The sequence below is a fragment of the Schistocerca serialis genome, chromosome 1 (genome assembly GCF_023864345.2).
Source record: "Schistocerca serialis cubense isolate TAMUIC-IGC-003099 chromosome 1, iqSchSeri2.2, whole genome shotgun sequence".
Taxonomy (NCBI): domain Eukaryota; kingdom Metazoa; phylum Arthropoda; class Insecta; order Orthoptera; family Acrididae; genus Schistocerca; species Schistocerca serialis.
In genome coordinates this window covers 825,973,566-826,117,744 of record NC_064638.1, presented here as the reverse complement: position 1 = coordinate 826,117,744, position 144,179 = coordinate 825,973,566, and the positions used below count along the sequence as shown (strand labels likewise).

The window sequence follows — 144,179 nt, the reverse complement described above, 5'->3', positions numbered from 1 at the left end:
CTAACGGCTGAGGGACTTACCGGTGGATTTGGACGTTATTAGTAAAAATATTGTTGCGAGTCTCGTAACAATATTTTTATTGAGAAGTAACTATGAATTAATGTTATTAATACTTCAAAATCAACTGATCATTCTCACTCTTGAGTAATCTTCAAACTTGCACTTGCTACAACTAGGACTTTTTACTTATTCATCCTTCAGTCTTAATATTTCTGCTTCTGAATGTAAACTACCTTCCTATTCGACGAATGTCTGTATTTTTAACGTTACGTATCGAAGGTTCTCTATACAAGAAAACAGTAGAACATTCACGACATATCGAGATCACTAGAACGGCCGCGACTTTTCTCGTAGGGATGTGTTAGCTATGTGCCAGACAGAAACGTATAAAATACGATGACGCGGACGCGAGTGCTAATAAGAAAATACAATTACCCGATAACTCGATTAAGTTGAGTCGACTGACGAATGAAACGAACGAATAGCGTGCTGGCTGACTGGCGAGGGCGGCGCGGGTAGCAATTCGGCCGGCCCCGCAAGGGAGGGGGGGGGGGGGGGGAGGGCGGGCGTGGAGGGGGAGGAGGCGCGCGCCGCCCATAAGTATCGACAACTGCACTGGTTTCGACCAGGAAGTGTGTGTCGATGATGAGGTAGTTGTTGATTATGTGATGATTGGTGCTGATGTAGGCACCCTGTAGAATGTCCACGAGATGATGCGCCTAATTCATTCCGTGGCGCAAGTTTGGGTCCCGCGATCGAGGCTAGTGGCACTTCAGAGCCGCGTGATACCATCACAGAGAATACACGGAGTGCGGCTGCGAACTGGGAGCGATATCTGTCGTTGCGCTTGTGTACCCGGTTCAGGCCACGTTGGAGGTTAGGCGAGCAGGAGTGGTGGGGACAGCAGACCTGCTACCGCTGCCATCACGTAGCGCCTCGACTGAGGTTGTCGACTGGTGCGACTTCCAGTGGCCTCGCGCTAAATTGCATCCTGAATCGTTTACAGGATTGCCAACCATCGACAGTGTCCATGAACTCGGCACACAGATGAGCTGATCATGTCTTATGATTTTGCAGGCGTCGTCTGCCAGCCGTAAACGTGTTTCTAGTGGATCGATGGCAAGGGATAAGAGTTGTAGTCGGAGGGTTGATGGTATTTTATCTATCCACAGCGACCATGGTGCCTTGTCTGAAATGAATGAAGCGTCTATTAATAATCTGATCTTTCGCCAAAGTTGAGATGGTGTGAGCTTGCCAAGTGATACTTCATGTACTATGTTGGTTGTCGACAATCGTTCGAGAATTGTAGATTTTGCATGTTCGCAGTGGTCCCTCCTCGGTGCCATGATGATGAGATCGGACGTCAAATCCGTGTGCTTATTAGAGCTGTAAGCAGTGCGATGAACCGTGCTTCGTCGGATACAACGCTGTGAACGTTGAGAATTCTGTCCACAAGAGAAAACCATTTCTTCGGACTATCCTTATTAAGTGGTGGCATTTGTGGTAAACGTCCCGAGAAAGGCGTCAGAACAGATGGAGCAAATACTGACGAAGGTGTTAAGACTGTAGAGACCGGCGACGTATCCGAACACTCGACTTTATACTGACCTTGAAGTACGTACATACGAGGGTAATCCCAAGAGTAAGGTCTCCTATTTTTTTATAAGTACAGAACTCTGTTTGTATGGCAGTTGGTCACACTGTTATGAAGAGTGCTTCACGCGCTGTGAGTAAACATGCGCACGCCGCGCTCAGGCGCTGTCTTGGCTTGGCAGCCGTCGAGAATGGAGCTCCCGTTCGATGTTGCCGCCAAGTGCTAATTGCGCGCAGGTATTCGGTTTTTGAACGCAAAGGGCAATGCGTCGATTGAAATCCATCGCCAATTGACGGAAGTGTATGGTGAGTCGTACATGGATGTCAAAAATGTTCGTAACTGGTGCAGTTTGCAGCTGGTCGGACCGAAATTCACGACGAACAAAGGAGCGCGACACCGTCAATTTCTGAGGAGACGGTGTTGAAAGTTGAGCAAAGCATGCGTGAAGATCGGCGGATCACCCTGGATGATCTCTGCACGTTGGTTCTGAGGTTTCACGAAGCACCGCTCACAGAATTTTAACGGAAACATTGAACTACCGGAAGGTGTGCGTAAGATGAGTGCCACGCATGCTGACTGAGGACCACCTGTGGCAACGAGTTGATGCTTGATGCTTCCCGCGCATTTCTTCACCGCCTTGCAGCCGAACAGGACAACCTTCTGGGCTCACTTGTCACGGGTGACGAAACCTGTGCATACCACTTTACACCTGAGACCAAGCAACAATCACGCCAGTTCATAACTTTATGAACAGCATGGCGGCAGGCAGGTATGACATGGGCATACAAAAACTGCCACAGCTTCTACAAAAATGCATCGACAGAAATGGTGATTATGTCGAAAAATAGCTAAATGTTCAAGCTGTAAACTGATGCAAACCATTGTAGAAATAAACACGTCTATGAATTTATAAAAAAAATAGGAGGCCTTACTTTTGGGATTACCCTCGTATAAAATGCCTTGGCAGGCGCAGACACAACCGGAGAGCCAGAAACGACCGCGTCCGTCGAAAAACTCGGAATGCACGATTTAGTGCACTGCATTGTTTACACGTTCAGGTGCACTAAAAATGCTCCATGTAGGTGCACCGGACGAGGCGGAAACGGCGAAAGTCACATTGTTCATTGGTAAAAGTTCACTGTTTATACACTGCCGCTGTTGCGCTGGTTGAACGCTTGTGGATTGTCCAGTCGGACGAGATTATGTGTACATGTCGGCAACATGACGACGCGGTGGAAAGCCGGCGGCCTGGGTTGTAGGTTAGGCTCAGCAAGCGTAACAAAGGATCACGCCCCATTACAGAATGTTCATGGACTGAAAGGCCACTCGACGGAGCGACGTTATGGGTAAAATGTCCTGAGAAATGAATGTGGGGCGAAGACACTAGTGCAGCAAAGTTCATTGTCTGCACTGTTTGCTGAGCGAGGTGTGCCAGTGACGAAGCAAAGGTCCACAATTTTCAAATTTCACACGATTCGAAGCATCATGGTGGCAAATCGGAGCGGGAGAGATGAGCACACGCGATGACGTGGTGCATGAAGTCGGTTGCTGAGTCGCAGCAGTCGTTGATATCGGCCACATTGTCCTGTGTTATTTCGTGCGCGGGAACTGCCCAAATAACGGACGTTCACCGAAAATGTGTAACACGGGGTCATCAATGTGACCTACGCCTATCCATGTCCCACTGTCCCATGCGGATCGACCTCCGCACTAACCGGCATAATTACAAGATAGTTGTGTCTTCATTTTTCCACCGTCTCTATGCATCTCCTTTTCTCTAACTGCTCCTACCCTGTGCTCCGCACTCTGAAGGTGGGAGGGGAGGGGGGGAGGCTCTGTGGTGGATCGATGTATCGATTTCTGTACTAAAATCTTGGGCCTGTACCATCTAATCAGGCAGTCTCTTGTTCACTGTTGAGCTGTGCGGTTGACTACTGTAAATGTGTTATTTATAATAGAGCATTATTTATTTAAAGTGGTATTCGGGACGTTAACTTGCTATGAAATCGTTTCGCGCCCATACTAACTTTTCAGGGTGGAAACTACCCCGCTTGCACGTACGTTAGGGTTTCCAGACTGGAAAACGTTTGCATATCTAGCTCAACACGAGAGATTCACAAACCAAATAAATGCGTACCAATGCTGGCGAGAATGACTCTTGCGTTTGCGTCTAGACAACATGCTTAATGAAGAAAATCAGGTAATCATTCAGGTTGAGAATGAGCGTTAATTTAAGGTGTAAAAAGGTTGTTTTGCACAACGCAGTTGGTGGGGCCACGTGGACTGGTGCTTCGAGGAACAAGAAATATTCTTTTTAAAGTAAATAACAGCAATTTCTTCACACTGACAACACAAGTCGTCACGTTGGTTGTTGTGTTGAAAGAGTACCTGGGAAGGGTGGGTTCCCATAGAACCAATGTTCACTATTCCGGTAAAGTAGTACGAAAGGAATTAATCACCTCGTTATCAACATGTAACCAAGATTAGATTTTAAATGAACGTAAAAAAGCATCATAGTGCTTACTGCTCAGATACTGTAGACTATACTCCTGACGTGAGTCACACAGAACAAGTGTCAGTGGCTGTTGGTTTTGTCCAGAAAGAGTATGTTACAGAAATAATTATCAAGGAACTTTTCCTTTTCTTTATTCCAGTTAGAAACACTGCTGGTGAATTTCTAACCGAAGCTCTCTTAAATGAGGTGGTAAGCCCGCAGATTCCTTTGAAAAATCGGTTCGAGTATGAAACAGAAAAATGTTGGAGAACAAAAACGAATTAAAGATATATTTGTTTCATGCGGAGCTCCTTCGTTAAAACTCCTCATGAACGATGTAGCACTGTGTCCTATTGCTGTCAACTTTTTCTATACCGTTCGAGAAGTTTTTGTTTTCTGCATGTACCTATCACTGGGGTATTTTGAAGAACCATATACCTAATCTGACTGTAAAACTTCTCAGCGGTACACACTAGGAAAGCTGAAGAGATACCTTACAAGCTCTTACATTTGTACTACATGGCCGGCCGGTGTGGCCGTGCGGTTCTAGGCGCTTCAGGCTGGAACCGCGTGACTGCTACGGTCGCAGGTTCGAATCCTGCCTCGGACATGGATGTGTGTGATGTCCTTAGGCTAGTTAGGTTTAAGTAGTTCTAAATCCTAGGGGACTGATGACCACAGATGTTAAGTCCCATAGTGCTCAGAGCCATTTGAACCATTTTTTGTACTACATGGAACAAGTGTATATTGCTGTTTATGATGTTAGTGAAGATTCTAAAGTAGATGCATTTGGAAGAAACAGTACCTCAGGTAGTGCAAGAGATCTACCGGTATTCGGATTTCTTTGTAGTACAGTGGCCTATTACGATATTATACGAGAGTTGGAACTTAAATAGTGGCAACTATTTATTCACAACCGATACAAAAGAATTACATGTTTGCACCTGTTACTTTCCTTCAAAGTAGTCACCAGCTTTGTGTAGAACCTGTTGCCAGCGATGTGGAAGGCGTACTATACCGTCAGCAGAGCCTGTTCTGTTTGATGGTGCGAATGCAGCGGTCTACTGCCTGTCGAATCTCTGAAGCAGTTCTGAAGCGAATGCCACGAAGTGGTTCCTTCACCTTCGGTTTCAAATCAAAGTCACAAGGACTTAAGTCACCTCCGACCAGCTTTACGAATGAAGCAGCGCCACTTTTTCTGCGCAACCCACCCATCATTTTGCACGACAATGCGCGGGCGCATACAGCGCAAGCTGTGGCTGCTCTGTTCGGTTGATGGGACTGGGAAGTACTGTACCATCCACCATACTCCCCGGACTTATGTCCTTGTGACTTTGATTTGATTTCGAAGATGAAGGAACCACTTTGTGGAATTCACTTCAGAACTGTTCCAGAGATTCGACAGGCAGTAGACCGCTCCATTCGCACCATCAACAGAACAGGCTCTGCTAACGGTATACTACGCCTTCCACATCGCTGGCAACGGGTTCTACACAACGCTGGTGACTACTTTGAAGGACAGTAACAGGTGCAAACATGCAACTCTTTTGTATAGGTTGTGAATAAATACACTACTGACCATTAAAACTGCTACACCAAGAAGAAATGAAGATGATAAACGGGTATTCATTGGACAAATATATTATACTAGAACTGACATGTGATTACATTTTCACGCAATTTGGGTGCATAGATCCTGAGAAATCAGTACCCAGAATAACCACCTCTGGCCGTTCAAAAAAATGTTCAAATGTGTGTGAAATCTTATGGGATTAAACTGCTAAGGTCATCAGTCCCTAAGCTTACACACTACTTAACCTAAATTATCCTAAGGACAAACACACACACCCAACCGAGGGAGGACTCGAACGTCCGTCGGGACCAGCCGCACAGTCCATGACTGCAGCGCCCAAGACCGTTCGGCTAATCCCGCGCGGCCTCTGGCCGTAATAATGGCCTTGATACGCCTGGGCATTGAGTCAAACAGAGCTTGGAAGGCGTGTACAGGTACAGCTGCCCATGCACCTTTAACGCGATACCACAGTTCATCAAGAGTAGTGACTGGCTTATTGTGACGAGCCAGTTGCTCGGCCACCATTGACTAGACGTTTTCAATTGGTGAGAGATCTGGAGAAAGTGCTGGCCAGGGCAGCAGTCGAACGTTTTCTGTATCCAGAAAGACCCGTACAGGACCTACAACATGCGGTCGTGCATTATCCTGCTCAAATGTAGGGTTTCGCAGGGATCGAATGAAGGGTAGAGCCTCCGGTCGTAACACATCTGAAATGTAACGTCCGCTGTTCAAAGTGCCGTCAACGCGATCAAGAGGTGACCGAGACGTGTAACCAATGGCACCCCATACCATCACGCTGGGTGATACGCCTGTATGGCGATGACGAATACACGCTTCCAATGTGCGTTCATCGCGATGTCGCCAAACACGGATGCGACCATCATTATGCTGTAAACAGAACCTGGATTCATCCGAAAAAATGACGTTTTGCCATTCGTGCACCCAGGTTCATCGTTGGGGACACCATCGCAGGCGCTCCTGTCTGTGATACATCTTCAAGGGTAGCAGCGGCCATGGTCTCCGAACTGATAGTCCATGTTGCTGCAAACGTCGTCGAACTGTTCGTGCAGATGGTTGTTGTCTTGCAAACGTCCCCATTTGTTGACTCAGGGATTGAGACGTGGCTGAACGATCCGTTACAGCCATGCGGATAAGATGCTTGTGATCTCGACTGCTAGTGATACGAGGCCGTTGGGATCCAGCACGGCGTTCCGTGTTACCCCCCTGAACCCACCGATTCCATATTCTGCTAATAGTCATTGGATCTCGACCAACGCGAGCAGCAATGTCGCTATACGATGAACCGCAATCGCGATAGGCTACAATCCGACCTTTATCAAAGTCGGAAACGTGTTGGTACGCATTTCTCCTCCTTACACGAGGCATCACAACGTTTCACCAGGCAACGCTGGTCAAGTGCTGTTTGTGTATGAGAAACCGGTTGGAAACTTTCCTCATGTCAGCATGTTGTAGGTGTTGCCACCGGCGCCAATCTTGTGTGAATGCTCTTAAAACCTAATCATTTGCATATCACAGCATCTTCTTCCTGTCGGTTAAATTTCGCGTCTGTAGCACGTCATCTTCGTGGTGTAGCAATGTTAATGGCCAGCAGTGTTCTATGCTGATGCGGTTCGCCGGCGATGAAGGCTGGAATTGGAAAGTCGACACCGCAACAGAACATCCACTTACTGGCGACAAGCCGCATTTTCAGATGGATAACGTTTTACGCCCCATCAGACAGATGGCCATTGGCGTGTACGGCGTGAAACGTCTGAAAGCAAACACCCTGCTCAATCATCGGAAAGGAGGGAGGGAGCGCTATGGACTGGGTATGTTTCATGGCATTCCCTGCGCGATCTCGTCATTCTGTAAGGTACAATGGACCACCACAAGAATAAATCTATCCCTGGAGACCATACCCACCTCTACATGCTGTCTGTTTTCCTGCCTGATGGCATCTACCAACAAGGCAATGCAACATGTCACACAGCTCGCAGTGTATGTGTGTCGTTCGAAGAGCACCAGAATGAGTTTGCCATACGCTCGTGGTCACCAAACTCCCAGGGTGTAAAGCCAATCGAGAGTCTGTGGGACCACCTTTGTCAGGCTGTTCACGCCATGGGTCATCAGCCGAGAAATCAGGGGCAGCTGGCCATGGTACTGGAATCAGCTTTGCTCAACATCCGTGTACCTTCCTACATCTCACTGATTCTCTTCCTGCACATCTCGCAGTGTCACACGCTGCTAATGATGATTAATGAGGCTTTTGACACCTGTCACTTTAATTTGGCTACACAGTGTATACATAGGGAGGGTGAAAATCAATAGCGAAAATTGACACTTTTGAACATACGCGTTTCAGTAGACGTGGGCTTACAAACAAGCCGTTTGCGAGAGAACTGTGAATGTGTGGTTACAAGCCGCTTCTGACTCCAGTATGAAATATTGTCCTAGTTACTAAGTACAGTAGGTGGATAAAATCATGGAAACACCAAAACACAACACATTACCATGCCTAATACGTTGTAGGGACCCCTTGCATTCAAACTAGCTTCCAGTTGTCTCGGAATGGATAAATGCAGGTGCTGAGTGGTTTTAAAGGGAATCTTACACCATTCTTCCCGCAAAATAGTGTCAGATTCAGTTTACAATAATGAATGTGTATAGCGATCACGCAATCTTCTCTACAAAGAAGACCACAAAGGCTAAATAATATTGAGAGCCGGTGGCTGTGGTGGCCACACGAGATGTGAAATTCATCTTCGCGCTCGCAGAACCAGTCCTGGACGATGGAAAAGATGTGAAAAGGGGCCCTGGAACACAGCGTCAGCACTGGGGAACAAGCATTGTACGATAGGCTGGAAATGAGCAGCCAAAATGATTTCATAATCCTTGACAGTAGTGCGACCTTGCAGTATAACCGTGGGGCCACAATCCACTCTAGCGGCGTCAACTCGGCCAGAAGTTGGAAAAACGACTCATCTGACTAAATGCCTCCTTCCATTGGTCCATAGTCCAGGTTTTATGGCTTTAGCACCAGGTTTTCCTGCTACGAGCATTTGATTCGCTGATAAGTGGCCTCAGAATTTCACCTCGCATTGCAGTTCCCTGTTTATGGAGTCCATTTTATATTGTTTTGGTGATGACCGTATTCTCGAGTGTGACATTCAGTTCTGTAGTGACTTGTGTAGCTGTTGGTCTCTTAGTTTGCCACAATCCTCAATGATCTTCTGTCAGTATCACTCAACATACACTTTCGCCCGCGTTGTAACTTAGCGGATGATGTTTTTCTGCTTTCCTTGTTTGTGGTATAAATCTTCGATACGGCAACTCTTGTAACATCAAACACTTCGATTACCTTGGTTATACAAGCATACACCACATGAGGACCAAGACTTAGCCCCATATAATGTACTCACGAGTACACAGAACACTGTTCTGACCACAAATCACACTTGCAACCGACTGAAGACATTTCATTGGTGCCATTCGTGGTCACATACAACCGCGCAACCAGCAAGCTTGTTACCATCTGCATTTATGTTCAAGCATGCATTTCTCATGGTGTTTCCGTTTTTCGTTCAACCCCTGTATTTATTTAAAATGCAATTTTCGATTAAGTCTTCATTTATTTAGGCTAATATTTCAACAATGGCCTCCCTTCCATAACGCAATGTTGGTAACGCGGTTCATGCATGACGCAGCAACATTTTGTTGCTGGTGTAAGACGACAGTATGGCGTGAGAAGGATTGGTTGAGCATACGTTGTAGTTTGACATTTAAGTAAATCTGACCTGAGGCCTCTGGATTTTTTACATATGTGGAATCGTCTCAAAAATGAAGTGTGAGGCATTCCATTGACAGAGTTGAAGAACTGGAGCAGTGAATCTACTGTCTTGTCAAGATTTAAGAGATTATCTGGATGTGTTCGAAAGAATTTGTGAGTCGTAATGTATCCAGGTGTGAGGCCTGCACGAGGAAAATGAATGTACAAGTATGTTGTAGCATCATAACAATTATTTCAATATGTGGTACCTACTATAGCATATATTGTGCAATATGTTACCATTGTTAGAGATGGAAGACAGCGTGGGATGACATAGCACTTCAAATGTGGTGCCTTGGTGATGTGCCACTGCTTCAGCCATGTAAAAGAACGCCATTGATGGAGCTTGTCTGCAATATAAATAGACAGTCAGAATTTCCGTGACGCTGACTGGACGAAAAAAACAAGGAAGGAGTTCCCTATCCTGTGCCATAGGAGCTGGACGAGCAGTGAGATGGAGGCGGCCATCATGGCCGGTTGTGTGTCGGTCATAGCTCCATCTCATTATGGTAGTAATCATACCGTTTCTAATTAGCCATTATCGGTGGCCTCCATAATCAACATGTAGCATGTGGCTTCACAATGATTGCACTTACTGTTTATATGGTAAATTCGCAGCCCATGAGTGTAAGACTGCGCGTGAGTGTGATCTCTTGATATTCTGCTTACAGAGCAGACTGGATATAACTGTGTGAAGTGCATTGTATATGGCGGCACTACTGGATAAATGTAATTATTTGGCATCCCTGTTTAAATCGTGTATGCTCTTTATTAATCGAACAGTATCACTTTATAACCTCCCTAGATCGCTTTACTCACTGCTAGCAAAATATGTAACACCCTCAAGGACAAGATTTTTTTATTGACAAGTAAGTTGACACATACTCCATTATTCTAGAAGAATATGATATCAAGTTCAGACTAACTGAAACACGAAACTTCCTGGCAGATTAAAACTGTGTGCCGAACCGAGACTCGAACTCTGGACCTTTGCCTTTCGCGGGCAAGTACTCTACCATCTGAGCTACCCAAGCACGACTCACGCCCCATCCTCACAGATTTGCTTCTGCCAGTATCTCGTCTCCTACCTTCCAAACTTCACAGAAGCTCTTCTGCGTCGCGAGTTCGAGTCTCCGTCCGGTACATAGTTTTAATCTGCCAGGAAGTTTCATATCAGCGCACACTCCGCTGCAGAGTGAAAATCTCATTCGGGTAACTGAAACACGTATGTCACAGTAAAGGGTGCTCAAACAGTTGCCGAACGGTTCTAGGCGCTTCAGGCCGGAACTGCGCTGCTGCTACAGTCGCAGATTCGAATCCTGTCTCGGGCATGGATGTGTGTGATGTCCTTAAGTTAGTTAGGTTTAAGTAGTTCTAAGTCTAGGAGACTGATGACCTCAGATGTTAAGTGCCATAGTGCCTAGAGCCATTTGAGCCATCTGAACCAACCAAACAGTTGCACCAATAGCCACCAATATTCCTCCCTGGCAGCAACACAGGCGTGTATTCTCATAAGCATACCATAATATAGGTACCACATGGCGTCCTTCGATACATTGTCCCAAGCATGTTGTGCCTTTTGTTCAAATTCGGCGATGGTTCTTACATGCTCTGAAGAACAAGTAAGTTCCTACTTCATCAAGTTCATGCCTGTCCACTTGGCGAGAGATCTGGTGATCCTGCTGCCCAGGGCAGTTGTTGAACAACACAAAGAGTACGTTGCATCGCAGCAGCCACACGCGGACATGCACTGTTCTGCTGAAAAAGCATATCATATTCATCTAGAATAAGTGGCAGTAGCATGGTGATAACAGACTCTGTATTGTAACGGGCACTGGTTACTTCACCCTGCGAAAACACCAAATGTGACCTCTAATTGTAACTAATGGCCCCCACACCATGATGCCTGAGATGGGCCACGTGTGTCGTAGGCGACTTCACTCCGGAATAGGCAGCTCACAGGCCTACGCTATACACGTGGATGACCATCACTCACATGCAGACAGAATCTACTCTCATCACTGAAGACAACAGAGTGGCATTCCATTCTTCCGACAAATCTTTCATGATACCAGAGTGGCAATCCTTTGGGGTGTCATAGTGTCAGCGGCAGCCTGGTCAGAGGCGTAAACGATCTTAACCCTGCTGCAAACAGACGGTTCCAAGTGGTCACTTACGACAGATTAAGTCCCTACATGATCTTCGGTTGCCCACCACTGCTCGTATAATGCCTCGATCTTGACTTGTGTGAGTACTAGGCAGACGTCCATAACCTGGTCTACAAGTGTGGGAATGTCGCACACACTACTGTTGAAAGCAGTGAGGCGGTCGCAGAGGCCGAGCGGTTCTAGGCACTTCAGTCTGGAACCGCGCGACCTCTACGGTCGCAGGTTCGAATCCTGCCTCGGGCATGGCTTGTGTGATGTCCTTAGGTTACTTAGATTTAAGTAGTTCTAAGTTCTAGGGGACTGATGACCTCAGATGTTAAGTCCCATAGCGCTCAGAGCCATTTCAACCATTTTTTTGAAAGCAGTGAAACAGGAAATCATTGTGGCTATACCTCCGAATTCCAGATCCGGCGAACCCGTTACAGGCGCTTTCATCAAAGGGACAGCATCTGAAAGAAGCAAGATGGTGGATTTCAGATCAACAACCGCACGATGTGACGGACTTCCTTATCTCCAACGACGATCTCGCCGTGTATAGTTGCTCTTGTACAAATGGAGACTGATACTGGTCTTGCCAACGCAAGGGGAAGGTTGTAACATGTAATGTGCTGAAGGAAGGAAGACCCAGTATTCCCCGCAGGCGCACAAAAGCGCACGCCAAGTTCCCAGCAACATCCAGTCAACAAGGACTTTCTTCCATGTGGTCAGTAGTCAAAGCAAAATTAAACTGCGGTGCTTTGAGGAGATATTAGACGCAAACGGCTCAAGAGGTGGGACAACAGAGACTGGTTGCTGCATGTAGATAACTCACCTGCACACACGCCGCTCATTGTGAGGGAATTCCTGGCAAAAAAAAAAAAAAAAAAAAAAAAAAAAAAAAGCATTACCGTCCCCCACCCATTCTAGTCGCCCGATTTAACCAATGAGATTTCTTCCTCTTCCTGAATGTGAAGTCGAAATTGAAAGGATGACATTTTAATCCATATAAGAGATTAAAGTAAAATCGCAATTACTTTTGAATATGATTCGGCTACCAGGACTGCTTACAAAGATGTGAAAATCGCTGGAAGCGCTACATACAAGAGCGAGAGGACTTTACAGGCGATGGTGGAAGTTAAAACGTAAGATAATTTTCACTAGTATACACCGAAAAATTTTGGGTAGCACCTCGTCTTCCAGTCAATATTGTCGAAAGCTTTCTCTAAATCTACAAATGCTATAAATGTTGGTTTGTGTTTTTCAATCCATCTTCTAAGAAAAGTGGCATGATCTATGCAGACTCTCATGTTCTTAAGTTTCTTGGAACCCAAAATGAACTTATCGGAGGTCGGTTTTGTCAGTCTTTGTATTCCTCTATAAATAATTCACGGACAAGTATGTTGCACCCGTGACTTACTAAACTGGTGGTTTTATAATATTTACACCTGTCAACATCTGCTTTCTTTGGAACTGGGATTATAACATTCTTCTTAAAGTCTGAGAGCATTTCACGTGTTTGATATATCTGGCAGACCACGTAGAACCAACCATCTAAACGATTCTGAGGGCATGTTGTTCACTCCATGTGAATCGCTTCGACTTAGGCCTTTCAGTGCTGTATCAAATTCTTCTCGTAATGTCGCATTTCCCTCCTGTCTTCACCTACTTCCTCTGTTCTTTCTGTAATATGTATTGAAGTTTTTTTTATAGCCCATCTATATATTCCTTCCACACTTCAGCCTCCCATTTGCATATCTGAATACTATAGTTACAGAGCTTGTTCTATTTTCTCCAAAGGTTTATTTACTTTTCTTATAGGTGGCGTCTGTCTCTCCCATTGTCATGCATGATTTTGCAGCTTTGTTAATTATTTTGTCACCATCCTGCTTTGGCATTTGGATTTTTCTACCAGTGACGTACTTTAAACGTCCGTATTCCCTTTGGCCTCTTTCTATGGTTGCATTTTTTAAATATTTTCCCCTTTCATCGATTAAATTCAGTTTCTCATGTGTTTAACCAAGGATCTATATTGTATTTTCTTCTTTTGCCTAGTTTGCATGCTCCATTCACTGTTTCACCTTTGAAAGCTACCCATTACTTTCTCTTCTGTTATATTCCTTTCGCCTATTTCACTCAGTCGTTGCCTAATGCCGCCATTGAAACTGAGTAGGTAACCCTTCGCTCACAGTTACAGCCGATGTTGGCTTCGGTCACACAGTTTGAGACTGCTGGAAGTGGGTGTCACTGTGGGGTGCCGGATGTGGCAATCTGAATGACGTCCAGCATATTCCACGTGCCCACTGTTTGGTCCGCTACTGTAACCTCGCCTGTGGTCGAGCGGGGGTCATCCCATGGTAGGGCAGGCAGTGAGAGACTTTCTGAGGAGCTGATCAGAGAGTCTCCCTGATTCGTCTGACAAATAGGTTTCAGGCCCTATCTGTGGCTGACGAAGTCCTGAGCCAGATATAGTCGCTCGCCCCATTGCATTATATGCGTATCAGCGTAAACGTGAACTTTATTATTTCAGAATGTACTTTGCTTTCCATTCCTTTGAATAAGTTAATCAATGTTTGAATTCCCTTTTTTTTCATTTCAACAAGATCGCGTTCCCCATTTAATGTTTTCACGCGCCCCTAGCGGGGGCGCCTTCACAGACTGAGAATCGGTGGTTTGCACCACGCTTGTCCGCCTCTTCTGGAGTATTGCTGCGCCGTTTGGGATCCGCATCAGATGGGACTGACGGAGGACATCGGAAAATTTCAAAGGAGAGCAGCTCGTTTTGTGTTATAGTGAAATAGGGAAGAGAGTGCAATAACGAATATGATACATGAATTGGGGTTGCAATCAATAAAACAAAGGCGTCTTTCGTTGCGGTAGGATCTTCCCGTGAAATTTCGATCTTAACTTTCTTCTCCGATTGCGAAAATATTGTGCTGGTGCCCACTTACATGGCGAGAAACGACCACCACGATAAAATAAGGGAAATCAGAGCTCTCTCAGAAAGATTTAAGTGATCGTTTTCCCCGCGCGCCGTTCGAGAGTTGTTTGAAGGTGGTTCTATGAACCCTCCTTCAGGCACTTGTGAACTGCAGAGTGATCATGAAGATGTCGATGTAGATGTAGATGTGGTTGCAGATACGTGGTATCGCAAATATCTTGCTTTAATTAGTTTTTCATTTAAAAAACTGTGATTATACTGTGAATTTCGTAGTATACTGTTCCATGATAAAGTTGCTTGGTTCGCATCTACGGAAAATAAAATAACTAATAGGCGACTAAATGCTTCGCTAGGTGACAAGAGCTCTTTTCACGAGTCGCCTTGATGACGTAACATATAATTTGTACAATTATTCTTGAGCGTGCTAGCAATATGAGAATTTCGTGTTACTCTTTCTTTCAGTGTCCAAGAAGGGGTGATTTGGTTTTATCTCCATCTGTTCGTCTTTGAAAACCAGTTTGTAATTGCATGTGCTGCTTCCTATAGTGATTACACTTAACTTTGCTTCAGTATTTACGTCGCTATGAATCAATAATGAAACGATGCGAAGGACTGTAACGCGGTTCTAGTACATAGCCTACATATTCTGACATTATCAAGACGGCCATCAGGTCAATGCACTTGATAGCACAGCATCAACGGTGACGTGACCTCTTCTTACAAAACACCGAACAGAGGTTTGTGCTTTAACAAAGAACGCCTGGCCGAGATCTCGCAATCCAGCTACACGCGTTGTGTAAATTTTGTCGATGAACCTCATTTTTTACGACAGGATTCGAAGTTGTTATGTCTCGGTTGAATGTCATATAACAGCTAAGAAAAATAGGTGGAATAGTAGCAATGATAAATACAGCACAGGAACGGGAATTAGTGAATAGGGCAGAATGTTCCAGATTTTTAGTTGTACATACTGGTGAATAACCTCACAGTTATGTTCCAAAACTTTCGTCTTTAGCATGGTTGCTGCTGACGGGAACAAATAGATTGATATCATCATCACCGACCACAACGATTAATCCCTCTCTGGTTTCTTACACTCTCAAACAATTTGTTCCGTCCGGCCTTTCGTTGGCAGTACGATCTCTTTTCTTCCATATTTTGACTTACAGTTTAGCAATGACTTTGGTATTAGGATTTCTTGCATTCTTATTGGCTGCTGTTTTCATTTGTTCACTGTTTCTTCACTTAGATTAAATATGTTTAATTCTTTTCCGACTTCTTCAGTTCTCTTCCTGTCATACAATGTGTAGCTCTACTGCTCTCAAGAATCTCACATCTCCACTTTCTATCCTTTTTATTTGTCGTTGACAACGTTACGTAAACAAGTTCTACCTGTTATGGAATAAGCCCTGGAAGTTGCGCAGTTTCGCTGGAGCACCACCTAAAATTGCTGTTGTAGGACTCGCCCTTGAAACGAGTAGTTAGGAGCTTCTTTTTTAGGATCAAATATGGAAGTTTACCAATCTTTAACACACCTTTAAGATCCTACCGTTGATGAGCAGGTCTCTTACAGTCTCTAATGGTTACAGATAGGCAGTTAGTGCGGACAGATGCGGAACTTGACTGTTGTTCTCTTGTCAGAAAGTAAAAAGATCACACAGTACAGATGAAGTGATTAAAAGCTGTTTCACACGCTATTAAGTAGAAAAAGTCACAGAACTGTTGCTATAATCACAAATATCGCTCAAATGACCAAAAACACACATTTTGATGACTATTGATCGTAATCACAAAGTATGTTTTCTCAGCTTGAATGAAACGAAAGGAGAAGCAACACATTCGTTTCCCGAGACTAGCTTACCTGAAACTATACCACACGAAGACTAAGAGCAGAATGAACAGAATGAAAGCAAAATGAGCGAGAGGGCAGACTAACAGACTGGCGCGAACTTGGGTCTTACAAAGACTCGCTCCAGCACACTTGTCAGTTTTTCTAATTTTTACCAGTTCTACAAGACAGAAAGTTCGACTTTTATTGGTCATTAATTTGGTCGCTATATTATACTTGTATATTATTTATCATGGGCAGCATTTATGAAAATATGTTGTATAATTTATACTTACGCAGTTGGGAATCCCAGGTTTATGACCATGGGATCCATCTTGTAAGTTAAAATTTAGTTATTGAAAACTCAGAAATTTTTAACTAAGGATTCTTGCTCATCAATATTGGTGTCAATAGATTACGACCGAGCGAGGTGGCGCAGTGGTTAGACACTGGACTCGCATTCGGGAGGACGACGGTTCAATCCCGCGTCCGGCCATCCTGATTTAGGTTTTCCGTGATTTCCCTAAATCGCTCCAGGCAAATTCCGGGATGGTTCCTTTCAAAGGGCACGGCCGACTTCCTTCCCCGTCCCTCCCTAATCCGATGAGACCGATGACCTCGCTGTCTGGTCTCCTTCCCCGAAACAACCAACCAACCACCCAACCAGATTACGGAAAATCAGTCAATCGAAAGTATATCAACAGATCGCGGAAATTTAAAGTAATTTAGCTACAAATGGCACTGACAGTTTTGACGGAGTATAATTTTTAATTAACAATCTATTTTAAACCAATTAACTTCCAGTTAATGTAAATATTTTACAGAAAAGAGGAAAAATAGAACTTTAATTTGTAAGTGGTATTTCCTTCGAATTTACCTATCAGCTCCTATGATTTTCCCTGTGGCTAGATGTACAAAAATTTGGAAGTGGTCTTTCCTTCCGAATTTACCTATTAGCTCATATGATTTTCCCTCTGGCTAGATGTACGAAATTTTATAAATGCAATGACTTTTGACTGCCATCATTTCTGAAGAAACTAATTAGCTCATTGTTTCCAGACAACAAACTGAATGATCTAAATAAAAAAGTCATGTGGGGTATTTTTCTACAGTCATAATAATATGCGTAATACAATGAGGTGACGAAACTCGTGGGATAGCGATATGCGCATATGCAGATGGAGGTGTTATCGGGTGCACAAGGTATAAAAGAGCAGTGCGTTGGCAGAGTTGTCGTTTGAATTCAGGTGATCCATGAGAAAAGGTTTCCAACGTGTTTGGGGCTGCATGACTGGAATTAACAGACTTTGATCGCGGAATGGTAGTTAGAGTTAGACGCATGGGACATTCCATTTCGGAAATCGTTAGGGAATCCAACATTCCGAGATCCACTGTGTCAAGAGTGTGCCGAGAATACAAAAATGTCAGGCATTGCATCTCATCTCGAACAACGCAGTGGCCGACGGCTTCACTTAACGACTGAGAGCACTGAAGTTTTGCGTAGAGTTGTCAGAGCTAACAGACAAGCAACAATGCGTGAAATAAATCAATGTGGGACGTACGACGAACGCATCTGTTCAGACAGTGCGGCGAAATTTGGCGCCAGTGGGCTATGGCAGCAAACCACCGACCAGTGCCTCTCCTGGGCTTGTGACTATATCGGTTTGACCCTAGACAATTGGAAAACGGTTGCCTGGTCAGATGAGTCCCGATTTCAGTTGGTAAGAGCTGACGGTAGGGTTCGAGCCTGGCTCAGACCCCACTAAGCCAAGGACCCCACTTGCCAACAAGGCAGTATGCAAGCTGGTGGTGGCTCCATAATGGTGCGGGCTGTGTGTACGTGGAATGGACTGGGTCCTCTGGTCCAATTGAACCGATCATTCACTAGAAATGGCTATGTTCCACTACTTGAAGAACATCTGTAGCCATTCATGGACTTCAAGTTTCCAAACAATGATGTCATATCACCGGGCCATAGTTGTTCGCGACTGGTTTGAAGTGCATTCTGGACAATTCGAGCAAATAATTTGGCCACTCATATCGCCAGACATGAGTCCCATCGAACACTTATGGGACATAATCGAGAGGTCAGATCGTGTACAACATCCAGAACAGGAAACACATTGGCAGTTATAGGCGGCTATAGAGGCAGCATGGCTCAATATTTTTGTAGGGGTCTGCCAATGACTTGTTGAGTCTACGACACGTCGATCTTCTGCACTACGCCGGGCAAAAGGAGGTCCGACGTGATATTAGGAGGTATCCCATGATTTTTGTCATCTCAGTGTGTATGCTTAATGTAGGAAGCTTAAAATCGGAATTTTGAAAAGAAAATTAGCCTAAATTTATGTACGATGATGGGCATCAACCTGCTTTGTCACACCATGTGGCGAACATTCACACCCATACACATTGGTTCTGCCATTTCTTTATACAACTTAAGCAATTTATCTCTCCTACGTCTCCATTTACAGACATACTCTGCAAACAGCTGTACAACACACGACAGAGGGTAACTAGAACTGTGCCACGTCTCAGAATTTCTTCCCGTTCCAGTCGTGCATGGATTGTGGGAAGAATGACGGCTTAAAGGTCGTTGTGTGCGTTGTAATTAGCCAACTGTTGTCTTCGAGGTCTCGACAGGAGCGATTCGTAGGGGTGAAGTACAGATATATATTTTCTAGATTCTTCACTCAGTATTGGTGTTTAAAACTTTGTAAGTGGGCTTCTGCGGGATAACTGCATCTATCTTTAAACGTCAGCCAGTCCAGGTTTTTCAGCACTTACGTGACGGTCCCCCATGGGTCAAACAAACATGTGACCTTTTGTGCTGACCGCACTGCAATACTTTCAATACTCCTTGTTAGTGCTATTTGGTACACATACTTTGTATTATCCCCTTTTGTGACCAAACTCTACTATCGTACAGATTCACGTAAAAACGAGCATTCGTAGTAATTAAGTAATACTGTAAAGCTCCTTCCTGAGCAGAGATATAACGAAAGCTGAGACTGTACTGTTATAGCTGCCTTTAGTCTGTGGATAACTCTCGATACAGGGATATCATATTGATTGGTCCTGTTTTAGGGGAAGATAAGAAGTTTCAGTTCAGTTCTGTCTGAAGAGATATCGATTTCTGTGCTAAGTTGTCCATTACAGTGCGGAAAGGAGTTATAAGAAGGCGAATCAGGAATTACGCCAATGTTGTACATGGAATTATTTTGATGCAAGAATTGAAAGACTTATAAATGCCTTCATCGCTCCATTGCTGGTGAGGCTAAATTTCGCTTCTGCGCCTACTCATTTCACTAATTAGTCATGAAGGTTCCAGATCGATGGTACGGCGCTGACATGGAGACGCCAGTTCAGCGGACAGGCCTGCAGTAAACGATCGAATGTATTTCTCTACACCGCTACGTGAACGACGACTTCCATATTGGGACAAACCTTGCACCAAATGCTATACATTGGCCGTAATTAACCTGCTTTTTTCTTTTTTTTTTTTACTTCAGGAACACCGAGAAATGGATCGTTCAGTTATTTAGAGATTTAAAATTGGCTTAATTACTATAAGGTGTAGGTAGAATATTTTAACTTCAGCAGTATTCAAAGATAAACAAAAAACTGATTTGTAGGCTGTCTTCTTTGTAGAGTAAGAGTATTTCTAAAGCATCCTATCATTAGACTGAAATCTGCCACCTGCTTTCATAACGCGTGAGCCTGCGTGAACATTCCATTTTATATCCATATAAATTCTTATACTCAAACATTTTTATGAGTTGACCGATTTCAAATGCGACTCACTGACGTTGTAATGATAAGGCACTACGTTATTGCGTTTCCTGAAGTGCACAATTTTACACTCCTGGGCGCGTAGAGCAAGATCTCGGTCTTTGCACTACATTGAAATCTTATCAGTATCTGGATATTTGTGAAGCCTTTTCGGATAGTACTTCATTATAAGCAACAACATCATCTGCGAAAAGTCTGAGAGTGCCACTAAGTTCACTGCTTTTAAAGTACCGTTTCATTTTGCCGCATTGATACTTGAATTTCTTTAGCTTCCTATTCACATCATTTTTTGAATGGTTGATTTATCCCATAAAATTGTAGCATAATATATTTATGAATGGAAATAAAACATGTTAACTTGCATACAGATAAACGTGTTAACGTATTTTACCTATTGTCACGAATTAATTTTAGATGTGAGTCGTCATTGGAGAGAATGTATTCACTACGCAAAACCGAGCAGTACGGATTGTCGTATTCACCCACATTCGCCTTGTAGGTGTCTCTTCAAGGAGTTCGCCGCGCTAGTCACACTTTCTCAATATTTTAGAATACATGCACCAAAGTAGCTGCTTATAATAATAAATCTTTATTTACGGCAGACTGTTTCGGCATTTCTCGCCGTTCTCAAGTGCTTCTGTTTGACAGTCCCACTCTTACGACATGTAGTGTAGCTCATTCGACGATTAATCGTACGTTACCCTCATATTCTGGCATATTGTAACTCACTGTATTACTGAAGAAAGTTATTTACAGTTTTATTTATCGATGTTCGACTTGGACTTTCGAAGCGTGTCCATCGTCCTTGAAACCTATGTAAACGTCAGGTGCAAAGCAGTTTTCGGTACCTTATCAGACTGCAGATGTAAGGAATTTAGAAAATCACGAAAGGCATACATTTTCAGGAAAACTTTATGCGTTTGGTCGTTTACTTATCGATAGTTATAAATGTAATATTTGTTGTGACAGCAAACAACCAAATAACGTTGGTAATTCAATAACAGTTCTTGCTAATACACGTGTCTTTTCATCGTATTACGTTTCAGATGTAATGTGTAAGATATAAACACAAAAAAAGTTTTCCATCACCTCATTTCCGAGAGTTCCGGAACTTGCACAGAAAATTGGAATAGAGATCAACATAAACGTCATTTCTGCCCTTTTTATTGCTCATGAAAACTACACATTGCATGTTGTACCACCATACAGAAGGAACTTCAGAGGTGGTGGTCCAGATTGCTGTACACTCCGGTGCCTCTAATAACCAGTAGCACGTTCTTGCATTGTTGCATGCCTGTATTTGTCGTGGCATACTATCCACAAGTTCATAAAGGCATTGTTGGTCCAGATTGTCCCACTCCTCAACGGAGATTCGGCGTAGATCCCTCAGAGTGGTTGGTGGGTCATGACGCTCATAAACAGCCCTTTTCAATCCATCCCAAGCATGATCGTTAGGGTCCATGTCTGGAGAACATGCTGGCCACTCTAGTCGAGCGATGTCGTTATCCTGAAGGAAGGCATTCACAAGGTGTGTACGATGGGGGCGCGAATCGTCCATGAAGACGAATGCCTCGCCGATATGCTGCCGATATGGTTGCACTATCGGTTGGAAGATGGCATTCACGTATCGTACAGCCGTTACGGCGCCTTCCATGACCACCAGCGGCGTACGTCAGCCCCACATAATGCCACCCCAATACAGCAGGGAATCGCCACCTCGCTCCACTCGCTGGACAGTGTGCCTAAGGCGTTCAGCCTGACCAGGATCTCCAAACCCGTCTCTGACGACTATCTGGTTGAAGGCATATGCGACACTCGCGACACTCGTCTGTGAAGAGAACGTGATGCCAATCCTGAGCGGTCCATTCGGCATGTTGTTGGGTCCATCTGTACCGCACTGCACGGTGGTATGGTTGCAAAGATGGACCTCGCCATGGACGTCGGGAGTGAAGTTGCGCATCATGCAGCCTATTGCGCACAGTTTGAGTCGTAACACGACGTCATGTGGCTGCACGAAAAGCATTATTCAACATCGTGGCTTTGCTGTCAGGGTTCCTCCGAGCCATAATCCGTAGGTAACGGTCAAAAATGGCTCTGACCACTATGGGACTTAACTGCTTTGGTCATCAGTCCCCTAGAACTTAGAACTACTTAAACCTGACTAACCTAAGCACATCACGCGCATCCATGCCCGAGGCAGGATTCGAAGCTGCTACCGTAGCGGCCGCGCGGTTCCAGACTGGAGCGCTTAGAACCGCTCGGCCACTCCGGCCGGCAGGTAGCGGTCATCCTCTGCAGTAGTAGGCCTTGGGCAGCCTGAGCGAGGCATGTTATCTAAGTTCCTGTCTCTCTGTATCTCCTCCAGGTCCTAACAACATCGCTTTGGTTCACTCCAAGACACCTGGACACTTCCCTTGTTGATAGCCCTTCCTGGCACAAAGTAACAATGTGGACGCGATCGAACCGCGGTATTGACCGTCTAGGCATGGTTGAACTACATAAAACACAAGCCATGTACTTCCTTCCTGGTGGAATGACTGGAACTGATCGGCTGTCGAACCCCCTCCGTCTAATACGCGCTGCGCATGCATGGTTGTTTACATCTTTGGGCGGTTTTAGTGACGTCTCGGAACAGTCAAAGGGACTGTGTCTGTAATACAATATCCACAGTTAACGTTTGTATTCAGGAGTTCTGGGAACCGGGGTGATGCAAAACTTTTTTTGATGTGTGTAATATGATTAGTGTTACAAAACCATAAATTTAAGAAAGTCATAAGCGGATCTCGATCCAGCTTTGGTCTTTTGCTTAAATTTGAATTGGGCCTCCTCTATGCATATGCTGAGTAAGTATGGGGATGTGCACAACCTCGTCTCACTCCCCTGATAATGGATACAGTCCTTACATATCCTTTGGCCTTCAGGGCATGCACGAGGAGCTCTCCCTCTTTGTTTATGTTTGTGTTCCTATTAACACCCAATTTTCTTTCTAGAATAGCTGTTACTGCTTGGAGAGTGTTTCGCGACTTTTTTTTGTATAACCTGTCACATATCACAATTAAAATCCAGTAATTAACAAGTCCAGTTAATCCAAATTAACACCAAGCTAGAAACCAGAGTAAAAGTGCGTGACAGTTACTGCCAGTGTCAGACACTCCATATTTCCATATAAAATTCTTCTTCTAGAGGTCTGTGTAAATGCAGCTGGGAGTCTTATTGAGCACAGGTTGGCAGAGGCCCCCCGAGCAGAAGGAAATAGCCAGCGCATCCAGCCATTACGTGGAGTGCAGGCGTTTTCAAAGGATAAACACTGCCAAGCGGATGAGAAGCGCAGGTAGGAAGTCGGAACAGTATATTGTGTGCGGACTAAACTCCACCAAAGAGGCACCGTCTGTGTTGTGTCCTAAATGACGAGAAGCTATTGTACTTTGTTTTGAGGGTGATCAGTCTGCTGGCGCCGGAGGGACAAGCCGAGAGAGAGAGAGAGAGAGAGAGCGCGCAATTTTGCTGCTCCCTGCCCTCAGAAGGTAGTCAGCATTCCGAGAAGCAATAAAAATACAGAAATCTCTGAAGTGGAGTGAAACGACGGACCATCCGGCGCTTCTGTGTTTAAGAACTCGGGAACCGTAGCTGTCAGACTGGCGCCAAGTAAACTGTTTTGTTATTGAAGCTGTCAAGAAATAGTAAGAGCTGCTGCCAATAGATTATATGGATAAAATCCGGAGCGCGAGAAGGGGAATCGCTGTGTGTATGTGTAGGAGACTTGTGGGGTTGGTTAAATACACGAGATAGGACAGATGGTAGGAGTCAGGCGCTGCTTGTTTCTGAACTCTAACACTAAAAACTGGTTAATTACGTTTCAAGTGAATACAGTAGGGAGATTGTTACAATATTAGAATGGGCCGGATTGGTTGTCACTCAGATGAATCACTGTCATGGGTGATCAAAATCGTGCACAAGCAAGAATTCTGCTTCTTGCAGAGAACGCTGTGTGGAACTTGCTTCCAACTGAGACTCGCGAAAAGGACACTTCATTCAAGAGACGAACTTCGAATCTAATGGAGAGCAGCCCTTCGGGCAGATAAGATGACTTGGAATTGGCATTTTCAACTACCTCAGCTGCCAGTCACAGGGGCCGTTAACGCTAAGTATTTCCTCTAATGTTGTGTTGACTTTAATGATTCACCTCAAACTCATTCCCCTACCTTTGCAAAGTGCTGTTACTTTAATTTCATTGTAAGCTTGAATTGATGCTCAACGGACTTAATGATATAATGTCCTTATGTATTTTGTGTTTAGTTTGAAGTTCACATCAGGCTCTAATAAATAAGGTTTTATAGTGACCATTGTTTATTTCATGAAACTCAGTATTTTATCATCTTGGGAGCTGCTGCAAACATGCTTTACGTATGTTGGGGCCACCCTTACGTAACAAAATAAATTCATTGAGTTATCCATTGCATGAAACTTGTAATTAATTTAATGTATTATATGAGTTGTCAGTTCATTATCAGCGAGGTCAACCCATAAAACTCTTTCTGATGTCCACAGGAGTACATGATTTCGCTTACTGGCGATCTCCTGATTTAGCAAATGGTTCAAATGGCTCTGAGCACTGTGGGACTTGGGAACACCTGAGATCATCAGTCCCCTAGAACTTAGAACTACTTAAACCTAACTAACCTAAGGATATCACATACATCCTTGCCCGAGTCAGGATTCCAACCTGCGACCGTAGTGGTCTTGCGATTCCAGACTAGAACCGCGAGGTCACCGTGGCCGGCGCTGGTTTAGCAGTCAGAACTTTTACTTTCAGTTAAAATTTTGCCCTTTCCTTAACAGTGAGCGCAATACAGAAAGAATCTTCACTGTAACCTCAATAATCATTGAACTAACGAAGTTAAATTATCATTAAGGTACTGGCACATAACTAATCCATATGCTGTCTTTCAGCATGAAGAGGTAGTTTGTATTAGTCAGTCTTGCTCCAGCTGAAGATCGTTGTTGTACCTTTGGAGGGATTTGCCTGTGTATCCTGTAGTTTTGGAGGGTCTTATTGTGTAGTGCACGTAAGTTTATGGAATTTGGTCGGAACTTGTAGGTTGTGTACAAGTGTTGGAAATATTCAAGGTTAATTTTATGCGAATATGCTGAAGGTAACGCGTGGATGAGTGAAGTTGGGAGAGAATTGTGTGGCAATTTAGAAACAATAGATAGTGGGTTGGACATGCAGATTCAACAGGAAGGTTTCCAGCAATTTAATTTTGACGAATTGTAGAGAGAAAGCTTACATTGTGGAGTAGAAGAGGAACAGAGTAACCTGCACAATAGTGGGATCTTAGGAACAGAGTTCATAGACAAGGATAGTGTGAAAAGTCCACAGGCTACGGAGGCATCCAAAGATACAGGTCACGAATCAGCGGCACAGAATCGTGAACTGAATCCTCACGTTCCAGCAGCATGTCATTTACAAATCTTTTTAATACAGCAGTTTGCGAAGAATGACGAAAAGTTCGAAAAACCAGACAATAAGAGTAACGAACAGTTCAGAAAAATAGATGAAATGATAGATGAACATGTTGTTGTTGTTGTGGTGATCAGTCCTGAGACTGGTTTGATGCAGCTCTTCATGCTACTCTATCCTGTGCAAGCTTCTTCATCTCCCAGTACCTACTGCAACCTACATCCTTCTGAAACTGCTTAGTGTATTGATCTCTTGGTCTCCCTCTACGATTTTTACCCTCCACGCTGCCCTCCAATGCTAAATTTGTGATCCCTTGATGCCTCAGAACATGTCCTACCAACCGGTCCCTTCTCCTGGTCAAGTTGTGCCACAAACTCCTCTTCTCCCCAGTTCTATTCAATACCTCCTCATTAGTTATATGATCTATCCATCTAATTTTCAGCAATCTTCTGTAGCACCACATTTCGAAAGCTTCTATTCTCTTCTTGTCCAAACTATTTGTCGTCCATGTTTCACTTCCATACATGGCTACACTCCATTCAAATACTTCCAGAAACGACTTCCTGACACTTAAATCTATACTCGGTGTTAACAAATTTCTCTTCTTCAGAAACGCTTTCCTTATCATTGCCAGTCTACATTTATCAGAGGACAATCAAAGAAGGCTGATGGATGGGCAAAAATGCGTGATGGACTATTCAAAAAAACTGCACAAAAAGACTGAGAACCAATACAAGAAAGAATAAAGAACAACGTAAAGAGAATATCGAGCATTTCAAAAAAATTAGACAAGAATCTTGAAGATTAAATAAAGCAGCTGTAGGATCAATTAATGCAGAAGTTTGACAAATATGCATGTGGTTTTGATAAGTTACAGACACTGGAGCAAAACGCTAAAGAAATTACCAATGAATAAAAAAGACATTAACAGTAACACGAAGACTATTGATGCAGTTAGTGTGTGAAAAGGGGAAGCCACAGAAAGTATCAAGTCACAGGAAGATGCAATAAAGAAAGTAGTTGAGCGAGTCGAAGTTTTGACCACAGCCATACAACAGTTGTCTATGAGTGATGATTCATCGTCCGATATGATCATTCCGAAAAATTGCGTGATCACGAGGAGACCAAAGATTTATTGCAATTTAAGAAAACATATACCCACATGAATCAGCATAACAACGAAACTTTACCTGCAATACAGAGGAGGAGGAGGGGAGATACAACCCCGAAAGCAATGGAAAAGCTAGTGATTCGAGCATGAGGGAAGCATAAAAGAGGCGAAAAGAAGAAGAATGATGAAACCCAATGGACAGACTTTCTCCTATTAGATGTGTGCCCAAACATTCATCTCCACATGTCAATTCACAAGATGACGATAATTATAAGATTCGAAAACACTATGTTTCCGTACCACAACACCCTTTGTTTCTGGATCCTTCAAATAATTTACATGCCAGAAACTTGGATAGAACAATTTCAAGTAGTACTGCCAATGTCATGATCACATATTGAAAATAAAATCTGTTTGCTAGCATCTTCATGTAGAAGCAGCTGCACGAATGTGAGTAATCATGGGAGACTTTAAGACGCATGAAGACTTTAATCATACATTCTTGAACAAATAGTAGTTGAAGACTAAAGAGGATCAACTAAAACTAGGAATTCTCATGATTCCAGCTGGCCAGGTCCAATTCAGTATTTCATAGATATTTTTACCAGCAATCAGTTTCTAGATACACTATATGAAACAACATAGTTGATTATGATTTGTCTGACGAAGTTGTCCTATCGCCCACAAGGAGAGCTTATGAAAGCAGGCCTACGTATGCAAGATGCAAGAGCATTCCGACACGTATTTCAGGAGATTGGATACAATAGTGGTGCAGAAGTAAAGGAGCCAATACACTTTATGCAGACTCAATTTCAACCAGAAAGACATGAAAAAGACAATCATGATTGAAGAGTAATACATCCACGTAGAAGAAATGGAAAACAGTGGAATCATCTGAACCAACATTGACAATGTGGGCCTCAAAATAGACCAGATGACTGAAGAAATGATGAGAGAACAGATGGTCAGTACAGACAGGGAACTGAAATGGTACAGATAAATAATCCAAACTCTGAGATAAATCAGTGGAATGCAGATCAAACAAATGATCAGAAAATCTGACTAGCAGTTGAGTCTCTAACTTCACCATTCGATGACTAAAAAAAACATTTTCACAAGGAGTAAAGAAATTCAACAAAAGGATGGAGGATTATATATGAAAATATGGGTGGTAGTAACAGAACCATGTGCGCTGGATTCGGGACGCCAGATGTCAGTGATAGATAAAGAAGAGAACAAAATATGCAACAGGGAGAAGAAATGACCAATGTTCAAAAGGCATGACATAAAGAAATGCGGAGAGGTAAATAGAGGTACACAGAATTGAAAGGAGAAGTAAGAACAGAGCTCGAGTGCCAATCAATAATACTCAGTGCAAACTTTCTAGTGATATATATAGTAAAAGTGGCATGAGGACTTTTTAAAGTATTATCGAGGTTATTAGAATAGATACACCAAACAGCTGCTTATAATAAGTAATCTTTATTTACGACAGAATTTTTCGGCTGTATCGCTATTTTCAAGTACCTGCAATTACAATTTTGGTGAGAACAGGTATGGATGCCAATTTCGTTTATATTACTGTAGCTGTATTGTACTCACGTCTAGATTGACGTGACGTCCATACTACGTCGTTAGCAGATTATTTTATACCTAAATGGTAAATGACATCAAGATGTTGAAAATAAAATGTTAATTACGATGTGACAGCAGTTTGACAGTTCCGCTCTTACGACGCTATACGTTTACAAATACTATGTAGATGAAAGGCGACATTATTTTATTAACTAAAATTTATTTACGATTGTCTTTGATTGTTGCATATATTACTTCCAGTTCACCCATTTTCATGATCTAAAAGTTGAATAAAGTTTTTGAGGTAGTACTTGTGTCTAAATTCTGTGTGTTCGTTTAATATTTCTTGTGGGTATTTTTTTGTGTACATAAAGGTTTCTAATTCTTCAAGAATGTTCATTGCAAAACCGTTTGGTATTCTGTGCGGTATCTGTAGTGCATTTTCGTTCGTATCAGCGGTGTGATTTTGATTTTTCAAGTATAGAAAGAAGCTCGACTGATTACATTTGCTCTCTCTAATGTGTTCTTTATATATCACATCAAAATTTCTTCCTGTTTGGCCAATGTAAAAGCTATTACAGCTGCCACCCATGATTTTATGTATACCTGGGTTATCATATTTCGGTGTTCCAGTGGTGGCGGAACGTAATTTTATTGAAATGTTGTTATTGGTTCGAAAGGCTAGTTGAATATTTGTGGCTTTAGAAACTGCATTAATTCTGTTATAGATTTTACCAAGGTAGACTGCTTATTTTCTGTGACGGTAAAACAGCAAAGTAGAACACAATACATAGCGAAATATGCATAGCTCGAGAAACATCACCGACACAGAAAGTAAGAAGACGGTGGCTTGGGGTCAGGGGAATCCACGCCGTAGGGCGTCTGTCTCCGAGCAGTCTTTGAAGTAAGCGATTTGTAACTGTTCCTTGTGTTACAGTGGTGCCAGTTGCTGCTCAAATCGCTGCAGTAAATGCAGTATCATGAGCGACAGCTATATGCTGAACACGATGGTGTTTGCTCTCGGTAGTGCCCCGTGGCCGTCCATAGTCCGGTCTTTCTGCGACCGTCGATTCTCGTGACCACTGCCGCCAGCAATCATGTATAGTGGCTACATTCCTGCCAAGTCTTTCTGCAGTATCGCGGAAGGAACATCCAGCTTCACGTAGCTCTATTGCAAGACCTCGTTCAAACTCAGTGAGGTGTTGATAACAGCGTCCATGTCGCCTTGAAGGCATTCTTCAGTAACATCAACTCACCACGTTCAAGGTAACTAAGGCTCACGACCGCTACAGCGTGCATTTAAAGCAAACCAGATTTGCTCTTATGAGACTGGCGCGAAATTTGAACAGACATCATCTTTCAGACCTAGAAACACGTCTACCAACTTTCGTTGATGTCGCACAAGTCATTCGTCCTGCGAGTTTCTTTCTGTTTGTGTAGTAGGAGAGGGCGGTATTGATTTGACATTTTTGATTTGAGGGAGTTTGTCGATGCGCTGTTGAATGCACCAAAGGAAGTTCAAGAGGTGAGTGAGGATGAATATTTGACGAGGGATCAAAGAGAAGAACAGACTGCGACCAAAGTAAGTTCAGCTGTTGTCTTGATGGAAGCGCGAAAGGAAAAAGAATGTAACGAGGAAGGATTAGACAGTGGCAGCGAGCACAACGTGTGGGGTAACATGTTTAATGAAGGTTCATCGTAGAAAGATGGTACACAACGTGGCCAGAAACAGTCTGATAAGCTTTTGAGGATGTTGAAGAGGAGGTTACGCTGAAAAATAATTGTTAAGAAAAAAATTCCATGCGTTGAGTCGTTTCCGATTTAATTGGCATTGAAGTTAGCCAATCAGGTCGTTGCACGCGTAAATTCAAACAGCCTGCAAGATACAATTAATCTCAGTTGTTCTCATAGCGTAGAATGTAGCGCACGAGGCTACCCAGCCGTTATCTTATGTTCGATTCTTACTAATATATCACGTCTAATTTTTGTTAGGAAATCAAACAAAGAAAACATCTGGCAACATCGTCTCTGGCAGACCACTTGAATTTGCACACGCAACGACGTGACTGGCTAACTACAACGCTGATTAAATCGGAAACGGCGCAATGTATATAATTTTTTTCTTGAATTATTTCTTAGCACAAGCTACCCGCAACAACCTTACAAGCTCCTTGGTCTGTTTCAGACCACCCCATATTTTTAGAGTATTATGATGTGGTAACAAATGTAGAAATTGTTGTGTTATGTAGAGTAATTGTGTTGCAGGTTTGGTTCTCCATAAAACGTGGTAAACTTAATGAAACTGTGTATGTGAATCAGAAATTGACTTTTGAAAATCAGAAGAGGTCAATGTGGAAAGTTCCGGTCGCCATGGGAGATAGTCTTATTCAGATCAAGGAGAAAATATTTATGCAGTGCAAAAGTTTTGGCATTTATCCCTGCTTGACCTACCTGATAACTTGTTCAACTAAAGAGCTCAGTAAGTGATTAAATTAACTCCTTGTTTGAGTTGCCTGGTTTTGTTAGACAAAAATTCACTTGTACAGAGTGCATAAATGATCTTTGATTCTCACAAGTAGACAGCAATTGTGAATTAAGACTCCAATGAAATAATAGAAATTAAATTTTAAATACCCTTGGTTTTTTGAAGTATCACTTCATAATGCTCGAAAGTTCTGCTTCCAAAATCGCCGAAGCTGACATCCTTGAAGAAATTTCTCTGGAAGATTCATACCATCTTCTGATTGATTATCGCGGTTCAGTTTTCTTTCTGGACCTCGTATATTTGAAAAACTCTACTGAAGGTGCAATTTTACGGTTATAATGGTGGTCACTGTGTGCTTCTTACATTTTTAAGAAGTTTTCAGGAGCCGTCATGAACTTACATTTTATTACCTTTGTTTCCTCCACATCTTGTCCAGGAATTTACATTTCTGGCTTGTTGCAAGTAATATCTGCGATATCTGATTGTCCGCCCCCTCTGGCTGAGTGGTCGGCGCAGCGGAATGCCACGCCATGGGGCCCGGGTTCGTTTCCTGGCTGGGGCAGGAGATTTTCTCCGCTGAGGGACTGCGTGTTGTGTTGTCCTCATCGTCGTTTCGTCCTCCTCTCCGACGCGCATTTCGCCCAATGTGGCGTCGGAATGTGGCGTCGAATGCAATAAGTACTTGCCCTCGGTGGCCGAAATTCCCCGAATGGGGGACTCCCGGCCCACAGTACATTTTCTGATTGTCTGGCAAACCTTGCTCTTTATAATAACGAAACGAAAGATTTAAATTTAAGCTAATACTAATCGCTTTTTTGTGGAAAGAACGTCTTGTCAATGCGAAAACAACTTTAATGTATTCCAGGACTCCCCACATTGCATTCATCATTCACGGAACGAAATTAGAATTCTTGCAGAAAGTCTGCATCAGGGACGAAAAAGCCTCCCAACTTTTCCCAAACTACCTCCCTTATCACTTCCTTACGTACAATACTTTATTATATACTATTTTTATTACGTCTTTAACCCTTTCAGGTACATAAGAAAACTAAAGTGCTTGTGATTAAAATTTTTGTATCTGTGTGGTAACTGGAGGTTTTATAAACAAAATATTATTTCAAACATTTTTATTTGTACTGCTAAAAAAAAAGCTGGGACGTATTTGTCCCTGTGGTCCTTAAAGGACAGTTACATAACACATTACACTTAATACATCGAAAAATTACAGAGGCTGTGTATATGTTGTCTATTTGATGTGAAATTCTGCAAAACAGTTTCTGCTTGAAGCAAAGCATAAATTAACACCACACTGTTCACAAATATCGTAAGTGCGATTTTCAACACACTTTGAAGCACAATGAACACATCTCTTCCTTACGTCTGATTTTATCATTCGGTGCTCTGGACCCTTTGGATAGCAACTGATCTGCAACCTTCTTGATGTTTTCACTACTGTTGATAAATTCCTTTGTCGACTTGACTAATTTCCAATTAGATTTCTCGCAATACATTGTCTGAACTCTAGGGATGACAGTGTTGATTTGAATCCTAATTCTTCTGCCAATTTTGAATGTATTACATACTCATTGTTTACACCAATGTCAAGAAGATCAAACAAAATTCTCAGATAATACCTAATCTTTGCCTTCCTCACTTTCTTCTGGTCCATAAGGTCCACCCCTCCCATCCACTTGTGGTACTTTCTTATCATAAGAGGACACTGAACATTGATCTTTTCAGAAGAACCAGACCGACGCCTCTTCACTGCCGTACATGGTACTGAGGAAATAAAATTAGTCAGTAGAAAAACTGGCTTGTTATCCATCCATTTGAGGATTGTCAGACCATTGCTACTGAGACTGTATGAATCACCTCTTTTCATTTCCTTGTCTGGGGGGAATGTCTTTGGGATGTTTTTGCGATTGGTGCACAATGCTCCACATGATCTGATATTTTTTAAACCAAGGTAATACTGCAAAGCTGGAGAGTTAAAAAAGTTATCTATGTAAATTTCACATCCCAGTCCGGATAGTGATTTTGTCAGTTGCAGAACTACTGACTCACCAAGCCCTACTTCAGGACCTGAGTTTTTTTGGCAGTGTATAAATCACACTCAAAATAGGTAGCCAGTTTTCGAATCACTTCTGCACCACATTTTGAAACCCCATTTGACTGGCTTATTTTTGACATACTGTCGCATAATATTATGTCCTTTGAATCTGATCATATGCTCATCTACAGATTGAGCCCTAGTTGCACTAAGAGATTCCTGGAAGGTTTTGTTCAAATGGGTAATTACAGGTCTCACTTTGAATGTGCGGTCTTTCTTTATTGACTGATCTGCATTGTTGGAAAAATGTAAGTACTTTCGAATCTCTTCAAACCGATGTAGTGGCATAATCTGAGCTATATAAGGAACACCTAAATCGAGTTCAGTTGCCCAGTAGCTTCTAAATGCAGGCAACATATGGTACCCCATTACCAGATCCATACCAAGAAATTCCTTGATTTCATCTACATTTGTGTTGAATGCGTTGCCTGATTGTTCTGCATACCGAATACTTTCAGGAAATAATATATCATGCACCAAATCTTTTACGCCAATAGTGGAAGAAAAAATTTCAAATGGCTGTGGCGTTTCACGATTTTCACTGACACTGAACAAAAGCACTTTCCCAAATTCATGATTCATGTTATCACTGAACTGTCTTGGTTGGTAAGTTCTGGACCATTTAAATTCTGGTAAATCTGGAAGGGAATCGGGTACCTCAGCATTTGGTTCTGATATTTCGTCTGTATGCCTTTTTTTGCTAGGTGGGCTACGTATTTCTTTTTCAGGGTCTTCTATAACATGTTCTCTTTCATATTCCATATCGCCTTCAAGAAAAATTTTATCTTCTTCATCCAGTAACAGATTATCTTCTTCATCACTACTGCAAGCGTCCAAAATCTGCATAACACTTTCATCAGTGATGAAAAATTCTCTTTTTCTGGAGCACATGACCTAAAAGCAGATTTGAATTTATACCAGTACAAATCTATTCCGCTTCTTTAATAAAATGAAAGATAATATATTTTCAACCGAATTTTAAATACCATTCTGCTCGTTTTTTTACGTTATGGTAACGATTACATGACATTCAAAAACAAGAACACAAATTACCATTGTGGTACATTGGGACAACTATGTCCCAAAGAATGAAAATAAAGATCTCCACTGATGAAATACAATTATTTTCTAAATGAATGTGTAACGTTGTTGCATTAATTTGATCTGCAAGCGGTGCTGCTATTCAAGACCATAAAAGTGGGCTAAAAGCTGTGAGCTGTCTGGGGAAGTTAACCTTGCATTATTGAGCAACTGTTTCACCAGGTATCCAATCTAGCTTACCAAATTCCCAACCAGACTAACATTAATTATAATCTTTTAATAGTCATACAACAACCGGTGATATATATATATATATATATATATATATATATATATATATATATATAAAAGAGAATTTAAATAAAAAGAAATAAATCAGTTTATATTTGGAAATTTATTTAACATTGATCATTGAAATTTCAGCATATTAAACTTGATTCCTAACTAAACTGGTGCCTTATTTAGGATTGTGAAAATGTGAGATTGTAATCTTACGGAACACACCAAATATGGACCCAAAATTGGGAGACTGCATACAACACTGCATTCATAAAACAACACACAAAGAACGTTGAAACATATGCAAGAGAAAATTAACCACTACCAACCGATTCAATTTTCACCCAAAGAAGTTACGTTCGTAGCACAATCCTGTCCGTCATGTAATTACCACACTCTGGTATACTAAATTCATATTAACTCTCTGTGAAATCTTCCCGAAAAGAATAGCTGAGGGCTACTTTGATGATTACACCACATGCTTCACGTGGTCAACTTGGTTTACACAAAGAGTGTAACTCCACAATAATTTTGATAATTAAAATAAATTTGATCGAAAAGCAATTTACAAAAGAAAAACCTCGAACTGGTTACTATCGTCTTACTATTAACCTGATGGGTCAAACAATTGTATAAGCACGTGGTACTGGTTTCACAAAGTACACCACACGTGGGTTGAACATAAAGAAAAGTTGCTATATTGAAAAATATTGTCAAGACGAGACGTTATAATCTCACGCACATTCGCATTTAAGATTGATGTACTTAGTTAGAGTTACTGATCAACACGTGGTTCCACTTTACTCACAAAGTAGTGGCAAAGCGACTACCGGAATATATTCTGAACTTCACACGAGAATTACACTGCGCTGCAATTTAAGATAACATTAGATATTTTAGAGCTAAACCTGAAATAAAGGTGATTAAATTTTCAGTTAGGCTGAACTTAAGGAATCCATTGTCCTACGGACTTAGCAGACACGCGCTTAGCCGGAGATCTTACCACTTCAGACGCTCGCCACGGACAGACTGACTGGTCCCTTCCTGAGGGGTGGCTCACAAAAACAAATGGAAGTGGCCAGAGGGGCAGCTTCCTATACCAACATGACAACGGACGGACAGGACCATACTAAGGATAGAAACCTCTTTGCTTTTAGAAAGCGTAGCTACCTGTTCCGACGTTGGTCCTACTGTTCTCTAGCAGACAGGCTTGTCTGCTACCCTGAGGCATGCAACTAGAAATACATTTACTCATTCATCCTCTCACACAGAAGGGAAGGGAGTTGACAGTATCTTATCATATACAGTATATAAAAGAAAGCGGATGTAGGTTCCGTATGAGACTGTGTGACATGAAAAAAATGGCTCTGAGCACTATGGGACTTAACATCTATGGTCATCAGTCCCCTAGAACTTAGAACTACTTAAACCTAACCAACCTAAGGACATCACACAACACCCAGCCATCACGAGGCAGAGAAAATCTCTGACCCCGCCGGGAATCGAACCCGGGAACCCGGGCGTGGGAAGCGAGAACGCTACCGCACTGTGTGACATGAATTACATATAAACTGTGTTTTAAAGTGTAGTAGTGTGACAGATCGTTCTTGTTTATGTGTAAAAGTAACACGTTCCACCACTCAGTCTCCTCCCAGATAGAAACGCCACAGTAAATTTAAAAGAGGAATTATGCCGTAAATGACAACAGATTTAAGAAATTAAACATGAAAGGAATCCAACAGAGACCTTTCAAATGGTCTAAAGTAAAAGAGAAACTTATTTGAATATACTTTCAAGCTTTGACACTAAGGCAGAGAATACAATACGCACACAATAAGTGAATAAATTTGTGTGTCTGCTCGAAGTGAGAACCACCAACAATAACAGACGACTAATGGTAGTTATAGTCATTGTTGCCACCAAAGATGTACAATATTAAAGAAAACAAATATCTCTGCTTCAAGTAGAGCATCAGCAGCACATCAACTGTGATTACAGTCCAATTAGTAAGGTGATTTATATGTGGGACAAATGTGCCCCATGTATGTGAAAGGGTTAAGAGTATTGGAACGAAAAAGGAAACACAAAGATATTTATAAACAACAGCAACTGAACCGTTCTTGATAGTCCCATGCGAAAACTTTTACTCTGACAGATCTGTAGTACTTTGCTGATTATATCGCCCTCCCTTTGTATTCTACTGGAGCAAAGTAAATCTGGTTCCCGCTCTGGCTCGACGTTGTTCGTTCGGGGAATGGTTTCCTTCTTCTCAAATGTTATTGCATCCCACTACCGTTAACTTGCTATATCATTCGTTCTTCCTCTATCACATACAAACGTCTTCAGAACTGCAACATAAGACTGTTGTTGTTGTGGTCTTCAAAAAAAATTGTTCAAATGGCTCTGAGCACTATGGGACTTAACATCTATGGTCATCAGTCCCCCCGACCTTAGAACTACTTAAACCTAACTAACCTAAGGACATCACATAACACCCAGTCATCACGAGGCAGAGAAAATCCCTGACCCCGTCGGGAATCGAACCCGGGAACCCGAGAGTGGGTAGCGAGAACGCTACCGCACGACCACGAGCTGCGGACTTGTGGTCTTCAGTCCTGAGACTGGTTTGATGCAGCTCTCCATGCTACTCTATCCTGTGCAAGCTTCTTCATCTCCCAGTACCTACTGCAACCTACATCCTTCTGAATCTGCTTAGTGTATTCATCTGTTGGTCTCCCTCTACAATTTTTACCCTCCACGCTGCCCTCCAATAGTAAATTGGTGATCCCTTGATGCCTCAGAACATGTCCTACCAACCGATTCCTTCTTCTAGTCAAGTTGTGCCACAAGCTTCTCTTCTCCCCAATCCTATTCAGTACTTCCTCATTAGTTATGTGATCTACCCAACTAATCTTCAGCATTCTTCTGTAGCACCACATTTCGAAAGCTTCTATTCTCTTCTTGTCCACACTATTTATCGTCCACGTTTCACCTCCATACATGGCTTCACTCCATACAAATATTTTCAGAAACGACTTCCTGACACTTAAATCAATACTCGATGTTAACAAATTTCTCTTCTTCAGAAATGCTTTCCTTGCCATTGCCAGTCTACATTTTATATCCTCTCTACTTCGACCATCATCAGTTATTTTGCTCCCCAAATAGCAAAACTCCTTTACTAAAAAAAATGGCTCTGAGCACTATGGGACTCAACTGCTGAGATCATTAGTCCCCTAGAACTTAGAACTAGTTAAACCTAATGACAACACAAACATCCATGCCCGAGGCAGGATTCGAACCTGCGACCGTAGCGGTCTTGCGGTTCCAGACTGCAGCGCCTTTAACCGCACGGCCACTTCGGCCGGCCTCCTTTACTACTTAAAGTGTCTCATTTCCCAATCTAATTCCCTCAGCATCACCCGACTTAATTCGACTACATTCGATTATCCTTGTTTTGCTTTTGTTGATGTTCGTCTTATACCCTCCTTTCAAGACACTATCCATTCCGTTCAACTGCTCTTCCATGTCCTTTGCTGTCTCTGACAGAATTACAATGTCATCGGCGAACCTCAAAGTTTTTATTTCTTCTCCATGGATTTTAATACCTACTCCGAATTTTTCTTTTGTTTCCTTTACTGCTTGCTCGATATAGAGATTGAATAACATCGGGGAGAGGCTACAACCCTGTCTCACTCCCTTCCCAACCACTGCTTCCCTTTCATGTCCCTCGACTCTTATAACAGCCATCTGCTTTCTGTACAAATTGTAAATAGCATTTCGCTCCCTGTATTTTACCCCTGCCACCTTCCGAATTTGAAAGAGAGCATTCCAGTCAACATTGTCAAAAGCTTTCTCTAAGTCTACAAATGCTAGGAACGTAGGTTTGCCTTTCCTTAATCTGGCTTCTAAGATAAGTCGTAGGGTCAGTAATGCCTTACGTGTTCCGATATTTCTACGGAATCCAAACTGATCTTCCCCGAGGTCGGTTTCTACTAGTTTTTCCATTCGTCTGTAAAGAACTCGCATTAGTATTTTGCAGCTGTGACTTATTAAACTGATAGTTCGGTAATTTTCATATCTGTCAACACCTGCTTTCTTTGGGATTGGAATTATTATACTTTTCTTGAAGTATGAGGGTATTTCGCCTGTCTCATACATCTTGCTCACCAGATGGTAGAGTTTTGTCAGGACTGGCTCTCCCAAGGCCGTCAGTAGTTCTAATGGAATGTTGTCTACTCCCGGAGCTTTGTTGCGACTCAGGTCTTTCAGTGCTCTGTCAGACTCTTCACGCAGTATCATATCTCCCATTTCATCTTCATCTACATCCTCTTCCATTTCCATAATATTGTCTTCAAGTACATCGCCCTTGTATAGACCCTCTATATACTCCATCCACCTTTCTGCTTTCCCTTCTTTGCTTAGAAGTGGGTTTCCATCTGAGCTCTAGATATTCATACAAGTGGTTCTCTTTTCTCCATAGGTCTCTTTAATTTTCCTGTAGGCAGTATCTATCTTACCCCTAGTGAGATAAGCCTCTACATCTTTACATTTGTCCTCTAGCCATCCCTGCTTAGCCATTTTGCACTTCCTGTCGATCTCATTTTTGAGACGTTTGTATTCCTTTTTGCCTGCTTCATTTACTGCATTTTTATATTTTCTCCTTTCATCAATTAAATTCAATATTTCTTCTGTTACCCAAGGATTTCTACTAGCCCCCATCTTTTTACCTACTTGATCCTTCGCTGCCTTCACCACTTCATCCCTCAAAGCTACCCATTCTTCTTCTACTGTATTTCTTTCCCCCATTCTTGCCGATTGTTCCCTTATGCTCTCCCTGAAACTCTGTACAACCTTTGGTTTAGTCAGTTTATCAAGGTCCCATCTCCTTAAATTCCCACCTTTTTACAGTTTCTTCATTTTTAATCTACAGTTTATAACAAAGTGATTGTGGTCAGAGTCCACGTCTGCCCCTGGAAATGTCTTACAATTTAAAACCTGGTTCCTAAATCTCTGTCCTACCATTATATAATCTATCTGAAACCTGAAGTATCTCCAGGCTTCTTCCACGTATACAATCTTCTTTTATGATTCTTGAACCAAGTGTTAGCTATGATTAGGTTGTGCTCTACCAGGCGGCTTCCTCTTTCGTTTCTTACCCCCAATCCATATTCACCTACTATGTTTCCATCTCTCCCTTTTCCTACTGACGAATTCCAGTCACCCATGACTATTAAATTTTCGTCTCCCTTCACTATCTGAATAATTTGTTTTATTTCATCATACATTTCTTCAATTTCTTCGTCATCTGCAGAGCTAGTAGGCATATAAACTTGTACTACTGTGGTAGGCGTGGGCTTCATATCTATCTTGGTCACAATAGTGCGTTCACTATGCTGTTTGTAGTAGCTTACCCTTACTCCTATTTTCCTATTCATTATTAAACCTACTCCTGCATTACCCCTATTTGATTTTGTGTTTATAACCTTGTAGTCACCCGACCAGAAGTCTTGTTCCTCCTGCCACCGAACTTCACTGATTCCCACTCTATCTAACTTCAAGCTATCCATTTCCCTTTTTAAATTTTCTAACCTACCTGCCCGATTAAGGGATCTGACATTCCACGCTCCGATCCGTCGAACGCCAGTTTTCTTTCTCCTGATAACGACATCCTCTTGAGTAGTCCCCGCCCGGAGATCCGAATGACTGTATCAGTATATATATTACGCTGTTTATTGAGGAAAGCTTTGTGACGTAGTCTTGGAAATGCTACAAGCTTTTTGTAGAAGTTTTAAATGTATCACTTATAACTAAGGGGATCTCTATTCGTAGGCAGACCAATAAAAGGTAAAAAGGAATAAAAGGTAAACTTGTCCTCCGTAGGAAGACTGGTTTGAATACCACAATCGTTCGCCATACGTGGTCCCAGTGGGGGTCGTATACGCTTTCTTTTCACCTCTCTTTGAACTGATTTACTCAGCCAGTTATGGAGGACTACTGTTTAACGTGGATTTAGAGCTAGGATTTTTTAAACATGTCGTTAGCTTAACACTGGTTTACTTTACTTAGCACGGGCTGACCCAATAGTCCGTTAACATTTAAAAAATCAGTAGTACAGAATAACGTAGGAGAGAGGAAAAAATTGACGCACATGCTTATACTGAAACCACAAAAAGGTGCAAAATGACCGACAGATTGTGATTCGTGTGATACAAAAGCAATAATTGGCATAACAATTGACTTTTAGCAGAGACGATGATATTTATAGCAAATGCTCAACATATCGGCCGTCGTTCATCAACAATAGCTTTTGTCCAGGGAAATGTTGCGAACAGCATTGTACAGCATATCAGCAGGTATGGCGAGAAAACTGTCGTCTGTCTTCTGGTATCCGTAATGAGGCCGGACGATCGCGGTAGACTTGCGATCTCAGGTAGCCCCACAACCAAAAACCATGTGGACAGAGATCTGGGGACCTCAGAGGGCAAGCATGATGGAAGTGGCTGCTCAGCACGCGGTCCTCGTCAAACGATGTGCGCAAGAGATGAAAGTTCCTGGCAGATTAAAACTGTGTGCCCGACCGAGACTCGAACTCGGGACCTTTGCCTTTCGCGGGCAAGTGCTCTACCAACTGAGCTACCCAAGCACGACTCACGCCCGGTCCTCACAGCCCCACTTCTGCCAGTATCTCGTCTCCTACCTTCCAAACTTTGCAGGAGCTCTCCTGCGAACCTTGCAGAACTAGCACTCCTGAAAGAAAGGATACTGCGGAGACATGGCTTAGCCACAGCCTGGGGATGTTTCCAGAATGAGATTTCCACTCTGCAGCGGAGTGTGCGCTGATATGAAACTTCCTGGCAGATTAAAACTGTGTGCCCGACCGAGACTCGAACTCGGGACCTTTGCCTTTCGCGGGCAAGTGCTCAACCATCTGAGCTACCGAAGCACTTGCCCGCGAAAGGCAAAGGTCCCGAGTTCGAGTCTCGGTCGGGCACACAGTTTTAATCTGCCAGGAAGTTTCATATCAGCGCACACTCCGCTGCAGCGTGAAAATCTCATTCTGCGCAAAAGATCTTTCACACGCGCGGCTATGTTGGGTCGAGCGCCATCCTGCATAAAAGGAGTACCTACAAGCAGGTATTTATCAGCCAAGCTAGATGCAATTCTGTAACATATCACATACCGCGCGCCCGTCACGCTGACAAGTTGAAAAGCAGCACTCCGCATTTCCTCGATGAAAAAGGGTCCGATACGATTGATGTGGTAAAACCACACCCCACCGTGATTTTCTCGTCATGCAAAGGGCTTTCCATGACAGTTCTAGTGTTTTCGGTAGCCCAAATTGTGCAGTGTGTGGGTGTTGACAGACCTTGGAATGTGAAATGGACTTCGTCAGTCCTCAGCACCTTGGACAACCAACCAGTCGCCGTCTTCCCCCTTTTTTTGAAGTGCTCACACAACAGATGGTCTCCACGTCACAAAATTGGTGGCTAACAGGCCATGATGACGTTGGATTTTGTACATATAGCGCTGTAGTTAGGCCTTAGTGCTTTCCAAACAGTAGTGCGCGGAATGCCGGTGCAACGTGCGACATCACGAGCGCTGACTTCACCATGCGGAGAAGAACCCGCTGAGGTTGACCTTTTTTCCTGGATTGTCCAACCAGTAGTAGTAGTGGTCGTCCATTACACGGCCGATCGTCGAAACAACCCGTGACTTCGAATTTCGTGATCACTTTTTTCACACTGACAGTTGTCACAGGACCTTTTCCCGTTCGAGCATCGTAAAGCTGCAGTAGCGGGTTTCCGTTTTGACAGTAAAGCATCACTACTTGCACCTCTTCTGATACATTCAACAGGCCGCGAATGCTGACTCATCTGTCTCCCGCTCTCACTACAGCTTATTTTATAAACGATCCTCATGCTGCATCACTGACTTATTGCTGTTGGCTATCTGATGGTCGGTTTTTGGACTCGTTTTAGGTTTCAAAAAAAAAAAAAAAAAAAACTGCCATTTCGATTATGTGAGTTAAGTTTTACCTCTCTACCTACATTACTCAGCGAATCTGTGCATTTTCAAATGTTAATGGATTTTTGGGTTACCCTGAATGTTTTAGTTTTTTACTAGTTATTTAGAATTTGTGAATTGTAGTGCTTTCAAATGATAGCTAATTAGAATTAACTAATAATAGTGGCAATGCATACATGGTACAATATATTATTCTCGTAGGTGGAACACTGAAAAAAATTTAGTTCTGTGGAAATCTATAAGAAACGTCCCGCTTTAATTCCGCAACTTGTAAAGGAACTGGTCAGTAGCACACGTTTGTTTTTAGTATGCACCACGATACTCACTATAATCACCACCAAATCGATCCAACGACATTTTTGGCCTGACAGATTCGCAATAAACATATATTATGTAAAGTTGTTTCGGATAAAGGATTTTAACACTAAAAAATTTGTCAGATTTATTTTATAATTATGAAAAAAGTTCATAATGATTATTATTCTCTCTACAATTTTCTATAGTCACCTGTTATATTAATAGCGTCTCTTGTCAGAATTATAGATTGCACACAAAATTGCCTTTGGTTGTATAAATGATTTCAAACAACGACTTTGTACAGCAAAATACGTCGCTGGCCTCTTGGCCTCTTTGGCGCATTTGCAGTGATCGCTGTTGAGAAGGGTTTGTTGTGAGACAGCGTAGTGTCAGGACGGACATTTTTATAGAAAGCTTTTTGTAATTTAAGATTTTTTTGTATTAAGATCTGTTCTTCAAGACGAAGTGTTAAACTATGGAAATAATAATGACAAAAAATTTCGCAACAAATAATTTCTGAAGTTGATGCCGAAGCAAAACCCGATCCTCTATCTCTCCTCTTCAAACAGTAAAGATACTTTCAAATATACTGTGCCAACGAGGAACATCGAAAAAACTGCAAAGAAGACACAAAGAAATCCAATAAAAATTTTACAAGTTTTGTGAACTAATTAATCGATCTTTTATGTTCTCTAGATACTGAGAAGTATTTCGTGCAAACTGCACCAGTGTTCATCATTGCGGTTTGCTGAATAGTTGTATTATCTCATTGCAAAAGAGTAGGTTAGAATATCTGATAATAAATACGGAGGTACGGTCCAAGCAAAGAGCTGTCATTGAGGTTTCCTTTGGCAGGAAACCAGAGCATCGCAGACGCCCGTAAGCTCTTGCAGAATGTGTACGTTGAACAAAAGCATGGTGGGTCGTTGGGCGAGGCGTCTGTCATTAGCGCGACAAGGATGCGCAAACAAGCCCGATCTCCCGCGTGTCGGCCGGCTGTGACTGCTGCAGTGTTGGAAAGTCGAGACGATAGACGGATAGATGACAATCAAACACTCCGCTGCACAACTGGACGTCTCTGCTCGGGTGCTCATAGGCGTGTGCCTGCTGGTTCCTCGTTGCCTAGCAGAAGACCATAAAGAGCCAAGAAGGACCATTCGTGCGGAGTTGATTGCTCGGGAAGCATTTGGTGGAAGATGGAGAAGTTATTCATGCAGCAAAACGTTGGATCCGACGTCGACTACTAGAGTGATAAATGTAAATGTCGTGCAGACCGTTTGCCAGGTGGAAGTCTTTCGATTTGGCGCTACTTCGGCGACTTGCACGTCGATGGGGATGAAATGATGATGATTAGGACAGCACAGCACCCAGTCCCTGAGCGGAGAAATCTCCGACCCAGCCGTAAATCGAAACCGGGCCCTTAGGTTTGACATTCTGTCGCGCTGACCACTTTTTTTATCTCATTTTGTTCGTTTTCGTTCGTTGCATCTGCTCGTGGCGGACGTCGCAAGACACCCGTTTCCGTTCGTCGTTGATCCGTTCACTCAGTTTTTTTTATTACAGAAGGCAGCTAACCCTCTGACCGAACACGGTGAGTTACGGTGCCGGCTACCACTCAGCTACCGGGGGCGGACTACTAGAATGATACCACGTGGGCATGCAAGGCCTCCCAGTAAGTTGGCTTAAGACCGTCACATTGAAAAGAGGTTATGTTAAAATAGGGTTCTGTAGCCGAAAGAGTGTGGAGTATTGGTATTCTGAATAAAACCAACCTGCTTTCAGAAAAAAAGTGTTGCAATGCGTACTGAACACCTCTCGTACAAACGGTTCATATTAGAACAAGGAGTTCGGCATCAGTAAGCAAAGAGCGGCTGTTTTGCCAGAATACTGAACCAACTACTGCTTGCTTTTTAAAAAATGAACAATGTAGATTCGCTGGCTCTATTCTCTAGCTCTTGAAACGAGAAGAACAATGAAAAAAGCTTTGTCAATGTGGTCCACGCTAGACCAGCTCAGTTCTCATCGACAGCCACGTAAACGACTCTTAACAGGACTAAAACTACATCAAGCAGGCTTACTTTGGCGCTCTGATCAGAATGTTTTTGCGAAGCTTTTCCATACCGCTTTTAACATTTTAATGTTCGGATAGTAAGTTGCCGTCTCTTTATCTAAGAGTAGATGATGAATGCAGCTAGCCGCTATCTCTGTGTAATGTCTTGTCTGTATAGACGTGTATCTGTTGTCTTTAAGATCCCTTCACCTTCACACATAAATCTATACAGTAAAGTAAGGCCCTCCCAGTTCTTGGCTGATCCGTGATAAGACAGGCGAAAAATTAGACTAATGGAGGATTATTAGTATTATCTCTATTTTCATTTGCTCTCTCTCTCTCTCTCTCTTCTCTCCTTTATCTATGTACAGTTTTTAATATAATATTTCATTACGTGAAATCAGCCAAATAGGATATTTGGTGGAGTCCTTCGTCTTGGTAATCAGCGGCTGGCTTGCTGTAAGATATCTTTACATTTATTATTACTGTTAAACACTGTTCCCCACTAATTACAGGGCCAACGTGATCATCAAATGATTCAGAAAAAACTCATTCGTTCATTCACTCCAGAACAAAAAAGCCACAAACCTTATTTATGAAGGAAATTGTGTATTAAATCCATCTCCATTACATGTCCAGATCTCCGGTGATTCCACGCCTTAATTATTTTCCTTTTACAGTCTCTTTCTCTTCAAACAAACCGCTAGCGGCACAAATGTTAATTGGCTCGCTTTAGCGAGAAGAAAAGCAGAATATGTATCTCTCAGAAACACGTCAATCCCTCAACTGATACTCCAGAAGCTGTCCTAGTTACCACTCTAACAACCATGGAGAATGCATATATGCATCTCTGTTATTTCAAAGAATAAATGCACTAGAAAATACTTTGGCGTCGCCGAGCTGTCGCCGCATATATTACGAGAAAATCAGATCAGATAACTTTTCCAAAGTGAATGAATGTGGATGGTTTGATTGAAAATGATTAACTGGTGCGTGGTAGAGGGTATTTTCTGTGGGGACATTACACGCTGTATTTAACACTTCAAATGCCACTAAAATGTTTATTCTCCCGCTAAAGAAATTATTTATTTTAAAATTTCTATATATATATATATATATATATATATATATATATATATATATATATATATACGAGTGTTACATATGAAGTAAAATTTTTCATCGCTTTGCGTACTCTTGTGCATAAGATTTCCTTCGATATTTCTAACCATTCACGAAGTGTCAGGATATCTGGCCATAGTCAAGGAATAAAGATAGTACGACTAAAACAGTCAAAGAATCGCCTTCTATTGGTATAACAGCCTCAATAGCTTATTGTACATCTTGGATGGTCAAATCTGATTCTTTCCGGCAGGCCTTGACTGGTAAAGGCCGGCTGGCCATCACGTGATCGACACATGGCTTGCGCGTGCACTTTCCCTGGGAGCTGCTCTCTGTCAAACGAGGAAGTTTCCATCTTGCAGGCAGCCTCAGCTGTGCGATCTCACGGGTTTTCGTTTCTGTCACGAACTAGCGACTGTACTTTCGATAGAATGAGTCACGACCTAAATACTTTAGACGGCAAAACGGCGACCATATGGACTTGTTTGTAGTGATGCTTTGAGAAATCTAAAATGAAGAACGTATTCCTGTCTGCGTCTTCCGGAGTTTCATCCATTTCCGTCTCATAACCTTGTAGCTAACGGTTTAGCTATTCTGTACGTCACTGTGCTATAAAACACATTATTTTCAGTGGTCGGTTTCATAACAGCCTAGATTCTAGATTGCTAATTGTGTAAATAGGAAAATTTTTGTTAATTTTTCCTCGTAAAGGCTACGAATGGGTGCTATCGTCTCTTATCTTGCACTCTTTTAGCGATATGCCTAGAGAAGAGCAAAAACCAGTATTCTGTAGCTTTTTTACTATTTGTTTTCTTATATTTATTGCAGGGGTGCCATATGTCCGGGTTTCTCCGGATTTGTCTTAGTTTTGAGGTCGGCTTGGTGTGACTTTTGTACAACCGTCCAGAGTAAAGCCGGACCTTTTTTTGGGCCTGCAGAATTCGACTGACTGGAGGTAAATAGATTTTAATAAATCTTACTTAAAAATCACTAAAGGAAGATTGCCACACAGGTAGTTTCACTTGTTATATATATATATATATATATATATATATATATATATATATATATATCGTCGACAGAGTGTATGTGTCCGGGAAAATAATCCAATTTTGATCCAAATGTCCGAGATTTCTAAGTCGTTGTCCAGAGACGGCAATTTGAGTGATGCCAGCCCTAGTTAATTGGGATCTTGTGAGTCAGAGCTAGTTAGTCGCGTAACAAGTTATTACTTGTTTAAATTACAGAACACTGAAAGAAGAAAAGAAAAGTAAAGAAAAATAAATAAATACGGTAAACAAAAGATTTGCCACAACTTAATTGTATGAGTGGTACATTACAATAAGACGACTCCAAGAAACTTGTAACGACACAGTAAGTTCGAGGCAGTTACACAATGTAACTTTCTTTCTTTGGTTTGACAATTTCTTAAATACTCGTAATTCATTTTGAAGTACCTCAGTACTTACACCAATATGCCGTAAAAATAACAAGAGTGTCACGTGTTAGTGACATTTACTTATGTAATGCACTGCCGGACAACAAAGTCACAACATCAAAAAATAATTGATGTAAAGTAATGAAAGTTAGAAAATACGTCTGTCTAGGTAACATATTTAAGTGATCAACAGTACAAGATCACAGGTTCGTGTAAGCACGAGGTAAGCCATTGCAAATGTGAAAAGCTAGTACGTTAATAACTGGTGTAATCGCCAGAATGTTCAATGCAAGCACGCAAATGTAAATGCATTGTATTGTACAGGTGCCGGATTTCAGTTTGTAGGATAGAATTCCATGCCGATTGCACTTATTCGGTCGATACAGAGACGGTTAATACTGTTTGAGGATGACGCTGGAGTTTCATCTCATAAAGTCCCCTATGTGCACGACTGGAAACAGGTCTTGTGATCGAACAGGCCAAGGCAACTTGTCGACATAGTGTAGAGCATGTTGGGCTGCAACAGCGATATGTGGGTGCGCGTTATCCTTTTGGAAAACACCCCACGGAATGCTGTTCATGAACGTCAGCACAACAGGTTGGATCACCAGATTGACTTACAAATTTGCAATAAGTGCGTGGGATAACCACTAGAGTTGTGCTGCTGTCCTACGAAGTGGCACCCCAGACCATAACTTCAGGTTAGGTCCAGTGTGTCCAGCACACAACAGGTTGGTTGCAGGCCCTCAGCGGGCCTTCTTTTAACCAACACACCGTCGTCACTTGCACAGAGGCAGAAACATCAGAAAACACAACATACCTTAATCCTGCCCCCCAATGAACTCTCGCCTGACATCACTGAAGTCGCAAAATAGCAATAGTTTGGGGTCAATGGAACACAAACTACAGAGCGTCTGCTTCGCAGCTATTCTTGAAGTAAGCGATTTGTATCAGTTTGTTGTGTCACTCTCGGTGGTGCCACGTGGCTGTCCGGAGTCCGGTCTTCTTGCGACCGTACGTTCTCGTGACCACAGCTGCCAGCAACCATGTACAGTGGCTCCATACCTGCAAAGTCCTTCTGTAATATCACAGAAGGAAAATCCAGCTTCTCATAGCCCTATTACACGACCTCGTTCAAACTTAGTGAGGTGTTGATAATGACGTCTTTGTCGTCTTAAAGACATTTTTGAGTAACATCACGTTAATATGTTCAGTCTCAAAGGTAATTGACGCTCACGGCCGTTACAGCGTGAATTTAAAGGAAACCTGATTTTCATTCTCATAGTGTCGCTACTAATGCTACTCTTATGGAGCTTGCGCAAAATCTGAACACACGTCATCTTTCAGACGTAGAAACAGGCCTACCAACTTTCGTTTATGTCGCACAACTCCTTCCTGGAGCTGCGGTTTTTTTCCGGCGGTGTACTTTTATTTTGTGTTTGAAGAGTTCTAATTTTATTTTTCGTTATTTTTATGATGCATTTTGTTGATGGTTTACACAGTGTGTAAGCAGTAGAATGCGTAGCATAAAATAAAGTATACAAGGTGTTTCAGGATCTCACCGACAAACATTGAGGAATAAAGATCGCGCAAAAATGATCCTTTTTTTTGTTAATGATCACACTCTTTCTGGACCGCCGTTAATGATGATGACCATCACCACTCAGCGACCTGCAGTGTAGCTGATAGTGAGGATGTTATGCTCTGGTGTCGTGTCAGTCACTAAGCTTATGTTGTAACACGGCATCTTCATCTACTTGCATCTTGCTAGTTCTGGATTTAGATTTTCTTGTGGTTGGTACTGCCACGGAGTACACGACGACTATCCGGAGAGTAAGTTCCCATCGGTCGCGAAATAGAAAGCACTGTGAAAATCAAAAATGTTTTATTTGCAACAGTTAGCTACACCTTCTAGCTACTTCTCTATATAGTCACCGCTCCGACTTAGAAATATGTCGTAGCGTTGTAGCAACTTTCCAGTACCCACATCATACACTGAAGCGCCAAAGAAACTGGTATATGCCCGCATCTCGTGGTCGTGCGGTAGCGTTCTCGCTTCCCACGCCCGGGTTCCCGGGTTCGATTCCCGGCGGGGTCAGGGATTTTCTCTGCCTCGTGATGGCTGGGTGTTGTGTGATGTCCTTAGGTTAGTTAGGTTTAAGTAGTTCTAAGTTCTAGGGGACTGATGACCATAGATGTTAAGTCCTATAGTGCTCAGAGCCATTTGAAGTTTTTTTGAAACTGGTATAGGCATGCGTTTCCAAATACAGAGATATGTGAACAGGGAGCATACGGCACTGCGGTCGGCAACGTCTATATAAAACAACAAGTGTCTGGCGCAGATGTTAGATCGGTTACTGATGCAAAAAAAAAAGGCCAGTTCTCAAGGTTTAAGTGAGTTTGAACGTGGTGTTCTAGTCGGCGCCCGAGCGATGGGACACAGCATCTCCGAGGCAGCGATGAAGTTGGGATTTTCCCGTACGATCATTTCACGAGTGTAACGTGAATATCAGGAATCCGGTAAAACATCAAATCTCCGACATCGCTGCGGCCGGAAAAAGATCCTGCAAGAACGGGACCGGCGACGATTGAAGAGAATCGTTCAACGTGACAGAAGTGCAACCCTTCCGCAAATTGCCGCAGATTTCAACACTGGGCCATCAACAAGTGCCAATGTCCGAACCATTTAACGAAACATCATCGATATGGGCTTTCGGAGCCGAAGGCCCACTCGTCTACCCTTGATGACCGCACGACAAAAAACTTTACGTCTCACCTGCACTTCAAAGGATGCAGGTGTCAGGACCAGCTGATTACCCACATCTTCCACAGTTTATGTAGTGGTCCGTACACCAAAAAGGGAATGATGTTGCTTTCACAGACACATTTTATTTACAGGTGAGGCCTTCTTTGCACGTGACGGCAATTCAAACAACAGGAAAGCCACATGTGGGACTATGAGAATCCACACGTGGGTGCTGTCAGATCGCACCAGCGAAGGTTCCCCGTTAACATGGGGGGGATTGTGGATAATCATATCATAGGACCTGTAATATTGCCACTTAGATTAACTGGAGCGGCTTACTTACAGTTTCTGCAGACCACACTTATGGAACTGCTCGCAGTCTACCACTTGCTGTGCGCAGATGGAGCCCCAGCACACTTCAGTTTTGATACGCGAGCGTAGCTAACTGCCAATTTTGAAGACCTGTGGGTAGCACGAGGAGGACCCGTTGTGTGGCCAGCGCTTTCTCCTGACCTGACTGCTTTCTTTGGGGACATGTTAAGAATATGGTTTACGTTACTCCAATAGCCACTAAAGCTCTGTTGATAGCCCAAATCACTCATGCATTCTACCAATGCCGACAGAATCCTGATGTGCTCTTCAGAGTTGGGCGGGCACTGATACGAAGGAGTGCAACATGTATTGAAGTACACAGCGGATTGTTTGAACCATTTCTGTCCGACATGCCAAAAAATAATAAACAGTAAATTTGTGAAGTTGTGGTTATTCGTTATTATAACCTTAAGAACGTCTTTAAGATTATATGTTCTTTAGGAAAAAATGATCTTCTTTGTGTGTCCTATCATCTCTCAATGTTTGTCCGTAAGATCCTGAAATATCATGTAAATATAAACATTTATGTTAATATTTGCAAGAGTATTGCACTGGGTGGGTAGAACACATTATTTGTTGTTGAAAAAGTCGAACATATGCAATCTGTTGTTGGCAATGAGTGCATTGAATATAGCTGTGTGCACTGATGCTATATAGAGAGAAGCATGTGGCTTGATATATATCTGGTGGTGATGTACCGAGATGACGGAGGAAGATATTTATCGCCGCGGATTATTAATAACGAAATTACCACGGATATATATATATATATCATAGGCACACAAAACGGGTCAGGGCACTGTTGCATAAACAACGGAAAAAGCATACCAAATTTAAACGAACGCAAAATCACCAAGATTGGCAATGTTTACCAGAAGCTCGACGTTTAGCGCGGACTTCAATGCTAGATGCTTATAATAGTTTCCACAACGATACTTTGTCTCGAATCCTGGCAGAATATACAGAGAGATTCTGGTCGTACGTAAAGTTTGCTAGCGGCAAGACACAATCAATCCCTTCTCTCCACAATAGCAATGCAATTCCTTCACAAAAGAAGACCAAGCTAATATTCCAGAATTCGAATCAAGAACAGCTGCCAATATGAGTAACTTAGAAGTAGATATCCTCGGAGTAGTGAAGCAACTTAAATCACTTAATAAAAGCAAGTCTTCCAGTTCAAATTGAATATCAATAAGGTTCGTTTCAGAATATGCTGATGCAATACCTCCATGCTTAACAATCATATACAACAACTCGGAGACTGGAAAACTGCACTGGTCACACCAATATTCAAGAAAAGCAGTTGGAGCAATCCACTAAATTATAGGCCTATATCATTAACGTCGAGATGCATCAGGATTTTGGAACATGTATTATGTTCGAACATTATGAATTACCTCGAAGAGAACGGTCTATTGACACACAGTCAACACAGATTCAGAAAACATTGTTTTTGAGAAACACAACTAGCTCTGTTCTCACACGAAGTATTGAGTGCTATTGACAAGGGATTTCAAATTGAGTGCGTATTTCTAGTTTTCCAGAAGGCTTTTGATACTGTACCTCACAAGCGATTTGCAGCTAACTTGCGCGCTTATAGATTTCCCATCAGAGAGGTCGCAGTTCACAGTGACTCACGGAAAGTTGATGCTGTCGTTTATCGTGTAGTATAGTCATCCGAAGATCAAAACAAATTAAAAACGATTTAGATAAGGCATCTGTATGGTCTAAAAACTGGCAACTGGTCCTAAATAATGAAAAGTGTGAGGTCATCCATATGAGTGCTAAAAGCACTCCGTCAAACTTCGTTTACACGGTAAATCAGTCAAATCAAAAGACCATAAATTCACCTAAAGACCTAGGAATTACAATTATGGACAACTTAAATGGGAAAGAACACATAGAAAATGTTATGGGGAAGCGAACCAAAAACTGTGGTTTATTGGCAGAACGCTTGGAAGATGTAACGGATCTACTAGAGAGCCTGCCTACACTACGCTTGTCCGTCCTCTTTTGAAATACTGCTGCGCAGTGTGGAATCCATAACAGATAGAATTAACGGAGTACATCGAGAAAGTTCAAAGACAGGCACCACGTTTTGTATCATCGAGAAATAGGGGAGTCAGTGTCACGTACATGATACAGGATTCGGGGTGGGCATAATGAAAAAAAAGGCATTTCTCGTTACGGCGGGGTCTTCTCACGAAATTTCAATCACTAACTTTTCCTCCGAACGCGAAAATATTTTGTTGACGCCGACTTACATAGGGAGAAACGATCATCATAATAAAATAAGGGATATCAGAGCTCGCGCTGAAAGATGTATGTGTTAGTTTTCCCGCGCGCTTTTCGAGAGTGAAATAACAATGAATTATTGTGAAGGTGGTTCGATGAACCCTCCGCCAGGCACTTAAGTTTCCATATAGATGTAGATGTAGACTTTCATTAATTAAAAGAGGCTTCAGCAAAATTGCTTTTTTTAATAATTTTTAAAAACTCATTATAATAAAACAATGTTTATCACAAATATTAGAAAAGTGACGAAAATGTAGTTGTTCATTGTAGTCTAGTCTTGAAAACCAATTTATTCGCTAAGTTCAGTAAGTAACCACAATTACTGGATACTGAACATTCCCTCGTATTAGATAGCGAGGGTATACCTAGCAAGAGTCGTCAGGTGTATTTACTCAGACGTTTCCGTATATATATGCAGTTTAGCTTTTGAAATGTGTTGATGGAATCAGCACAAACAAAATCTACTCATCACGTGTTTCATGCACCGCCCTGTGTCAATGGAAAACGTCGGTTTATTTCTCGTTACATGCAGACTATGTTTTAAGACTGAGATTTTATACATCTAAAAATAGTCTGTTACGATCCAGAATGAGATTTTCACTCTGCAGCGGAGTGTGCGCTTATATGAAACTTCTTGGCAGATTAAAACAGTGTGCCGGACCGAGACTCGAACTCGGGACCTTTGCCTTTCGCGTGTAAGTGTTCTACCATCTGAGTTACGCAAGCACGAGTAACAGCCCGTCCTCACAGCTTTACTTCTGCCGGTACCTCGCCTCCTACCTTCCAAACTTTACAGAAGCTCTCCTGCGAATCTTGCAGAACTAGCACTCCTGAAAGAAAGGATATTGTGGAGACATGGCTTAGCCACAATCTAGGGGATGTTTCCAGAATGAGATTTTCACTCTGCAGTGGAGTGTGCGCTGATATGAAACTTCCTGGCAGATTAAAACTGTGTGCCGGAGCGAGACTCGAACTCGGGACTTTTGCCTTCTGCGGGCCAGTGCTCTACCATCTGAGCCACACCAGCACGAGTCACGCCGCCTCCTCACAGCTTTACTTCTGCCAGCACCTCCTCTCCTACCTTCCGGCACTGAGTTTTAATCTGCCAGGAAGTTTCATATCAGCGCACACTCCGCTGCAGAGTGGAAATCACATTCTGGAAACATCCCCCAGGCTGTGGCTAAGCCATGTCTCCGCAATATCCTTTCTTTCAGGAGTGCTAGTTCTGCAAGGTTCGCAGTAGAGATTCTGTAAAGTTTGGAAGGCAGGAGACGAGGTACTGGCAGAAGTAAAGCTGTGAGGACGGGGCGTGAGTCGTGCTTGGGTAGCTCAGTTGGTAGAGCAGTTGCCCGCGAAAGGCAAAGGTCCCAAGTTCGAGTCTCGGTCCGGCACACAGTTTTAATCTGCCAGGAAGTTTCAGTCTGTTACGATATTTGGTTCAATAGAGACAGCAAAACACGGAGACTAATCAGTACGCCAGCAGCTGCTCACTAAGTAACACTGACTGACGCTGCGGCGCAGTACGGTACAGGAGGCGGGGTATCTCGGGTAAGCAAGTAGTGACAAACAAACACATGTTTACCTGTCTTTCGCTATGTGTCGTTATTAGCGAATGCTTTAGAGAATGACCGGGAATAATTCACTTAGCTACAACAATACATTTCTTTCGAGTTCGTTTTCGTACAACAGCCTGGCGTTTCAGTTTCTACAGGTTGTTCGGAAATTCGCGAAACAAACTTCTTGGACTCGTACATGACAAAGGGTACAAAATATTTTGAAAAGGAATCCATGTCCAGAAACGTCATCCAACGCCGCTACAGAGCATCAAAGTTAAAAACTTTCAAGGATGATGGAGACTGATAAATGTATCAATTTGGGGTTAGGGGCCCTGGTTCGCAAACGAACGAGTCGAAAGTTAGAAGCGAAAATCATTCTGATACCTCTGACAGTGGAATACATGCGATTTAAACTGGTTTGTTTGGAAAATCGACCTTATGCAAACACAATTAGTTTATTTTTGTATTTACCCAGACATGTTTCGACACCTATCTGTCATCTTCTGTGGGTCAAATTTTTATTTCTGTAAAGTACAAAATGAAATTTATAATAATTTAACTGTTGTAAGCCTAAGAATTACAATAAGTGCTATTTGCTTTGTTTTGTTTAGACGCTCACCTTAAACTTACATCGCTAAGTGAACTGTATTATTATACACCGGTTTTGTGCTCTTTTTCATCTTTTTTTGACAGCGTGTCATCTGCAAAGTAGCCATGAAGAAAATTAATGCGTATTTATCAAGAACTGTTTCGTGGGTAGATACACGGTGAAAAACTGTGTGGAGACATTGGACTGAATAACCGTTGAACGAGACACCAGCCAGACGAAACAGGACGAAAAAATGTACAGAATCGCACATAACCTCTATTCACGAAACAGTTCTTGATAAATAAGAAAATTGCACATATTGTAATTCTTAGGCCTACAACAGTTAAATTATTATAAATTCCATATTGTACTTTACAGAAATAAAAATTTGACCCACAGAAGACGACACGTAGGTGTCGAAACATGTCTGGGTAAATAAAAAAATAAACTAATTGTGTTTGCATAAGGCTGATTTTCAAAACAACCCAGTAATAAACATGGGCTCTAATATGCTTGCCTGAGAAGCTATGAGCTTGTTCCTCTTCGCTCGTATTAAACACAACTCCTCTCCTGAATGGTTCAAATGGCTCTGAGCACTATGGGACTTAACATCTGCGGTCATCAGTCCCCTAGAACTTAGAACTAATTAAACCTAACTAACCTAAGGACATCACACACATCCATGCCCGTGGCAGGATTCGAACCTGCGACCGTAGCAGTCGCGCGGTTCCGGACGGAGCGCCTAGAACCGCTAGACCACCGCGGCCGGCTCCTCTCCTGAATAAGTGCTCATAGCTCTTAAGGTATACACTTTAGAGTCTGTGTTTACTAGGCATTTTTTTTCTTGTTTTGGTCCATACTACCACCTCTGAAAGTTGTATACCCTAGAACCTTAGCAACAGCCGTACACGTACATGTATTCCACTGTCATAGTTATCAGAACGGTTGTGATTATAACTTTCGACTAGGTCGTTTCTGATACAAGGATCCTTGCCTCAAATTGATACCTTTATCCTTCTTCATCAAACCTGATCACTCCGTATATGCATACATTTACAGGCGCCGGCGCCTATAGCTTTAACGCTCTGTAGCGTCGCTGGATGACGTTTTCGGACATGGGTTCCTATTCAAAATATTATGTACCCGCTACAAGTCCTAAACGTATGTAACGGAAATTTCTGAACACCCTGTTTGTCCCTTACACGATTATATCTACAGTATTGTAATATACTTTGTAGTTAAAATGAATCAGTTCCGGAGTCCTCCAGAAAATGTCGTCGTTAACATTTATTAGCCAAGTCTTTCTTGGCCGACTTGTTTGTTCGTTATCGCTATGGAGCAGCGCTACTCAATCTCTGCTGGAGTTCTAGTTATTCTTCGTGTTTTGCAGTCATTTTTAACACATATCGTTAAACTATACCATTTTGGAATCGTTCTGTCAGATAAACATATAAAATTCCACTTCAAAAAATAGTTCTCTTGTAGTGAAAAAGCCTACTAAACGTGGACTCTAAAACGCAAACCTGAAGAGCTATGAGCACCTTTTCATATTCGATACGGCGAAACAAATCTCTTCTTCTTTTTCTTGACTCAGGGGAGCGCATGAAACGCATGATGCCTCGCGTGATTAGTCGAGCGGTCTTGGGCGCTGCAGTCATGGACGTTGAGGCTGGTCCCGGTGCAGGTTCGAGACCTCCCTCGGGCATGGGTGTGTGTGTTTGTCCTTAGGATAATTTAGGTTAAGTAGTGTGTAAGATTAGGGACTGATGACCTTAGCAGTTAAGTCCCATAAGATTTCACACACATTTGAACATTTTTTTGAAACGCATGATGAATAATATTTGTTTGCGCCGACTACTTCTACACACTAACACATCTACTCTAGCGAGAAAATGCTCATATATCTTACGGTGTGCATTTTAGAGCCCACGCTTACTAGACTATTTTACTTCGAATGATTGTTCCTGTCATATCCCGGAATATTGACCATTCTTTTGTGACGTCCACTAAATTTGCCGAAATACCAGGGAATGTGCACATGACGATACGGGTGACAGGTGATATATACTACACTGAAGCGCCAAAGAAACTGGTGTAGGTATGCGTATTCAAATGCAGAGGTATGTAAACAGCAGAACGCGGCGCTGCGGTCAGCAACGCCTATATAAGACAAGTGTGTGGCGCAATTGTTAGATCGGTTACTGCTTCTACAATGGCAGGTTGTCAAGATTTAAGTGTGAACTTGGTGTTACAGTCGGCGCACGAGCAACGGGACACAGCATCTCTGAGGTAGCGCTGAAGTCGGGATTTTACTATACGATTATTTCACGAGTGTATCGTGAACATCATGAATCCGATAACACATCAAATTTCTCACGTCGCTGCGGCCGGCAGAAGACCCTATAAGAACGGGACCGACGACAACTGAAGAGAATCTTTCAACGTGACAGAAGTGCAACCCTTCCACAAACTTCTACATAATTCAGTGCTGGCCCATCAACAAGTTTCAACGAAACATCATCGATATGAGTTTTCGGAGCCGAAGGGCCACTCGTGTACCCTTGAAGACTGCACGGCACAAAGCCTTACGCGTCGTCTGGGCCTGTCAACACCGGCGTTGAACTGTTGATGGCTGGAAACATGTTGCCTGGTCGGACGAGTCTCGTTTCAAATTCTATCGGAGTGGGTGGACGTGTACGGGTACGGTGACAACCTCAGGAATCCATGGACCCTGCTAGTCAGCAGGGGACTGTTCAAGCCGGTGGAGGCTCTGTAATGGTGTGGGGCGTGTGCAGTTGGAGTTATATGGGACCCCTGATACGTCTGACTACGGTGACATGTACGTAAGCATCCTGTCTGATCACCTGCATCCATTCATGTCCATTGTACATTCCGACGGACTTGGGCAATTCCAGCAGGACAATGCTACACACCACACGTCTGGAATTGCTGCAGAGTGGTTACAGGAACAGTCTTCTGAGTTTAAACACTTACGCTGACCACCAAACTCCCCAGAAATGAACGTTATTGAGCATATCTGGGATACCTTGCAACGTGCTGTTCAGAAGAGACCTCCACCCTCTCGTACTCTTACGGATTTATGGACAGCCGTGCAGGATTCAAGGTGTCAGTTTCCTCCAGCACAACTTCAGACATTAGTCGAGTCCATGCCACGTCGTGTTGCGGCACTTCTGCTTGCTCGCTTGTGCCCTACAAGATATGAGACAGGTGTACCACTTTCTTTGGCTCCTCAGTGTATGTTTTGAGCTTGGACACCCGGAAATTTCGGAAACGGGTCTAAGTGTAAGCATCGAAACGAGGTTTCCAACTCCCTATACTATGCAAAGAGGAAAATACACTGAAATAAAAAAAAATAGCAACACCAAGAAGTAGTCGTGTGACATAAATGATACTTGGTAGGTATCTTTCTTCATCTGAAAGATGATGTCAATTAAAATTTCGCGTCAGTAGCACAAAAGTGGTGCTAATAACGCCACTATGAGGGTTAAAATCTAGTTTACTTTAAATACACGCTGTAACGGTTGTGAGCGTTACTTACCTCCGAGACTGGCCGTGGTTAAGAACGCCTTTAAGGCGACAAAGACGCCATTATCAACACCTGACTCAACTTGAACGAGGTCGTGTAATATGGTTATGAGAAACTGAATGTTCCTTCTGTGATACTGCAGAAAGACTTGACAGGAATGTAGCCACTGTACATGATTTCTGGCAGCGGTGGTCTCGAGAATGTACGGTCGCAAGAGGACCGGGCTCCAGACGGCCACGTGACACTACCAAGAGGGAAGACCAACGTGTTTAGCGTATGTCTCTGGCGCATCGCACTGCTTCTGCAACAGGAATATAAGCCGCAGTTGGCACCACAGTGACACAACGAACTGTTACAAGTCGCTTATTTCAAGGACAGCTCCGAGCCAGACGCTTGCAGCGTGCATTCTACTGACCCCAAACCACTGACATTTGCGACTTCAGTGATGTCAAGCGAGAGTTCATTGGAGGGCAGTGTGCAAGTCTGCTGTGTTTTCTGATGAAAGCTGGTTCTGTTTCGGTGCCAGTGATGGCTACATGTCGGTTGGAAGGAAGAAAGGGAGTTGTGGGTCTGAAACCAACCTGTCTGTGTGCTAGACACAGTGGAACTTCATCTGGACTTATGGTCTAGGTTACGATTTCGTATGACAGCAGGAGAACTCTTGTGGTTATCCCATGCGCTCCGACTACAAAACTGTACATCAGTCTGGTGATTCGATCTATCGTGCTGCTATTCATGAACAGAAGACGTTTTTCAATGGGGTTACACTCTTCCACGTGTCGCTGTTGTAACCCAATATGCTCCACAGTGTGTCGACATATTGCTCGATCACCAGATCTGTCTCCATTTGAGCACATACGGGACATCGTCGGTCGATAACTCCAGCGTCACTCACAAACAGCATTAAGCGCCATCAGGTGCAACAGGCATGGAACTCCATACCACAAACGGACATCGGTCACCTGTACAACACAGTGCATGCGCATTTGCGTGCTTGTATCCAACTGTCTGGCGGCTAGACCGGTTATTAAGGTATCAGTATTTCTCGTTTGCAATTGCTTATCTCGTGCTCACATTAACCTGTCATTTTACAATGTCTCTAGGTAACATTGTGCATTTGTTCACTGCCACGTCTCAGTAGACATTCTGTAAGGGCATATGAATATCTGCTATGCTCTGGTTTGCGCCCAAAGAAACTCAATGACAGGTCTCTGCTTGGAACGCAATTCCGTTAGACACCAATTTGAAGGCTTTGTATATCTCTGCCACCTACTGGAGCTTCATGGAACTATAGGGGCTGAAGCTAGAATATTTCACGATGTCCCACAGCAAATTTCGTATTTTTTCTACCGAAATTAACTGAGATAAAAATGTGTTGCTTTGCCTATTGAACGCAGCTTGTGTTAATTGAATTTAGGCCCTAGGTTCTATTGCGAAGAAAATAAGCAATGGGAATCTAACTAACGGAAATCAGATCGACTGATCAGGGCTTGACCTTTACTAAGTGCTTCCTTGTGGCTTTCTCTTACAGGGCACTTGAGGTCAGTAATCACAGGAGCAGGGAAAGTGTGCTGGTATAGGCATTGAGGAACAGTTTAACGAACTAAGTTGACGGTTAAAGGTTATTTATTTAGAAAATCAAACGTAGTGCTGGGCTTTATTAAACATGTAACACATACAATTTCTTAACACTGTGGTTCCGTACAAGCAAATTGTAGTAATCATCGTTATGCAGTGAGGATTACGCTGGGACAGAGACGCAACATGAAGCACATATCCTATCACTCGAAAACTCAGACATTCCCAGAATATGCGGAGATGAATTTCAGCATTTTCTGGAAAACGTTGAGTCGGCAAATCTGGCTTGCGCCTCGCAGCAAAAACATAAATGTGACTCAATGAGAAACACAATGCATATAGTGGATCGTCACCGAATAAAGAGTAAGTACTGTCCCATCTGAATTTGCTTAAATGAGAGCTAAACTATCACTGACGAGAACCTGTAATGCTTCAAACAGATTGCTTTAAGACTGCAGAAAGTTCCTAACTCGAAAACTTGAGCTAACTCCTATCGAAAACCGTCATCCAAGGACGCTCAGGAGCGGGACATCATACTCACCACAGACCTGCTCAGTGACTCTTACCACTGACCAACTCTGTACAAAGACCAACTTGCCTCGCCTCCAGGCACATAGACCGAAGAAACTGACCCATTAATAGGACGAATTTTCCAATGGTGCCAGAAGCCCCGTCCAATCAGGAGACACAAGAGACGACGCCCGTTTACTCGTCTTCAAAATTTTCCATCGTTTCAACGTCTAAAATTTTAACAAACGCGTCTCTCGCACGTAGGACTGGAATAGGCAGTTGTGATGACGCCCATTAAGAGAAACGATGCAGGTAGCTTCCCGCCTAAGTGGCTTCTCGAGCCAGCTTTTAAAGTTAAACTCGACTGCTGTTTTCAGGCCTTTGCTGCAAAGATGAAGCAAGAAAGTGCACCAAAATTCTCCAAGATGCATGCGATTACACCCACATCCATTCAATACAGCGATCATCCATGTTAAAGACAGGTGATTACAGCTACATGGCGTGCTGAATATCAAACGTAGTGAAAATGAAACTTACCCAATTTCGGTTTTCAGCGTGATCTTCCACCCCGGTATGAAAAAAAATGAGAAGATATAGGCAGAGGAAAGACACTCTGCAGAACAGAAAGCGCCCTAAAACCGTCTTTTGTTTGTTTCGCGGCCGTTAGCCACTAGTCACTTGAATCAGCAGTTGTCTTGTGACAGCCAGAGCGAGAGCACCAGCAGCAGCGAGTACTGTTTGTATAAAGCGTTTATTTTGCATTTTGTTTACGACCTTCCACTAAGGAAGGGATTCTATTTGTGTTTATCTGCTCTGCATAGTAACTAACAGTTCTTGATAAAACTTTACGTAGTTTTCGTGTTAGATTTCTTAGTGTTTCTTGATCGTTTAGAACAGAAAGCGCCCTAAAACCGTCTTTTGTTTGTTTCGCGGCCGTTAGCCACTAGTCACTTGAATCAGCAGTTGTCTTGTAGCAGCCAGAGCGAGAGCACCAGCAGCAGCGAGTACTGTTTGTATAAAGCGTTTTTGTACTTATTTGCTGCGCTTAGCTTTTAAATAGTTTTTCTGGGAAAACCTAGCGTAGTTTTCGCATCTCGTATTTCAGTGAGTGTTTCTTGATTATCAGAGTAGCTCATCAGAAGATTATCTTGGGAATTTGTCACCGTATAGAGTAGGGTAAACATAGTCATGTGTAGGGACTGTGGTTGTTGTGAGCGGACGCAAGGAGAATTGGCCACTCTTCGGGGGCAGGTGGAGGCTTTGTCTGTTAGGCTCATCGAGCTCGAGGCGCAGGCGTCGGCTCGTAGTGGCGTTGGGGCAACTGTGGTGAGACCTATGCCTACTTCGGTGGCCTTGGAATCACATGGAACCCCTGATCTCGCTGCGTCTTCCGGCAGTGAGCATCTTACCGGTCAGCCATCACTCCAGGGTGAATGGCGGACAGTGGTGGGCTCGCGCGTGCCTGGCCGAAAGGCGAAGGTGGGATCTGGCCGCGTGGCGGCTGCCTTACCCCTTTCCAACAGGTACGGGGTGCTTCCTAGTGGTGATGACATCGTTTCCGAGCCACCACAGGATGCCTCGCCTGTTGGGCCAGTGGCCGATTCTCCGGCAAGGTCCCGACAGTCACAGAGGGCGGGCCTATTAGTTATAGGGAGCTCCAAAGTTAGGCGGGTTATGGAGCCCCTCAGGAAAATAGCGGGTAGGTCGGGGAAGAATGCCAGTGTGCACTCGGTGTGCTTGCTGGGGGGTCTCGTCTGTAATGTGGAGGAGGCCCTTCCGGCAGCTATTGAACGCACTGGGTGTGACCGGCTGCAGATAGTAGCACATGTCGGAACGAATGACGCCTGCCGCTTGGGTTCTGAGGCCATCCTTGGTTCCTTCCGGCGGCTGGCTGATTTGGTGAAGACAACCAGCATCGCACGCGGAGTGCAAGCTGAGCTTAATATCTGCAGCCTAGTGCCCAGAGTCGATCGCGGTCCTCTGGTTTGGAGCCGTGTGGAGGGTCTAAACCAGAGGCTCAGACGACTCAGCGACTATAATGGTTGCAAATTCATCGACCTCCGTTATTGGGTGGAGAACTGTAGGGCCCCCCTAGACAGGTCAGGCGTGCACTACACACCGGAAGCAGCTACTAGGGTAGCAGAGTACGTGTGGCGTGCACACGGGGGTTTTTTAGGTTAGAGGGACCCCCCCTTGGGCGAAACGATAAAATACCTGACGGCTTACCAGAGAGGACATTATCATCGTTGATAAAGAACGTCCGTCCTCAGAGACCAAAAACAGGAAAAGTTAACGTAATATTGGTAAACTGCAGGAGTATCCAGGGCAAGGTTCCTGAATTAGTATCTCTTATTGAAGGAAATAGTGCGCATATAGTATTAGGAACGGAAAGTTGGTTAAAACCGGAAGTGAACAGTAACGAAATCCTAGACACAGAATGGAATATATACCGCAAGGATAGGATAAACGCCAATGGTGGAGGAGTATTTATAGCAGTAAAGAATTCAATAATATCCAGTGAAGTTATTAGCGAATGCGAATGTGAAATAATCTGGGTTAAGTTAAGTATCAAAGGTGGGTCAGATATGATAGTCGGATGCTTCTATAGACCACCTGCATCAGCAACCGTAGTAGTTGAGCGCCTCAGAGAGAACCTGCAGAACGTCGTGAAGAAGTTTCGTGATCATACTATTGTAATAGGGGGAGACTTCAATCTACCAGGTATAGAATGGAATAGTCACACAATCAGAACTGGAGCCAGGGACAGAGACTCTTGTGACATTATCCTGACTGCCTTGTCCGAGAATTACTTCGAGCAGATAGTTAGAGAACCAACTCGTGAAGCTAACGTTTTAGACCTCATAGCAACAAATAGACCGGAACTTTTCGACTCCGTGAATGTAGAAGAGGGTATCAGTGATCATAAGTCAGTGGTTGCATCACTGACTACAAGTGTAATAAGAAATGCCAAGAAAGGAAGGAAAATATATTTGCTTAACAAGAGTGATAGGGCACAAATCGCAGAATATCTGAGTGACCACCATCAAACGTTCATTTCTGAGGAAGAGGATGTGGAACAAAAATGGAAAAAATTCAGAAACATCGTCCAGTACGCCTTAGATAAGTTCGTACCGACTAAGGTCCAAAGCGAGGGGAAAGATCCACCGTGGTATAACAATCATGTACGAAAGGTACTACGGAAACAAAGAAAGCTTCATCATAGGTTTAAGAGTAGTCGAATCATAGCTGATAAGGAAAAGCTGAACGAAGCGAAAAAGAGCGTAAAGAGAGCAATGAGAGAAGCATTCAACGAATTCGAACATAAAACATTAGCAAACAATCTAAACGAGAACCCTAAAAAGTTTTGGTCATATGTAAAATCGGTAAGCGGATCTAAATCCCCTATTCAGTCACTCGTTGACCACGATGGCACCGAAACAGAGGACGACCGAAGAAAGGCAGAAATACTGAATTCAGTGTTCCGAAACTGTTTCACTGCGGAAAATCGTAACACGGTCCCTGACTTCAGCCGTCGCACGGACGCCAAAATGGAAAATATTGAAATAAACGATATCGGAATTGAAAAACAACTGCTATCACTTAGTAGCGGAAAAGCATCCGGACCAGACGAGATACCCTTAAGATTCTACAGTGATTATGCTAAAGAACTTGCCCCCTTTCTATCAGCAATTTATCGTAGATCGCTGGAAGAACGTAAAGTACCTAGCGACTGGAAGAAAGCGCAGGTCGTTCCCATTTTCAAGAAGGGTCATAAATCAGATGCGAATAATTATAGGCCTATTTCGCTTACGTCAATCTGTTGTAGAATAATGGAACATGTTTTGTGTTGTCGTATTATGACGTTCTTAGATAATACAAATCTCCTTCATCATAACCAACATGGATTCCGCAAACAGAGATCATGTGAAACTCAGCTCGCCCTATTTGCCCAAGAAATTCACAGTGCCGTAGACACTGGCGAGCAGATTGATGCCGTATTCCTGGACTTCAGGAAGGCATTTGATACGGTTCCGCACTTACGTTTAGTGAAAAAAATACGAGCTTACGGAATATCGGACCAGGTTTGTGATTGGATTCAGGATTTCCTAGAAGAAAGAACACAACATGTCATTCTTAACGGTTCAAAATCTGCAGATGTAGAGGTAATTTCGGGAGTACCGCAGGGAAGCGTGATAGGACCTTTATTGTTTACAATATACATAAATGACTTAGTTGACAACATCGGTAGCTCCGTGAGGCTATTTGCAGATGACACCGTTGTCTACAAGAAAGTAGCAACATCAGAAGACTCGTACGTACTCCAGGAGGACCTGCAGAGGATTAATGCATGGTGCGACAGCTGGCAGCTTTCCCTAAACGTAGATAAATGTAATATAATGCGCATACATAGGGGCAGAAATCCATTCCAGTACGATTATGCCATAGGTGGTAAATCATTGGAAGCGGTAACGACCGTAAAATACTTAGGAGTTACTATCCGGAGCGATCTGAAGTGGAATGATCACATAAAACAAATAGTGGGAAAAGCAGGCGCCAGGTTGAGATTCATAGGAAGAATTCTAAGAAAATGTGACTCATCGACGAAAGAAGTAGCTTACAAAACGCTTGTTCGTCCGATTCTTGAGTATTGCTCATCAGTATGGGACCCTTACCAGGTTGGATTAATAGAAGAGATAGACATGATCCAGCGAAAAGCAGCGCGATTCGTCATGGGGACATTTAGTCAGCGCGAGAGCGTTACGGAGATGCTGAACAAGCTCCAGTGGCGGACACTTCAAGAAAGGCGTTACGCAATACGGAGAGGTTTATTATCGAAATTACGAGAGAGCACATTCCGGGAAGAGATGGGCAACATATTACTACCGCCCACATATATCTCGCGTAATGATCACAACGAAAAGATCCGAGAAATTAGAGCAAATACGGAGACTTACAAGCAGTCGTTCTTCCCACGCACAATTCGTGAATGGAACAGGGAAGGGGGGATCAGATAGTGGTACAATAAGTACCCTCCGCCACACACCGTAAGGTGGCTCGCGGAGTATAGATGTAGATGTAGATGTAGAAACAGAAAATTACGTGAAAGGTAGGTTGGCTGACATATTTCAACACTCCCTTTACCAGGTAGGAGTGTACAGTAAATCGCAGCATCTTAGTGCTGAAGTAGTATTGCATTTTTTACTAAGGTATAAATAAAAGAAATTAGAGCCCAATTACAGGGGAAGTTAATCGAAAGTCTTACATCTGAAATTAATTTGAACTAACTAAGACAATATTTCATGCTGAAGTCAGTGCTCGCTCGTAACCATACAAAGAAGATATCTCGCAAACTGGTCGCTTGCGGATCCATATTTACTGGAACCTTTTTGGTTCCATAAGTTACGCATTAGAATGCGAAACTTGCGTAACAGGCATTATGGTGTAATAGGGATAGAGAATTCACGGCAGGGTGTGAAAGAATAACGGAAAGCTTGGAAATAATTCCTCAAAAGAGCATTCAGAAGAGAAAGACTGGTAATGCAGCATCCGATAAGGATTATCGTGGTCTCCAGTCATTCATTGTATCTTTCATAACTGATGTCTTGTGAGCTATACTGTCAGTCAGTCGCGAGTAGAAAGCCATTACAACGAGACTATTTTACCTGAAAGTAAATAAAGCCCAGTCTTTAGTGTTACATTGAAGTTCTAACAAGCCATCGTTCTGACAACAAATGGATATGTTAGAAACCTTAGTTTCGAAACGTACGATCAAAAAGCGCAGACTTTATTGTCGGAACACCATCTAATGCTGAACTTCAATTGTGCCTTGTAAGGGTGGAGAGATGGCTAACGTGGACAAGATTCAGCAACCCCCTCTATCCACGTAAGCAACACTGTCATGGCAACATGTCTGTATCTACATGTATACTTCGAAGCCACCTCATGGTGCATGGCGGAGGATACCTCCACCGCCCTCCAGTTCTACACACGAATGCAGCATGGAAAGAACTGTTGTTTAGTCAGCATATGAGCTCTATTCTGATGTCCCCGTCGGAATCATTTAGCACGATGTATGTGGGAGGAAGTAGTGTGTTGCCTAATTCTTTTAAGAACTTATTGCTCTCGGATTTTTATCAATAAACATATCGATGATGCACAGCGCCTCTCTTGTAGCTCCTGCCACTAAGTGTTTGATAAGCATTCCTGTAATGCTCTTGCGTTTACTAAACGAATGTGTGACGAAACGTTGCGCTATTTTTTACATATTTCTGTCTCTTTTGTTAGTTCTGCCTAGTAAGAGCCTCGTGCTGATGAGCAGTACTCAAGAATCAGTCGAATGTGTCTGGTAATCCATTTTATTTTGTGGATGAGTTACACGTCCTTAGAATTCTTTCGACGAATCTGAGCCTGGCATCTGCCTTTTCTACTACTAGTTTTATGTCGTTGTTCAACTTAAGGTCACCCTGGCCGGTTACTCCTACATATTCTTACAGCTATTTACGTTGATTTTCAATCGTCCGTCGCTGCACGTCTCGCCGATCCCCTGCAGGTCACCTTGTATTTCGCTACAATATTTTGGCGATGTAACTTACTTGCAGATAAAAGCGTTGTCCTCGAACAGCCAAACGAAGTTTCCAGTGTTGTCCTTCTATTGGATGTAAACATTTTATGTACTAGATTAGTGCATAAGTTGGTAGCGTTTTTGTTTTGCATGTTGGTATTCCGGTTGTTATGGGTTTATTTAACGATTGCAATTTTTTATTTGCAGCTCACTGTTGCAATTTGAGTTTACATGTTGTCATTTTGTCATTTATAGATAATGAGTGGAGCTGTGGACGCTATAAAATGGAGTGCCAAATGGAGAAATCTAAATGTCCGATGTGTTCTTTTGTTTGAGTTCAGTAGAGGGGTGACAGCAGCAGAGGCAACCAGAAACATTTGCGCCGTGCATGAGGATAGTACCATTGGACAGAGCACGGCAAGAAAATGCTTTTTCGGTTTAAGGACTGTTTTGACATTAGTGACTCTCCACATTCAGGAAGATCTTCGGGGTTTGATGAAGGTCGTTGAAACGCATTAATGCACAATGACCCATGTCAGCGTAGTCGAGAAATGGCAAATGTGATGAACCAAGATCATTCCACCTTTGAACAACATTTACATGCAATGGAGGAAGATTCGAAAATCGGGTGTATGGGTACGGCATGCTCTAATCCAAACTCACAAAAATCGATGGGTGGCCATATGCGCATCACTGCTTGCTCGTCACCAATTGGCTCTTGAACACCACCGACCATTGCCATACTGCTGACGAGAAATGGTGTCTTGTGCTAATATAAGGAAAAAGAAGTACTGGTTGAGCCCAAACAAAGCAGCAACTTCCTGTACTAGGACCCGCGTGCATCCACGAAAGATAATGTTATTCATTTGGTGGAACAGCAGCGTTGTGGTGTACAACGAATTACTTCTCCCTGGCGTAACATCACTGCTGACACTTATTGTCAACAACTGACACGTCTTGCACATGCGATCCCAGAACAACGACCAGGAAGACTGCGTGAAGTGATGCTTCTCTACGATAACGCCAGCCCCCATCCTGCCAGACCGACAAAATCACTGTACAGGAGGTGAGTGGGGAAGTAATTTCGCACCCACCTTATTCACCTTATCTTGAACCCTCAGATTTTCACCTTTAGCTTTCTCCATCGAACAACCTTCGAGTATCTTCCTTTCCGTATGAAACTGAGCTCCGAACATGGCTCGACGAGTTATTCGCCTCAAAACCGCGTCATTTCTACAGTCGTGGAATCGAAAAGTTACTGCACTGTTGGCAGATTGTTGTGAATAGTGAAGGAGAATACATTATTGATGAATAAAATCTCTGTTATGGGTGTCTGTTGTGTTTATTAAACTTATGGAAAAATGCTACGAACTTATGGACCAAACCAATACATTGTAAACTGTAACAGACTAACTGTATTGGGCTATTCTAAAAGTTATTTGTACATCTGTCACCTTCGTGAAATTGAGAATGACGAATTCTATCTATTTGGAAGTCCTGAATCCAGTCACGTACTCAGACATTGAGAGACTCAAGATGTTGTGTGTTGTTTGCAGTTTTCTGACCATATACATTACCTAGAACTAAGACTCTGTTTCACTAAATCTTCTGAACCTGTATGGCAAGTACAATTCAATTTTTCATTCAAAGCACTATGGAAAATTATTGAGCTGATTTCTTTGCCCAGTCATTATTCCAAAAACAAATTCGGTCTCGATACGTGAATATCAGCTACACTCGCTAAGTGAAGTTTTGGGAATGGCCATTATCATCAGTTTTCGATTCCTGTTGAGAAGTTTCCAGACAAAGAGTGCTTCAGTTTCAACAATCAATATCTCGAGTCAGACGTTTCCGCGGAAACACATACAGTAAGTCTCTGCCTAGATAGAAGATACGGTGAGGTATATGATGATTCCGCTGATTGTACTCGTACCTATGGACTTCCGAAGATAAGTAACACGACATCAGCTACATTTCGTGAGTCCACGAATCATACGAAAATGCAGTTACCTGCTAGAGGAGCATATCGTTAGCGATCTTATTACAAAAGTGAAGAGAACAGATTTATAGTAGAACCAGGGACCTTTGTCCTATGCTTAGACAGAGTCTGTAAAATAAATTTTGCGGGAAATGATAATTAAAATTAAGATTTTGTACAGGCTCCTTATAATTGATAAAAACTGAACTTTTTAGATTTTTAGTTGTTAAAGAGATGGTGTGATCGGCTGTGGTTCTGTGGGAAGAGAGATCTTCTAAGGCGCATAAGCACACTAGTGTGTTTGTGTATGTGTGTGTATGTGGGAGGGGGGAGGGGGGGCGCACTCGTGCACTGACTGAAGGAGAACTGGTACCTGTGTGAGTACCCTCTCGTTAATGTTTAATTTTATCTTCCCGTTAATAGTACTTCACTGCTTAGAGAATCCAAGAATGACTGCAACTGCTGTTCTGGAAACAGGGATAACGAAATCTTTGGTATTGTCGTTGGTCTGTTTCTTGTGCTTCTTTCCTGTTTCTGGGAACACGTTTATTGATCTTTTCACTTACGTCTGTGCTCTTTTCGTTCTTCTTAGGATACATTTTTAATTATCACCGTAGGAATTTCGCGCGAATACCAATATGTTTTCGTGTTCACACTTACGTCCACACTCTTAACGACTGAAGATAGTTCTGCGCTTGCTTTCGTTAAACGTAAGAAAGCTTCAATGCAAAAGACATGATTCTGTTTCCGCTCTAAGGTTCCCATTTCGGGCGTACACAAAATTTTTATAATGGGCAGTAACAAACGCATTCCTCTTTTCTGTTTGGAAACGGTATAGCGAAGCTCATTAAAATGTAAATTTTTAAAATTCTCTTCAAACGACGTCACACAAAGCATTGTTATGACTGACATCGCTCTGCTTTAATGCCGCGCCAATATATAAAGGGCGAACCCTTTTCTCTCCTTTTAGACGGATTTCCTGCGAAGAGACCGACAGTGAAATTTTGATTTGACTTCAGGCCTCGTTATTTATTGAATTATTTTCTGCTAAGCTAATTTTTTGAACCGAAGAGCATCTTTCTAATCTGACATAATAGTTTGACTCGCATATCTGAATACAGCGCTTAGCCTCAGATGCGACATATATAGTTATATTCCGCTGGTGCGGCTCCTATATATTTCTCGTGACATACTGAATTATTAGCCTATCCTGTGGTGTGATATGTTGTGAATATTTAGTGTTAGACTCTATCTTGAAACGCTATCGTAGTAACGTATTATACTAACGATTAAGATTTGAGTTTAGTTTAGTTTTTTACTTGCAAAAGCCATCAGACACCGTAAACTCTGAAGTTGTCATACCTAATATTCGTACAGTGGTGACCGAAAAACATAGCCGTCTTTCGTATATTAGCACACTTGTACACAAGTATACCACAAAACTGTCCAAACAGAGCATATGCACTGCTGTCTGGATGTTTATCATTTCAAGTGTGGACAAAGTAGTACCAAAGAGAGCATAAGACTAGTTATTTTGAATTGTAAATGCTGTGTCGAAGCCTTGCGCCTACTTAGCCAAAAACCACAATACAGACGGGTTATGCGGGCATGGGCCTCACAGAAGACACCTGCTCAGAGGGCGCACAAGGTAAGGTCATGCTCCTTCCAGCCACCAGACGGCAACCAAGCGCCAGCTAAGGTCACTGGCGCTGCGGACTTTTTCTCTTCCGTAGCCCACGTGACAGAAAATAGCATCTGCAGCAACCTGGCGCCCAGGCAGTATTTTGGTTGGCACCCAGGCTTCATTCCAGCAGTTCACCCCGAGTGAATTCCCTCAGCCAGGAGCTGACTGCGAAAACGTTCCCACTATCAGGATCTCATCCTGGAGTCACCGCTACGACGATGACACTATGCACGTTGACTGTAGCCTCCAGGAGCTACCAGCTTTGGACCTACACCGAAGACACATGGGTTCCACCAATTGAACTTTTTAATATTTGTCTTGGTTATTCATCGACAATAAGCCAGACTTAAACTTATGTGTGGTCCTTTGGAACTTCAACTTCCGCTCATCCTCGCGGTACGTTAACTTTTACACATCCCTTGCACTTTAACTGTGGCACGTTTAGTGAATGGACAGTGGATTTTGGAACACTCAATTTACTGTTACATTTTGGGGCCGTCAGCGCTCAGTTATTATTGTTGTTCTTGCAGTATTCAAGAAATACTTGGTTTCAATTATTGTGTTCCAAACTAACTGCTGCGAGGAAGATTGTTTGTGTGCGTTACAATAAAAGTCACATTCATTTTGTACCTAGGTATTTTTCCTGCGCCACTTTTGGCTGATACATAAGTAAGGCGACTAGAATACCCCGTTTTCAGCAGACAAGATCACATATACAGTATAAATGTTGCCGAGTGAAATGTGATTTTGTTCACCATGACAAAATGAGACACACATGAATGTCGAGATTTTGAGAAAGTCTTTATGGCGGATATCTGTCGCCTACATCTACATCTACATCTACATCCATACTCCGCAAACCACCTGACGGTGTAGTGTGTCCAGAATGCATTCAAGAGCTGAGGAGATGTGACTGAAGCTTAAAACGACCATAAATTAGACGCCATGCAGCGTGTTACATAAACGCTGTCTTCCAGCAACTTCTCCACCTCCCACTGAGTTAAAACCGTGTACATTAATAATCTCAATGATTCACTGCAGTTCTATATAAATGTTGCTGTAAATGATATAAAGTAAGTGATAGGCACTTTAAACATGTGATAACAGGAGATTGTTATACTGAACGTATCAGAAAGTAATTCAGTACAAAATACAATCTTCCTTACTAGGGCCCTGTAGTAGCAAACTCAAATTAATATTTAACCTAGTAGTCTGAGAACGACTGTTTACACGGGCACCAGATACCATTGTCTGTACGTCTACATATTTAATCCGCAAACCGTAGTACAGTGCATGACGGAGGGAGGATACAACATAACAATAGTATTGCTTTTCTGCCCTATCCTATTCACGTACTTAGCGAAGGCAAAATAACTCTATCTGCGTCTGTACGAAGCCTAATGTAACTTGTCTTATTTTAATGATCCGTGCTTGGGATATACATTGGCAACAACGTAACGTTCCAAAGATTCCCATTTAAGATCTCCAATCAAATTCGTTACACTTCGGTGTGGCCTGTACCGACTTATTACCGTCTTAGAATCGCGTCCCTCGATTCGTCCGATCTCTGTTGTGCTGTCTACTTGATAAGGACTTTAAAAACTGAAACAGTAATCTACACTACTGGCCATTAAAATTGCTACACTACGAAGATGACGTGCTACAAACGCGAAATTTAACCGACAGGAAGAAGATGCTGTGATATGCAAATGATTAGCTTTTCAGAGCATTGACACCAGGTTGGCGCCGGTGGCGACACCTTCAACGTGCTGACATGAGAAAAGTTTCCAACCGATTTCTCAAACACAAACAGAAGTTGACCGGCGTTGCCTGGTGAAACGTTGTTGTGATGCCTCGTGTAAAGAGGCGAAATGCGTACCATCACGTTTCCGACTTTGATAAAGGTCGGATTGTATCCTATCGCGATTGGGGTTTATCGTATCGCGACATTGCTGCTCTCCTTGGTCGAGATCCAATGACTGTTAGCAGAATATGGAATCGGTGGGTTCAGGAGGGTAATACGGAACGCCGTGCTGGATCCCAACGGCCTCGTATCACTAGCAGTCGAGATGACAGACATCTTATCCGCATGGCTGTAACGGATCGTGCAGCCACGTCTCGATCCCTGAGTCAACAGATGAGAACGTTTGCAAGACAACAACCATCTGCACGAACAGTTCGACGACGTTTGCAGCAACATGGACTATCAGTTGGGAGACCATGGCTGCGGTTACCCTTGACGCTGCATCACAGACAGGAGTGCCTGCGATGGCGTACTCAACGACGAAACTGGGTGCACGAATGGCAAAACGTCATTTTTTTCGGATGAATCCAAGTTCTGGTTACAGCATCATGATGGTCGCATCCGTGTTTGGCGACATCACGGTGAACGCACATTGGAAGCGTGTATTCGCCATCGCCATACTAGCGTATCGCCCGGCGTGATGGTATGGGATGCCATTGGTTACACGTCTCGGTCACCTCTTGTTCGCATTGACGGCACTTTGAACAGTGGACGTTACATTTCAGATGTGTTACGACCCGTGGCTCTACCCTTCATTCGATCCCTGCGAAACCCTACATTTCAGCAGGATTATGCACGACCGCATGCTGCAGGTCCTTTACGGGCCTTCCTGGATACAGAAAATGTTCGACTGCTGCCCTGGCCAGCACATTCTGCAGATATCTCACCAACTGAAAACGTCTGGTCAATGGTGGCCGAGCAACTGGTTCGTCACAACACGGCAGTCACTACTCTTGATGAACTGTGGTATCGTGTTGAAGCTGCATGGGCAGCTGTACCTGGACACGCCATCCAAGCTCTGTTTGAGTCAATGTCCAGGTGTATTAAGGCCGTTATTACGGCCAGAGGTGGTTGTTCTGAGTACTGATTTCGCAGGATCTATGCACCCAAATTGCGTGAAAATGTAATCACATGTCAGTTCTAGTATAATATATTTGTCCAATGAATACCCGTTTATCATCTGCATTTCTTCTTGGTGTAGCAATTTTAATGGCCAGTAGTGTAGAACTGGTATCTTACATGAGAAAACAAGGGAACGGTTGCTGCAAAAGTCACTGCAGAAATGAATGTTGCACTCGCGAACCCTGTCAGCATCAAAACAACACGAAGGAAGCTGCACAAGCAGGGAATTGCAGAACGGGACGGAATTCCAACACCACTCATCAGTGATGCAATTGCCCGTAACAGGAAAACGTGGTATCGAATCCGTAAAACCTGGAATATACAGCAATGGGAGATAAGTCATTTGGCCGTATGAGTCTTGCTGGACACTGTTACCAACTTCTGGCCAAGTTCACGTCCCAAGAGTGAAACATGGCGGTATTGGGTGGCGACTGGCAGCCACATGGTGATATTCCCTCAGCTCCATGGGTACCCTGCAAGGTCGCATTACTGCCAAGGTTTACGCGAATATTCTGGCCGATCAGATCCATCCCATGGTACAATATTTGTTCCCCAATGATTACACTGTTTTCCAAGACGACAGGGTCTCTGTACAAAGCTCGCATCGCGCAGAACTGTTTTTGTGAGCACGAGGATGAATTCCCGCATCTCCCCTGGCTATTAGAGTCACCAGATGTCAATATTATTTAGCCTTTGCGATATAATTTGGAAACAAGGTTGCGTGATCGCTGTCAGCCTACATCATCCTTACCTGAACTTGCCACGATTCTGGTGGAAGAATGGTATGACATCCCCTTAAAACAATGCAGTACCTATATTTATCATTTCCGAGACGATTGGAAGCTGTTTTGAGCGCCACATGGTTTTCCTAAAGCTTATTAGTCATGGTAATGTGCTACTTCGATATTTTTGTCCACCCCTTGTACCTACTGTCAAGTTTAGATGAAGGTTTCGTGTTCGTCGATTCATATATAAATGAATCCTGGGAAACGATGTCCCCTACATAACATTGTCTCCTTTTGACATGTTGAATAGATGAAATGAACGTCCCTGTGGTCGTTCTGGGGAATAAAATACTCAAGAAACTACAAATATGTCTTGAGAATTAATTCCTTTCAGTGGTAATCGTGTGATAAACATTAATACACTATTTTAGAGACGAAAGTGCATTATGTCTGGCCGTTACAGTTCCACCCAGAGCAAGGTCCGTGTACCACTATGTGACAGTTCTGTCCTTCTCTATTTTGCCTCCAAGACAAGAGAAATACAGCCTGAAAACAAGCATGTAATTATCGTATGGCATTGTTGGCTGGGTTATCCCACGGGGTGTGTTCAGCCGCCTGTAGGAAAGGGTGTTCTTCTTCGTTCCCTTCCTGATAAGTGGGATTGTGTCGTTTGTATATCTGTAGTGTGCGTAGTGGATGCGTGTGTAGCATAGTATTGTGTTAACGTTGTATAATGATGATAACAGAACGGAATGGGTGAAACCTGGCGCTGGCACATATTCTCTAGAAAAACACCAATGGGTCCGCCAACCATAAAGTCTTCATCCGACGTACTGATCACCAACAACAGTGTCACATTCCCTCACTTCATGAGACACTGCCGGGACGTTTGGCGAAAAGACTGATGATCAGGAACTTAACACGACCACCTCTCTTCTGCTCTCTGGTCAAATTTGACAGTGAAAATTTCATCAACCACCAGGAGTCGAGTAGCACTGTACAGTCGTGAATTAGCGACCTTGGCAAATGAGGCGGTTACAACACGCACGTAATGACAGCTGAAGTAGTGGTGGAATATACACTCCATGTCATTTTATTTCTTATATTTCTGTGTCACACGTCGTAACCTGTTTTGACAAGTCAGTGTCTGTCTGGTACATGCTAAAACGTCTCGCGTTAAAATTAATTGGATTTAGTCCCTTTTGCAGCTAATCAGAAAAAAATACAACGGTTTACATTGAGAGAAAATTGATGTCAAATCTTAACCAACAATATAACCCAACTGCTTGTACCAGGAATTGGGAGCCTAGCAAGGATGCGTGACTGAGTTGCAATACAGACCTCACTGATGTTACGGCATCAGTGATGTCCATCTTCACATACTAGAACTGTTAACTTCACCTGTCCTTACCTATGATGAAAAATGAAGCACAAACAAGTCTGGTAAAATTTTAACATACTGTTAAGGCCTAGTGTCCTGTGTCCTCCTATTTGGTAGGTGTGCTTTTGTTACAGCTATTAAGCAAATTTACAATCCAAGGATCTACCGTAATCGCAACTACTTCCGATCGACACGGTACTACTACCACAAACGAAACAGTTACTCGCATATGAATTTACAATCTTAAGCTGCCGCAACACTAGTGTACTCTGCAGCACATGTTTTATGCTCTTTGCTGTGTGGATCCTAAGATTACAATGCCAGGGTAGTTTTGGAAATTTTGGCAATAAGTAACTCGATATTCTCCGAGGCACAAAATGATCTAAACTGGCTATCGCGACCAAGAGTTCAGCAGCGATGATATAGCCCCAATACTGAGGAAGGAAAGAACTTAAAAGTCAGAATCGTCCCACTTAACCAAAAAAAAAAAAATGTGTGTGAAATCTTATGGGACTTAACTGCTAAGGTCATCAGTCCCTAAGCTTACACGCTACTTAACCTAAATTATCCTAAAGACAAACACACACACACCCATGCCCAAGGGAGGACTCGAACCTCCGCCGGGACCAGCCACACAGTCCATGACTGCAGCGCCTTAGACCGCTCGGCCCACTTAACAGATGTGCACTGGAGCAATGGCTTATTGCACAGCATAAGCTTTGCTAGTTATTTGTAATAATCTAAAAGTGTGTGGATTGACACAATCAAAATATACAGGTTGGGGCAAATAAAAGTGAACGGGACGAGTGAATACGATTGGACATCGTTTTGTGACAGCATTAATGGAGGAGGAAAAGACCTACAGTTACTTCCAACAGGATGGAGCAACTTCCCAAACAGTCGGCCGAACCTTGGAGCACATTTACACAGTCTTCACACCCGACAGAGTTGTTGGTAGTGGTCAGTCTGGTCGCGGCCCTAGCAGGCCAGCCAGGTCACCTGATCTGTCAGTTTGCGACTGCTTTGTGTGGGGAGCCCTCGAGTCTAAAGTGTATCGCGACAACGCTCATAGCCTTCAAGAACTGCAGCAGATCATTTTCGGATGAGACTGCAGCAATTCCAGTAGTCCAGCTTCGATCCACCTTCAGCAACTGGCTGACCAAGGCGCAAAAGTGCCAAAGATGAACGGTGGTCACTTTCAACATTTGCTATAGTCAGGTTAGTACTGTATTTCCCTTCCTCTGCTGTGTTTCTTTATACCCTTGGAACTCTGTTCTCCAGGCCACTTTTATTTGCCTCACCCTGTGCTTTATCAACACCAATTGCAGCTACACTTGATTAAACGTTGTTTACTCGAAACGAGCAAAAACAAAGCTTGTTATGCCATGAGGTGAAGCTGTCATTGAGTGCAGGTCTGTCCTCTTCCAAAATCCGGTGCATTCTCTCTGCACCATGGCTCTTCAGCTGCACCGCTAACTTCCCTGGGTTGCAGTGACGTCCATAAAATTCACTTTAGGAACATTAATCCTTCTGTAATATAATAGCCGAACTTGATTGCCCCAGTGGACACTCTGTCAGAAAGCTACTTGAAATAATTTCCCCTACGGTCTAATTCTGAAAATAAATACTTTTATGATGGTATATTTTTCATTCTGTGTTGCACTGCCCTAGACGGTTCCGCCTGACCGTACCATAGGGGGTGTCTGCCCCTGCAAACTACGCCATATTTTTATTTTTGCCCCTGCTGATATTCTTGTGGCAGCCCACCAAACTCCCCAGTGCCGCAGTTGGAACTCCCACCAAAATGAATCACGTTTTTTGTGTGCACCTTATCCCTATTGAACCACGGTTTGTTGTGGCTGTTACCAGCTACCATCAATTCTGACTATTACGCTCAATCAAAATTCTAATATTTGATGATCCCAAGCTCCGATCATAATGTGGTTTTCGCCAATTTCATTTTAACAAAATTCATATCCATGTACTTAGGTTTCCACCTGCTTCCTTATCTTAATCATTATTGCAACACACAAACTTAGCAACTCTGAAATGAGCATGTGCAATGAGAAGACGTATCACTGACATGTCCCATGCCTTTGGACTGAAGACACTTGCTACAAGTGGTTTCTTTTGCAACTCATAGGAAAGCACTTACAGCATGTGTCTTTAATCTGAAAACGAACGTTGGCTGCTCGTAACAGGTTACAGCATGTGAGATGCTCATGTGCACAGTATCGTGTGATGAAATAATAAATGTTTTTCACTTCTGATAATTATTACCTATTCCTTGAGACTTTTTTTCAACAAATCCATATACATACATATCAGCTAGGAGATATGATAGCTCATAACAGCCTTCAAACAGATGTTCAGCATCCACTTATTGTTGAACTTGGATTCAGCCAATTCAGAAGAAATGTACTCCTTCGTGGGATTGGTACTTAATAATATGAAGCCAGGGAGAAGAACTGAAAAACAGTACGTACGCTTTTGATTCATATTCTCTTCGATTATGCAAATTCTGCAAGCTTTATTTTCAGTGGCTTCCAACAGAAGTGGTAAATTTGTGCGATAATTCTCAGATATTTCAAATCTAAGTTGAAAGACTACGTCGTATGGCACTGCATTCATCCCACAATGGAGTTCCTAGCACTAGCTTACAGTCTTTCTATGTGGTCTATGTGATATTGTATTTATGAGTGTATGCTTTGGTAAATCTCAATTTCCTTTAGCGGTCATTCTCTTCACAAGATTATTTATACTCTTCCGTTGCAACACTTTGTCTCACACAGGATATACTAGATTCCATGCATTATAGACAAAATCACAAAAAAATCAGAAAATTATTATAGCGAAAGATTAGAATGCTTTTATATTGACGCTGCTGTGTACGAATGCAGTTACATTATAGTGACTAACGGAGCTACAATCCGCGAAGGAGAGATGCTACAATTTGCTTGTCTCTGTAAGGCGGCTAATGGTGTTGTATGAAAGAGCACACAGCTGGGATGGTCAAACGTGCACCGAAGCATCTTCACACAAAGTACAGTGACTAAGGGCTATTGGTAGATGGGAAACATTTCAGAATCAAACAGAAATGGCTGCCCCAGTTACTGTTCGACTGATGTAGTTATAGGACATCGGCAACAATTTCAGGCAGTTGTTGGCATCCAGTAGTTTCAACCAATAAAAGTTGGGGACTACGACGTCTATGAATGTCTGATAATTTAGCTGTTTTGTTACAATAAAAATGGGCACACCACCCTTTGCTACTACGACCTGCCTTCGCTGCCACCGCAGAAAGAATCGTATCGTCTAGTAATACAGGTATGTTCACAAGATGTCTTGGAGTTATAACGAAAAGCGAGCAGCCACGTGTGTACCGTCGTAAAAGGGAGGTATTTTAGTCGGCACAAAGTCAAAGGTTGTCCTTCCTTCCCGTTCACTGATGACTTCGGTTTACCTTCCTAGGTGACAGTGGACGTGTTTCGATTGGACGAGAACTCGCAACCCATAATGTACATCAAATACACTGACTTCATGAGAACCTTGATCCTAAGCTACCAAGCCGATACTCGACAATTTTCATGCATTTAGACGTATTAATTAAAATTTCATCCCTTTGCAAGGTTATTTTCAGCACTGAAAAAAGCTATATCTGCAGGTGAGGAATGATGTGAGTACATGACGGCTATCGGGTGTGCCTAACGTTACTGGAACTTTTCAGTTGAAAATCGCAACACAGCTTGTCCAGGGACATGACCAGAGGCATGACAACCCGCAGAAATTTTTCCGAGGAGGACGGGGGGCGGGGGGTCAAAAATCTAAAGTTGCTATTTTCGGTATAAATGAGTTGTTAAGTTTTGTGGAGTTCATGCCACGAAAACTAAATTTTATAGGCGACACAAAAAGTTTATTAGATCTCAAATAATTAATGGTTATTCACTCAAACTTTGCACAGAAAAATACAGGCTGTGTATGTTTGTGCTTGCAAACCTCGACAAGCAGTCGGTCGATTGACATGAAATTTGGACACAACGTTGCGTTCAAATACGCTAGTGTTTTGCATACACATTTTTAATACATGCAATATTTAAATAAATATTTCATATATAATGGGGCAATTTTATTACAAAAAATCTCGAAACTTCTTGACCGATATTTTACACGATGCTCTAATGAACACTTCGAATGGTTCGGACGGATACAGGCTATATATTTGTAATCTATGTAATATGGTTCAAATGGCTCTGAGCACTATGGGACTTAACTTCTGAGGTCATCAGTCCCCTAGAGCTTAGAACAACTTAAATGTAACTAATCTAAGGGCATCACACACATCCATGCCTGAGGCAGGATTCGAACCTGCGACCGTAGCAGTCGTACGGTTTCGGACTGAAGTGCCTAGAACCGCTCGGTCACCGCGGCCGGCAATTGAAAGTGTTCCCAGATTTTATGTACACCCTGTATATATCTAATACGAGACTTATTCGGAAAGTAAGGTCAGAAGGAGGCGGAAAGAAGGAGACGGTCAGAGAGAGGGGGCATGAGGAGATGGAGAGAGAGGGGGGTGGGGTAGATGAGAGGGGGTGAAGATGATAGAGAGAGGGGAAAGGAGGAGGAGATGGACAAAGAGAGGAGGATGAAGACATGGACAGAGATAGATGGAGAAGGGAATTAGGATACACATCCGCTTCCCATATGTGTTTAGCAATTTTTCATTTAACCAGACTCAATCACAGCAATGCGTGACTATGTACAGCTAGTATATGAATAAAAACTCTGTGCTCCATATTAGAGGGGAGCATGTGCCCCCTTTTGCCGCCCCCATTTCCCCTTTTGTGTACGGCTGTCCCCAGAAGACGTGCACATGCAGCGTGTCTCCATCTTTCGGACTTTGAGAAAGGTCCAGTCATTGCCACAAGGGACATGGAACATCATAGTGACAGATCACATAGACAGCTGACCGCACAAAGAATGGTGACGAGATGGATACAGGACAACAGTGTGGCAAGAAAAGTAAGCAAGAGTCCTTCTGGAATGACTACACCACGGGTAGATCGCAGGACTGTTTAACTGGCTCTGATGGAAAGATGGATAACTGCTGAAATTCGTGTAGGCGTTACAGGCTGTGCGTCACACCGAAGGTCTGTAACAGATTACTAGAAGCTGGGTTGAGATCTCAGCTGCAGTGCATCTTTTACGGCTGACACCACACTACAGGCAATGGAGACTCCTGTGTTCCAGATCCAGAGTCAACTGGGGACTGAGTGAAATTCCATCGTGTTTAGCGGCTAGTGTAACGTCTGTCTGTTGCGGTCATACCGACGTCAACTTGTTCGTAGACGACCTAGTGAAAGGTCACAGGAAGCAGCTATTCTCGAGAATATTGCCTCTCCAACTCTAGGAATGATGGCATGGGGTCATATAGGGTATTTCAATAGAACTGCTTTGGCCATTATTGAAGGGAGGTTGACCGCTCGTCAGTATATGGCAAGAATAGTAAATCCTGTTGTTACACTCTTGATGACCAGGTCACCAAATGGCACATTCCAGCAAGATAATGCAAGACCCAGCACTGCAATTCAAGCCACTAAGTCCCTGAGGAACGAAGTGGTCCTTGAGTGGCCCCCTCACTCCCCTGATTTTTCACCCTTTGAGGATGTCTAAGTTGTAGTGGAAAGGTGTATATTTCCAGACCAGCCTCCTGCCAGTAACATTCATGAACTGACAAAACACGCGTTATAAGCAAGGCAAGGAACTCCCATGATGATGTTCGGACGCTGTTTGCTTCCTTGCCACGGCGGAAGAAGAGTATGTTCCTCCTCGTGGGGGCGAATCTTCATACAGTTGTTGATGATAGACATCGGTTCCGAACGGAATGAAAGTTTAATCATTTAATAACCATTTTGCTATCAACATTTCCGCAAAGTGTAATAGGCACCGGACTGGTGCATCGCGGTGTATTTATTTATTTATTTATTGTTCCGTGGGACCACATTAAGGAGAAGTCTCCATGGTCATGGAACGAGTCAATACATGAAATTATAAAACAATTGTAGAAACTGATAAAATGAAATATAAGAAACATATTCAGGCGACACGTCATTAGTTTAAATAAAGAAAATCAAGAATGTAACACTGGAATTTGCTTAATTTTTTGGCTCTTCCAGGAGCTCCTCGACAGAATAGAAGGAGTGAGCCATGAGGAAACTCTTCAGTTTAGACTTAAAAGCGTTTGGGCTACTGCTAAGATTTTTGAGTTCTTGTGGTAGCTTATTGAAAATGAATGCAGCAGAATACTGCACTCCTTTCTGCACAAGAGTCAAGGAAGTGCATTCCACATGCAGATTTGATTTATGCCTGGTATTAACTGAATGAAAGCTGCTAACTCTTGGGAATAAGCTAATATTGCTAACAGCAAACGACATTAAAGAAAATATATACTGTGAGGGCAATGTCAGAATTCCCAGACTATTGAATAGGGGTCGACAAGAGGTTCTCGAACTTACACCACACATAGCTCGAACAGCCCGTTTTCGAGCCAAAAATACCCTTTTTGAATCAGAAGAATTACCCCAAAAAATAATACCATATGACATAAGCGTATGAAAATATGCGAAGTAGACTACTTTTCGTGTTGAAATGTCACTTATTTCAGATACTGTTCTAATGGTAAATAAAGCGGCATTTAGTTTCTGAACAAGACCCTGAACATGGGCTTTCCACAACAGCTTACTATCTATCCGTACGCCTAGGAACTTGAACTGTTCCGTCTCGCTTATAACATGCCCATTCTGTCTGATTAAAATATCAATTCTTGTTGAATTGTGAGTTAGAAACTGTAAAAACTGAGTCTTACTGTGATTTAGCATCAAATTATTTTCCACAAGCCACGAACTTATTTCATGAACTACATTATTTGATAATGTTTCAATATTACAAACAAGATCCTTCACTACCAAGCTGGTGTCATCAGCAAACAGAAATATTTTTGAATCACCTGTAATACTAGAAGGCATATCATTTATATAAATAAGAAACAGCAGTGGCCCCAGCACCGATCCTTGGGGAACGCCCCATTTAACAGTGTCCGATTGGGACTGAACATCATTACCACTCTCAATATTGCGGAGAATTACCTTCTGCTTTCTGTTCTTAAAGTAAGAGGCGAACCATTGTAAGCTACTCCCCTTACTCCATAATGTTCCAACTTCTGCAGTAATATTTTGTGGTCAGCACAGTCAAAAGCCTTCGTTAAATCAAAGAAAACATCTAACGTTCGTAACCTTTTATTTAATCCGTCCAAAACCTCACAGAGAATAGAGACCATAGCATTTTCAGTTGTTAAGCCATTTCTAAAACCAAACTGTACATTTGACAGCAAATTATGTGAATTTAAATGCTGCAGTAACCTTGTATATACAACCCTCTCGATAACTTTAGCAAACACCGTTGGCATAGAAATAGGTCTATAATTATCAACATTATCCCTGTCTCCCTTTTTATAAAGTGGCTTCACTACCGAGTACTTTAATCGGTCAGGAAACCGACCACTCCTAAAGGAAAAGTTACAGATTTGGCTAAGTGCTGAGCTAACATACATGGAACAATACTTCAGTATTCTGCTAGATACCCCGTCATATCCATGAGAGTTCTTGGTCTTTAGTGATTTAATTATTAACTCAATCGCCCGCATCTCGTGGTCGTGCGGTAGCGTTCTCGCTTCCCACGCCCGGGTTCCCGGGTTCGATTCCCGGCGGGGTCAGGGATTTTCTCTGCCTCGTGATGGCTGGGTGTTGTGTGCTGTCCTTAGGTTAGTTAGGTTTAAGTAGTTCTAAGTTCTAGGGGACTGATGACCATGGATGTTAAGTCCCATAGTGCTCAGAGCCATTTGAACCATTAACTCAATCTCCCTCTTGTCAGTATCATGGAGGAGCATTTCTGGTAACAGTCTCGGAACACTTTTTTCTACGAGCGCTATATGATTCCCTGTTGGGACTAGGTTTCTATTTAGTTCACCTGCTATATTCAGAAAGTGATTATTAAATACTGTACATATATGCAGCTTATCAGTAACACGGACATTCCCACTACGCACTGATTCTATATCCTCGACCTATCTCTGCAGACCAGCCACTTCCTTTACGACTGACCATGTGGTTTTAATTTTATCCTGAGACTTAGCTATTCTATCTGCATACCACATACTTTTTGCCTTCCTAATAACTTTTTTAAGCACCTTACAATACTGTTTATAATGGGCTACTGCATTTAGATTGTGACTGTTTCTAACGTTTTGATATAATTGCCACTTTGTTCTACAAGATATTCTTATACCTTTAGTCAGCCACCCAGGCTGCCTGTTTGTGCTAGTACCCTGTTTTGAACGTTCTAACGGAAAGCAACTTTCAAAGAGAACGAGAAAAGTCTTGAGGAAAGCATTATATTTATCGTCTACTGTATCAGCACTATAAACATCTTGCCACTCTTGTTCCTTGATAAGGTTTACAAAAGTCTCTACAGCAACTGGATCAGCTTTCCTAAAAAGTTGGTAACTATATTTAACCTGTGTTGCCGCACAAAAATCTTTTAGACTTAAAATTTGTGCATCATGATCTGAAAGGCCATTCACCATTTTGCTAAGAGAATGCCCTTCTAGTAATGACAATATCCTTTCTTCCAGGTGTGCTAGTTCTGCAAGGTTCGCAGGAGAGCTTCTGTGAAGTATGGAAGGTAGGAGACGAGGTAATGGGAAAAGTAAGGCTGGGAGGACGGGTCGTGAGTCTTTCTTGGGTAGCTCAGACAGTAGAGCATTTGCCCGTGAAAGGCAAAGGCCCCGAGTTCGAGTGTCGGTCGGGCACACAGTTTGAATCTGCCAGAAAGTTTCGTATCAGCGCACACTCCGCTGCAGAGTGAAAATTTCATTCAGGGAGATTAAACTTTAACGCCCCGTCGACAGCGAGGTCATTAGAGACGGAGCACAAGCTCGGAGTAGGGAAGGACTGGGGAGAGAATCGGCCGGGCCCTTGCAGAGGCACCATCACGTCATTTGCCTTAAGCAGTTTAGAGGAATAATGGAAATGATTAATCTGAATGGCCGACCGGGGATTTGAACCGTCGTCCTCCCGAATACGGATCCAGTATTTTAACCGCTGCTCCACATCGCTCTGTAGGTGCACTTCGCATCTTCACGCGTGGAACGGTGACCACACAAGCCACTAGAGGTTATACCTGTGATATTTATCTGCTTTCTTGTGACGGTGCCGTAGGTGATGCTTGCGACCCACGAAACAACTCTTGACCAAATAAGGCTCTTTGAGTGGACGGCCAGACAATTCGGTCAGTTTGCCGACATCAGTCTCATACAGCATGTTTGGAATGCTCTCGAAAAGCATGCCACTGCTATCATATATCACTGTGGTGCATTTTGCAAGAACAGTATTTACTTCTCGCGTGTCTCTTAGACACCACATTAACAGTGCGTGGTGCAGTGGGTGACGTATTACTGCTTGAGTCAAGCACACTAAGCAGTCACCTCACTCCGGCACGCTTATTCAGTACATTGCAAACATTTGAGTGCGACATGCTTAACTCTTTGTTTGCCGTGTAACCAACTCGTGCACAATGCGTTAATTTCATTACAATCAATACCTGACTTTATAAGAGGACAATGTTACGCGATCTCAGTGTGGCGTGGGGATGGCGCTGATATCAATGAAAATTAGTTTTTGTTATACTGATAGGTGTTTCGCAATATGTCTCACTTGGACCATACTCGGCATCGCAGGCTGCTGTGGCCGAGCAGTTCTAGGCGCTTCAGTCTGGAACCGCCGGACCGCTACGGCGCAGGTTCGAATCCTGCTTCGGGCATGGATGTGCGTGATGTCCTTAGGTTAGTTAGGTTTAAGTAGTTCGAGGTTCTAGAGGACTGATGACCGCAGATGTTAAGTCCCATAGTGCTTAGAGCCAATTGAACCATTTTTTTCTTTCTTTTTTTTTTCACCGCGTAAATATACGCAAGAGCCAAGGCATAAAGCAAGAGACAGATGCAGAAGGTTGCTGAGAGCCATTTGAACCATACTCGGCATCATTTGCGTACCTAGTTTGAATGTAGTCAGACACGTAAAAGTCCGGTTTTTTTTTCAATATGCAAATATTGGTGAATATTGGCGACGGAGTCTCGTAATTAACCATATAGTGATGCTCATATATTCGTCCATTTTCTACCAGACATAGTGTAATCACACAATATTGGAAGACCACCAAAATCTCCAACAATTATACCAACACAGGGGTCTTCTAGAGGCCTTGTGTAAAAAGAGGTACCCAGTAAAATGTTGCGTGCGCCCACGATCTCTCAGTGTACTACATTTTCCTACAAACGATGTGCTTAGATGAAAATGAGAATGGAGCTCTGTGACGGATTCGAAACTGTGTTTATACAGTTCACCAAAACGAATTTACAACTTCCTATGAAGCTGGTAGGAGAGACGTTTTTGATACGGAACAGATTTGTTGTGCTCGATAAGCGCTTCCGACTGGTGTTGAGTGGTAGCCACTGTTCAAACAGTGTTGTGAAACTGCGAGGCGAACAGATCAATGCTCCTTCCACATTCCATAGATAACGGCTCTGTTGAGACACAATTTAACTTGACTTAATGCATCTGATTCGTTCCTGGGGGAAAATACGACGGCGTGCTGAAAAGTAGTACCCCCGAATTTTTTATGTAAACGTATTGAAGATTTTAAATAAAACGAACTTTATTAACATTCTGCATCTATATTCTTCATTCATGATCGATGACAGTGAACCCAGATCGTCGGATTGTTGCAGATGTCACAGCGTTCGTATGTAGCCTGGCACTGTCGTGCTGAAATACAGGGTGCTCCGTGTGTGAACGAACTCTTCGAATTCGAAACTCGATTATAGGATGCTGTTTCTCACCCACCGATATAGTTACGTTACACACCGCCATGTTACACGCTATACGATGATGGTTTGCCAAGTCTGGTATATTTCCATGGAAGAAGGGAGCATTTTTGTTACGCCTTCATGGCCGGTAAGCTCGCTTATTCCAAGAATCGTGTAAAGAATTTCAACAATATATAAAAAACAGCTCATCCTTGACAGCCGTATAAATTCACCAAAAGTGTCGATTGCGACTGAAAATGAAGAAAGCCAAGTTTCGTGCTGTTGTTAAACATTTTCATTTGAAGGTTTGGATTGCCGCACAAATGAAAACAGAATTAGATTAAGTTAATGCGAACTCTGCACCATTATTGAAAAATGGTTCAAATGGCTCTGAGCACTATGGGACTTAACATCTGAGGTCATCAGTCCCCTAGAACTTAGAACTACTGAAACCTAACTAACCTAAGGACATCATACACATCCATGCCCGAGCGGTCGCGCGGTTCCAGACTGAAGCGCCTACAACCGCTCGGCCACATCGGCCGGCTACCATTATTGAAGATCATTTACTTTTAGATTAATTAATTTAAACATAGTCGGACAAGCACCGCAGACGAAGTGCGCTCGGGCCGGCCAACTGAGGTTACCACAAAGGAAACCGTTGACTGAGACCATGATATCGTAATGCAAGAACGCCGAACAAAAATTGTGGAACTGCTGAGACTGTTGGCACCCAAACTGAGTAAAAGCATGATATCCTGCACATAATATTGACTGTGAAGAAGCTGTGTGCGAGGTGTGTGCTGCGATTGCCCAAAGTCTACCAAAAGCGCATCCGACACATTTCAACACAGTGCCTGCCGATATTTAATCGCAATCCGCAAGACATTTTGCCCCGATTTGTGACTGTTGATGAAACCTTGATACATCATTACACAGCGGAATCTAAACGGCAGTCAAAACAATAGATAAATACTGATGAAAGTGCACCGAAGAAGGCAAAAACTATTTTGTCAGTTGGTAACATGATGCTCACTACTTATTTTTTTCGCAAAGAGTAATCCTCATATATTACTTGGAAAAAGACAAGGCACTATTACGTGTCATAATTGGATCGTCTGAAACTTGCGTTGGCTGAAAACAGACATAGACTGGAACACAAAGTGCTCTTTCGTCAGGATAATGCACTACCCCACACATTAGCGATTAAAATGGCTAAGGTGCACGAACTGGGCTTTTAATTGGTTTCTAATCCATCCCGTTCGCCCCAAGTGACTTCTGCCTGTTGCCTAACTTGAAACTTGGGCTTGCTGGGTAGCAATTATCATCAAATGAGGAACTGATAGTCTCAATCAGCGAGTATTTTGCAGAGTATGACAGAGCCAATTTTTCTGGTGGGATGAGAAAGCTGGAGGATTGCTGGACAAAGTGTATATCCCTCAAAGGAGACTACGTCGCGAAGTAAGGTGAGATGTTTCCGAAACATTTTTTCTCGCTTTTTTTACCAGACTTAACAAACGACCCTCGTGATTCAGAGCTCTGTGGTGGCCGTGGTCTGCAAATACGTATGTGGACATGAAGACCCAGATGTAGAATGTTAATACCGCCTGTTTTATTTAAAAATCTCAACTGAAATACGTGACCAGCGGCGAGACATACAAAAAGCTATGTCCTCCATTTTTGTACAGATTGTAGGTGTCATCAATACGTGAGGTCATAACACAATTCGCCTAACTGAGAGAGAAAAATTGCTAAAAGACTTGAGTGTACCCGTGCCCAGTCTCCTGTGGAAGGCCAAATACATCCAGACAACGTGATTCTGCAGGAAATCACTGTTTTCATTGTTGTTTATGTTTTGGTACGACTCTGCACGCTAGTCTGCATCGAGCAAGCCTCTTCATCTCAGCATAACTACTGAAACTTATACAGATTTAAAGCTACTTACTGTATTCAAACCCTTGGTCTCGCTTTAAAGCTTCCTCCCCCCCCCCCCTCCTCCACCACTACCACTTCCCTCCACTCCCAAACTACCATTTCCTTGATGCTTCAGGATGCGTCCAGTCACCCAATCCAGTCCTTTAGTCAAGCTGTGCCGTACATTAATCTTCTACCCACTCGATTCATTATCTTTCCATTAATTATGCGCACTTCCATATGATCTTAAGCTTTTTCTGTAGCACTGCATTTCAGAATATTCTTGTCCGGACTTTTTCTCCTCCACGATCCCCTTCCTTTCAAAGCAACACTTCAGACGAATACCTCCAGAAAAAGAACTTTCTAACACAATTACACTGACTGAAATAAATCGCAGCACCAAGAAGGACTTGTGCGACATAAGCGAAAGTTGCTTGGTAGATGCCTTCCTGCATCTGAGAGACGATCTGTATTCAGATTTCGAAGCAGTCGCATAAGAGTGGCTACTAGCGCCACTAAGAGTATGCAAATCAGGTTTGCTTTAAATACAAGCTGTAACAGTTGTGAGCGTTAGTTGCCTTCCAGATTGGATGTGGTGAGTTGATTTTAGCCGAGAATGCCTTTTAGGCGACAAAAGAAAAGAAAGCACTCCGTCTTCAGGTCACAAGTGGCCCATCGGGACCATCCTCAGCTCAGGATGCGGATAGGAGGGGCGTTCGGTCAGCACACCGCTCTCCCGGTCGTTATGATGGTTTCTTTGACCGGAGCCGCTACTATTCGGTCGAGTAGCTTCTCAACTGGCATCACGAGGCTGAGTGCACCCCGAAAAATGGCAACAGCGCATGGCGGCCTGGATGATCACCCATCCAAACGCCGGCCACGCCCGACAGCGTTTAACTTCGGTGATCTGACGGGAACCGATGTATCCACTGCGGCAAGGCCGTTACCCTTAAGGCGACAATGACCCCATTATCAATACCTGACTCAACTTGAACGAGTCGTGTAATAGGTTTGCGAGAAGTTGATTGTTCCTTCTGAGAAATTGTAGAAAGATGTGGCAAGAACGTAGCCACAGTACATGAATGCTGGCAGCGGTGGTCATGAGAATATACGGTCGCAAGAAGAGTACTGACGACCATTTGGCACTACCGAGAGGGAAGACATCGTGTTCGGGGTATAACTCTGGCGCGTCGTACTGCATCTGCAGCAACATTTTGAGCAGCAGTTGGTACTACAGCGACGCAACGAACTGTTACAAATCGTTTACTTCAAGGACAGCTCCGAGCCAGATGCCCTTTAGTGTGTATTCCACTGACTCGAAACCACCGCCATATGCGACTTCAATGGTGTAAAGCGAGAGCTCATTGGATGGCAGGGTTGAGATCTGTTATGTTTTCTGATGAAAGCTGGTTCTTCCACAGTGCCAGTGATGGCCGTCGGTTGGTTAGAAGGAGGCCAGATGAAGGCCTTCAACCAACCTGTCTGCCACCTAGGCACACTGGACATACACCTCGAGTTCCGGTGTGGGGTCCGATTTCCTATGACAGCAGGAGCGCTTTCCTGGTTATCCCACGCAACCTGACTGCAAAAATACGTACGTCACTCTGGTGATTCGACCTGTTGTGCTGCCGTTCATGAACTGCATTCCAGGGGGTGTTTTCCGATAGAATGATGTTCACTTACATACGGCTGTTGTAACCCAACATGCTCTGCAGAGTGTCGACATATTGCCTTGGCCTGCTCGAACATTAGATCTGTCTCCAACCAAGCACATGTGGGACATTATCAGACGTCATCCACAAACAGCATTAACAGACCTTGTATTGACCAGCCAAGTGCAGCAGGCACGCAACTCTCACAAACTGGCATCCAGCGCCTTTACTACACAATGCACGCACGCTTGCATGCTTGCAATCAACATTCTGACGGTTACAGCGGTTATTAATGTACCAACATTTCACATTTGCAGTGGCAAGTCAACCGTTTACATTTTCTAGCCTCTTGCAATGTTAATCATTTAAATATGTTACCTAATGTATTTCCGAAATTTCATTGCTCTACATTAATTAGGTTTTGGTGCTGCGATTTCTTTTCCGTCAGTGTATGTGCCATGTTAACAAATGTTTCTTTTTCATAATCGATTTTTTTTCTGTTGCTGCCTACACTTTATATACTATCTACTCAGCCCATCGTCAGTTATTTTGCTGCCCGCACACAAAAACTCATTTACCACTTGTAGTTTCTCATTTCATAATCTAATTCCCTCAGCATCGCCTAAATTAATTCGGTTACATTCCGTTACTTGTTTTACTTATGTTGATATTTATCTCATGTCCTCTTTTCAGGATACTATCCATTTAGATGAAGTGATGAAAGCACTTACAAGTATAAATACTAAAGAGAACAGCTGAACTAATTTCTATGCAATCTGACCAGATTAAATATTTTTTTTACCGCAAAGAAATCTGCTTGATCCCTTCCTCTCTCCTCTCCCGCTTTCAGCATTAAGCGCAAAATAAACACAGTCTAAAAGTCAGGCGTTTGTTTTGTAAACAGTTGATTCACTCCATCTTGTGACCCTCTGCCACCAGCTGTTACTGGCCGCCGGCCGGACACGATAATATTGACCGCTATGCAGCTTCGATAAAGCGAGTTTATCAGAAAAAAATGGTCGGACCGTTACGGCTTGAGTATAATGTGGGCACTGGCTCTGCTTACGACCTCGGGCAAAAATTAGCCTCTGCGTTCACTTATCAGAAAGTTCTTAAGGGCAGAAAAGCATCTGTAAAAGACTGTTATCTTGTAAGGACGCATACGATGTAGACAAAGGATCCATAAACCGAAACCGATTAAACTGATGTAATAGTGGAGATGACTTCAAGCAAATGAAGTGTAATGACATTTGTTGAGGTCTTGGGATACTGAAGAGCCATTGACCACAGCAGTGGAACCCTGTATGACACTTTGGAGGGCATAATATATGGCATGCAATATTATACTCCATATTTCGGTATCCCTCCACAGAATGCCGGCTAAGAATTAGAGAAAATATACCTGCGATCAAAGGGAAAAGAAAATCTCTGTAAATGTACAGTCCGAATTCTTCAGTACGAGAGAAGAGCGGTTGTGAGATCAGTGACACGGCATTGAGGTGTATGACGATAATCTTGTCAACAAGCATAAGTGAAAGGACCACTCTATGAATGAAATTTATTTCGGAAAGCGAGGTCGATGTGAGGTCTGACCAGTGCAGCTATGGTAACTTGCGACAGAATGAGCTAGCAGCAACGTCAATAAAATCGACAGAGGTCGTTCAGCTAGCCAGTTAGCCAGATAACAAATTGCGATCGATGTGGCTAACACCAACGCAAAGTAATATGCGAGAAGATTTCTTATTTGATGGAATCTGTAGTGTCGATTGATTACAAGACACCATTTATTTTTATTTTTATTCTTATGTTTTTGCCCTGTGGTACCGCTGCACTACACATTCGCCATAGTGCAAAACGAAAATGAAATTCACCGAAAATATTGATAACTATCTTATATGAGCATTTTCGTTGGTTTAACAATTAATTTATGAAGATTGCAAATAATTTTAGAGATGCTATATAAATTGTGTAAGATAATAATCAAATTACGAATAAGCTATTTAAGGAAAACGGTCAGTTTAACGCTTAGAAAAATTAAAAAAGTATTCTCGGGATTCAACAATGTAAATAATGACTTTAGCTTTTTCAACTCCTTTCTGAAATAAGTATTACCAGGTATTATTTAATATTTCGTTTTCATATCGTCTGTCACACTTCCTGCATTTAAAACGCAAATGGTCAACATGTCCCTTTTTGTGGTCGCCACGGTCGCAAATGAAAGTATTAGTAACGTTTAAGCTGTGGAGCCTCCCCCCATGAACCATGGACCTTGCCGTTGGTGGGGAGGCTTGCGTGCCTCAGCGTTACAGATGGCCGTACCGTAGGTGCAACCACAACGGGGGGGGGGGGGGGGGGGGGTATCTGTTGAGAGGCCAGACAAACGTGTGGTTCCTGAAGAGGGGCAGCAGCCTTTTCAGTAGTTGCAGGGGCAACAGCCTGGAAGATTGACTGATCTGGCCTTGTAACATTAACCAAAACGGCCTTGCTGTGCTGGTACTGCGAACGGCTGAAAGCAAGGGGAAACTACAGCCGTTATTTTTCCCGATGGCATGCAGCTTTACTGTATGATTAAATGATGATGGCGTCCTCTTGGGTTCAAATATTCCGGAGGTAAAATAGTCACCCATTCGGATCTCCGGGCGGGGACTACTCAAGAGGACGTCGTTATCAGGAGAAAGAAAACTGGCGTTCTACGTATCGGAGCGTGGAATGTCAGATCCCTTAATCGGGCAGGGAGGTTAGAAAATTTAAAAAGGGAAATGGATATGTTAAAGTTAAATATAGTGGGAATTAGTGAAGTTCGGTGGCAGGAGGAACAATACTTTTGGTCAGGTGAATACAGGGTTATAAATACAAAATCAAATAGGGGTAATGCAGGAGTAGGTTTAATAATGAATAAAAAAATAGGAGTAAGGGTAAGCTACTACAAACAGCATAGTGAACGCATTATTGTGGCCAAGACAGACACGAAGCCCACACCTACTACAGTAGTACAAGTTTATATGCCAACTAGCTCTGCAGATGATGAAGAAATTGATGAAATGTATGATGAGATAAAAGAAATTATTCAGGTAGTGAAGGGAGACGAAAATTTAATAGTCATGGGTGACTGGAATTCGAGAGTAGGAAAAGGGAGAGAAGGAAACATAGTAGGTGAATATGGATTGGGGCTAAGAAATGAAAGAGGAGCCGGCCGGGGTGGTCCCGCGGTTCCAGGCGCGCAGTCCGGAACCGTGCGACTGCTACGGTCGCAGGTTCGAATCCTGCCTCGGGCATGGATGTGTGTGATGTCCTTAGGTTGGTTAGGTTTAAGTAGTTCTAAGTTCTAGGGGACTGATGACCACAACTGTTAAGTCCCATAGTGCTCAGAGCCATTTGAACCATTTTTGAATGAAAGAGGAAGCCGTCTGGTAGAATTTTGCGCAGAGCATAACTTAATCATAGTTAACACTTGGTTCAAGAATCATGAAGGAAGGTTATATACATGGAAGAACCCTGGAGATACTAAAAGGTATCAAATAGATTATATAATGGTAAGACAGAGATTTAGGAACCAGGTTTTAAATTGTAAGACATTTCCAGGGGCAGATGTGGACTCTGACCACAATCTATTGGTTATGAACTGTAGATTAAAACAGAAGAGACTGCAAGAAGGTGGGAATTTCAGGAGAGGGGACCTGGATAAACTGACTAAACCAGAGGTTGTACAGAGTTTCATGGAGAGTGTAATGGAACAATTGACAGGAATGGGGGAAAGAAATACAGTAGAAGAAGACTGGGTAGCTTTCAGGGATGAAATAGTGAAGGCAGCAGAGGATCAAGTAGGTAAAAAGACGAGGGCTAGTAGAAATCCATGGGTAACAGAAGAGATACTGAATTTAATTGATGAAAGGAGAAAATATAAAAATGCACTAAATGAAACAGACAAAAAGGAATACAAATGTCTCAAAAATGAGATCGACAGGAAGTGCAAAATGGCTAAGAAGGCATGGCTAGAGGACAAATGTAAGGATGTAGAGGCTTATCTCTCTAGGGGTACGATAGATACCGCCTACAGGAAAATTAAATAGACCTTTGGAGAAAGGAGAACAACTTGCATGAATATCAAGGGCTCTGATGGAAACCCAGTTCTAAGCAAAGAAGGGAAAGCAGAAAGGTGGAAGGAATATACAGAGGGTCTATACAAGGGCGATGTACTTGAGGGAAATATTATGGAAATGGAAGAGGATGTAGATGAAGATGAAATGAGAGATATGAGTTTGACAGAGCACTGAAAGACCCAAGTCGAAACAAGGCCCCCGGATTAGACGACATTCCATTAGAGCTACTGACGGCCTTGGGAGAGCCAGTCCTGACAAAACTCTACCATCTGGTGAGCAAGATGTATGAGACAGGCGAAATACCCTCAGACTTCAAGAAGAATATAATAATTCCAATCTCAAAGAAAGCAGGTTTTGACAGATGTGAAAATTACCGAACTATCAGTTTAATAAGTCACAGCTGCAAAATACTAACACGAATTCTTTACAGACGAATGGAAAACTGGTAGAAGCGGACCTCGGGGAAGATAAGTTTGGATTCCGTAGAAATGTTGGAACACGTGAGGCAATACTAACCTTACGACTTATCTTAGAAGAAAGATTAAGAAAAGGCAAACCTACGTTTCTAGCATTTGTAGACTTAGAGAAAGCTTTTGACAATGTTAACTGGAATACTCTCTTTCGAATTCGGAAGGTGGCAGGGGTCAAATACAGGGAGCGAAAGGCTATTTACAATTTGTACAGAAACCAGATGGCAGTTATAAGAGTCGAGGGGCATGAAAGGGAAGCAGTTGTTGGGAAGGGAGTGAGACAGGGTTGTAGCCTCTCCCCGATGTTATTCAATCTGTATATTGAGCAAGCAGTAAAGGAAACAAAAGAAAAATTCGGTGTAGGTATTAAAATTCATGGAGAAGAAATAAAAACTTTGAGGTTCGCCGATGACATTGTAATTCTGTCAGAAACAGCAAAGGACTTGGAAGAGCAGTTGAACGGAATGGACAGTGTCTTGAAAGGAGGGTATAAGATGAACATCAACAAAAGCAAAACGAGGATAATGAAATGTAGTCAAATTAAATCGGGTCTTGCTGAGGGAATTAGATTAGGAAATGAGACACGTAAAGTAGTAAAGGAGTTTTGCTATTTAGGGAGTATAATAACTGATGATGGTCGAAATAGAGAGGATATAAAAGTAGACTGGCAATGGCAAGGAAAGCGTTTTTGAAGAAGAGAAATATGTTAACATCGAGTATAGATTTAAGTGTCAGGAAATCGTTTCTGAAAGTATTTGTATGGAGTGTAGCTATGTATGGAAGTGAAACATGGACGATAAATAGTTTGGACAAGAAGAGAATAGAAGCTTTCGAAATGTGGTGCTACAGAAGAATGCTGAAGATTAGATGGGTAGATCACATAACTAATGAGGAAGTATTGAATAGAATTGGGGAGTAGAGGAGCTTGTGGCACAACTTGACAAAAAGAAGGGACCGGTTGGTAGGACATGTTTTGAGGCATCAGGGATCACCATTTTAGCATTGGAGGGCAGCGTGGAGGGTAAAAATCGTAGAGGGAGACCAAGAGATGAATACAGTAAGCAGATTCAGAAGGATGTAGGTTGCAGTAGGTACTGGGAGATGTAGAAGCTTGCACAGGAGAGAGTAGCATGGAGAGCTGCATAAAACCAGTCTCAGGACTGAAGACCACAACAACAACAACAAGCCGTGGAGTAGTTATGATAAAACACCAAACAAACAATCAATGTGACGCTTTGTTGGCAACATACCAGGGCTGTAGCAGAACGTCTGGTTGGACTGAGGCGTATAACTACCCTTTGAATTTATTTGACCTCTTCCAGGTTTCCTTCCAGAGCCTTTTAATGTTGGTCCATACACACAGCAACAGATCTGTTAAAGTACCTCGACGTTACGAGATCTGCCGTATACAATGGCCTTCGTTGCCAAATTATCGACTATTTCATAGATTTAGATCTCTACATGTGGCATGATCCACACGTACTAAACATATTTCTTTCTTTCAGAGAGCTCTATGTACTGGGACCATATCTCCATCATATGTTTGTTGGTATGTTTTGACCAGTTTTGCTGCTCACCTGATTGGAGTACACGTCTTGCATCCTGTTCGAATAGAACTGTACTGCATTACGTTCAGTATGGAAATAGATTCCGACATGTAAATGGAAGTATCTGGAGGGAATTAAAACTTTTACAGGTTCCCCGTTGTGGAACAACACACAGGACCTTCAGTTCTACGTTGGGATCCATAGCATGTAAGTACTGCAACCGACCGGTGTTGCTGAAGATATATGGAGATGCTGATGTTACAATTGCTTCGTGACTTCTCATTAGCACCTAGATAAATTAATGGTGAGGGCTGCATACAGGCTTGGGACGGGGTTCCATATACTGCAGTCAACTTCACCGTTTCAAAGGCATATAGCACTTCTTCGCACGTTAAAAATCTGTCAAAGGAATCTGGAGTTCGTTGTCGTCCCCATGCATTACCCAGTATGTCATACAGCGCTTCGCATCTCATGATTGCTGGATGACCGGTCATACTTATTTTCTTCGTGCGGAATCCAGCTAAGGAGAGCATCGAACCACATGATCGCAACTTCGTAATCGACTGGACTGGGAAAGTATACTTTTCTAACTTAGTGTTACAATATTACGGGCCACTTAGTGAATATAACTACGCAGGCATTTTCGAGTGAGATATTAACACGCTCATTTCTGAAAAGCCACCTGTTCACTTTACTAAGTGTGATCGATAAACCTGTAATCGCATGTTCACCGTGTGACCAGGTATAGATAGGGGAACATCGTCGGCAATTGAAGACATTGGTATCTTCTAAATCCCGCGTATACGGTATATGCACAGCTAAGAGCTAAGGATGGTTTCTTGTGTTAGACAATTAAATCACTGTCGCTTTGTACTTCCACAGTCAGTACGTCTCATTAATTCTAACATATTCTGACAGAATTTCTGAATCAAAACGGACAATACTTGTTTTCAGTGTCTTGAAGGTGCTGTTTCCCCCTTTTTTCATTCATCTTTCGCGTAAAACAGTGACACGCAAGGCAATCGCGTGAAAGATTTCTTCTCCGCTTTAGCTAATACCAGCCTTACGAATGACATCTTGACGCGTAATGATGTGGTTCATTATACACATACCAAAAAATAGTTTTGCATCACCTCGGTTCCGAGAGTTCCGGAACCTGTACAAAAAATTGGAATAGAGATCAACATAAACATCATTTCCACCCTTTTTATTGCTCATGAAAATCACACATTGCATGTTGTACCACCATACAGCGAGACCTTCAGAGGTGGTGGTCCAGATTGCTGTCTACACCGATACCTCTAATATCCTGTGGCACGTCCTCTTGCTTTGACGCATGCCTATATTCGTCTTGGCATACCACCCACAAGCTCATCAAGGCACTGTTGGTCCAGATTGTCCCACTCCTCAACGCCAGTTCGGCGTAGATCCCTCAAAGCGGTTGATGGATCACGTTGTCCATAAATAGCCCTTTTCAATCTATCCCAGGCATGTTCGATAGAATTCATGTCTGGAGAACATGCTGGCCAATCTAGTCGAGCGATGTCGTTATCCTAAAGGACGGCATTCACAAGACGTGCACGATGTGGGCGCGCTAACTGTCGTCCATGAAGACGAATGCCTCGCCGATATGCTGCGGATATGATTGCACTATCGGTCGGAGGATGGCATTCACGTATCATACAGCCGTTACGGCGCCTTCCACGACCACCAGCCGCGTACGTCGTTTCCACATAATGCCACCCCAAAACAGCAGAGAACCTCCACCTTGCTGCACTCGCTGGACAGTGTGTGTCTAAGGCAATCAGCCTGACTGGGTTGCCGCCAAACACGTCTTCGACGATTGCCTGGTTGAAGGCTTATGCGACACTCATCGGTGAAAAGAATGTGATGCGAATTCTGAGCGGTCCATTCGGCATGTTGGTGGGCCCATCTACATCGCGCTGCATGGTGTCGTGGTTTCAAAGATGGACCTCGCCATGGACGTCGGGAGTGAAGTTGCGCATCATGCAGTCTATTGCGCACAGTTCGAGTCGTAGCATGACTCCTGTGGTGCACGAAAAGCATTATTCAACACGGTGACGTTGTTGTCAGGGTTCCTCCGAGCCGTAGGTAGCGGTCATCCACTGCAGTAGTAGTTTGGGCGACCTGGGCGAGGCATGTTATCGTCGGTTCCTGTCTCTCTGTATCCCCTCCATGTCCGAACAACATCGCTTTGGTTCACTCCCAGACACCTGGACACTTCCCTTGTTGGGAGCCCGTCCTGGCACAAAGTAACAATGCGGACACGATCGAACGGCGGTATTGACTGTCTATGCGTGGTTGAACTACAGACAACACGAGCCGTGTACCCCCTTCCTGGTGGAATGACTGGAACTGATAAGCTGTCGGACCCCCTCCGTCTAATAGGCGATGCTCATGCATGGTCGTTTACGTCTTTGGGCGGGTTTTGTGACATCTCTGAACAGTCAATGGGACTGTCTCTGTGATACAAAATGCACAGTCAACGTCTATCTTCAGGAGTTGTGGGAACCGGGTGCTGCAAAACTTTTTTTGATGTGTACATAAGAAGATATTTAATGAGCTAGAAAAACTGCACGTCCAACACATAAATTTGCTGCTCTCGAGGCGTTAAGTTCCATTTTCATCCTATTTCCCCCTACTGATATTTGTAGTGTCATTCCTACACTATGAGTTTACCGGTACACAATCTTGTCGATAGCCGTTTGAAACAGCCTTGCAACATCCTCCCAGCCTCCTTCCTGCACGCTGATTGACAGGGTATTTCAAATATATTATTACAAAGCTTGGGTTCAAATGGCTCTGAGCACTATGGGACTTAACTTCTGGGGTCATCAGTCCCCTAGAACTTAGAACTACGTAAACCTAACTAATCTAAGGACGTCACACACATCCATGCCGAAGCAGGATTCGAACCTGCGACCGTAGGAGTATCGCGGTTCAGGACTGAAGAGCCTAGAACCGCTCGGCCACCAGCGGCCGACAAAGCTTTGGGACAGGCTCCTTACACCAAATCAAGAAAAATAGTTAATATAAACATATGTCCGAAAATCGTTCGTTTTCGAATTACTAATGGAAGGTGACGTTTAGCGGTTTTCCAGGTACGATGCAACAACTCCATTTATATCTGCACCCGTCTGACTCATTGTATCCTAGATGGCGTTTCGTTGTCAGGGAGACTTGTTTCCATGCGTCAGTCGTCTGTCTTCAACTTATTCATTGTGTACATTTAGTATGGGTAGCGAGTTAATTTACGTACTTCGTTCGAACATGGCAGGATATTCACCTTGCGAGCAGCCTAGTCATCCAAATGGTTCAAATGGCTCTGAGCACTATGGGACTTAACTTCTGGGGTCATCAGTCCCCTAGAACTTAGAACTACGTACACCTAACTAACCTAAGGACATCACAAACACCCATGTCCGAGGCACGATTCGAACCTGCGACCGTAGCGGTCGCGCGGTTCCAGACTGTAGCGCCTAGAACCGCTCGGCCACCCCGGCCAGCTCTAGTCATCCAATCTTTGATGCTGTGTACAACCGCGTTGCCGAGACAGGATCTATAGAACCACAGGCTGCTGACGTAGGAATACCACGTGTTGCTCGTACGCCTGACAAGGAAGAGCACTTTCTACGGGTTGTCGAATAAGAACCAGGTATCAGCGGAAACAAGTGGCCCTTGTCGAATAAGAACCAGGTATCAGCGGAAACAAGTGGCCCCGGCATGCGGCACATCTTCAAGTTCAGTATGGAGGGTACTTCACGAGCAATTGATGTCTCCGTGACATCTTCAGTGTGTGTAGGGCCTTACGCCTGCCGATCACCCACCGCAGGAGAACGCCGATGATTTGATGCCCAAATAATGTAACATAAAGTTCCACAACCAACACACATGGGCCGACCGCAGTCCTCGTGCCACAGTACAGGTTAGACAAAAGCATCAGTTTAAGATTAATGTGTGGGCTGGAATTGTAGGTGACTGGTGATAGGGTCCTACGTTCTCCCAGAACGTCTTACAGGATCTGTCTACAGGGACGTTGTTCACAACACCCTCCAAGATCTACAGAAGATGTACTCTGCAAAGTAGAAAAATATGTGAGATTTAAAACTTTCCGGCGTACAGAATGTTGCCGGCCGGTGTGGCCGAGCGGTTCTAGGCGCTTCAGTCTGGAACCGCACGACCTCTACGGTCGCAGGTTCGAATACTGCCTCGGCCATGCATGTGTGTGATGTCCTTAGGTTAGTTAGGTTTAGGTAGTTCTAAGTTCTAGGGGACTCATGACCTCAGATGTTAAGTCCCATAGTGCTCAGAGCCATTTGAACCAAGCAGTACAGAATGTTCTATAAAATTTCGGGAGAACTGCCAGATGTCTGCAACTTCCTACCATCATATCTCGCAGCAGAGTATTCAGGTCATCTTCAGGTGAACACTGTCGAATATGGTCTGAGCTCATATATTATTTTAAGATCCCTACGACGCATTCAATTTGGCGTTGCGCTCTATTGCAGTTCTGTGTGCTGCACCGCGCACCCTTTGTGGTGAAAAGTAGTCTCATCGATATCTATTCGATCGTCTTCGCACGATAAAATCGCAGAATGATGCCGGCTCTGCATAGCACGAAGTTTTTCTATGAGAAGATTCCTTACAGAATTTAACTGGAAGCCGGCGTCTCGATTAGTAAGGTTTTCTGACGGTCGCATTTTCACTAATTCATTGATGATGGAGCTCCAAAATTTGATAGATGGGCCACAGTTTATGTTTCATTGTATTTCATCAAATGACTAGTGGAAATACAATGTTCGGCGATAGCGGGCTTTTTGGCTTGAAGGAGGTGAGTCTGCCGTTGATGTTCTACAGTGTGATCCTACAGAGTGCGCGTTGTTTTTGCCCTATACAAAATTTGTCGCACTTGCACGGAATCCTGTAAACAACTGCCTTACGCAACTCTAAACCTTCTTTGACAGATCCCAAAAGCGCCGAGATTTTGGAAGGAGGACGAAAGATTATTTTAACTTTGTATCTTCTTAATATTCTGCCTATTTTCACAAACTTTTCCAGTATATGGTAGATAAGCAGTCGTTCTGGAAGATCCCGTCATCTTTTTTATTCTTTCGTTTGTACGTTTGTAGCGCTTTCTGTACCTGCTGAGACGATTATCCGTAATTCAGGAACGCTGTCTGCAGCTGGGCACTTACGTTTGCAGACTATCGGCAGTGAGATGGGATGGGATCGGTAGACTAAGATCTTCAGAACGCCCATCGTTTGTGCCGGACGGTAGCAACTAATAGATAGCTACTAAACACAGGGCCCATGTAAGTGGGCTTTCGAAACAGCGACTGCCACATAGTCCATCACTCTTGCGTCGCACTAAGATATCTAAGAACGGCAAGCAATCACCTTTCTCCATCTCCATAGTAAATTTCATATTTTCATGTGCTGAGCTGAGATGTTGAAGGAACTCTAGGAGCCTGAGGCCAAACTTTAAAAGTATCGTCGACATATGGCCAAAATATTGTTGGTTTTCAAAGAGCTAAGGCGAATGCTCGCTCCTCAAAGTCTTCCATAAAAAGATTGCCCACCGGGGAGACAAAGAACTCCCCATGGTGACACAGTCAATTTGCTAAAAAAGACTCATTGTTAAATAAAGAGAGTGTGCTGAAACAGCGCTGTAGTATCGGCCCTAAACCTGTTGCCGGTGAGATGTAGTGAGTCCACCAGAGGCACATTTGTAAAAAGTGAAACCAATCGAAGCTGACCGACAAGTCGTTGCTTACTAGCTTAGATGACTGAAATCTGCTGATAAAAATCACTGCACTGGAATTTCTTATACGACGCGGATACTTGCCTACAATGGATTTGAGGAAAGACGCCAATTATTTTGCCAAATCATAGGTGGCTGCTCCAATACTACTCGCAGTCGGCCGTAAAGGTTCACTTTCTTTGTGTGCCTTGGGCAGTCCATACAGCCTAGGTGGAACTGAACTCTTGTAGCATGGGCACAGTAGCGTTATCTTTATCCGATCAGACTACTATCGCACTCTACAGGCCCTCAGAGCATTTTCAGCAGTATTCGCCTGAAGATGGCGAGAAGACTCTGCGCTGAAATATCGTGGCAGACATCCGGCAGTACTCCCGAAATTTTATGGGACAAGAAATACGTGGTATATGCTTGGTGTACCACCAGCACGTTTGACTCTTCTAGATGCACTCACTGGTATCTACCATGACAGACGGAAAGCTGAGGAAGACCAGTTCCGTGGCCTGCACGTTCCCCCCCGACCGCAGTTCTTTTATTTAGTATCGCTGTGCGTACCTTCAACCACAGGTCTGTGGAGCAGACAACATGGATGCAAAAACTCTTCGTCGGCATGCCATGGAAGCGAATGAAACCATCCGGAACCGTCAGGAATGTGTGAGAGGGTGCAACAGTCCAAGATTCGACGAGTGCATGCGTTTTCAGAAGCAATGGAAGGACATTTCGAACATTTATTATGAGTTTATGTGTTGATGAGCTCCAATCACCTAAACTGTAAACTTTCATTAATATCTCGAAAACGAAGGATTTTAGACACATATTTATAGGGACTTTTTTTCTTGTTTTGGTGTAAAGAACCTGTCCCCAGCTGGATGTCATGGATACATCATATATGCTTATAAATTGGTGTTCATAAACGTAGAAATGTGTTCCTGACACCAAAACATTATCGTACAGTAAGTCAACGTGAACATGAGTCCGAAATCCTTCGTCAGGGAGCTACATGGGCTTACCGCTAATGTCACGTGTGACACACTCAATAAAGTACATTTAAAGATTTGCTAGAAGCGACCTCCTACTTCGATGCATGCCCTGATCCCGTTTCGAATTTGTCATGCAAAACGTAGAATCCATCCGTTACTGTGTATTAATTATTTTACAATAAGAGGTTTACTTTACGAAATCAAAAAACTACGCCATTGTAACTGCGAAAGGTTTCCGTTACCATAATCGTTTGACGGGAGGTGGGGCTCAGTCTTGATGGTATGGTGTGTTTTCGAAGAGTTTATATGGCAGACGCATATGTAACATTTTCAGGGTCGTTTGATGAGCAGGTAAGATACTAATTTCACCTCTGTATTGGGGTATGACTATGCGAGAATATACAACTGCGATTCCGCCGATTAAATTGCAATTAAGATGTATGTGGACGTTTATTTCACAAAACATTAATGCTAGACTTTACAGAACCTACAGTTGAGACAGGTAGCGGAACGATTCACGCCTTATGTAAGGACGTCGCTGAAGTATCGTTACTCCATAGTTACGTGCCGCATGGGGTAGCCGTGCGGTCTACGGCGCCTTGCCACGGTTCACAAGGCTTCTTCCGTCGGAGGTTCGAGTCCTCCCTCGGACAAGGGTGCGTGTGTGTGTGTGTGTGTTGTCCTTAGCGTAAGTTAGTTTAAGTTAGATTAAGTAGTCTGTAAGCCTAGGCACCGATGACCTCAGCAGTTTGGTCCCATAGCAACTTCACACAAATTTCCATAGTTTTGTTTGTTTTACGCAAAGTACAGTGGCATCAGACACTGGATTTCTAAGTCAGACATTAAAGTGGCACAGTTTCTACAGTCCGTTTCCGGACCATAATCAGACGTGAATTTCGTAAAAAGTTCATGTTGTACATCTCCAGAAACCTGTAAATGACTTGTGACACACTTAATCAATGTATTTGGCGTCAATTCGTGTGTGGAACTTGCTAGCTGACTATATGTTGGATGGCGTTTAATCACCATCCGCATGTTCGCATTGTGTATGTTCTGCACTCTCAGCTTGTGTACGTACGTCAGATTCTCAAGAAGGACGGATAATCGTCTTCTGCTTCAAAATATGTGCTACTCGTCAGAAATGTATATGAAATGTTCAGCTTCCAAGTTGTGGTTTCAGGTCTGTGGTAGAAATGCGAACACCTTAATGTGATAATTCAATGGGTAGTACTACGATATTTTAGAACAACAACATGTGTACCATCGCTTTCAACCTATCAAGTGTTTGCCCACTCCATGGCTTGTTCACATCATTCCCATAAAATGACTGTCAGGGATGGTAAATGCTTGTGACAAAACAGTGACATCTTACGTGAGTAATAGTCTATTGCCTTCATGTCCACAATATTTCGACACGAAAAACAGCCATAGTGTCAAACACTGAACCACAGTGCTCCCTGTATTTAACATCCACCAGAATTCAGGAACTTTATGTTCCAGCACATAACTGACACTATAATCGAAGAGTAGTTAAGATATGTCCACCATAGATCGAGTCTCTCTCCATAGCGATGCATATCACAGAGCACAAGAAGTAAAAGTTCACCACACTCAAATGTTTTAAGTCACTTTACAGATACGCGTATTCATTGCTCCATATGCAGCTGGAACAGAGAAAGGTGCCAAATCACTCCTCCCTCTCTCCCTCTCCCTCTCCCAATGTGCGTATCGAGAAGATCAAGAAATGCAAATTCATTCTCCTGATGGTGGACCGTCCCCTTCTTATACACGACACTGCAACGCGAAAAACAGTCACCAGTGACAGATGCTAGACCACAGCACTCCTTGACTTTAACAGCGATCAGACGTTAAGAATGCTAAATTTGTGTTCCAACAAATACCGTACTTGACAAATTAATCGAAGAACAGTTGAGATATGTTTTCCGTAGGTAGTCTCTCCATAGCGATCCACATTGCGGAGTACAGTTCGCACAGATTCACCACACTTCAACGCTTAAAGATATTTGATAGAGACACATATTGGTTCTCCCATTGATCCATATACAAGTGGAACAGCAAAAGCACTGAGTAGCAGTTATATAAGATAATATACACAAGTGTTGCCTGCAGGTTGCAAAGTACACATAGTTGTCTTTGTAAACTTCGAGGTTCGGCATTTCTGATGAGCTGTAAGGGTGTTTGTAAAGAAAAATGTACCATAAGAGTTGATATGGATGTGTGTTTCACTTTGGCTCAGTGGGTGTAGTACCATACTAACATTAGGCACCATGACGAATTCAGATTGGAATAGGTTCCCACTTATGTGTGGGGTCTCAACCAGTTGTACCGCAGTGACCTAACACTCTTTTGATGGATGGCAGAATAAATTTTAACTAACACCGACTTTCGCTGTAGACATGCATTGGTATGATGGAAATTTGATATTGATTTAAACAAAACCTTAAACTCCAACCCTCCTTCCTATAAACAGAATGTAATCTCATTTCTGAGCTGGCACTGCATTTTTGAGTGATTCCTCACAGAAACTATAAGTGAAGCCAGGATAAATTCTAATTCCTGTGGCACTGCAGTTGTCTACGCCCACCACTCATCCTCAGTGCAGGCTAACTAGCCATCAAATGAATCCACCACTTAAGGCTGATCATCATCACGAAGCGTCAGGTGGGATCTACCACCTCCAGACAGAAGAATCTCATATACCTTGATTGTAAGTATTAAACCAATCCTCTTTCTCCATGTTTGTTATGCATGTGTGTGTGTGTGTGTGTGTGTGTGTGTGTGTGTGTGTGTGTGTACGTGTGTTTTTCATGGTCTTCTTGATGTAGATGATGCAGTGCCTGATATATTTGAGGAGCTGCAGCAGAAGGAGATATCAAACCAGCATGCAGACATACTCCCTGGTGCAGTTCTTGGCATGTTAAAGTGGACATCAAATACTTTTGAGCAGCAGCAAAGCAGAAGTCAAGTCAGCATGCAGATAACCTCCATGATGCAGATCCCACAACACTGAAGTGGAAATGAAGCCAGCACAGAGAGCTGTTTCCGACTTTAAGTTTCCACTGTGTCCATCACCAGCACCACGAAGTCAGCTTTCTGATAAGCTCTCTGATATACCAGAGCAGGACATAGAATTGTTTCCAGATTCTGACTTGCCACTCTACTCAAAACCTGTACCACTCATATAACCTTGTCATTACAGAGTGCTGTTGTTCAACATTACTAATCAATTGACCACTAACGGATTGAAGGGTGACAATGTTGGTTTAGCGCCTGAGATAGGCTTCAAAGTTAGAATGGAAATAGAAAATAACACACATCTATACACACACTTAGCTCTTCATCCTTATTATACACTTCATTTTCTAATAGATACTTGACAGCATCATTGAAGAGCAGTTTAACATACCTTCACCATAGACCTGTGATCCATATTCCATTGTACAGGCGACGCAAATTCGTGACATTTGAACACTTTAAACATGCACAGTGTGCGGAATCTTGAGATGTTAACTTCATCATATCATCCCCAAACATATTGATGAAGAATGCATCGTTGCTGCTGAAGATATTGATGGGCCGAGTGGATGGTTTGTATTCTGCTGTCATGCTGTTCTTGATGTATTTCAGCTTGCTGCATAGTTCATCCCATTCCATATCACTGAACTGCAGTTTTGTACCCTGCCACACACTTTCTATTTCCACTATAACGCTGAAGTCTGTCTCAGGTGCTAAACCAACATTTGAACCCTTCAGTCCATTGCGAGTCAACTGATAAATAGCGTTGAACAACAGTACTCTATAGTGATTTAGCTGAAGTTGGATGAGTGCCACAGGTGTTGGATAGAGTGGAAGGTCAGAGTCTGAAAACAATACCATGTCCTGCTCCAACAGATCAGATGCTACATCAGAGAGCTTGTGTGCAAGGTGACTTCATGGTGCCGATAATGGATGTAGTGGAAACTTAAAGTTGGGAAATAGTTCTCCGTGCTTCTTGATTTCCAGTCCAATCTGTTGGGATATGTATCATAGAGGTTGTCAGCAAACTTACTTGATTTATCCTTCTGCTGCTGCTCAAATATACTTGATTTCCACTCCAATGCGTCAGGAGCTGCATCAGGGAGCGTGTCTACATGCTGGATTGGTATCTTCTGTTGCTGTTCCTGCTCCTGAAATGTATCGGGCACTGTACCATCTACATCAGGAAGCTGTTGGACTGAGGGAGAAATAAAAGAAGACCATAAAAACACATACAGACATACACACACACACACACGCACACACACACCCACACACACACACACACACAGTGAATAATAACCATTGAAAGAGTAAATTGATTTAATTCTTATAATCAGGTGTGTGAGTCAGCTTTTTCCATCTGGAGGTGGTAGACCTATGATGATGCTTAATGATGACAATGATGATGACTGGCCTTTCACTATGCAGTGCAGATTACAATTCGTGGGTTCGCTTGATGGAAAGTAAGATTGTGCTGAGAATGAATGGTGGGGCTAGATGACCAGAACGCCTTGGGAACTGGAACGACTATTTTGTACTAGGTTCACATCCCTAAGTCAGCCATCTTGTATTCTGACGTCATTGAAGACGCCATAGATTCTAAACTTAGAACCATGGAGGTCAGTACTTGCAGGGTGATGACATAGGTAAAGCGTTATCCTTCTCAGTGGTTTACTGTGTTGGAATGTCAGATGTGAATAACATGCTAGAAATTCATAGCAGAGACCTCACTCTGGATGGGTAGTATGGCTGGACGGTACCCCAGGTGAGAATTGGACAGAAATTTTTTAAATTTATTTACATGTCAAGTTCTGTAGGACCAAATTGAGGAGCAAATCTCCAAGGTCATGGAACGTGTGAGTACATGAAATTACAACATAAAAGTAATAACAGATAAAAACAAATGTTTATGAACGCAAAAAAAGTCAGTCCATAAGTTTAATTAAACGCAAAAATACAACAGGAATCAGCTTAAGTTTTCAAGGAACTCCTTGACAGCATAGAAGGAGTGACCCATGAGGAAACTCTTCAGTTTAGATTTGAAAGCGCTTGGATTACAGCTAAGATTATGGAATTCGAGTGGTAGCTTATTGAAAACGGATGTAGCAGTATAATACACACATTTCTGCACAAGAGCTAAGGAAGTCCGATCCAAATGCTGGTTTGATTTCTGCGTAGTATTAACTGAGTGAAAGCTACTTATTCTTGGGAATAAGCTAATATTGTTAACAAGAAATGACAGTAATGAATATATATATTCAGAGGCCAATGTCAAAATACCCAGACTCGTGAAGAGGGGTCGACAAGAGGTTCGTGAACTTACACCACTTACTGCCCGAACCAACCATTTCTGAGTCAAAAGTATCCTTTTAGAATGGAAAGAGTTACCCCAAAATATAACACAATACGACATAAGCGAATGAAAATAAGCAAAATAGACTAATTTTCGATACCGTTCGAATAGTAAAAATGACAGTATTAAGTCTTTAACAAGATCTTGAATGTGGGGTTTCCACAACAGCTTACTATCTATCTGAACACCTAGAAATTTGAATTGTCCAGTTTCACTAAACATAAGCCCATTCTGTGAAATTAAAACATCAGGTTTTGTTGAATTGTCTGTTAGAAACTGTAAAAACTGAGTCTGACTGTGATTTAGCGCTAATTTATTTTCTACAAGCCATGAACTTAGATCATGTACTGCACTATTTGAAACCGATCCAATCTTGCACACAACATCCTTTACTACCAAGCAAACAGAAATATTTTAGTTACCTGTAATACTAGATGGCCTATCATTTATATAAATAAGGAACAGGAGTGGCCCCAACACTCATCCCTGGGGCATCCCCCACTAGCCCATAACCCATATCACACCAATTGTGAATAATGACCTTTTGCTGTCTGTTGCTAAAGTAAGAGGAGAGGCGAACCATTTGTAGCTACTCCCCATATTCCATAATGGTCCAACTTCTGGAGCAATATTTTGTGACCAACGCAATCAAATGCCTTAGTTAAATCAAAAAATATGCCAAGCGTTCGAAACCTTTTGTTTAACCTATCCAGTACCTCACAGAGAAAAGAGAATATAGCATTTTCAGTTGTTAAATGACTTCTAAAGCCGAACTGTACATTTGATAGCAAATTGTGTGATATAAAATGATGAATTATCCTTACATACACAGCCATTTCAATTACTTTTGCAAACACTGATGGCATAGAAATAAGTCTAAAATTATCTACATTATCCCTTTCTCCCATTTTATAAAGGGCTCTACTACTGAGTACTTTCATCGTTCAGGAAACTGACCATTCCCAAAGGAAAAATTACAAATATGGCTAAATACAGGGCTAACATGTGCAGCACAGTACTTCAATATTCTGATAGACACTAAATCATAGCCGTGAGAGTCCTTAGTCTTCAGTGATTTAATTATTGACTCAATCTCCTTGTTATCTGTATCACAGAGGAGTATTTCAGACATCAATCTCAGAAGGGCATTTGCCAAGAAAGTTATATGAGTCCCTGTTGAAACTAAACTTTTTTTAATTCACCAGCAATGCTCAGAAAATGATTGTTAGATATTGTACATATATCTGATTTATCAGTAACAGAAATATTTTCACTGCAAACTGACTTTATATAATCGACCATGTGCTATTGACCAGACACTTCCTTCACAACTGACCATACAGTTTTAATTTTATCCTGTGTATTAGCTATTCTATTTGCATATCACATACTCTTTGCCTTTCTAATAATATTTTTAAGCACTTTACAGTACTGTGTGTAACGGGGTACTGTAGCTTGATTGTGACTACTTCTAACATTTTGATATAATTCCCACTTTGTTCTACAAGATATCCTTATCCCACTAGTCAGCCGCCCGGCCTGCCTATTACTGCTAGTACCCCATTTAGAACGTTCTAATGGAAAGGAACTCTCAAAGAGCATGAGAAATGTGTTAAGGAAAGCATTATATTTATCATCTATGTTATCGGCACTATAAACATCCTCCACTGTTGTTCCTTGACAAGGTTTAAAAACCTCTCTATTGCTGTTGGATTAACTTTTGTACACAGTTTGTTATTAAATATGATGTTTGAGTACTAAAGCGTTTTAGTGTTAAAATTTGTGCATCATGGTCTGACAGAATGCCCAACTTGTAATGAAGAATGAAAAAAATATTGTCTATGGCCGTGCTATTGTTTCCCTGTACCCTAGTTGGAAAATACACAGCCTGCATCACATCATATCAATTTATGAGATCTACCAACATCCTTTTTCTTGCACCATGATATACAAAATTAATATTGAAGTCACCACATATAACTAATTTCTGGTACTTCCTACAAAGTGAATCAAGAAATACTGTGAAGTCAGAGATACGGCATCTATAAGAAACAACAGTTATAAGTTTAGTTTTACTAAATTGAACTGCCCCGTCACAACATTCAAATATCTGTTCAGTACAGTGTCGTGATATGTCTATAGACTCAAATGGAATACTGTTTTTTATGTACATAGCCACTCCCCCACCCTGCAAGGAACTCCTTGAGAAACAGCCCGCTAATCTGTATACTGGTAAAGGAAGCCTCTGAATTGTCAAATTATTTAAGTGGTGCTCTGATAAACCAATAACTTCAGAGTTAACATCTATAAGCAGTCCACTAACTTTATCTCTAATACCTCTTGTATTTTGATGAATTATGCTAATTCCTTCTCTACTTGGAAACATTAGTTCCTCTGAAGATAAGCTCTTAGTTAGAGGGGACCGAGTGAGGTGGCGCAGTGGTTAGACACTGGACTCGCATTTGGGAGCATGACGGTTCAATCCCGCGTCCGGCCATTCTGATTCAGGTTTTCCGTGATTTCCCTAAATCACTCCAGGCAAATGCCGGGGTGGTTCCTCTGACAGAGCACGGCCGACTTCCTTCCCCATCCTTCCCTAATCCGATGAGACCGATGACTGCGCTGTCTGGTCTCCTTCCCCAAACAACCCAGCCCCCTCTTAGTTAGAGGGACTTTCTTTAATCAGGTGGGGAGGCTTGCATACCTCAATGATACAGATAGCCATACCGTAGGTGCAACCACAACGCAGGGGTATCTGTTGAGAGGCCAGACAAATGTGTGGTTCCTGAAGAGGGGCAGCAGCTTTTTCAGTAGTTGCAGGGGCAACAGTCTGGATGATTGACTGATCTGGCCTTGTAACACTAACCAAAATGGCCTTGCTGTTCTGGTACTGTGAACGACTGGAAATAAGGGGAAACTAAAGCCGTTATTTTTCCCGAGGGCATGCAGCTTTACTGTATGATTAAATGATGATGACGTCCTCTTGGGTAAAATATTCCGGAGGTAAAATAGTCCCCCATTCGGATCTCCATGCGGGGACTGCTCAGGAGGACGTCGTTATCAGGAGAAAGAAAAGTGGCGTTCTACGGATTGGAGCGTGGGATGTCAGATCCCTTAATCGGGCAGGTAGGTTAGAAAATTTAAAAAGGGAAATGGATAGGTTAAAGTTAGATATAGTGGGAATTAGTGAAGTTCGGTGGCAGGAGGAACAAGACTTTTGGTCAGGTGAATACAGGGTTATAAATACAAAATCAAATAGAGGTAATGCAGGAGAAGGTTTAATAATGAATAGGAAAATAGGAATGCGGGTAAGCTACTACAAACAGCATAGTGAACGCATTATTGTGGCCAAGATAGACACGAAGCCCACGCCTACTACAGTAGTACAAGTTTATATGCCAACTAGCTCTGCAGATGATGAAGAAATTGATGAAATGTATGATGAGATAAAAGAAATTATTCAGGTAGTGAAGGGAGACGAAAATTTAATAGACATGGGTGACTGGAATTCGAGAGTAGGAAAAGGGAGAGAAGGAAACATAGTAGGTGAATATAGATTGGGGCTAAGAAATGAAAGAGGAAGCCGCCTGGCAGAATTTTGCACAGAGCATAACTTAATCATAGCTAACACTTGGTTCAAGAATCATGAAAGAAGGTTGTATACATGGAAGAACCCTGGAGATACTAAAAGGTATCAGATTGATTATATAATGGTAAGACAGAGATTTAGGAACCAGGTTTTAAATTATAAGACATTTCCAGGGGCAGATGTGGACTCTGACCACAATCTATTGGTTATGAACTGTAGATTAAAACTGAAGAAACTGCAAAAAGGTGAGAATTTAAGGAGATGGGACCAGGATAAACTGAAAGAACCAGAGGTTGTACAGAGTTTCAGGGAGAGCATAAGGGAACAATTGACAGGCACGGGGGAAAGAAATACAGTAGAAGAACAATGGGTAGCTTTGAGGGATGAAATAGTGAAAGCAGCAGAGGATCAAGTAGGTAAAAAGACGAGGGCTAGTAGAAACCCATGGGTAACAGAAGAAATATTGAATTTAATTGATGAAAGAAGAAACTATAAAAATGCAGTAAATGAAGCAGGCAAAAGGGAATACAATTGTCTCAAAAAAGATGTTGACAGGAAGTGCAAAATGGCTAAGCAGGGATGGCTAGAGGACAAATGTAAGGATGTAGAGGCTTATCTCTCTAGGGGTAAGATAGATACTGCCTACAGGAAAATTAAAGAGACCTTTGGAGAAAGGAGAACAACTTGCATGAATATCAAGAGCTCTCATGGAAACCCAGTTCTAAGCAAAGAAGGGAAAGCAGAAAGGTGGAAGGAATATACAGAGGGTCTATACAAGGGCGATGTACTTGAGGACAATATTATAGAAATGGAAGAGGATGTAGATGAAGTTGAAATGGGAGATATGATACTGCGTGAAGAGTTTGACACAGCACTGAAAGACCTGAGTTGAAACAAGGCCTCCGGAGTAGACGACATTCCATTAGAACTACTGCCAGCCTTGGGAGAGCCAGTCCTGACAAAACTCTACCATCCAGTGAGCAAGATGTATGAGACAGGCGAAATACCCTCAGACTTCAAGAAGAATATAATAATTCCAATCCCAAAGAAAGCAGGTGTTAACAGATGTGAAAATTACCGAACTATCAATTTAATAAGTCACAGGTGCAAAATACTAAGGCGAATTCTTTACAGTCAAATGGAAAAACTGATAGAAGCCGACCTCGGGGAAGATCAGTTTGGATTCTGTAGACATGTCGGAACACGTGCGGCAATACTGACCCTACAGCTTATCTTAGAAGAAAGATTAAGGAAAGGCAAACCTACGTTTCTAGCATTTGTAGACTTAGAGAAAGCTTTTGACAATGTTGATTGGAATACTCTCTTTCAAATTCGGAAGGTGGCAGGGGTCAAATACAGGGAGCGAAAGGCTATTTACAATTTGTACAGAAACCAGATGGCAGCTATAGGAGTCGAGGGGTATGGAAGGGAAGCAGTGGTTGGGAAGGGAGTGAGACAGGGTTGTAGCCTCTCCCCGATGTTATTCAATCTGTATATTGAGCAAGCAATGAGGGAAACAAAAGAAAAGTTCAGAGCAGGTATTAAAATCCATGGAGAAGAAATAAGAACTTTGAGGTTCGCCGATGACATTGTAATTCTGTCAGAGACAGCAGAGGACTTGGAAGAGCAGTTGAACGGAATGGACAGTGTCTTGAAAGGAGGGTATAAGATGAACATCAACAAAAGCAAAACGAGGATAATGGAATGTAGTCGAAGTAAGTCAGGTGATGCTAAGGGAATTAGACTAGCAAATGAGACACTTAAAGTAGTAAAGGAGTTTTGCTATTTGGGGAGCAAAATAACTGATGATGGTCGAAGTAGAGAGGATATAAAATGTAGACTGGCAATGGCAAGGAAAGCGTTTCTGAAGAAGAAAAATTTGTTAACATCGTGTATAGATTTTAAATGTCAGGAAGTCGTTTCTGAAAGTATTTGTATGGAGTGTAGCCATGTATGGAAGTGAAACATGGATGATAAATAGTTTAGACAAGAAGAGAATAGAAGCTTTCGAAATGTGGTGCTACAGAAGAATGCTGAAGATTAGATGAGTAGATCATATAACTAATGAGGAGGTATTGAATAGAATTGGGGAGAAGAGGAGCTTGTGGCACAACTTGACTAGAAGAAGGGATCGGTTGGCAGGACATGTTCTGAGACATCGAGGGATCACCAATTTAGTATTGGAGGGCAGCGTGGAGGGTAAAAATCGTAGTGGGAGACCAAGAGATGAATACACTAAGCGGATTCAGAAGGATGTAGGCTGCAGTAGGTACTGATAGATGAAGAAGCTTGCACGGGATAGAGTAGCATGGAGAGCTGCATCAAACCAGTCTCAGGACTGAAGACCACAACACAACAACAACCTATCAGCTGACTTCAATCTAAAAAATCTGCTGCAAATCTTAGATGTCCTTTGTATGGGGTAAAGTAGTCATAATTTATGTGAGGAATCAATTCTCATATTCTCTTTAAAGGAAGAAGGGTTAAAGTTCAATGTTTAGTTTACAGTGATAACAAAATTCCATTACACCAATGCATGTCTACAGCGAAAATAATGCGGGCGCACAACAGAGATTTTTCGCCGTACTGCGCATGACGTCAGCGTCGAGAAACTCCGCTCAGTTCGCGCGCGCATTCTTACGTGTTGAAGCAAGTAAGTTTTGTGTTGTTGCTGTTTGTTATCGTGTTGAATCGGGTTTATTCTTTCTGCGACACTTTAACAATGACGAATTGTACCGTGGCTGTGTGTGAAAACTATAATCAGAAGACTAAAGGGAGTAGTATTTCCTATCATAAGTTTCCGAAAGATCCTGAAACATGTGCTCGGTGGGTTCAGCTCTGTACAAAAAGTGATAGTATTATCATTAAAAATGCTACTATCTGTAGCGTACATTTTAAAGAAGACGATTATTTACGGGATCTCCAAACTGAATTAATGAAACTTCCGCCAAAGAAGATCTTAAAGCCGACTGCAGTTCCTTTATTGCACCTCATTAAAGCCACATCTGCAGCAGCTGCTGCTGCTTCGTCTTCTGTCCAAGAAAGAAATGACAGAAGGAAAGATCGTGAAGCACGTAAACGTGCACTTAACGGACTACCTTCACTGTCACCGAAGGAAAAAAAAGTGGATCAAAGCACAGAAACTGAAAACGCCGCATCGAGGATGAAATGAAGAGGCTTCATAAGGAATTATCGCTACAGACCGAAAAAAATAAGCGTTTGATAGCTGAAAACAACACGCTGAGAACGAGAAACAAATTACTGGCTCATGCATTAAGCAGACAGAGAAAGCTATGCCAAAGCCTTCAGTATCAACGAAGTACTAAAGTGACAACTAAAGTACACCAAGTTTAAAAAAAAAGTGTTTACGAACGCACAAATTGAATGTCTTCTGAAATCAAAGAAGAGCACCCATTGGACCCAGGAAGATGTAAGCCAAGCCTTGCTTCTGCACTCTCTGTCCAGAAAACCTTATCTTAAGTCAAGCAGAGAAGCTGTGTGTGTTAAGCTTTGACGAAATGAATGTGGACAGTCACATATGCTACGACCAAGAAACTGACACCATATACGGATCACATAGCCAGGTACAGGTTGTTATGGCACGTGGTTTGTGTGGAACCTGGAAGCAGCCCGTGTTTTATAACTTTGATACTACGATGAATCGGGATTTACTGATCAGTATCGTCAGAGAGACGCAGAAAGTGGGATTTGTCGTAGTTGGTATAGTGTCTGATTTGGGGGGTAAAAATGGGAAAGTGTGGAAGGAATTCCACATCAACTACACAAACACGCGCTTCACCAACCCAGATGATGAAATGAAACGTGTTTGGGTATTTGCTGATGTACCACATATGGTGAAACTTCTCAGAAACCACCTTTTAGATGATGGTTTCTCATTAAGTCACGGAAGAACGATAACAAAGCGCGTAATCGAGCAGCTATTGTCGAAAGATAATGGAAAACTGAAACTGTGCCCTAAGCTTACTGCTCATCATCTGACCGCCGGCCGCGGTGATCTAGCGGTTCTGGAGCTGCAGTCCGGAACCGCGGGACAGCTACGGTCGCAGGTTCGAATCCTGCCTCGGGCATGGGTGTGTGTGATGTCCTTAAGTTAGTTAGGTTTAAGTAGTTCTAAGTTCTAGGGGACTTATGACCTAAGATGTTGAGTCTCATAGTGCTCAGAGCCATTTGAACCATTTGAACCATCATCATCTGACAGTTTGTGGAAGAGATCGACAGCGCGTTCATCTTGCTTGCCAACTCTTTTCCAACACTGTATCAGAAGCAATTTCTTTTGTAATGCCTGAAGAAAAAGACATGGCAGAATTCTTCAAACTGGTGAACGACACTTTTGATGTTATGAATTCGAGGGTACCTGTCGGCAAACGACCAATTTCAAGTGCTTTTGGATTGTGTAAGGAGATGCAGGAGGAAGTTCTTCGCAGATTCTACTCCGTCTGTGAAAAAATGAGAGTGGGAAATCATAAAACTTTACTTCCTTTCCAAAAGGGATTACTCACCTCGATTCGGTCACTGCTGGGTTGTTTTTCGGATTTAAAACATGGCTACGGTTTGAAGTACATATTGACCTCAAGGTTCAACCAAGACTGCCTTGAAAACTTATTTTCCCAGATAAGAGCAATTGGCAGATCCTATGATCATCCCTTACCAGTGGAATTTAAAAGCCGTTTGCGTATTTTAGTTATGAACAAAAGTATTGCTGACATTCAGTTACGCAGTTCTTGTCCAGTCTCAGCGGAAACTGATACAAATTATTTGACTTCCAACCTGTTCACAGGACTTGTGCCGGGCATTGAGGAAGCGTTGTCAATGATAGAAGGTGATCAACAAATGAGGGACATTACGCTACATGACTTAATTGTTCCACCTTTAATAGAAGATTCAGAGTGTTCTCTAGAAGGTCTCCGCTACATCGCTGGATATACAGGGTTATTACAAATGATTGAAGCGATTTCACAGCTCTACAATAACTTTATTATTTGAGATATTTTCACAATGCTTTGCACACACATACAAAAACTCAAAAAGTTTTTTTAGGCATTCACAAATGTTCGATATGTGCCCCTTTAGTGATTCGGCAGACATCAAGCCGATAATCAAGTTCCTCCCACACTCGGCGCAGCATGTCCCCATCAATGAGTTCGAAAGCATCGTTGATGCAAGCTCGCAGTTCTGGCATGTTTCTTGGTAGAGGAGGTTTAAACACTGAATCTTTCAGATAACCCCACAGAAAGAAATCGCAAGGGGTTAAGTCGGGAGAGCATGGAGGCCATGACATGAATTGTTGATCATGATCTCCACCATGACCGATCCATCGGTTTTCCAATCTCCTGTTTAAGAAATGCTTCTGCTTTAGCCTTTTCCGTAAGATTTTCCAAACCGTCGGCTGTGGTACGTTTAGCTTCCTGCTTGCTTTATTCATCGACTTCTGCGGCTACGCGTGAAACTTGCCCGCACGCGTTCAACCGTTTCTTCGCTCACTGCAGGCCGACCCGTTGATTTCCCCTTACAGAGGCATCCAGAAGCTTTAAACTGCGCATGCCATCGCCGAATGGAGTTAGCAGTTGGTGGATCTTTGTTGAACTTCGTCCTGAAGTGTAGTTGCACTGTTATGACTGACTGATGTGAGTGCATTTCAAGCACGACATACGCTTTCTCGGCTCCTGTCGCCACTTTGTCTCACTGCGCTCTCGAGCGCTCTGGCGGCAGAAACCTGAATTGCGGCTTCAGCCGAACAAAACTTTATGAATTTTTCTACGTATCTGTAGTGTGTCGTGACCATATGTCAATGAATGGAGCTACAGTGAATTTATGAAATCGCTTCAATCATTTGTAATAGCCCTGTATTGCCTCCAGGTGCGTCTCCATTGACAAATCACTTGGTCATCCTAGTGGTGAGACACTCGAAGTGTCGAAAGACCATGCAAGTTGTGGGTGGATTGAGAAACTGTCTCGTGGTGGCTTAATCATCCTTTCAGATGAGTGGTTTGATGTTGTTAAGCAGTTAGAGGTGTTTTTTTTTTTTTTTTTTTGTTTCATGGCAGCAGTCTGTGTAAAGACGGCAATGTGATCAGAAACCTGACGAGACTTTTAATTGGGAAGTTTCCAACTATTCCTCAAGAGGTCATCACAGTGTACGCTAAAACCAGAACCTTCATCCGGATAAGGCACTTCAACACATCTGCAAAGGCACAGAGGGCCAACAGCAGCAGCAGAAAGCAGCACACAGGTTGAGAGCTTCTGCAGTCCCATCCAGATGTGATTAAGGTATTTAAATTCTTCTTAAAATTTTTGAATGTGAGTTCATTTAACCGGGCTTCTGTACGATTATGTGTAGTAATGTCTCAACTAACTAGACGTACTGTTGCTGCTTAATACCTGAATGAAAAAGATGGAACACACTATTGTCGACTGTGATGCACAAAATGTGTTTAGTAAACTGAAAACTCTTGTAATTGTTGCGTTTCCAGTACTATTAAAAATTGTAAAATATATAAAAAGGGACTGAAGCATACCAGATTGTTGTTATCTAGCAAAAAATATTGAGTAATAGAATATAAATTGAGGGGGAGCCACAAATCTGTAGTTTTACTTTTGTCATTACCAGAGAGACAATATAAGAGTTTCACAGTCGTAGCAGGTATTAATATTCAGTCCCTGTATTGGTAAGCTTCGATCGAATCCATAATTCATTATATTGCCCTTCACTTTTCGTAAATTTAGTTTAAGCGCAATAGTGCCGTATGAGAACGTCTCGCGCTGCTGACGCTTCTCGACAGTGACGTCACACGGAAGCGCCCGATCGCTGCCGAACACATTGGCCCAACCTTCTATGTAGCAACATTGACCGCCTCCAAGGCAGGATCGTTACACGGCGCTACGCCTCAACGTCGCGTTTAATCTGCACTCTCACATTGTGTGTATACGTCTGATTCCCTAGAAGGATGAAAATAACGGTCTACTGGTTCGAAATGTGTGCCAATCGTCAGAAATGTGTATGGAAAGTTCAGCTTCCAAGCTATGATGGTTTCAGGTCTATGGCTGAAATGCGAATACCTCAATGTGATAACTCAATGGCCAGTACTACCATGTGTCAGAAATACATCTCGTCTGCAAGTTCGAAGTTGCAGTACAAATATAAAACGTATTGTGTGAAGTAACAACCAGTTGGTGTACAAAACCGAAGGTCTATGTTACTATTCGGGTACTCAGTTTTGGAAAACGTCTTGTGCTCTTTCCGGAGTCAGAATAACAACAGCGTGTATTCCATCCTTTTCAACCTTTCAAGAGCTTCTCCAATCCATCTTACACAGAATCGTGGCACGGTTTTGGATGTGAAAAGAGGTGGAAAGGTGAACCAACACCGCAAAATTCAGTGCTGTCGGTACAACATTCGTTTTAAAATCATAAGAATACACATGTAAAGGGGATTAATAGTTAATTAGCTGGAAACTTCATCGATTTCTATACGTTATTCATTGATTTCACTATTGTGTAACCCACAATCGAAGCTGTAATGTATATAGATCTGCTATTCAACATCCAATCCCATTTTTCAAGAACTGACAATAAAAATGCTAGAGCTTTCACTCGCCATCCCCTTTAGCCTCTGTCCTCACTCCCGAGGCATGACGATATTCCTTCCACCAGATGGATGTAGCGATTTGTGCTGCGTCGCTGGGCGATGCTGCAGTCATCTGTCGTCTGTTGGCGCTGCACTCTGTTGCGAAGGTTGTTCAGTTTTTTGTCTTGATATGTCATGTACAAGTGAGGCATTGACCAATATTCTCGTAGAACAGATCATACTAATCTTTCATACGTATTTCTCATATTTTGATGGGTACAATTCGACTTGTCAATAAGTATATGCGTGTTTCATTCAGAAATGCTGCTACACCCTAGTGTGCATAAATTTACGCGTTTCACAGCTGTACGATGTTTATGTTATTGCGAGTAAATAGCCACAATCCATTCCACACATAATTTGTTTTTGTGGTGGATTTTACAAGCTGTGCACAAGAACTTTTTTTGTGGGTTTCAGAGCCATCACACAAGTAACTACTGGAGGTAACCCTCTCTACCCATAGCTGTTACTGATGGACTCTTATGTCTTAGGCCTTAGGCGACACAACGACCTCGGTGGTTGACAGCTCTGCCCTGTCTCCTTGGTGTAAAGTGGTGGAACTCTCGATCGTGGAAAGAGAGCTCTCCATGAAAAGGTATTTGTTTAAATAAAGATGCAAGTGGTTCTACTATACTATAGCTTGGACTAACTGGAATAAGTTAGGACAGCGTGTCTGGAAGGTCTGTCCCTTCCAGTGCTTGTTTAAATAAATACAGCAGTGGAGAGATTTAGAGTTATGAGAAGCAGTGACCATACACCTCTGAGTGAATAGTAGCTTGAGAGGGAAAAACATGTCAAATATGTCAGTAGACAGGCCCTTACCCACACAAACATCCTTTGTCACAGACATCATATTGACAATATTCCAGAATTTGGATTTTGACATCTTATAACCTGTCCTGGTGTATCAAGTCTGGGCTAGTTTGTCGAAATTCCACGCCGTTATAGATAGCCCAACAGGTCTGAGCTAGATTCTGATGTCATACTAAGACTGCACCAGTATTCCAAGTCTTGGTTCATTATCTGGGTATTATTTTCACAACACAGGCCTGAATGTTAAAACATCCAGGTGGAAAATCTTTACTGCATAGATTTGCATTTTGATTTGGTTGATTACCACACTCTAATGAATGTTCAGACAGACATGGGCTATTTGTTTTTAAATATATATAATATATGACGGTTTGGATGTACCGTGCACTATTCAGTGTCCCCTCGACGATCACCAGTGGTGTACGGCCAGTGTAGGAGATCGCTCCCCACACCATGATGCCGGGTGTTGGCCCTGTGTGCCTCGGTCGTATGCAGTCCTGATTGTGGCGCTCACCTGCACGGCGCCAAACACGCATACGACCATCATTGGCACCAAGGCAGAAGCGACTCTCATCGCTGAAGACGACACGTCTCCATTCGTCCCTCCATTCACGCCTGTCGCGACACCACTGGAGGCGGGCTGCACGATGTTGGGGCGTGAGCGGAAGACGGCCTAACGGTGTGCGGGACCGTAGCCCAGCTTCATGGAGACGGTTGCGAATGGTCCTCGCCGATACCCCAGGAGCAACAGTGTCCCTAATTTGCTGGGAAGTGGCGGTGCGGTCCCCTACGGCACTGCGTAGGATCCTACGGTCTTGGCGTGCATCCGTGCGTCGCTGCGGTCCGGTCCCAGGTCGACGGGCACGTGCACCTTCCGCCGACCACTGGCGACAACATCGATGTACTGTGGAGACCTCACGCCCCACGAGTTGAGCAATTCGGCGGTACGTCCACCCGGCCTCCCGCATGCCCACTACACGCCCTCGCTCAAAGTCCGTCAACTACACATACGGTTCACGTCCACGCTGTCGTGGCATGCTACCAGTGTTAAAGACTGCGATGGAGCTCCGCATGCCACGGCAAACTGGCTGACACTGACAGCGGCGGTGCACAAATGCTGCGCAGCTAGCGCCATTCGACGGCCAACACCGCGGTTCCTGGTGTGTCCGCTGTGCCGTGCGTGTGATCATTGCTTGTACAGCCCTCTCGCAGTGTCCGGAGCAAGTATGGTGGGTCTGACACACCGGTGTCAATGTGTTCTTTTTTCCATTTCCAGGAGTGTATAACAGAGAAAGATTGTTAGCAAAAATTTCGAAAAATTTAAATTCTTATATGGTACTCTAATAAATGTTCTGACAGACGTAGAATATATACAATATAACTGTGAAACTATGTTATCAAAAATCTCGAAAACTTCTGACTGCTTTCAATTCTGACATTATGATCTAATAAACATTCAGACAGACATGGACTGTACTTTTTAAAGGACAATGTACAACTTTTCTTTTAAAACTGATTGCACGGAAGAAAATGCTCTGCTGTGAAAGTGAGTGGCATTCTTTTCTTTCTTGCAGGCAGTTTTCAGCATTTAAACCATTAGACAAATTGTTTCTCCCACATATGTATATGGTCTCTGATTACATATATATATATAACAAAAATTATATACACAACAATGTGCTGTTTTGTTTTCTTTCTTACAGTCTGTTTTTACAGAAAACACAAAAGTTGTATTTATGGCCTATCAGCTTCAGGTTAGAATACTACTACATAATCTGAATTTGAAACAACAATAAACAAGACTCCGGATCAGAGGAGGATGGGGGAAAGAGGAGATAGACAGAGAAAGGTGGGAGGGACTGGACCTAGAGAGTAAAAATAATCGCATAAGGATGCGAAAATGTATAAGAGTAAAACATGAATGTGAGGTAACTTTGGATGCAAACTCGAAGAAGTACAGAATATACAATGTTCAAGTGCAAACAAAGTAGAAGGAGATAAACTTTTAAATGTGGTTTCACTGGATTTTAGTTGTTGCTGTAAGTCTGTCTATGGTGGAAACATAAATAAGGACTCCTATTATAGTCATTCAGTACTATGTAGAAGAATGTCAATAAATAGCTATTTTCCTAATAGTTGACTGTTTTCACCGTAAATGAAAAATGTGACAGGATATAACAGGAAGAGGTTCAATTACTATCTGAAAACAGATGCTCTTAATAAGAACTTGAGAATTACTTCACGTTCGATGATGTGTAAGAACATTATGAGTTATTATACCATTTCAGTTGTGACTAAGAGAAAAATTTTATTTTAAATAATTTTAGACAAAAATTTGTTGAATAGAGAAGAAAATAAGAGTCACCGAGAGTTTTCCAACTGCACTGATGGGCTTCTTGAACCATTTGCACGTTTTTCTCTGCCTATTACTTTCTGTAAATTGCCAAATACGCTGTAACTGATTGACATTTAATTTAAAATAGAGTCTGAATTTTGTGTCATTTAGAAGATTGTATAAAATCTTCACCATCATAAGCTGCAAAAGTACTATTAATCTTCTTGTTCTTCCTGTTGAGGGATCACAATAACAATACCTTCTCATCTTCTTTTTCATATAGTAAAATATCTAAGTAGCGTCATTCCAATTGGACTGTTCTTCTCTCCATCCCATTGGCGACTGGTCGCTGTGACTGGGACAACATCTTGGGAAACAGAGGCGGCTGACCCTCTAACATAACAGTAGCGACGCTCCCTCTCGTTTTTGTTACCCACTGCGATAGCAACACGCCAAGAGGCCAGCAAGTGACATTTCTGAGTACGAAATCCTTTATATTGATTTGTGTCATAGTTTTTGCAACAGGGAGCGTATGTAGTGCCATAAAAATCGACAATAACTGAAAAAATAAAACTACATTCCTCATTCTTTAATTTCTTACAGACCATAGCAGGTATGAAACGATAGATTGCAGGACAGTTCATTTACGATTTTCTTGTAGCGCACAGAAACTTATTGAAGAATGTCGTTTTCGTTTAATAACAAAAATTTCCCAACAAATACTAGAAGATCTGGCTTATAGCAGAAACACATCGTATATCTATCCAACAACATGAAGTGTTGCTCGTTACACTATAGCCAAATCAGTGAATGTGGAACCTAGGGTGCATATATGAAATGTAATACCTACATTATTTAACGTACCAAATAAGCCACCACACCTGGAGCTGAAGGGAAACCGTACAGACGTCATAATAAAACGTCAAAAAGCAGTAAAATTGTTTCCCAGCAGAGAATAAACCAAATCCACAATTGTTAGTACAACTGAGCCACAAACGGCAACAATTTTCAATATATTTGCTTTGGAAACAAAATTAATTACATGTACAAAAATATTCGTGTATTTCAAAGACGAGTAAAGTGTAAAAATGAGCAAATCAACAGACTCCATATGCTACTTGCTGCTATAAAAATATCTTATCACACTTTGTACTGTACCTACGTAAGAAATTGTGTTAGGTATTATTCTCTTTGTGTATGTCTGTTTATGATAAGAAGTATAAACACATCAGAAATATTCCTCTGCACTTTTCCAATTGCGAAAATATCACAGGAACCGAAAAATTTTGAGACGAACTGTTTCAGCACAGTTTTCGACTGGGAAGTAACGCAACTGCATACAACTGGTCTCTTGTTTATAATTACTTTTATTAATGTATATTTACAGTACACAACTGAGCTCTTCTTGATTCACAATTGTCTCCTGGCAGTATGTGGCCCATCTTTTTCTTCATTCAGGGTCACTAGGAAATCTAACACAAGAAAACAATTTTTTCAATAGCTAGTTCAGTTCACAGTAGAGCAGCCACCCATACTTACGACGAATTCTTCAATACATGTAATTAGAAATCTCCACTCGCCTCATGACTCGTATGTAAACAAGTGTCAGTATCATATAGTTTGGGGAAAACATGGCGGACAGTTCAGCTCATATTATAGGAGCCTTATATTAGACAGTACAGCCAAGTTTTGGCCATGTCGCCACACAGTATACCTGAGCGACAAAAGACGGGCAGGCCAGCCACAGTTGCAGGTAGTAGCCGCACTGGCGTACCCAGCCGTGGCTGGCGTGGCAGCTCAACCCACACCACGCCAAGCAATATCCCAGAAACGAAGAATGAGAATGTGTCAGTGACTGAAAACTTAGAAATGCACAAGACATGAACACAACGCTTAAAAATAAATTTATAAACTTACCACAGAAAGCTTGCTAGTACCAAAATATTCCTCTTGATGGCAGATATCCGCTCTGCATACGTATCTTCATAGGATGGGAAATGAAAATGTGAACTTTTCTGTCGTCATTGAGGACTTTAATTCAGGTATTGACCACTAGATGGTAGGGGCACGCTGAAGAAAGTAAAGGCTGAACAAGAGAAGTACTGTACCTTCAACATAGCGGCGACCACCATTTTGGACCCAGGCTATAACAGGGCTATGGACAGAACAGTTAAATTCTCCTTCGTGAGGAAGTGAGTGTGACTATATGTGCATGTGGTATCGTAGTGTGACAGTGTGACAGTTGGAAAACCGCCATTTGGTCGAAAATTCCTTTGTTTTTTCTCAAAAGTTTTTCTTTTCAATGAACTGTGAAATAAATAGGAGATAGTTTGTGAACAAATGCGGACAGTACTTCTTTCACAATTCTGCTGACATTCTGTAGATATTTGGAAGGAAAAGACCAGAAATGAGTAAGATCCACCTGTTGGTAAAGACCTGAAAAAAGTTAATTTAACTAGTAAGTTTTTATTTTTAACAAACTTATATTTCATGGCATTTTAAGTGATATTTACAAGAATATGTGGAGAATCATTAAGGACTCATGTCGAAGAAATTGAAGAGAAACAATGCTTGGAACAGGATCAAATGTCTCAGTGAAACCAAAGAAATGAATTACGTCAGTAGGTTTTCCTGGAACAGTCCAACATGAAAGACAATAAGTGAATTTGTTGGTTTTAAGCATCCTCTTTTCATCTGCTAATAGTTTTCGCTTCTTTGCCTCTGGGAACAATAAATTTGGCCTGTTCCAGGGCTTGCAGAAAATTTATGGACAGATCTAAATTTCCTTGAATCCTCATGTGTCCTTAAAGTATCAGCGTTTCAGTCAGTATTTTACATGATGTTATTAGATTTGCGTTTTCATTTAAAGTTTCACTGCTGTACCTCTGACACCTTGGACGATAGAATGCTTTTTTCGCTTTGTAAACAGAACTAAAACATCCTGTTTTCTGACTAAAACGTTTCTTTTCTCGAAAACTGCTTCTCCTACAGCTGTGAAATTGTTACTGCCATTTTATTGTGGCATAGCAATCATACAAATACTATTGCAACATATGAAAAAAGTTCCTACTCATTTTGTGACCTCTCAAGCAAAATTTTCCCTGATTAATTCGGTGGTAGGATTGATCAGATTCGTTTCCTGATTGGCAATATTTAGGAGAAAACAATCGTGGGGTCAGTATTAGCGCCATGGAGGTAAAAAAAGAAGGGAGTTGTCATTACATCACAAACTTGAAGCTAACGTCCGCCATCTTAAATAGTCCAAAATATTAGGTTCACCAGATCTGTACCCCCGTGGTTCACAGTGGTGATACTTCAGCATGATGTCACTCTGATGTGCCCATGCACAGTTTCGATCGTTTGGGATGTCTGTCAGTCATATCCCAAAATACCATATGGTGCTTTGATTGTGTCGAGACGCAGCTGTTTCATCAAAATGGCGTCGTTTACAGGTGTTGTAAATGAATTGATCATAATCTTTAGTTTAAAGGAATCACATTTCATTCATAAGGGGAGCTGTTGAAAGGAATATTTTCTTCTTTATATATCAGTTATAGTTGTGCTATCTACTTTTATTCTTTCCTGTGTTTTTCATTGCCTTCCTAACTGCAAACATTCCCCCTCTTTAAAAAAATTCTGAGTAGAACAGCTGGAAACAGCGATGATCATGTGTGTGTGTGTGTGTGTGTGTGTGTGTGTGTGTGTGTGTGTGTGTGTGTGTGTATGTGCGTGCGTGTGTGTGTGTGTGTGTGTGTGTGTGTGTGTGTGTGTGTGTGTGTGTGTGTGTGTGTTTGTGTGTGTATGAATGTGTGTATGTGCTCTGCTTCCTTTCTGAAAAAGTCTTTGGCTGAAAACAGACGAGAAAACTCTCTCTGTCGTTCATGCCTGCTGCTCGCCATGTGAGTAGCAATCTGTTTGCCTTGCAGTACACTTATTCCCTCATGATGTTTGTTGTAAACAATCCACTGCACTTCAGCAAGAACAATGATATACATAATTACAACAACAAAAGAAAAAATGACATTCGCTTTGCCACTTAAGGTCGTCTATAGCGTAAAAGGGGATTCACAATTCTGAAACCAAAACTTTTGATCACTTACCAGTGATATAAAATGCCTGACAAACAACAAAGTAAAATTTGAAACTAAACTGAAAACGTTTCTCTTTGACAACTCCTCCTATTCCACAGAAGACTACCTATTATTGTAATGTTTAAATGGTGATAGGTAGGAATTATTAACATCTGTCTGTCTTTAATTACAAAGAAGATGGTAATATAAAATGACTCATTCTGCATCATTACGATTTATCATGCAAATAATACATCGAACATGAAACTAACTGCGTAACTAACTATTGGTACATCACAAAGTGTGGTATAGGTGTATATACTTCGAAAATATCAAAATAAAACTCAAAGGTGAAATGAAGCAGATGATCAAAGTAGACATGTATTTCAAGTGTGCTATTTGTGGTTATTCCTGAAAAAACTGATAGAGTTGCTGACTAGAAATATTCTGCGAAAAGAAGCAAATAGGCTGTTGTCGGAAAGGTAGGCCTATATGTTACACAAGTAAGGCTATCATACTAAAAAATGACTTACATACATGTTCAAGCAAAATATCCTGTCAATGGGACCTATATATTTGAGACCATTCCCTTAATCACGTTTATAGTATTCCATATTTTAAAATAGGAGCCCCCATTTTTAATTACATATTCATGTAGTACGTAAAGAAATATGAATATTTTAGTTGGACCACTTTTTTCGCTTTGTGATAGATGGCGCTGTAATAGTCGCAAATGTATAAGTATGTGGTATCACGCAACATTCCACCAGTGCGGACGGTATTTGCTTCGTGATACATTACCCGTGTTAAAATGGATCGTTTACCAATTGCGCAAAATGTCGATATCGTGTTGATGTATGGCTATTGTGAGCAAAATGCCCAATGGGCGTGTGCTACGTATGCTGCTCGGTATCTTGGACGACATCATCCAAGTGTTCGGACCGTTCGCCGGATAGTTACGTTATTTATGGAAGCAGGAAGTGTTCAGGCATGTGTGAAACGTCATCCACAACCTGCAACAAATGATGGATGTCCGGCACATAGCTCGCTTGCGGTTGAAGCGGTATTGAATAGCATATTTCATGACAGGTGGATTGGTCGTCGAAGCACCATACCATGGCCCGTACGCTCACCGGATCTGACGGCCCCGGACTTCTTTCTGTGGGGAAAGTTAAAGGATATTTGCTATCGTGATCCACTGACAACGCCTGACAACATGCGCCAGTGCATTGTCAATGCATGTGCGAACATTACGGAAGGCAAACTACTCGCTGTTGAGAGGAATGTCGTTATACATATTGCCAAATGCATTGAGTTGACAGACATCATTTTGAGCATTTATTGCATTAATGTGGTATTTACAGGTAATCACCCTGTAACTGCATGCATTCTCAGAAATGAAAAGTTCACAAAGATACATGTATCACATTGAAACAACCGAAATAAAATGTTCAAACGTACCTGTATCTTAATTTAAAAAACCTACCTGTTACCAACTGTTCATCTAAAATTGTGAGCCATATGTTTGTGACTATTACAGCGCCATCTATCACAAAGCGAAAAAGTGGTCTAACTAAAACATTCATATTTCTTTATGTACTACACGAATATGTAATAAAAATGGGGGTTCCTATTTAAAAAAACGCAGTTGATATCCGTTCGACCTATGGCAGTGCCATCTACTGGGCCAACCATAGCGCAATGTGGTTCCCCCCTTCAAGCTAGACAAGTTTCGTTCTTTGTAGTTCTTTCGTTTGACGCTTATTTCGTGAGATGTTTGGCCCAATCACGATCAATGGAGCACCCTGAATATATATATATATATAATCATGTAAACTGCTATTATTGGTGACATACTGAATGACGAATTATAGGTAAGATTCAAAGTGTGGAGATGTACAGTGAGACTAACGTACTGATATCTAATAAAACAAGAACTCTATTCTGCATGGAGGTATTAGCTCTATGCAGTCTTGTTTCTTTGACTTTTCAACAACCATTCATTTTGTTGACAAGCACAAGATAACTTGCTTCTTTCCTCACTGCACATGTTTGTGGGCTAACGAAGAACACATCAGTAAGTTTTCACCGAACATTAACGCTAAAAATGCTGTGCATATCAGGAGAAAGCTGAAAATGTAACGAACAAGAAGCGGTATCAGCAAACAAACATTGTTTTCGGAGTTCCTGTTCCACTTGCTGTCGATAAAAATACACTAAAAGTGGAATTAAATGGATTACGAATGCATCCGTTCCACATCACATCCTCCTCTTCTTGGTTATTCAGAATATATCAACAAGAAACAAATTATATTAACAAGGCCAAATGTGTCGTATTACTAGAGCAAATACGCATTCAAGAACAGAATAACGTTCGAAATTGTCTTCCTGGCATTGTGTTATTCATGTAAACACTGTAATTTTCATTATTTAAAATAACTGTTGCATACACATGAGAGAAATAATGAACAAGAAGCAATCGTAAACAGTAGTCTGCAAATGTTTTGGGTTATTTAAGATGGCGACAGGCCCCACCCACTATGGCTTCAAATTAACATACAGTGGAACTCGATAGCACCATCTCCTTTCTTCTTTTACTTCCACGATTACGTGTGTGGTATTATCATAGTCTAATAAATACAGTCAAGATCATGGAGGTAAGAAAAGAAGTGATGTGGCATTACGTCGCACACTTGAAGGAGGCGTCCGCCACCTATATTAGCACAAAAAATTAGGTTCACCTCTTTCATACCCACATAATTCACCGTGGTGACAATTTCCTATGACCTCACTCTGAACGTGTCGTATTGCCAGGGCAAATACTCATTCAAGCACAGAAAAACGTTCGAACATACCTTCCTGACACTAAGTTATTTGTGTAGGCTCTATAATTTTAGTATTTAAAACATATGTTGCGAGCACACGACAGAAATAATAGACAAGAAGCACTCGTAGACAATAGTCTGCTAATGCTTTGTGCTATTTAAAATGGCGGTAGGCCAAGCCCACTCAGGCTTCAAAACAATATACAGCGTAGGTCTGCTAATGCTTTGTGCTATTTAAAATGGCGGTAGGCCAAGCCCACTCAGGCTTCAAAACAATATACAGCGTAGGTCTGTAATGCGACCCCCTTCTTTTTTTTTTAACTACGTGGTCACGACACGCCCTAGAGCAAAAGTTGTTACCGTTTGATAGCTAGAGCAACACTAGCGCTCCAAACGGTGAGAAAGCAGTCGGTCACTTGCATTGTAAGGATAATGTTTGTTTTTAATTAGCAGAATAGTGATTATATTTTTGCGTTCCATGCATTACTAAGTTGCCAAGGAACATGAATAATGGTGAAATACATCTAAAAATAGCCAAATCACACTGATTCAGTGATGTAAGCTACAAATAATTCATGAAGCAATACTTTCGAATATATCGATATCTGCAGCTTATTCTGCTGAAAGCAAGAGAATACAAACACCTTTCATGCATGAGAAGCACATCTTTCTGTTTATGTCTATTGTTATTGTCATGGGCACTTTCCTTCACACTTAAAAATTATTAATGGAGTCCAATGGTTAGCTCTTTCTTACACTTCACTCGACTTTCAAATACAAGAATATTTGTGTAAATGTAATTACTTTTGCGAATGTGTTGAAGACTCTTGCCGTTTGTGGCTCACATTTAGCAAAACCGTGGGTTTCTCCTGTGTTTGGAAATTGGCGATTTATTATCATGTCTTTGTGGTTTTCCCTTAAGCTGTAGTTATGATACCTTATTTTATATGTTTAATAATATAGGTATTACATTCCATAAAGATTTCCCATGATCAACATTAACTGATTTGGCTGAAAGTGTAGTGAACAAAACTTTGCTTTGTTGGATAGATATACAATATCTTTCTGTGAAAAGTCAGGTCTTCTGGTGTTTATTAGCAATTTTTTGTTATTAAAGGAAAGTGACATCATTAGGTAAATGTCTGTACATTAGAATATAGTAAAAAATAAACTGTCCTGCAATGCACCATTTCATATTTGTCAGGGTCTTTGGGAAACTAAACAATCAGAATTCTTGGGTAATTTTTTAGTTATTGTCGATTTTTATGGCACTACAAAAACAAACTATTGTAAAAAGCTATGTTACAAATCAATATAAAAGTTTGTAATTGGACTCATCTGTTATCGTGTTCAATGTGTTGCTTGCTGGCTGCTTGGGGTGCTGTTGACGCTGGGAGTAACAAAATCGAGTTCGATTGTTGCATCTGTTATGTTTGGCTGTGGTGTCTAGTCAAAGTGCTGCAAATCTATGGTTACCAGGGAATTGGGACAATTTTGCCCCCGAATTTACTGGGGAAAAGTAAGTTTGTTGGAGAGATAATCAAATTAGTAGGATTTTTTCCCATATTGTTCTATTATTGTTGTTTGATTGCTATGATGCAATGAGATCGCATTGAAAATTTAATAGCATTAGAACAAGCAATTTTAGAGGAAGAAAACAGTTATTCAGAAAAACAGAATTTTTTTAGCTCTGTTTACAAAAAGGAAAATAATTAAATCTCCAAAAGTATTCGAGACAGAGCAGTGAAATTTTAACTATAGACTCGTAATTCAGATCTATAATAACATCATGTAAAACACTGACTGAAATGCTGTTACTGAAGGACACGGGTGGATTCAATGAAATTTAGATGTCTTCCTAAACTTTCTGCAAGCATTGTATCGATACATTTGATGAACCACAACAGTAAATTTTTTTTTGCAGATCTATCCCAATATTTGATTCTTTAGTTAGAAGAAAAGAACGACTGTATTGTTTCAGACATTGTGACTGATTCTGGAGACGATACAGAAATTGAATCCATGTCACTTAACCTGAAAGAGCCTGAGGCAAGATTGAGATACAAGCTCCATTAAATGTTTCAGATGAATACACAGCTTCTGTGCAGATAAACAAAGGTACATTGCTAAAAAAAAGACAGACTGGAGCGGTGAAAACTTCCACAGGATTGGAAATAAAATACCTGGGGGCGCCTACGAAGAAAGATAATGTAAATTTATTTATACTGAGCATAGGTATGACTACAAGAACACTCCACCACACTTTTAGTCGAGTTAAAAATGCATATGGAATTTAGGAATTAAGTGATGACATAAAACTCAAAAATGAGAAGTTTAAGAGTGTGTCAGGACAGACTGATGTATTTCCTTTTAATATAAAATTAATGTGTTGTTTGATTTTTTACTACTTTTTGTAAGTTTCTTAAAAGCAGCTAGCCATTTTAATGAATACTACTTGTATTGAGTTTTCTCTCTCTCATTCTTCCTTGCCATAAACCTGATGATGGAGGAAGAGCAAATGAGGACTTACCACAATGAATCAGCAACATGCAGTAGTATTACCTGCATAATATGCAAGGGTATTAATAAACAGCTAACATCCAAACGGTTTGCTGTCTTCACCTTAAAGCAGAAATATGACAGTATGTAACTGGAAAAGGTTCAATTACTATCTGAGAACATTCGCTCTTAATAAGAAATATGGAGCTACATAACATTCCATGATATGTAAAAAACGTTAGGAGTTGTTACATCATTACAACTGTTATAACGAGAAACAAATTTATTTTAATAATTTTAGACAAGAATTTGTGGATTAGAGAAGGAAACTAGTGTCACTGCGAGTTTTTCAGCTCTCATAATAGGTTTCTTGAAAATGTTGAAAACTTTATTTCTGTAGGTTGCAAAATATGCACAAACCATACTAAAGTAAAATCTGAATTTAGCTTCGTTATTTAAAAGATGCCTGTTAACCAAAATGTTATAACAGTCTTCACTTTCACATGGCGCAAAAATACTATTAATCTTCTTTTTCTGCCTCCTGTTGGGGAGTCACAATAACATTTCCTCTCATACTCTTCTTCTTGTAGTAACATATCTAAGTAGTTCAAAGTCAAATCTAATTCATCCATTATTTTCTCCATCCCACTTCAAACTGCCTGCAGGTGCTGTGGCTGAATCTGTTGCTGCGTCATGGGAAACAATGGCATCTGCAGTCGAAATTCGGCCACTTCGCCATTTACACGAACAAGCAGGCAACCCGTTTCGCTGTGGGGGCTCTGTTTCTGCTGCAAGTCACTGTGGAGCCATGGACAACACAACTTAAGACGCTGAGAACGGACAGTAAGAATAAGAAAAGAAGAATAGCTCATGCAGCAGCTGAAACTGAGACATCCACAACAAGAGACAAATTACACCAAATAAAGTTGACGGACAAAGAACAAATTCATGACCTAGCAGAAGGAGGAAAAAGATATCGCTGACAATTCCAACGCTAGTTTAAACAAAGCCTAGTATTGCCCTCATGATATAAAAATATTAAAATTGATTTGTGCCTCATTTGACTGAAAGAAAAACACTGATCTCTTAATCATCTTGCTGTGTATTGTATTGCAGCACTTTCAGGCTTAAGAGGATTTGTGAAGTACTGAGAAGTCTGAATAGCATACTGGGACCCCTTTTTATAGAAAACGTTTTGTGTTTCCTCTGCATGTTATTAGACATCTCGCTCAGCTTGCTTCTGTTCTTGCACTCACTCTCTCTGTATCTTATACACAGTTTCATAAATTTTTAGTAACACAAGTCGATCTCCTAACTCCTCAGCAATTTGTCGACCATAGGGATCACGCTCTTTGTAAGACCAACACATTTATTGAAAACAGACTTTTTATTGATATGTTTGCGCAGCAGTTGCATTTATAAAACTGAATGGCTTTATAAGAAGAAGAACTAATTTCTTGGATACAACTATCGTGATTCAGGGTTGCGTATTCAATACCGAGAAAGCTGTTCTCCAGTTTCCATGAAATAAGAAATAGTGCCTTCCTTCTCCAAGAGGATTTGTTCCTTTTATGCATATATTCTCACATTATTGACAAGTGGCAGCACTTCGTATTTCTAATGATCTGACTGTTACAGCTGTGTATCCTTTATAAGGGTTTTGCACCATATAAGTAATGGGGCAAACTGAATTTGAACCCTGAGTCAATTCTGTCTGGCTGTCGTCTAGAGACAGGCTACTGCTCCTAAACTGATTCAAAAAGGTACATGCTCCTACAAGGGTTCGATCGATGAAACAGAACAGAAAAGTGGTACTATAGCTCCTTGAATCCAAAATACGTCTCCAGTGATATCAGAGAGCTGAACGAAGATTCTAGGGCAGTCTGCTGCAACAACGTCACACGCAGCACGCTGAATTAGACTCTACAGCATAGAGCATTACAGTAACAAATTCTTCCAAATAGCAGAATAATACACAACAGGATATGCATTTCTATACCTGACTGTCATCAGCAGATTTTCCCAGCAGCTTTTGCCAGCCATGAAAAGAATGACATAAGTCAATCACACTGCTTTCATCTAGAAGGTAGTAGTGGAGCAAAGTCGCCTCTAATGCACTTTTGATATCAGATTAATAGTCTAATTATTTAAATTGATCATTTAAGCTCCCTTCCTTCCCCCCTTCCTCCTGGGGACTCACGCTAGCTATCTGCTGAGACGAGCAGTCTTTTATTCATGTGAACTGCCACACCTGCCCACTGTGAGCCCAGTAGCCACAGGTGATGTGTGTTAGTGACAACTTGCTTTATATTCATTGGCAATCTCCAGAACTGGTGGTAAACGCCAAAATGCTTCCTGTGAAATCGTTAAGCATTCTGTGTGTGTGTCATCCTAAGTATATGAACAATAGCAAAATACCCAACTGCAGACCTGCCCATCCCAAACATGTCAAAGCCTGCAGACCTGTATTTTAACTGGGCCTGGCTATGTTGGCAGTTTGCTTTGTTGACGGGCAGCTCATAAAACCCTCTTAAGTTCCACCTGAGACACCGGCAAAGAGTGAAAGGTTTCCTGGAACACCAGCTCGTTTGAAATACGCTGACAAAGATGGAAGGGATTCCTGGAACACCTGCACACTCTGGAACTCGTGGGATTTCATTTATCCTATTGGAATATGCTTCCTAAAATTTTCTTGTGAGTTCAGCTTGATGTGTGGAGACTGGCTGCATTTTGTTTCACAATACTGCCACAGAGAGGCAGAAATGCGATCTGGAAACACCACACCAAGTCATGTGATCATGACATCTGGGATATAAGCCGAATCTGACAGCTCACTGGTCTCAGTTACAGTCAGTCAGTGAAGGACCTTGAAGCATCAACAGCAGCAGCCGATATCGTCCAGCGCCTCCCAGCAGAATAGGAAGAAGTGGAAGGCTACCTCTGTTTAATAATATTACATGTCTGTCTGTAGTTGCTATTATTATTATCACATGTAACAGTTCTTCTTCTTTATTCAGCAGCATAACCAGAACCTGCACGAGCAATGACCCACAGCTTCCTGAGACCTGCAGCAGCATAACAACCCAGACTGTTGGCACTTGCAGGAGCAACTGAGGACTCCAACACATGGGATTCTGCAGCAGAACTGGTCAACATGTTGGAGAAGGACAAGGATCTGCTATTGTTTGTTCCATTCAACGATTTGTGTTATAAAGACACTCAACAGCAGAGCGTGGATATACCTGCCCATGACTCACAGAAGTGCACTGGAGCCCCAGCCACAGGGCAGATGTCAGTACCAGACTCCCAACATACACACCATCCACTGAACTGCAGAACATTCCAGTGATACTGCAAGGACAAATTGTGGATACAGTGGATGAGAAGATACCAGTTACTCCCATGGCACTACTGCTGTTCACTTCTACATATAATTTAACTGCTAGTGGGTCAAAGCATCTGAATATGGGCCAGAAGCAGACGGTGACTGCCACGTGGTGATGGAGATTGAGAATATGTGGTTTACTCAGCCACAATGGCATGACATATGTCATGCAATGCCGTACATCAATGTCCAGGTGATTACAGAGTGTAACCCATCTCTTTCCCCTCCTCCCCAGCCTCCAAGCATTTACTGTGATGGCCTGATGCTATTCATCATACCCATGTACGATGATGTAGCACTCAGGGTAAAACCTGGAGACATATCCATTTATTTACAGCACTCTACTGTTACGAACTTATTTGAACTAGGGATGGTGCTATCTCTTGCGTCAGCAAGACTAGACCACTGGCTGCATTGCACTCAAGCTATGTACAATGACTTAGTGAACTATCTTTGCATGTATAATATACATGTGAATGATTTAGAACTGTGCTTCAATTCACATCAGCTCCAACTGATATAGAGTCCACCAGCACTAAATTTACAGATGGAATACCTGAGTTCTGTGATGCTTCTATCAGTCTGAGGTAAATACAAGCAGAATTTAGTGCATATAGGAAACAGTTATTTGGGAAATACTGCACTGCTGCAGAAAAATTAACCAGTAGATTTTGCTGATGTACTGCATCCTATGTACCATTGACGAAGTGCAAATAAAAAAACAATATATTATCACAAATCTAGTATTTTTCTTACTTCAAAAATCTCTCATTATAATGTACAGGTATGTAGCCATCGTGGTCAGTTGTCAAGGTGACTGTGCTGTAGTGGCTACACACATTATTACAAGTGTTTTTTTCCTATAAAAGTACATTATATGCCCTTACCTGATGCAGTCGGTATTGCGGCAGGGTGGGTGAGGTATCCTCATCACAAGGACTTTGTTGTAAGCGACTGTTCCTGTGATGGCATAGATTGGAAGAAGGAGAAGAATGGAATACCCTTTCCTGATAATATAGGATCAATAACTGTGGTGCCATGCAACTGTGATAAGACAAATGTCCTCATGTCACTGCTAATAAACCCAGATGCACTCCTCTATGAGCATGTCTGTGTATTTTAAAAAATGCTGTTTTAGCCCAAACGCCAACTATTACAGGAGGTACTGCAAAGTGTTGCTGGTGTGACATACTGACATTCATATCGGTATGAAACGAGGGTTGGCTTGCCTGCAACTACCTAGTTTCAACTGCTTTTCAACAGGAATCCCACCTCCAATATTCAAAGATCATCGTAATCAGGATGTTTTCAATTTTTTGTAGGATAGAGAAAGTCTGAAAATAAATATTCTTATATAAAATCTTGATTACTTTCTACACATACACTTACAGACAGAAAACAAGCCTTTCTTTATTTTTGGTTGGTGTGGTGTTTAACCTCAACCTTAATTTTTATCTTATAATTTAAATCTACATTGTACTGGACAGATACAAAGAAGGTATGTTCTCGAATTCCAGTACATATCTAAGTTTTCCCCTGTTAACTACCTCTTATATGGCTTTAACAATAAGCTCTGTTCCTTCCAGTAATTCTTCTAGATGAGTGCACTCAGCGATTTTAATCTTGCCCCTCATTTCTTGCATAATACTATTGTCAGTTAGACCATCAGTGAGAGTGCATCGCTAGTTCCTGTTACTAATAAGGTGACTACACTGTTCGCTTGTTACATATTTTTACGAGCTTCAAACAGGAGCGACTTATTTTCAGTTATCTGTGTAGTTACTAGATTATTTTTGTAATTTCTTGCATGTTCGGGTGCTTACTAGGCACAACCGTTTATTTCAATAACAGTGTAGTGTACAGTACTGCTGTTGCTATCGACCATTGTATCGACCCTCATATTGTACAGTCTTTTGTTTGTTTGGTTAGAACAACTCAGTTGTCAGTTAGACTGCCAGTGAAAGAGCACTTCACTTTCTCGTTGCTAATAAGGCGAGTACACTGTTCGTTTGTTGCATATTTTTACGAGCATAAAACAGGAGCGATTGCAGTAATGGGTAGGAACTGTGACTGTTGTGTACAGATGCAAGCTGAGTCGGCGACCCTTCTCTCACAGCTCCAGGCTGTGTTGGCTTCTGTCACACAGGTTGAAGCTGCTACCAAGGGGAGTCACTGTGGGGGATCGGACGCAGGGATTTTAGGGATGTCGAGCACATCCCACGTTTCCTCCAATCGGTCCACTGCTGTGATCGCCCCAGGTACTGCCTGCACTGAGGCTGACCCCTCACCTGTGGTTGAGTGGGAGATTATTCCAAAGTCTGGCAAGCAGCGAAAAACTTTCCGAGGGGATGATCGTAGGGCCTTCCTGGTTCGTTTGACAAACAGTTTTGAGGCTTTATCTGTGGCAGATGATGTCTCTGAGTCAGATACAATCGTCCACCCTGTTCCAGAGGAAGCTTCTCGGCCCCCTAGGTCTGGTCATTCACAGAGGGTGGGTTTGCTGGTCGTTGGAAGCTCAAAGGTTATGCGTGTAATGGGGCCCCTTAGAAACATGGCTGCCAAAGAGGGGAAGGAAGCCAGTGTGCCCTCCATATGCATTCCGGGGGGAGTCATTCCAGATGTGAAAAGGGTGCTTCCAGATGCCATGAAGAGTACAGGGTGCAGCAACTGCAGGTGGTGGCTCATGTCGGTACCAATGATGTGTGTCGCTTTGGATTGGGGCAGATTCTGTCTGGTTTTGGGCGGCTAGCGGAAATGGTAAAGACTGCCAGTCTTGCTTCTGAGATTAAGGCGGAGCTCACAATTGGCAGCATTGTTGATAGAACGACTGTGGTCCTTTGGTGCAGAGCCGAGTGGAGGGTCTGAATCAGAGGCTCTGGCAGTTCTGTGACCATGTAGGCTGCAGAATCCTTGACTTGCGCCATTGGGTGGTGGGTTTCCGGGTTCCACTTAATAGGTCAGGAGTCCACTATACAAAGGAGGCAGCTACATGGGTAGTGGGGGCTGTGTTGAACGGACTCGGCGGTTTTTTAGGTTAGAGGATCTCAGAGAACCACAGCAGGGGTGTCCATCTAAAAGTGGGCAGGTAAAACAAAAAATGTTCAAAATGTGTGTGAAATCTTACGGGACCTAACTGCTATGGTCATCAGTCCCTAAGCTTACACACTACATAACCTAAATTATCCTAAGGACAAACGCACACACCCATGCCTGAGGGAGGACTCGAACCTCTGCCGGGACCAGCTGCACAGTCCCTGACTGCAGCGCCTCAGACCACTCAACTAATCCCGCGTGGCTCAGGTAAAACACAGTAAGGTAGTTGTAGAAGCGATTGGTATTGTAGTTGTAAATTGTCGTAGCTGTGTTGGGAAAGAACCAGAGCTCCAAGCCCTAATAGAAAGCACTGAAGCTCAAATAGTAGTAGGTACAGAAGGCTGGCTAAAGCCAGAAATAAGTTCAGGCGAAATTTTTTCAAACGATCTAAAAGTGTTCAGAAAGAATAGATTAAATACAGTTGGTGGTGGAGTATTTATTGCTGTCAGAAGTAGTTTGCCTTGTAGCGAAATTGAAGTAGAGAGTTCATGTGAAATAGTATGGGTAGAGGTCATACCTGATAATCGGACTAAGCTATTAATTGGATCGTTTTATCGACCCCCCCCCCCCCCCCCCGACTCAGAAGATATAGGTTGCTGAACAGTTCAAAGAAAACTTGAATCTCATTTCAAATAAGCACCCCGCTCATACAATTATAGTCGGTGGTGACTTCAATCTACCCTCGATATGCTGGAAAAATTATACGTTTAAAGCCGGTGGCAGGCATAAAACGTCATCCGAAGCTGTTCTGAATGCATTCTCACAAAATAATTTTGAACAATTAGTTCATAAGCCCACTCGAAGCGTTAATGATTGCGAAAGCATACTTGACCTTTTAGCAACAAATAATCATGGACAAACTGTGAGTGTTGTGACGAATGCAGGGATTAGCGACCACAAGGCAGTTGCTGCTAGGCTGAATACCATAACACCTACAACCATCAAAAAGAAACACAAAGTATATCTATTTAAAAAAAGCTGATAAAAATGCTCTTAACGCCTTTTTAAGAGACAGTCTTCACTCCTTCCGATCTGATCATGTAAGGGTAGAAAAGTTGTGGAATGTTTTCAAGGAGGTAGTATCGACAGCAATTGAGAGATAAATACCACATAAATTAATAAGTGATGTTACTGATCCCCCATGGTACACTTAACGAGTTAGATCGTTGTTGGAGAAGCAACGAAAAAAGCATGCCAAATTTAAAAGAGCGCAAAATCCCCAAGATTGGTAAAGTTTTACAGAAGATCGAAATATAGCGCACATTCAATGTGAGGTGCTTTTAATAATTTCCACAGCGAAATTCTGTCTCGACATCTGGCAGAAAACCCAAAGAGATTCTGGTCATACATAAAGCACACCATTGGAAAGACGCAATCGAAACCTTCACTGCGCGATAACAACGGTGAAGTCACTGATGACAGTGCCACTAAAGAAAAGTTATTAAACACGGTTTTCCAGAACTCCTTCACGAAAGAAGATGAAGTAAATATTCCTGAATTTCAATCAAGAACAACTGCCAAGGTGAGAAACGTAGAAGTAGATATCCTCGGTGTAAGTAAGCAGCTTAAATCACTTAATAAAGGCAAGGCCTCCGGTCCAGATTGTATACCAGTCAGATTCCTCTCAGAGTGTGCTGATAAAATAGCTCCATATTTAGCAATTATATACAACCACTCGCTCACAGAAAAATCCGTACCTAAAGACTGGAAAATTGCTCAAGTTACACCAATACACAAAAAGGGAAGTAGGAGTAATCCGCTGAATTACAGGCCTATATCACTAATGTCGATTTGGAGCAGGGTTTTGGAACATATACTGTATTCGTACATTACGAAGTACTTCGAAGGAAACGATTTATTGACACACAGTCAGCACGGTTTCAGAAAATATCGTTCTTGTGAAACACAACTAGCTCTTTATGCTCATGAAGTAATGAGTGCTATCGACAGGGGATGTCAAATTGATTGCATATTTTTAGATTTCCAGAAGGCTTTCGACACAGTTCCTCACAAGCGTCTTCTAACCAAACTGTGTGCTTATGGAGTATCGCCTCAGTTGGGTGACTGGATTCGTGATTTCCTGTCAGAAAGGTCACACTTCGTACTAATGGACGGAAAGTCATCAAGTAAAACAGAAGTAATATCTGGCGTTCCCCAAGGAAGTGTTATAGGCCCTGTATTGTTCCTGATCTATATTAACGACATAGGAGACAATCTGAGTAGCCGTCTTAGATTGTTTGCAGATGATGTTGTCATTTACCGTCTTGTAAAGTCATCAGATGATCAAAACGAATTACAAAATGATTTAGATAAGATATCTGTGTGGTGTGAAAAGTGGCAATTGACCCAGAATAAGGAAAAGCGTGAAGTTATTCACATGAATACTAAAAGAAATCAGTTAAATTTCGATTACACGATAAGGCATACAAATCTGAAGGCTGTAAATTCAGCTAAATACTTAGGGATTACAATTACAAATTACCTAAATTGTAACGATCACATAGATAATATTGTGGGTAGAGCAAACTGAAGACTGCGATTCATTGGCAGAACACTTAGAAGGTGCAACAGGTCTACTAAAGAGATTGCTTACACCACGATTGTTCACCCTATTCTCGAGTATTGCTGTGGGGTGTGGGGTCCACATCAGGTGGGACTGATGGATGACATCGAAAAAGTGCAAAGAAGGGCAGCTCGTTTTGTATTATCGCTAAATAGGGGAGATAGTGTCACAGACATGATATGTGGAATGGAGTGGCAACCATTAAAATAAAGGCGTTTTTCGTTGCTACGGGATCTTCTCATGAAATTTCAATCAACAGTTTTCTCCTCCGATTGCAAAAACATTCTGTTGCTACCCACCTACATAGGGAGAAATCGTCATCACCATAAAATAAGAGAAATCAAGGCTCACACAGAAAAATTTAAGTGCTCGTTTTCCCCCGTGCTGTTCGAGAGTGGAATGGTAGAGAGACAGCTTGAAGTTGGTTCATTGAACCCTCTGTTATAACACTCCATATCTTCCAGGGTATATGCTACCAACTCTTCTGCCACACTTTCTTGTGGAAGGGGGTGGATGGGGGATTAATTTAATTAATTTGATATGAATTTTATATCAAAATTGTGCCATAACTCTCTCTGTCCCACTACTGAAGTGCTTCAATTAACATATCAAGTCATTGTAACAAACCGGATAAAAAAAGAAACTGCTGTAACTACAAGAGGGAGATGACATCCTATTCTTCTGACTCCTCATCAAACTTGAAGAGATATTGAAGTCCAAGTATCCTACAGCACCTCTGTAATGGTGTGTCCAGGAAGTTAATCATGATCATAATCAACCAGTGAGTCTTCTCCAGAAACTCAGTAAATCATTTCTCACAAGTCGTCCTCACCAATGTCTGCTTCCTTTGAGGAAGTCAAAATGAGTCTCAATCTGTATCCAGCCTGCCATTACAACCCTGATTTATTTTCTTTTGTGACACTTTTAAAGCCAACCGATTTCCGTTTGCAAAAACCTGTGATTTGTCAAAATTATAAAGCTAATCAAATTAATGAAAAATCTGACATAAGATACACAATGTTTACAGAAATTCATAATTATGCTTTGTGCAAATTATAATTAAAAATTCTAAAAACTTTATAAAACTTTCTGTACAGATGTTTGATAAAATTTATAATGATTTGACTGTTGCAGAGGCAATGACATGTGAGCAACTATAAATGATATTAGTTTCTATTCTGTCATGGCACATTTTACAGCTGAGAAGACTAAATTAGAGTCATATCTTGTCGAGTGCTTCTAATTAGAAGAAAGAGACATTGCAGAAAATATTTCAAACTGGGTAAAGGCTGTTATCAAATCGTTCAAATGGCTCTGAGCACTATGGGACTTAACATCTGAGGTCATCAGCCCCTAGAACTTACAACTACTTAAACCATACTAACCTAAGGACATCACACACATCCATGCCCGAGGCACGATTCGAACCTGCGACCGACCATAGCAGTCGTGCGGTTCCAGGCTGAAGCACCTAGAACCGCTTGGCCACCGCAGCCAGCAAAGGCTGTTATCACCAAGTATAATATCAAGTTTAAAAGCTCTTCCGCAATAAATGGACAACGAATATAATGTGAATTCAGCTGGTGTGATTTTGAACCCTCCATGTCTCTCATGATTTGCACGTTCTTTAAATCTCATTGAGCAACAACCAGTACAAAAGTCAATAAAGAAATATGTTGATGAGGTCAAAAGAGCAGTTGTGATTTTCAAGATGAAGTCGATTTACCTTAATTTACTGAAATGCAAGAAAAATTAAAACAACACTGGCCAGGTGCGAGTAGGGCTCGCACTCTACGAGTTCCATACAAACTTAACTATGTATATAGACAGTTTACCCATCCTTGGAATCGAGAACCTCGACGATTTATGCCTGTTCTCAGAATTGATGCTGGCAAGATATTGGTCCTGGGAAACCCAAAATTTTCTGGAATGTTTTAACTTTCAGTTTGAAATTGGATAACAAATAATAAAATAAATATTTTTCGTGTGATATAAATACCAATTAGCAATTTTCTGATTTTTTGCTTTATTTCTATGTGAAACATTGCTTCTTGCCTAATTTCGTGCTGCTAGGTTAGTGGGAGGTACCCTACAGGTTTTAATGAGTGAGTTTGCAAATATAAAAACATATGACATAAATCCCTATATCTTTTGATCACAATGACTTAGAAGCTATACTTTTTTACACTACAAAGGGATCATATACCTTAGAGTGTGATATAAATTTCAACTTGATATGTATAGAAGTTCTTGAGAAAAAGGGGTGTTAGCAGATGAACAGCAGAAAATCAGACAACAGATGACAAAAAGTATTTTTTTAGTTTGCTATGATTATAAATTAAGAATTTTCAATTTTTTCCTTTACTTGTACTTTGAAACGTAACTTCTCGCCAAATTTCGTGACTCTAGGCCAACAGGCAGTACCCTATAGGTTTTGATGAATGAGATTGCAGGTATAGAAATATGTGACATAAATTTTCCTTTCTTTCGACTGTGTTGACTTAGAAGCTTACATTTATTACATTGTCAAGGGACTGTGCACTTTAGTGTGTGACATGAATTTCAATTTGCTGTGTCTACACGTTAGTCAGAAAAAGAAGTCTTAACAGACTGACGAAAAGATAACAAATCACAAAAAATATATATTTTAGTGTGATACGGTTACAAAGTAACAGTATTATGAAAAGGATAGCTGCTACTCACAATATACCAGAGATGCTGAGTCGCAGCGGTACCCTGTAGGTTTTGATGAGTGAGATTGCAGGTATAAAAATATATGACAAAACGGTCCTTCTTTTCACTGTGTTGGCTTAGAAGATTACATTCATTACATTGCCAAGGGACTGTGCACTTTAGTATGTGACATGAATTTCAATTTGCTCTGTCTACAAGTTACTGAGAAACACGAATCTTAACAGACTAACAAAAAGATAATAAATCGCAAAAAATATCTTTTTAGTGTGATATAGTTACAA

The 144,179-nt window shown here is 42.2% G+C and overlaps 1 long non-coding RNA gene across 1 annotated transcript; it reads left to right on the top strand.

The window, feature by feature from the left end:
- Positions 1-46,140: 46,140 nt before the first annotated feature.
- Positions 46,141-132,988, top strand: LOC126458291 (uncharacterized). The gene is made up of 3 exons (XR_007585607.1): positions 46,141-46,347; positions 46,580-46,706; positions 132,829-132,988. It is a non-coding gene; the product is annotated as an uncharacterized LOC126458291 (long non-coding RNA).
- The last annotated feature ends 11,191 nt before the right edge of the window (positions 132,989-144,179 follow it).